Source organism: Jaculus jaculus, chromosome 13 (assembly GCF_020740685.1).
Source record: "Jaculus jaculus isolate mJacJac1 chromosome 13, mJacJac1.mat.Y.cur, whole genome shotgun sequence".
Lineage (NCBI taxonomy): Eukaryota > Metazoa > Chordata > Mammalia > Rodentia > Dipodidae > Jaculus > Jaculus jaculus.
The window spans coordinates 85,289,306-85,433,484 of record NC_059114.1 but is presented as its reverse complement, the minus strand read 5'-3'; positions in this window follow the sequence as shown (position 1 = coordinate 85,433,484).

The window sequence follows — 144,179 nt, the reverse complement described above, 5'->3', positions numbered from 1 at the left end:
GTGAGAGGATAGCTTTTCTCCTAGCCAATGATGAGCCCAACATTGTACATTTTAATACTGGCAGGACATAGCTGCAAGAGCCACAGATAACAAGTACCAGGGAAATGTCAGCATCCTCATCCTTCGGACACGAGCAACCATCTGGTAGGAAGATTGGATGTTCATTGCCCATGGGGTTGGGAATGGACAACTGACTCATGTGAATTTCATGAGAGAGGAATAACCTCTAAATGAAATCTGGATTTCATATACATGCATGTGTTTGCATTTAATTGCTTCACACTGCAATTTCGAATAAATATTTGTAAATATAGCAATCATTTCACTCAGTGTTCATTGTATAATTTTGGCATAGATTTTTTTGGCAAAGTAAAGTAAGTTTTGGTCCAAATATTTTGAACAATATCCTCACCCTTCTATCTCCTAAATAAAACATTTTCTAAACATGTCTTTAAAGGACATTCTGTAGCTTTAACCAAGTAGAATAGAGAAGGCAAAATAGTTATGCAAGTAAAAAGATATTTTTTATTATTTGTCCAGTTTTTGATCTTTGATACTGAAGTTAAAAAGTTTATGACTTAGGCTGGGGCGGTGGCTCAGCAGTTAATGGCACTTGCTTGCAAAGCCTATCCTCCTGGGTTTAATTGCCCCAGTACCCACATAAATCACAAAATGGCATATGTATCTGGACATTGTTTGTAGTAGCTAGTGGTCCTGGCTGTCCCATTGTCTCTATCCCCCTCTCTCTTTGCAAATAAAAAAATAAAATATAGTTTTTAAAAGTTCTTACAAAAAAAGCAAAACAAAAAAAAGAAACCAGTTGGGCTGGAGAGATGGCTTAGGGGTTAAGCACTTGCCTGTGAAGCATAAGGATCCGGGTTTGAGGCTTGATTCCCCCGGCCCCACGTTAGCTAGATGCACAAGCAGGCGCATGTCTCTGGAGTTTCTTTGCAGTAGTTGGAGGCCCTGGTGAGCCCATTCTCTCTCTCTCTTTCTCTGTCTGTCACTCTCAAATAAGTAAAAAATACAACAACAAAAAGTTCTTGACTTGGGCTTTGCAGTTAGGGCATTTTCCTGCAGAGCCTAAAGACCCAGGTTCAATTTCCCAGTATCAACATAAGCCAGATGCACAAGGTGGCACATGTGTCTGGAGTTCATTTGCAGTGGCTGGATGCCCTGGTGTGCCCATTCTCATTCCTTTTATCTCAAGTAAATAAATGAATAAAACAAAAGATGTTCTTGATAAACCTATAACAATTGCTTTAGAATATAATTAAAGTAATTTAAAATAAATTTACGATAACTCCAGAATAAAGCTACTGTCTTTCTCCACATTGCACATATTTTTCCTAATGATAAGAAATAATAGGAATAATGAATTGCATTAATTTTATAAGCTGAATCTTTTTCTATTTTTGCAGTGTTTTGTGTGTGGTAAGATTATGGAGGGGACAGGTATGGTGGTGCACACCTTTAATCCCTGCACTCAGGCAGCAGAGGTAGGATGATCACCATGAATGCGAAGCTACCCTAATAAGACACAATGAAAAAAATAAAGATGGGGAGAACAAAGGGGACACTGAATAAGAACAAAATAAAATGATATATGTGAGTGAAAATGTCACAGTGAATGAAACACATTTCCTCATATGCTACCCAAAATTGATTTGAAAACTTAAGATAACAATAAAACCCAGACAACTTTTGATAGAGATGAAAACTAAATCCAATATGTGTATTATTGTCAACTCCATCAGCAGGCAAAGTGGGGGTTTGAATGTAAGTATCTTCCATTGCCTCAGGCATGTGTAGTAAGACTTACTACTTAGTCCCAAACTACCAAGCACTGAAGCATCCCACAGGTGGAGCTTGGTAGACGAGGTATGTTGCTGGAAGTGGGTCTTGAGTCCAGCCTACTGTGTGGCCAGAGTGAGCTTTCTCTTGCTTTTCTCTCTCTGTTACAGATGTGTGATGCTTTGAGTTTCCCTCCACCACGATGAAGTTTCCTTTAAAAACAGTAAGCCTGACATAAACCCTTTCCTCCAAGACACTGTTTCTGGTCAGGCATTTTGTCCTAACATTGGAAGCCAGCTATCAAGCATAGTACCTCATATCTTGAGTTCTAACATTGTTTGATGATGTTGCAGTTTTTATTCCTCAGTATAGGTTCAACCAAGCAAGCATGGAATAAGTTACCTAGGATATCTAGCAGTGGTGATGTAAAATCCAGTTGCATCCATTATCTTTTATTAGTGTTGAGCCTAGGTGGTCTGTAACCAACTTCTTTAGGAACTGTTGCTGTATGCAGACAGGAAGATAACAGTTTCCATGTGGGCCATCAATCAATGGATACACAGTGTGGGTCCAATTTGGAAATTGCTTCTACATTGTCAGAGAGCAGCCAGTAAGTCTCTTACTAAAATATGTTATGTTCATTATTCTTTTCTCTCTTGATGAGCAGATAAATGGATGGATGAAAATAAGTTATCCAAAATAGAGTCAAAGGTGTCTTTTCAGACACCCAGGTATAAATGTGATTCTCAACAGCTCCTATGTGTCTGGACACAGCAGAGTAGAGCTAAGTCAAAGGAACAAAAACTGCCTAAGTGTGACAATATGATTGCTTTGGATATAAAATCTCAGGGGGAAATAAAAAGAAATGCAGAATCTTGAAGGAGCTCAAAGCTGGGAATGAGAACATGACATATATAGTGACTCAAGCCTGAAGATCCCTGTAAATATATTACCAAGGAAACCAACCCATAATGTCAGGGCCAGGTCCCTTGGGTTCAGTTTTTAAGTAGGTGTCAAGGTTGGAGGAGTGAATAGAAGGAAAGAATATTTCATGTAGAATGATGAGCAGAGGGTTCAAAGAAGTATGAGTTGGGAAAGCAGTAGGGCAGAAAAAGTCAAGCAAGCATGGCTGGTGTGTGGGGCTCAGGTGGAAAAAGTCAGGAGAGGTTGGTGTAATGGAGTATAGTAAGACAATCGCCTTTTTAGAGAAAATGAGAGGGCTATGGGTCCTGTTTTTATGACATGACTGGACATCCTAAGTAACTCATTCCCATGCTTGTCTGGCTGTTCCTGATATATTTCCTTCCAGTTTACCAACCTATAGACATAGACTTTAGAAATCTAGTTTTAACATGAGGACAGGTTACTAAGACAAACAAACAAAAAAGGAATTCCCTCAAAAATTTCCAAACTATTTGCTTAGCAAATTGCCACTAATGACTGTTTGTCCAAACTTGTTAATATTGTTTATGTTGTCTTTAATTTCCTTTCTACTTAAAATACAGAAAATTTGTCCTTGAAATGCTATCCCATGACTTTTCATATGCCTATCTTCTTAGTATTTCAATGTTTCCAACAAATTAAATTTCTCATGATCAACTGTGGTTTCAAGTTTTTGCATTCTAAAAGTGGCTCATTTTAAGGGTCGATGGTATTTCTGTTTGTTCAGACTAGAATGCTGACCTTCTCATTGCATTCACAGGTTAAAGTAGTTCAACAGGTGCCAGGCATGGTGATACATGCCTGTATTTCTGGCACACTGTAGGAGAACTCTGAAGGTTCAGATGTTCAAGGTCATCCTTTGTTACCTATTGAGTTTAAAACTATCCCTGTTTCACAGCACAGCAATAAACCTGTAGTTCTCAAGCACAGGTTGTGTGGTCAATAGACTAAATGTTTGATGGCATGAAGGAGGCGTGCACTGCAGGTGTTCAAAAGCTTTTACACCGGAGATGGGGCATTTTTAAATTCTATAGCCCACTTTAGTTATATCAACATGTTCCTGAATCATCCTCCTTGCTTCCATTTTCCCTTCTGTACCAGTCACTTCCTTCTCTATCTTTAGCCCATCAATTCTGTTACATTCCTAGTGCATACGAGTTTCCTGTCTAGTTTCTTGCTAACTGGTTTACCCAGGGGCTCACCTTTTGTCTCAGTATGTTACCTTATATAACAGACTCAAATCAAGATGCTTGCTACTTAACCTGGAATGCCTAAATTAAGCTAACTGCATTATTTCACCCTATTCATCATTATTTATATTTTTAGTATTTTTTAACTTTTATTAATTTATGACAGAGAGAGAGAAAGAGAGAGAGAGAGAGAGAGAGAGAGAGAGAGAGAGAGAGAGAGAGAGAGAGATTGAAAACACACCAGGGCTTCTAGCCAATGTAAACAAACTCCATATAAAAGCGTCACCATGTGTTTTTGGCTTACTTGGGTCCTGGGTCCTTAGGTTTTGCAGGCAAGCACCTTAACCCCTAAGGCATCTCTCCAGGCCTATATTCATATTTGAACAGTTTTATTGTCAAGTAAAATATTATAGTTGAACTGTGTGCCTGTGCCCTGAGTATGGTGCAATGATTTCTGATTCCCCTAGAACTCAGAAAGCATAATGAAATAGACTTCCTAAAGTCATTTTTTTTTTGAAGAATTTGTGTTCATTATAACTGTCTGCCTGCCTTCCTTCGTTCCTTCATTCCTTCCTTTCTTCCTCCCTCCTTTCCTCCCTCCCTCCCTCCCTCCTTCCATTTCTTCCTTCCTTCTTTCTTTCTTTCTTTTCCTTTTTGAGGTAGGGTCTTATTCTAGCCAGGCTGACCTGGAATTCACTATGTAGTCTCAGGGTGGCCTCGAACTCACAATGAGCCAAGTACCTCTGCCTCCCAAGTGCGAGTGCTGGGATTAAGGGCATGTACCACCAAACCTGGCTCTAGAACTGTCTTTCTTTAATAATGAATTTAGAAATTATTTGTTCTTGGGCCTTATTGTAATAATATCCTCTAGTATTTGCCTTCTGCTCTCATCTGTGTCTTCATGCATTCCACATTTTACATAGTTGTGTGAAGGTACAGGTGATGAGGAAGAGGATATCAATGCTTGATGAAGTAAAAAGATACTGCGAACTGCTGGGCAAACAATAGGAAATGTTACCAGACTTGTAGAACAGATAATAGTTTGGTTCTATGTGGCTTTCATCCCTAAGATTATTTTACATCGCTCAAAGTTAAAAGTGAATTTTGGTATTAGTCATTTCTCTTAATTATTTTTGATTACCATAATATCACTTAACTATTCATTCTTACACAATTCTAAAAGACATGATATTTTATGGGAATTTGGCACTTAGGATGCACTGATAACTTTCATATAGTTCCCTCAAAGAACTTGTACTATGCAGGCATTGTATAGATTATTCATTCTTATAGACTATATTCTTTATTGATGTGGATAATTCTTATATAGTTAAGATTAATTTTCTTAAATATATATTAAAACAATGTGAAAAATTCTTCCTATTCTTGGACTTTCTTTCCATTTCGTTTGCTATTTGGGCACATAGTAACTCCTGTGGTATTATGAAATGCACTCAGCCATGCCCGGGGATTAGCTGTTGAAGCATTTAATCATTTCTTTTATCGATATTTTCATATGATAGTAGGGTTTGGAGATGGTAAGCACTAAAGATTTTTAGAGAGCAAAATAGGGAGTAACTGAAGGCTTATCAAGAACATTACAACAAGAGCATTAAAATCTGTCAAGTGTTTCAATTATTTCTTTTTCTTTCTTTTTTTTTTTTTTTCTTTTCTGGGTGTGACGGGGTCTCTAACCACTGCAAATGCACTCTAGATGCATGCTCCATGTTGTGCATCTGGCTTTATGTGGGTACTGGAGAACTGAACCCAGGTCATTAAGCTTTGAAGGCAAGCCCTTTAACTGCTGAGCCATCTCCCTGCCCCGTGTTTCAACTATTTCTCACATTTTTTATTGTTCAAGATAGTATGATATTATAGTTTATAATTAGGCTCTTCTAGAACTTGCTTCTCCTCTTGAGTACAGATTTTGTTACTCAGGGTCTGTGTTACGACTATTCCACATGTTTCCTCACACTGAGGATACAAACTTTTGTTATGTATTAAGTGAGTAAATAAATACTTCATGAGATCACAAAATGTTTACAAAATAACTTCACAAATAGATATGATGCTTGAATTGCCATGGATTTCTTTGCCTACAAATAGCTATAAATATTTATATTCTGTATCTTATTTTATTAGTAATAAAATGTTATAGCAATTTAAAATCAAAATCACACTTAAAAACCATTTTACTTTAATATTCATTTTATAAGGAACAATTGGAGATTCTGAAAGTAATTTTGAGATCATTATTTCTTTCTACTTCATTTGCTTGCTAATTCATTGTACGTTTTAGAGTGGAATTTTCTGTAAACTATATTTCTGGTCTCAAATAAGCAGCACTAAAAGACTATTAAACTTCTCAGGCATTAAATTCAGATTTCTAACGTCACAAAAATATATAGCCTATAGATATTTGACATTCTTAAATATTTTAAATGAAAAAAATTTACTTCTAGATCAAGTCTCATGATTTTCATTGGAAATAAAGTCATCCAAGAATATATTTAGCCTGTACATTCCAAGAGATTTTCTGATGTAGTTACCAGATTACTTAAACACATATAAATATATATAGAAAAAATATATTTTGCTATATATAGAAATATATATAGAAAAATATATTTTGCTACATATATATAGAAAAAATATGTTTTGCTAAATACATATATGTACATACGTATACATATATGTACATATGTATAATAAAAGTTTGAATTAAGACACTAAGACTGAATGTTAAAATGGATGCCTAGTTACTATTTGATATAATAAATCTCCATAATACCAAAAATAAGACCCAGAATGTGTGCAGGCATGGGGCTCCCTGTAGTTTGCTCCCATGTCTATGATATAGAGATGGATTTATTAACTGTATGTTTTTGTAAAATGATTTACATTCAAGCAAAAATAGTGGTATCTTAAAAGGTTACAGTCTGGATTATTGTAAGTCCAAAAATTGTGATTTATACCAGTACTACAAAAGCAGCTTCTACTTATGTTTTACCACAGAGACATTGGCTGGCGGTGTTTGTTGCTCCTTTATTTATAATAGCTAGGAATTGGAATCACTGCAGATGCCCATCAACTGATGAATGGATAATTAAGATGTGATATATAAGTATGATGGAGTTTTATTCAGCTGCAAAGGAAACTGAAGTTCTAAAATGTGTAGGAAAACAGATGGATCTAGAAAAATTATGCAAAGTTAGGTAACTCAGGTACAGAAAGAAAAATGGTACGTTTTCTCTCGTGTGTGGATCCTAGCTTTGAAGTTTTTTACCTATGTAAAATAAGATGGAAAAAGAGTCAGCAGTAGAGGTCAGAAAGAAAGCTAGGAGTAATTCAAGAAGGAAGAAGCGGGGGGGGGGGGTAAAGATTAAATTTCATTTTTTTTTTTTTTTTTTGGTTTTTCGGTTTTTCGAGGTAGGGTCTCACTCTAGCCCAGGCTGACCTGGAATTCACTATGGAGTCTCTCAGGGTGGCCTCGAACTCACGGCAATCCTCCTACCTCTGCCTCCCGAGTGCTGGGATTAAAGGCGTGCACCACCACGCCTGGCTCTAAATTTCAAATTTTAAAACTTTAAGCTTTCTTCTTATGTGATCATCTAACAACTACATGTTGCATATAGACATGTATTAACATTTTGGGAATAGGTATATGAGATCTGAATGCGATATTTAACCAATAGTTGATTAGTACTAGCTTCCTTCAGATGGACAGAATCCAGCATTGGCATTGTTAATGATACCACAGCATTACTTCCTAGACAACATTCTGCAAAATTCTGAAAAAGTTATTCTCATGTAATGCAGCTCATTGATTCATTCATTATTCAGAATACTTGGTTAAATGCTATTTTCATTATTCTATCTTAAATGAAATATTCTGTAGAATCATATCACAGGTGAAATCACTTGGGTCTAGTGCATATTTGCTTATTAGAAAAGTTATTTAATTCTTTTGGTCCAGTATTCTTATGTAGTGAAAGGCATGGTTCTAAAATATAACAATATATACGTAGTTCTGTTTTCTATATCAACTAGATAATTTAGTATTTACATTGTATGTACACTTACTCTGTTTGACATTACTTTCCTTATCTTGTTGTACCTTAGGAAAGCAAGAATAGTTGTTTTTATTTTTTTTTCATTTTTATTTATTTATTTGAGAGTGACAGAGAGAGAGAGAGAGAGAGAGAGAGAGAGAGAGAGAGAGAGAGAGAGAGAGAGAGAGAGAGAGAGGGAGAGAGAGAGGGAGAGAGAGAGGGAGAGAGAGAAAGAGAGAGGGAGAATGGGCGCGCCAAGGCTTCCAGCAAATGAACTCCAGACTCTTGCGCCCCCTTGTGCATCTGGCTAACGTGGGTCCTGGAGAATTGAGCCTCGAACTGGGGTCCTTAGGCTTCAATGCAAGTGCTTAACCGCTAAGCCATCTATCTCTCCAGCCCAAGAATAGTTTTTGATTATCCAATTTCAACTTGTATAATTTCATCAATTAATGCAATAAATTTTGCCACATTATTGTTTGCATAAAGATTTACTTAATTTTTTTTGCTTTCTTAGTAAAATAAAAATACTAACACATTATGCTTTGAATTAACATACTCAAATAGTTAATGTGATTTATGAGAAATTTGGGGATTAAAATTCGAAATGCTCTGCATGTTTAGATGCTAAAAACAGTCATAGTAGCAAAGAATGATCTCTATGATGTTTAAAATGTAAAGAAACTCTCAAAATAGTATAAGATCTTCCAGACGTTGGAAATTTGTATCTTCTCTTTTTTCCATCTCAATAGATTTATTTCATGTTAATGCATTAAAGTTTTCATTTTCATGGAAAATTTAACAATGTTATAAATTCTTTCAAAACTGGTCCAGAGAGTTAACATAGTCTGATGCAAAAGTTCTAGTCAATTTTTTATATCCTGTGCATATTCTTGATACATATAGTACATATGTAGTCAACTGATCTTTTATACTTCAAAACATATTTATTGGCATATTTATTCTACATAGTGTTGGGTAGCATAAAAACCTTCATCTCAAGTAGATCATGTTCTTTAAATACTTATAAAGTGACCAAAAATATTTCTTAGCTCCCTGGTACATATACCCAAATACTTACATGTGAGCCATCCTAACCCAAACAATGGCTATTTTAGCTTTTATTGCCAGAGTATCCTGAATCTTCTTAGTGTTGTGGGTATAATTCTATGGAGATGCAAATGAAGTTGGAAAATTTCAAAATAGTGATTGTGGGCTTGAGGGATGGCTGAGCAGTTAAGGTGTTTGCCTGCAAAGCCAAAGAACCCAGGTTCGATTCCCCAAGACCCACTTTAGTCAGATGTACAAGGGGGTGCATGTATCTGGAGTTCATCTGCAGTAGCTGGAAGCCTTGGCATGCCCATTTTCTCTCTCTCTGCCAAATAGATAAATAAAAATAAAATATTAAAAAATAGTTATTACCCAAACTTCTCTCATTGTCATTGGCATTTTCAGTATTATTGCCCAAAATTTTATTTGCAGCTCTGGGCACATTCTTCTTCTCATTCTTCTTCTTCTTCTCCTTCTCCTTCTCCTTTTTCTTCTTCTTCTTTTGTTAAAGCTTTTAATTTATTTTATTATTTGTTTGAGAAAGAGAGAGAGAGAGAGAGAGGGAAAACCAGAGTCTTCAGCCATTGCAAATGAACTCCAGACGCATGCCCTACCTTGTGCATCTGGCTTACCTGGGTCCTGGGGAATCAAATATGGGTCCTTTGGCTTCGCAAGCAAGTGTCTTAATTGATAAGCCATGTCTCCAGCCCCACATTATTGTTGAAATGCTATTACCTATTCACACATATGGTCACTATCAAGATAACATAAAGGAAATTATATAATTGGAATTCTCCAAAAAAATAGATTTACCTAATAAAGACACAGACTCACATAAGGTTCTACCAAAAAAAAAAAAAAAAAAAAGGAGAAGCCACTGTTTCAAATCAGGATAAATATATTCTGGAGATTCAATGTATGGCATGGTAACTATAGTTAACAATACATTATTATGTTCTCGAGATTTGTAAAGATAGTAGACACAATGTTCTCAACAAACACATGATAACATTGAGATGTTATGAGCTTGATTGTAGTAAATTTAAATACATGTGTATATCACAATATAACATTTTATAACCTATATACAGTTTTTATTTTCAATTATACCCCAATAAAATTTTAAGAAAAATGGAAAAAATAGTTATGTAAGAAATTTACAGTTTTTCTGGCTTCAAAAGTATAAACATTTTTAAAATATGACATTATTTTATATTTTTCTAAGGTATGCTACAATGCAAAGTAGGGGAAGCTCCATGTAAATAATCTCTTTATGGGCTGCAGAGATGGCTCAGCTGCGAAGGTGCTTGCCTACAAATCCTAACAACTCGGGTTCGAGTCTCCACCCATATGGAGCCAGATACACAAAGTTGCACGAGCATCTGGGGTTTATTTGTTAGAGACCCTGGTACACCCATTTCCTCTGACTGTCTCTTCTCTCTCTCTCTCTTTCTGTGTTTTAAAATGCACAAATAATTTTTTAATTAATAACAACCTCTTCACTTCATTTTTCCTAGAAATCATGACCACAAATCAATGCACACACATATTTTAAAATTCTTCAGCATCAAAGTTAATTAGTAAAGCTTATTAGTAAAGACATGTGTTAACATAAATTAAAATATTTACTAGAACATTGACCCAAATGGATTGTGTTGTAATGACCAAATGACTTAAAATTAGGTTAATATTTAAAGAATAATAAATTTTAAAAGGTGATATAATTTGCTGGTTCAAAGATGTCTTTGGAGGAACTGGGGAACTGGTGGATAAATTCAGTGTGGAGTACTTGCCAGGCAAACATGAGTCGTGGATTGTACACACTCATGCACGTGCGTGCACACCCACACACATACACACACACGCACACACACAAAAGTGCTTTCAGAGAACATTTTCTGCATTTGAATCTGGCTGCCATATATCCATGACGACACCTGTTGTCTGTATGGTATTGGCAAGCAGCCTGAATGATCATGTGATCATCTGTAAAAATCAGGACTGTGGGGAAGTTGTCAGTGGTAGATGAGATTCTGCAGATAAAAGACAGCACACTATTATACTGCAAATAGTAGTTTCAGCAAAGTGTGTGCTGTTATTGCTACTATATTTTATTTTTATGACCAATGAATAGTTCAAAATGTAGAATTAAATCACATTTATAGGGCTGGGAGAGGATAAAGTGCTTTCTGTGCAAATGAAATGACCTGAGTTAGATCCCCAGCTCCCACCCAAAATACCAGGGATGGTAACGTGCCCCTGGAACCCCAGAACTGGGAATGCAGAGGCAGGAGAATCACTAAGGCCTGCTGGCTATTTTATGCAGATGAATCAGTGAGTTCTAGATTTAGCTTGGGAACTCACCACATAGCATAAGTTGGAGATGAACTGAGGAAGATGCATGACATTGACCTCTGGTCTCCACTTACATTGACTCATGTGCACACGCACCTGCACACATGTGTGCCAACACACATGTGAACGAGCATGCACACATAAATTCACCTTCTTTGAGTATCATCTATGTGTAGCTGCATGTCATTATGTGACTTCAGTGTGGCTGATAAAACACTGCAATTTTTTATTCATAAAGTACCATAGTGATTTTAAATTAATTGAATGATATAGGTGCAGAATATAATGCTAAAGGCAGCTCTGACCATGCTAATTAAATGTTTGAATAAATCTGAAGGCAAGTCCTCTTTAATGAAAAGTAAGAAACATTGATTACATTAATCACTAAAGTATAGCCTCGTAGCACCCTGAAGTGAGTGCTCAGAGCATTTGAAGTGTCAAATTTGTTCTTCTCCAGAAAAATACTTCCCACTGAGTGATTAACTCATAAGTATTTAACTGTAGCTTCATTCTGCTGTTATGGTCTCAAGAGTGATCAAGATTAACATAATTAGTGTTTTAGCTACCAAAAGCAAAATTCTCACTTTTCACTTTAAAAAGTATCAGTGAAGATAATATAATAGATTTTTGTTTCTAATGTTATACTGGTCTTGTGGAAGGAGAATACTCTTTTATGAAATTTGCGATTTTGAAGTTTCCCCTTACAAAACCCTCCCCATTATCATTATCTTCTTTTGATGGATTAAAGTTTGTCCCATAGGATCTTTCTCGGAAAAATTATCCATCACCTGTGTGGCCCTCCCAGTAAGTGCTTCTTGCTCAGTTCTAGCTAGACGACAGCTTGCATATTTAATAAACATATTAGCATCAAGCAGCTGTTAGGCTAGATTTTTGAGAGAGCTTTCTTTTATGAGTTTAAAGAGATCTATATATAGGTTTACAGATTATAGTTATTTTGGTGGTGAATTTATTTATGGTTTTGTTCTAATTAGTCTTTTATAGTTTTTAAAGTATTTTACTTATTTATTTATGAGGGGGAGAGAGAGGGAGAGAGAGAGAGAGAGAGAGAGAGAGAGAGAGAGAGAGAGAGAGAGAGAGAGAGAATTGGTGCACCAGGGCCTCTAGCCACTGCAAACCAACTCCAGATGCATGTGCCACCTTGTGCATCTGGTTTTACCTGGGTCCCGGGAACCAAACCTGGATTCTTAGGGTTTATGGGCAAGTACCATAACAGCTGATCCATCTCTCCAGCCCTATAATTAGTCTTTATTAAAGAAGCATATTTTTTTGTCTCAGTTGAAACACTGGATGTTCAATCCTAGAGCAACTCAAAATGGATTGCATTTTTTACTTGCTTCTCTGCATTTTTTCAGAGATATAAGTTGGAGAGGTGAATTAGCACTACAGCTGAAAGCTTATGAAAGGACTAACCAGTGTCCCCTGAAATACTTCTATTAGCTTGTTCATTTGTAAGAGGACTAACCAGCACCTCATGAAATGCTTCTATTAGCTGGTTCATTTGTATGAAGGATTAACCAGTGCCTTGTGAAATGCTTCTATTAGCTTATTCATTTGTATGAAGGACTAACCAGCCCCTCGTGAAATACTGTTAGCTTGTCATGTGTATGAAGAGCTTTTTTTCTGACACACCATGGGCAAAATGAACCCAGTGTTATATTGCTGACAAACATTCCCCACATTTTTGGGGTGCAAGGAGAAGAGAGTAACAGGTCCTGGTCTCTGGTTTTCCTGTATGCCTCTCACTTCATTGATGATGTTAACTTAAAAACCACAGGATGCACTCATGTACATATGCATCTAGCAAGTACCTCCGGTTTTCCAGTTTTCCACTGGAAAATACATTTGCTTTGGAAATAATCGATAACAATCAGTGTCATCAGAATAACACAGGTGACTTCTATGTAAAGCTCATGAGAAGTGTATCTACTAAAAAGTATACTTAATTTTCTATGACACCCTGTATTACGAAAGCAGTTATGAATCAATAAATTTGATAAACGTACAGACGTTTTTCCTCCAGAGCACTATTGCTCTGATGTTCAATCTCTCTCTCTCTCTCTCTCTCTCTCTCTCTCTCTCTCTCTCTCTCTGTGTGTGTGTGTGTGTGTGTGTGTGCATGTGTGTAAGCACATACAAGGCAAGGGCTTCATGATTGCATAAGTACGAAAGAATAAGCCTTGATCAGATTGATACACACCACTGACTATCAGGATGGCCTCCCACCAGCCTTTCCCCATCATATAGTTGAAATTATTCAACCCCAACGTGTGAAAGTCCTCAAAAACTGACCAGTTGAATCTTACAACATTTTTTTTTATCCCAACAAGTCAGGCTAGCATTTTTCAGATGTGTGGTTTCTAAATTAATAATCCTGTTGATGGCATCTAATATCCAAATCTATTAGATGATTTAATTTGGAATTTGATTTGTTTCTTAGATTAGGATGAACAGATTTCATTTACAGTGTCAAATATTGAGTAATATGAAAATGATGTCTTTAGCATTTTTTCTCACCCAAGGGTACTTTACTGAATTATAAATTCAGGTCACTGTAACAGTTATCAAATGCCAGAACACCACAGCTGTAGCCAGCCTCGTAAAGATCTTTTCCTACGTACTACATAACAGCAAGCACTAATCATGCTGGCTGGGCTATTGGTGGTTTTATGTATTGTGTTTGGAGAAATAGAATCCCCTGGTATTACAGCTGCACTTTTGATTTGTCATTTATTTGGAATAAATACAGGGTGGTATGCCAGTTGCTATGGAAACCAACTCTGCTTTGGAGCAGTGCAAGACCTTTAAGCACATTTGCAATTGCTTCCTTCTCATTATTCCCCTGCACTAGAGAAGGTGTGGCATGCAATTAAATAGAAATGAGGGTTTAATTTAAAAATTAAATTACATTTTCTGAATTAGTCTTCATATACATTCAGCATAAGACAGGGAACATTTCTACATGCTATGCTGGCTGAGTAATTTGGAAAGAAAAAAGAATCAACACCTTCTCTCTCTCTCTCTCTCTCTCTTTCTCTCTCTGTGTGTATGTCTGTGTGTGTGTGTGTGTGTGTGTGTGTGTATGTGTGTGTGTGTATCTTTGGGTGTGGGCAAGGGACACAAAAACAGAAGGAAAGACAGATGATAATCTCTATCAGAGCTGGTTATAACAAACATGTTGATTCACCTAGATAATTTTTGAAAAGTAGCAAATATATGATTATAAATATAAATATAAGATTACAAAGCAAATATAAGATTACAAATGCAATACAATAAGATTACAAATACAAATATAAGGTTACACAAGCAAAATTTGTTCTGTAATGATGGCTCTGCAGTTAAAGGAGCTTGCTTGCAGAACCTGATCTCCTGGGCTTGATTACCCAGTGCCCCAGTGCAAAAAAAAAAAAATAAAAATAAATAAATAAATCCACAGATGCACAAAAGTAGCATATGTGTCTGCAGTGCATTTGCAGTGGCAGCAAGCCTCGACATGCCCATATTCACTCTCTCTCTCTGCCCCTTTCTGTCTCTCAAATAAATAAATAAAAATACTTAAAAAGCCAAATATATGAAGCCATATATATATATATATATATATATATATATATATATATATATGAATTTCTATTAATTTGTAGATTGATATCAAGAGAGTTAAGTATTACTTATTCATACAGATAAATCTTATAAAAATTAGAGTTGGTGTTTTAAGTTAGATTAGTGAAATGTGGAATTGACATATGTTCTGGCTTTAGAGAAATAGGTATTTCAAAACATAGAATCAGTCAAAACAGAAAGATTTTTCACGGAAGATAAAAGCAGGGTATGACCTAAAAATAGGGAAATGTGGCTTATTAAACAGTGATGTGACATTCACTGGCTTCTGAAACTGAAAAGAGACATTATAATATTTAATTTTATTTATTATATGTTAGCTTTGAAACATGAATACAGATAATTTTTCAAAGTTATGAAGAACATCAGTGGATTATTTTAGGCATAATTGTATAACAAAGCCTTCTCTCTAGGTGGGTCGTGTGTGTGTGTGTGTGTGTAACACATGGTGTGCATGGTGCATTAGCACTCTCATGTATATACGTTTGTGTGAGTGTGGACGTCTATGTCTGGAGTCTTCAACCACTGTTCACTTTACTGTTGAGACAGAATCTCTCACTGAACCTAGACCTCATTCATTCCCTTGGAGTTACTAACAGCGCTTGGATTAAAGATTCATTTTACCACGGCCAGATCTTATGTGGGGGCTGGGGATCTGAACTCGGGTCCTCATTGTTGTGCCTAAGCATTTTCCTACTGTGCCATCTCCCCAACCTCTATAAAGCATCAGGGGCTCCCACGTGGATGGTTGAATAGCTCTGAACGACTCCAAGCTCCTCAGTAGAGAACAGCCACTGTCTCTACCTTACATGTAAGTCTACCTTACACGTAAGTGACTGCTGTAGAGCCATCCAGGCAACCTATGGACTGGCAGAGAACCAATATGTTTTGACTTCTCATTATACTTCCCATCTCTAGACTAAATTTGAAAAAAATAACCTGTTTCCTCTTGACTAACAGAGAGATATCATAAAGTATTCATAAACATATTTTATTTGCTCTTCTACTACATTAGAATAAGTTTTCTGGGCCATTAATATGGTTCCTCTATACTTTCCATGATTTGATTTATATAAGAATTAAAACACCCCTGCTGTAGTTATATATAGGATTGCTATTTTGTGGCTGTGATGTGTCCACTTAACCAGATGCTATTTATGTTTAGTATTTCTCTGCTCAATCAATCCCTTACTGGCAAGGAGCCCTATGGCAGTGGAGGCCCATGCTATAAAAAGATTTCATGGAGAACTGAAAAGAGAGTGCTCCGCAATAATGGGAGCCTGGCTGGTGGTGAACAGCTGCTGGCCCAGCAGTCCGGGGACCTTCATGAAGCTGCCATGAGCATGTTCACAGCATGCGGAGGCTGACACCATGCTGCTCAGTGACTTCATTGCCAAATCCCCGTCTGCTGGGGTGAGCTGCCTTCATTCTATTCAATGCAGAGACTTTATTCAAGGAGATACTTTATATCTCCATCAAACAGAAATATGCTTTTCAACCAGTGCCATCGAAATATCCCCTACGGAACTGTGTGGATCTTACGTAGCTTCCCCCCACCCCCCACCCCCCATGTTATCAAATCTGAAGGATCCCTTTTATGAGAAATGTCTAGTTAAGAAGCTGCAATTTAAAAGAGATTTTAAAAAAGTAACCGATTGTTAAAGTATTTCAAGGTGTATTGATTGTTAAGTGTTGGTATGTAAAGGGGTAATAAAACCTGAACTCATGCCTGAGAAGACAACCATGTCAAATATGTGCAGATGGGAGCACATACAAGTCTAGATTTGTTTACTGTTGTTTTGTTTAAAAGAAACTGAACCCAAGGCACCATATGTGTGACTTCATTCATGACCTTGAGGTAGAAAAACTATTTTGGGAAAAATTCTTTAAGACACTGAAAATCACTAAACAAAAGGGAAAAAAATGTGAGATGGGGTCCTATGGAATTCAAAGATAGTTGGTTTATTCGTTTATTGAAATATTTTCAGTTATTTATCCACATAATTGGGTGGCTGACTGGGATCTGTGACTCCCCACCACTGCACAGCATAAAGGAGTGCATTACTGCAAATCATGAACTAGAGAAATGTTTGACGAATCAAAATAAATATTTGGTCAACACACATATCATTTGTAATAACAAATTCAAAAAATTGGTTGAAAGTCAGGACCTGAAGATTGTTCAGATTAACCTTTGGCCAAAATATTGGGTAGAATTCTTTCAAATAACAATCATAGAAGTTTATTTTGGTAAATTTACATAATTAAACTACTGACATTATCACATGCAGTTGAATAATACAATACCTCTCTATCACACAATAATTCACTTATAAGTTTGAGTGTTAATACTCACATGCAACAAAGTCCTGATTAGGACAGAGACATTCATTGAGGCAAAAATAATGCTCCCAATATATCTAAGTATTAGTAGAATTTTTAAAAAATATGGTGTTTCCACACAAGGGTATTTTCTAGTGATGTAATTATTGCTATCCTTTTGTGTAAAGACTTGTATGCATGTTTAAAACACATTCATGCGGGTAAGAGGATAATGACTGACTTCAAGAAAAGATAAAGAGGTAGGCTTAGAGACTGAAACAATTAGGGATTATTTCAACCATTGGTCTATTATACTGCAAAATTTTGACTTAACTAATTTATGGATTAGTTAGTCAATGATAATAGGAATATATGTATTCATAACTATGGTTTCCTATATTACCTGTCAGTGAAAATGTGCTTTTATGTGAAAATTTTAAAAAAATATTTTATTTGCTTGTTTGTTTGTTTGTTTATTTATCAGACAGAGAAGAAGAGAAAGAGAATGGGCATGTGTGGGTCTCTAGCCACTGCCAACAAACTCCAGACACATGTGTTACCATGTGCATCTGGTTTATGTGAGTACTGGGGAATCAAACCTGGGTCCTTAGGCTTCATAGGCATGCACATTAACTACTAAGCCATCTCTCCAGCCCTCATGTAAAATAACTTAAAATACAATCTATTCTAGACATCATGAGCAGACACTCAAAATATGACCTAAATGCCAGGAAAACAGACCACAATTTTAAGTGTGTCATAATCTGCTGTAAAATACTACAATGAGATGAGTAAGAGAAGTGATTGGAGCTGTGGTAATCAGGGTCCTTACATGCAATGTTAAAGAATGTGACCTTCAAGTATAACTGAAAAAAGTTTGAGTAATATACATTTATATTTACAAATAATCCTTTTCCTGTAATTTCCTGCACAGGAACAACATAGGATTAAGAGAAATGAAAATAAATATTGCAGTGGGAATCTGGGACAGAAATGACACTTTTTAGAAATATGGAACTATTTCTGTGAAGAAATATTTGGACGCCATCTAATCTAAAGTACAATCTAAAAAATATTTATTTTGCCAAAAATATTTGTCAGAACAATTTTAAAGGATTTTTAGTATTCTAAGCAAAATTTGTAGCCACTAATGCCCATAATAAAAAATTAGAGAGCTCTCAAATAATAATATAATGATATTGCTAGACAAAAATAAAAAGAAAGGTTCTAGCAAAAAAAGTCAATTCCAAACCAAATAGTTTGCAATAAATCATAATGATTCAGAAAGAAATTAGTGAAATATAAACAAAAGAATAATATGAAGAATTAAAAGTAATCAAAGAGTTAGTTTAAGAAATGCAGTAAGATTGATAAACCTTTAGCCAAATTAACAAAAAAGGGGAAGACTCTAAGTAATAAAATCAGAGTAAAAGGGAACTGCTTCAAAAGACCCCAGTGAAATCAAGAATAGAAATAGAGAATATTTTTAAGAATTTGATATTCCAAAGACAGACATAGAAGTAATGGATAAATTTCTAAATGAATATAACCTATCACAGTTGAAACTAGAGCAGACCTATTGTAGGCAATGAGGTTGAAGCTACAATTAAATGTCTCCACACAAAGAAACTCCCAGAATCCTATCAAGCATTTTAAAACAATTTTTATTTATTTACCTGCAAGCAGATCTGAAATGAAATACATATATGTACAGATCTGAAAGACAGACCAAGAGAGTGGGTGTGTCAGGGCCTCTCCCCACTGGAAATGAACTCCAGATGCATCCACCATCTTGTGCATCTGACTTTATGTGGGTTCCAGGGGATTGAACCTGGGTCCTTAGGCTTTGCAGGCAAGTACCTTAATGGCTAAACCATTTCTCCAGCCCCCTATCAAACTTTCAAGAATGTTTATTATTATTATTAACAAGATGTTTCATATGGATACATCATATGTTTGTACCATCTTTTCCCTCCTCTCTATACCCATTCTGCTGTAGGCTTTCCTCAGTGGGGTTGCCGGTATTCCCTATGGCATTGTGGGTTATGTGTTGTGAAAGAAGCAGTCAGTTATTTACCTCTTCCACAAAATTCCCTGAGTGAGTTTTATGTCTATCTTAGTGATGAGCTCTTAGGACCCTCTGAATCTCTGTTTTGGTAGGTGTTGAGTATCCTCAGGGTCTGTCCCCTTTACTCTGGCACTGATTATCAGGCCATGGAAGCAGCACTCTTGCCCATATCCCCAATTCCTCTGTGGTATCAAAATTTTAAGGAAGATATAATACCAACATTTCTCAAAAATTTCCACAAGATAAGAAATAGAAGAAAAGCAACCACATTTCTTATATGATACCAGTATATTCAGATTTCAAAACTGGGTAGAGATATAACAACAATACAAAAGAAAGCTATGTGCCAATTTCCCTCAAGAATATAGATAGGAAAATTCTCAACAAAATAATTGCAAACCAAACTCAAGAACATAGTAAGAAGATCATCTATCATGATCAACTGTAATTCAAACCATAAATGCTAAATTGGTTCAACAGATACATACATACATATATGTATATATACTTAGGGCAGTAATCACATGATCATCTTTATTGTTGAAGAAAGTGGAAAAGTCCTAGCCAGAACAATAGGGTAAAACGTACACATATGAATAGGAAAGGAAGAAGTAAAAATACCCCTATCTACAGATTACATGATTATGTACCTTAAAGATAATATATAATATACCAGAAAGTCATAGATCTAATAAACACTTTTTGTAAAGTTGAATAATACAAAGTCAGCATGCAAAAATCAGTAGCTTTTATATATACCAAGAACAAACTTTCAGAGAAAGAAATCAAGAAAAAAAACAACCTCATTCCCAATAATTCCAAAGTAATTCAGGAATAAATCTAACCAAGGATGTGAAAGACTGTACAACGAAAATTTCAAGATACTGAAAGAAAGGTGCCAGAAAGAATGTAAGAGCCAAAGGAAGGGTAGGACTCCTTACAACGTGCTCCTCCAGACACAAAATGGCCTGATATCCATGACCTCATAGTGCCTGATACTACCTGCATCAGACCATCATAAGAGGAGGAAAAGATCAAGACATCAAAAGTAAAAGAGAGACTGATTGAGATGGGGAGGGGGTATGATGGAGAGTGGAGTTTCAAAGGGGTAAGTGGGGGGAGGGAGGGTATCACCATGGAGTATTTTTTTTTAATAATTATGGAAGTTGTTAATAAAAAAATTAAAAAAATTTTAAAAAACATAATAAAGCATAGAAAAACCTCTAATGCTCTTGCCAATTCTTGGCAGAATTAATATTGTGAAAATGGCTTCATGACTGAGCAATGTACAGGTACAATGTAAGTTCAATTAAATTATACAAGAATTGCTTCTAGTCCCAGTAATTGTAGAGTCCTTTTTCCTTTTGCAACCTTTTGAGTAGGTTAGAATTTTTCCCGTATATATTATTCATACTGCAATGCCACTTTTTTTTTTTTTAACTGAGCCAGGATTTCAATATGTAATGCATGCTGGCTTTGATTTACTCTTCACTGGTTTGGTATCACTATTGTTGGGATTATGGAATTGTGCCGCCATGACTGGTTCCCAAGTCACATTTTAATGTGGAAAATATATGGAAGAGCAACTTATTTTTAATCACCAAAGTTGATAAGCATTTTTATGTGTAGTATGGATGGTGGCGGCGGTGGTGGTGTGTGTGATGTATGCATGTATATGTGCACATGATCTTGCCTGTGCATGAAGAGGCCAGAAAATAATGCCATTGGTCTTTATCACTCACCTATGTGTTTTCTTGAGACTGTCTGTCTCTGAACACAGAACTGCATTTCAGGAACACCAGCAATTCTCTGGTCTGTGCTCTGCACAGGACTGGGCTTACAGATAATCATGAAGGAGTCTAGCTGTTTACATGGACCATTCAAAATCAAATTCAGGCTGTTTTGGGTCCTCGGGGGTCTCCCTTCTTGTGGGAAGTGTGTGCAATCATTCTGAATGTGCTACAGCCCCTTACATGTCTGTTTTGAACAGGTGTTTGATCCCAGTTTTCCAATGGCTCTGAGAATACTGTCACCATGCTGTCAGGCACTGTATGCTTTTATATTTTATTCTTCTGAGATATTACCATATGACAAAATTTAAACACAATTAGGTCACTTGTCCCTGAAATTAAAACTGAGAACTTAAATAGAAATATATTTATATTTACTTTTCCAAAAATTTGTAATTGGGCTATGTAGGCATTTTTTTTTTTTTTTTGAAGTGGGGCTGACCTAGAATTCCCTATGTAGTCTCAGAGTGACCTAAACCCATGGTGATCCTCATACCTCTGCCTCCCAAGTGCTGGGATTAACAGCATGTGCCACCATGCTTAGCTTATATAGGCATTTTTTTGATAGCTGTAATAAATACAGAAAAGATAATTGAATGTTTTCAAGGTTACTGTAAACTTAATGGGAAGATTATAGGAAATCACAATCGAGCAATTTTATTTACAATAATGACCAATGTATATCACTAAGAAATCATTTTACACTAAAGAAACATTGGAAGCTGATTTTCTTTGACTTGCTGTTAAGAACTTTGATTTATTATAAAAATTCATAAAATTCTTTATTTGTATGTTGAAAAGGAAATATTCAAATAATATTGCACATAAGGCTTTGATATATGTACAGATTTACCTAGAATTTATGATCTTCCTGCCTCTACTGCCTGAGTGCTGGGATCACAGGTGTGTGGCTCAATCCTTGATTTGTCTCTTAAAACTTAGTATATATTAATTGTACTAAAATAATAAGTTCCAGTATAGCACTTTCATAGGTTGTTTAGATAAGATTTGGCCCCCATTATCCATAATTCTCTGCCCTCTACTTTTCTATTCCATGGGAATCCACCTACTACTTCATGTTTTTATTTTTATTAAGAGTTTGCCTATTTGAGAAACCTGATAATTTTCCTATGGATTCTGGCTCATTTTGCCTAGCATGATTATATCTAGTTCCATCTACTTTCATCCACACCATTTATGTTTTTTCTTAATAACTGGATATGCACATAATTTGTCGCTTTTTCTCATCAGTTATAAACTGAAAAGCAGATAGGTTAGATATATTTAAATATTTTGATTTGCTTATTTTTCTTTAAGATATGAAAATGTTATGTGGAATGTACAAAATTTTCATAAATTTTAGTAGAATTTCCACAGATATTCTCATCCTATGCCTTTAGATTTTGCCCATATTATAACATCATCATAAAAGTACACCAGGCTAGGCCTAGATGTAAATAAAACTATTAAAAGACTACTTAAGCTGTTCTTAAAATTAGTCAATTTAAAGATATCACTTTCATATTTGTTTCCAACTTAATCAATTTGGACATTTCACTACTTTCAAGTAAAAGAATTTTGTATATGATAGGAAGAGATCTCAGGTAGTTCTAAAATAGACCAAACCTGGGAGCCATTTTCAATTTCTATTTAGTTATGTGTATGTGGGTGGATGCATGCATGTGTGCATGTGTGTTCAAATGTGTGAGTGTTCACATGTGTGAGGGTGCACATTTATGTAGAGGCCAGAGTTCAAAGACCAGTGTCTTCTTCAATTGCTTCCCATTTTCTTCATTGATACAGAATCTCTCACTCATCCCAGAGTTCACTGATTTAGCCAGTCCAGTCAGCCAGCTGAGGAATAGAATCTGGGTCTTTTGGCTTTGTTGGCAAGTGCCTTACACTGCTAAACCATTTTTTCAGCATCTCTACTTAAAAAAAAATAATATTTAAATCATACAATTTTTAAAAAGTTATAGACTTACTTGGGATGGAGAGATTACTTAGCAGTTTAGGTGTTTGACTGCAAAGCCAAAGAACCTCAGTTTGATTCCCCAGGACCCATGTAAGCCAGGTGCACAAGGGGGTGCACGCGTCTGGAGTTCATTAGCAGTGGCTGGAGGCCCTGGAGCGCCCATTCTCTCTCTCCCTCTCTCTTCCTTTTTCTCTTGCTCTCTTTCATGCAGCTTCTTATCATGTAACCTCCGCACACACTGCTTGTGCTCCTTTCTGAGGGTGCGGCCAGCATTCTCAGCGTGAGCGACCTCAGTAGAGATCCCCACGCTTTTCTAACAGACATGGAGTGTAGTTAACCATCATCACTTGTGTAGGCTGGCTAACAAGTTCACTCATGTGTGTGTGTATTCTCTAAGTCACTTTGTGTAGGTGTTCATGATTCAATATGCTAGAAGAGGTAACACTCAGGAATCCCTCAAGGAAAAGTCCAACCTTAGGTTTTTGTTTTTTTTTTTTTAAATTTTTATATATGAGGGACAATTTCTCCCTCAGTCTTAGCTCTATCATCAAAGGAAGGGGATGTAGGCTGTACAAATTTTTTCTTGAGAGAAATTGTATCCTAAGCATTTACCTCTGAGCTCATCCTTGATTGACCAATAGTTGCTGATGAACATTCTGTAGTAACTCAACTCCAGCAGAAAAGCCACCTAGGAAGAGGGCATGCAAAATTGAAAAGGTTAACTTTTGTGAACAGAGGACCAAGAGTCTCAGCCTTTCTTTTCCTCTTTTGCTCTCTCCCTCTCCTCCTCTCTCTGTAAATAACCATTCCCCACTAAAAGTTATTTATTTGAATATAATTATAAATTAGGAATCCAGATAAATGTAACTAATATACTCATAAAAGACAGGGGGTTAACAAAATAATTCTAATGATTCTATCTTTTTGACCAAAATCACTGAATTATGTATGGATGTCCAGTGACACTGGTTATAATTATCTGTGAGGATTTTCTTTATCTATATTTATGGAAAATATGAACATAGAAAAGGAATTATTTCATCTAAGATGATTTCAATGCATTATAAACAATTTCCTCCCCTATAATTACTATGTATACCTCAAACATTACAGTGAACGAACAAGGCAGCAAGATGTAATATGCATGCAGGTTTTAATATCCTTAGCCATCAAAGTTATTGTGAATAAATTAAAATGCTTCATTCATAACTGCTTTAAAGGATGATTATGTATGATTTGCATAATTTTCTTTTCAAATAAAAATAGACCAAAAATATTCTTGAAAATGAAAGCTTAAAAGCACAACTGAACAAAAACTTCTAAGAATTCCATATAAGAGCTAAATATTTCTTTTACAATATTATGAAAGTATATTTGTAATAATTTTATTCCACTAATGTATTCATCTAGTCACTATATCATCCACTCATTCAACAAACATTTTGAGCCAGCTCTCTGCCAAGTTTCAGAATGCAAACCATTATATAATTGCCAGAACAGAAATTAGTCTGGTTGGTAATAAATAAGCAAACATTCTCCATGGTAGCTAATTCTGGTAGCCAACAGCATATTGTCTAGTTCAGTTTAACGTATGAAATGATTTATTTTATGTTTGAAATTTTGGTATATTTAATAGATGCATAGACTTTCATAAATGTTGCCTTTTATAAAATACCAAATGCTGAAGAGATTAGGAATAGTATAAATGGCTAGGAAATCTTTTCTAAATCTGTTCATATCTCTGGCTCCATCTCACCTAGTAAAAATAAACTGAGAAAATGTATTCCTATGAATTGATGTTGTTAATAACATCACTTTTCTTCTAGACTCAGTAGTCAAGTAGAGAAAATACCCATAATATTTTTGGAGGAGATGGACAATCTATAAATATGCAGAGTAACACAATTTGTCTTTACTCTTTGTTGGGTGAGGTTTAATTATTCTCTTGATAATGGAACTCAGCCCCAGGCACAAGTAACTGAACTCTTGAGCTCAGGAATGTCAAGATTCTTTGTCTAGTTTTGAATATATGATAGCCTATCACAGGAAACCAAAGAGCAGCCAGCTACATCATTATTGTTTTCTCTGTATTCTCCTGTCTTTAATTTGAAACTTTCATCTATTTATATAATGATTTATTGTATTAATTCCCAATTACCATGTCTTATCCCTTCCTATTATATCTCTTCTCTGTCTCACCTGATCCACTTTCTACTCTCATGTCATTTTTTTAATGACCCATTGAGTTAAATCAGGGTTGTTTCTATGAGCATGATTGAGAAAAATATTTGTTATATTGTGAGCAACTGATAAGTGGCTTTCTGTTGCTGTTACTTTTCATTGCTGAGACAAACATCTGACTAGAGGAAGCTTATGGGAGGAAAAGAGTTATTTCAGACCTACAGATTCCAGTGGAAACACCATCAGTGGTGGAAGAAGCTAGCTGACCTCAGCATCCACAGCCAAAACAAAACCAACAGCCAGGAAACACTAGCATCCAGAGCTCAAACTGGCTCTGAACATACATCAGGGCTGCATGATAGCATTGGCAGTGACACCTACTCCATCAGCCTGCTGGAGATTTAGGTAGGAAGCTAAACCTCAGTCAGAAATCCCTGAGACTATGGGGGACAAACACATTCAAGCCACCAACCTTTGATACTGAACAAAATGACTGCCTCTCTTTTAGCAGCCATTACCTGCCAATAGCTCCTTTGGGAGCAGTGGAGTGTCATGATCCCCTGCCCCATCCATGATGGGAAGATTTCCCGGTAAACCTTGTGCAAGACATCACAGCTGCTATGAGTTCACGAGCCTAGTGGCCACACCATGTACAGAAGATAGCATTTCAAAGCTCTTCTCCCCATCCCCTGGCTCTAAAATACTTTCAAGTCTTCTGCAAGGATCCCTGAGCCTTGGAGGGGAGCTATGCTTGTTATCCTTAGAGGTGGTAAAATAATAGTCACTTATTCTTCCTGTTTTTTTTTTTTTTCCAGTAATGACTCTCAGCATTTACCACCACCTACTGCAATATGAGACTTCTGCAGTCAAAGTTGAGAACAACACTAATACTATGGGTATAAGCAAAATATTGAGGAAAGAGTTTATCAAGTTGTCAAGTACATATAACAACAATAGTGGCTTTCCCCCAGGGTCTATGTCCTATTCAGCTATGGACTTTTGACCAGATTGACACAACCAAGCCTGACTGTGTTTCTGTGAAGCTGCCCCCTCCATGAAAGTCATACTGCCACTGTACAAGTGAAAAAATCTTGCTGAGCAGGTGAGACCACCGATGACTTTTTCCACTTGAAACGTGTGTAGCACCTTACAGTACCGTGAATGTTAGTCATCAAGGTTCCACCTTGATTTTTCTGTGTTCTGCATTCATAGTGTTTGGTGTTTTCAACACATAGAGTCTTCACATCTGTTTCTGGTTATTAACCAAGAGCATTTTTGATGTAGACTGTTCAACTTCAAGTAGAATGTGATAGTACAGAGAATACCATACTGGGATTATTTATCATACATCATAGTATTATTGTCTCTATATTCTCTATCCTATATATTCTAGTGTATATAGTATTCTATATTTTATATTCATTGGTCATATAATTGTAAATAATTGTAAAAATAGTTAAAATAAATGCAGTTTTAAAGTTGCTTAACATTATAAGGCATTAATTTAAGTATCTAAAAATATTTAGCTCATAAAATCTTTTGAGATAAATATGCCCAGGGCTTCATGATAGCTCAGTTCTACATCTAACATGGTGATTTCAATTACAACTCTGAAATAAACCCACTAAGTTGAATTTGGAATTAGGACTGAATTCAAAACTAAGAGATCACTTAAGAATAATTCCAGGTTTTATGAAAGCTAAAGGTTTAGAGACTATTAAGGGCTGTATATAAAATTAAAAACACTGGGTTATAGGCAAATATGAATGTTGATAAGATAAATTAGAAAAATATGATCTTTAGATTACTGACAAATACTTTAAAAATCACAAGAATAGAAAAAAACTTAAAAAAATAAAGACCTCATACATATCTCTGCATACTTAATCTTTAAAATTTATTTTCACAAATATCAAAGAGATCTATTGGTTCTTTAACATGCAGTGTCTCATCTAAAAATGACTATCGGAGTGGGGGGGGGGAGGGGGAGGGAGGGTATCACCATGGGATATTTTTTTATAATCATGGAAAATGTTAATAAAAATTGTGAAAAAAAATAAATAAATAAATAAAAACAAGCAAACAAAAAAAGAAATATGACCCAGAAAAAAATAAATAAATAAAAATAAAAATGACCATCAGAATCATAAAGTGTGCAATTTTATTATAAATAGAGTCACTATGATTTTGTTACAGGTTTATAATTACCAACATAGATGGATTTAAGTTAAACTTTACTAAAATAAAGACATAGCTTTAAAATTTCTAACACAGAAACTAGTGGTACAAATTCTGACTTACATTAGAAACCATTGAAACATATAACATATTTAAAATATTTTAATTTTTCAAAACATCATGCATATAGTATCATTTACAAATTCATAAATCACAAGTATTGGTGTCTCTCATGGTAGGTAAATGTTTTAATGCAATTAAAGTACTTTTTTGCTCCTTTAAACAAATGTATATGCAATTAAAATATTACTCAATATTTCGGTTCTTATGAATATTTTCTATGCTTGAGAACTTTTGTTATGAAAGTTTTCAATCTCCTTGAGACTTCAGAAAAGATTTTTCTAGGCTTTATATAACCCCTATGAACTTCTCAATAAAATTTCCGATAACTTGTCTGACAATGCATTTGAACCTTTTCATTGCTGATGATATCTCCCCAGAGGTCTTTATTCTTTTCTCTTTTATCAGATGCAGCCATGATTGCCTTTAAGGCTTCTGCACGGTTGAAATGTGGGAGAATCTATTTCTCTCCCGTGTTTCCAAATCTATTTATTCCTTGACTCCTCATTTGAAGGAAATTTCTTCTAGTTATTTATTTAAAATTGTTTCTGGCTTTCATACCATGAGAGGTTGATCAAATAAGTGGGGAATTAACTGTCAAAAACACATATTTTCTCTCAATACTTTTTGAAATAACATGAGATACTAAAAGATTTGTTTTGCTAATTCCTGGGAAGATAGAAGGTAAGATCACACTTGTCCTTGTAAATGATATCGAAGATTAATAGGAACACAACACATGTCACACTAAAGCATATTGGTTAGGATAAGCCTTGTTAATTTATGGAGATTTTGATGGATGTAGCCCCTTTTATAGTCAAAGGCTATGCTGACTTCATTCTCCATTGGAGAAGCTGTTTTTCTTTTTCAGAAGGTAGCGAGACCTGAGGAATTAAACCACCTCTCATACTTCAGCCAAGGCCCAGGTGAAACCCCAGAGGAACTGAGGAGAAAAGCAAGGGTGCTGCTTCCATGGTGAGCCTGACAAGCAGCACCAGGGTGAAGGAGACAAACGCTGAGGACACTCAACACCTACCAAAGCAGAGATCCAGAGTCTCCTAAGAGCTCATCACTGGAGTAGACTTAAAACACACCCACCAAGGCTCAGGGAATTTTACAGAAGAGGGAGCCAAAAGATTGTAAGAGCCACAGGTCGGGACATCAGACCCACAGGCACTGCCTCCCCTCAATAACTGACTGTCTCTTCCAACCCCATGGGGAATACCAACAACCCCAGTGAGGAGGGCCCCCAGGAAAATGGGTGCAGGGAGGAAGGAAAAGATGGTACCAAGACATAATTTATCCATACAAAGTATGTTCCATAATAAAAAAATTACTGATTGCATAATCATTTGGTACAGTATCAGTATGAACTATAGAATTCAGTTATACCCTAAAAACTCCAAAAGTATATGATCAATAAAGAGAAGATTTAGTTGCTCTCATTCAAGAAATGCATCTTATTCTAAGTCAAATAGATCACATAGACAGCAAATCAAATTTATGACATATTTCATCACACTAATTTAATATTGCATTGTTATTCAAATGTATTCTAAAGATAATAGAACTAAAATCTTCAACTATTCCTAGAAGGTTTGAAATTGATGGTGCTTCTGTCAAAATTATAAGAGAAAGTTTTAGGTGATATAGAGAAGAAGATGGGTCCACACTGTGATGTTGGAAGTCAGGATTTCTACAGTGTAAACTGTGCACTAAGGAATGGGTGATTGTGGTGGCTTGAATGTAAACCGTCCCCTCAGCCTCATTTATTCATGACAAAGCTTCATACTAGCCAGACTATGGCAACTGGAGAGGCACAGCCTTCTGAAGGAGGTGTTTGGGTACCGGAAGGTGGGGGCGGTTGGTAGTTTCTTAAAACCCTACCATATGGCTTTGGGGATGGATTTTCAGGAGGAATACGGAAGGATTTAACATTCCCCAGGGAAACCTTGCAGTTCTGTGTTCAGAGTGTGATGGATCATTCTAGCGAGTGCTTGAAAGACCTAAGCGAAGAAGGAAACGCGGACTATGAGGATTTGGCTTGTGAAGTTTCTGGGAGGAAGCGGGCTTTGTCAGGACTGGACTAGAAGTAGTTCAAGTGACGCGCTGGCTGCGAGGCTGGCTGATCTCTGCATCCTGAGAACTTGAACAAAGTTAAATTTAAAAGCAATGGACTTGTATATCTGGCACACACAGAAATGAGTGTCAGGTCGCAGTGACTGCAGCCCAGTTCATCTACAACAGATTTTGCTGCCATTGAGAGCTGGGTAGCCATTCTGCACTGGGACAATTGGACGGGTGCAGAGACTTTTCAAAGGAGAGAGTGTGAAGGAAGAAAGCTAGAATTATCCTGCTCCTCAGAGCCATCTTTAATCCTCCTGAATTAACAAATTTGGTAGCCCATCTGATTTTGGTTTTGAAAGTATGACATATCTATTCACTGGTTTTTGCAGCATGGTGATGTAGAGCAGAGTCTAAGTCATTGCCTAATGGCCGCAAGAGCCAGGACACACATCTGTGAAGAAGCACTCTGGGTTGCAGTGGAGACTCCAGGAGGTAGAGATGCTAGGACTGTGGGCTGGCCACTGAGTAGAGCTTCTCCATGTACAAAGTGAGCAGCTGGAGCTAGAGCCACGGGATTTGGAGCCCAGAGTTTCTATCTTGGGTACCAGATGTCACATCTGGAGCTGCGGGAATATATGTTTGCTCTGATTGCCTTTTAAAAAATATTTTAGGGGCTGGAGAAATGGCTTATTGGTTAAGGCATGTGACTGCAAAGCCAAAGGATGCAGATTCGATTCCCCAGGACCCATGTAAGCCACATGCACATGGTGGCACATGCATCTGGAATTTGTTTGCCTGGAAGCCCTGGTGTGCTCTCTCTCTCTCACACAAATAAATAACAACATATTATTTAAAAATATTTTGTTTATTTGAGAGCGAGTGAAAGAGAAGCAGATGGAGAGAGAGAGAGAGAGAGAGAGAGAGAGAGAGAGAGAGAGGCTGCACCAGGGCCTCCAGATGCTGCAAACTTCAGACACATGTGCCACCTTGTGGATCTGACTTTACATGGATCCTGGGGAATAGAACCTAGGTCCTTTGGCTTTGCCTGCTAATGACTTAACCACTACGCCATCTCTCCAGGCCCTCTGATTGTTTTTGATCATGCATTCATCCAATCTTTCCTTACTTTGTGCCCAATTCCTTCTTTTTGAAATGGGAATGTTTCCTCTGAGGTGCTTTTCTCTGAAACGGGAATGGTGGAAGCATTTAACTTGTGCTTTTGCTTCACAGGGCTCACAGTTAAGAGAATATCTCAGATGACGCTTGGAATTTTTGGCTTTTGAGTAATTTTTTGAGTGGTCAAGATTATGATGACTTTGAAAATTGGATTGATTGTATTTTGTATCATGAGATCATAATGAGTCTCTGGGGGTCCGATGCACATTGTGATAATGTGAATATAAAGTGCTTCTCCTAGCCTCATGTGTTTTCAATTAGGCCTCATACTTGCTCCCTAGATTGTGGAGCCTTTGGGAGCCAGAGCCTTGCTGGAAGAGGTGTAAAGCTGGGAGAGGGTTTTAGCATTTTATATCCAAGCTCCCCCTTGTCAGAGTCATCTCAATCTTGCTGCTTCCTGTGAGCCACAGCGGCAAGATGTGATGTCCAGCCTCTGTTGTTTTATGTTGTCCTTCCATGATGAAACTCCCCCCCCCCTTAAACTGTAAGCTCAAATAAACTCTTTCTTCCCAGTAAGCCACTCTGGGTCTAGTGTTTTGGTCCAGCAAGGAGAAGGTATCTGTAACAGATATGTTGACAGATCTTGTAGTGTCTTACTCATGGGTAATATCTATTTAACATGGACACAGCATTACTTTTATGGTGTATTTCTTGTTGATGTCCACTGAAGGAGTCTAGAAGAAATAAACTATAGGAACAACCACAGAGGAATGCTGTGATGGTGAGGTTCTGTTGTCAACTAGAACTGACTAGAAATCCATGGAAATTCCTCTTGCGCAAGTCTTGGAGATTGAGTCCTGGAAGAATTGACTGAAGGAGAAGGTTCTTCCTCCATTGTGAGTCCTTCGTACATGGTGCGTGTCTTTCCTGGTGGTAGACTATTTTAGGGAGCCCTGAGAGGAAACAGTTTCCTTTTTTTTTTTTTCCTGCCTGCCTCTGGCAGTACTTGCTGGTGAGTGCCTCCACTTGCACATGCATCTGTCCTATTCAGCTACCCTTGGTGGGCCCTGGAACAAAGTTCTCTCCTCTTGCCTATGTGGATTAAATACCAGCGGTTCTCCAGAAAGCCTTCAGGCCTTCAGGGTTCGGTTGGGACTACTATGGCATTCAGCTACATGGACTGAACAGCTATCAGGTTCCTTGACTCTCAGACCTGAAAACAGCCATTGCTGGATTGCCAGGCTCCTTCCCGGTCAGGTAGTGCCGAGGGAAGGACCAGGCCTGCTGGTTCCTCCCTAGGGGTTGAGGGGATGATGAGCATCGGACGACTCAGAAACCTCTCCTGGCCACCGGAGAAAAACCACACTGAGTCGGGATTTTAGGATGGGGGAAGAGGTAAGGGCCAATATTAAACTGTAACTATTGAAATGGTAATTACAATTGCCATGCAGAGGTAGCAGGCCAGAAGCCATTAGGCATCTTGCTGAGTCATAGCTGGCCAGAGACAGGTCCCCAAACTTTAGCTAGGCTCAGGAAGTTCCAATAGGCCTCACGCCTGGGCCTTTCAGGGCCCAACACTGGATTGCTATAAGATAATCCATTAAATTCCCTTTTTAAAATTTTTATTTATTTGTTTGAGAGAGAGAAAGAGGACGATAAAAGGAGAGCAAGAATGGGCTTTCCAGGGCCTCCAACCACTGCAAACTCCAGATGCATGTGCCCCCTGGTACATCTGGCTTACATATGTCCTGGTATATCAAACTGAGGTCCTTTGGCTCTGCAGGCACATACCTTAATCACTAAGCCATCTCTCTAGCATAAATTTCCTTTTTAAATACTAATTCATTCTATTGGTTCCATTCCATTAGAGGACCGTGAATAATACAGACATGTAACTTAGATTATCTGTTTTGGAAACCTAGTTCCACTAACAGGAACAATTCACCTAATTCTAAAAATAGGACACATAAATGATGAAGGATATCTCGAATATGCTGTCACAAAAAGTATTCAAAGAACAAAAGATACATACATGGATGCATATTAAGAATAATACATGTTTGGTTTCAATAGGCTTCTACCCCGAATGTCAAATTTCACCATCAAAGAGAATAATTATGCAATTGACTATCTCATATTAAATAAAATATAATCCACTTTTTACAAGTTAGTGTATATAGAAGAGAAAGGTAACTAATATGTGAACAAGGAATAATAAATGTAGGGATATTTCCATGTTGTGAATAATATAAATTAATTCATCAAGGCTCAGCAGCAAATGCTAAAATCTCAGGGTGAAAAATTAATGGAAACAAAGTCCTCCCAAAGCTTTATGTTTACTTCAGAGTTCATTTAAGAATTATGAAAGCACAAGAAAATTTACCAAAGGGATATTTGGAAGACACCTAAAGTAAGTCATTTAACAGCATCCCAGCAGGTAACAGCTGACATTTTGCTATATCATGTCTGGTAATAGAAGTATGATGGCTGGCCCTGTAGATTGAATGTGGCTTGGGGTTCTCCCCACTGTGAGCAAAAGCTTAGTCTGCAGGTTGGCACTGCAGGGAACCAGTGGGACTTTTGTTTGGTCTTGTTTAGTGGAAGGTCCTTATGTCATTTGATGTTGAAATTATTTGCAAGAGACCCCTTGGTATTTGTCCTGTAAAACTTTCAGGTCTTATATAATCCTTTGACTTCTCTGCAGATACTGGTTAAAAGGAAGAAGCCTACTTTTTTGCTCTTTCCCCCATTCCTGGTCTGAGAAGTAATCGCTTGCTCCACTCCCACTCCTACCTACACCGCAGCCATTGTCCTGCCTGGGACATGAGGTGACGATGCATCTACCCAGAGTGGGCCTGGCACAAGGATGATGTGTGCCATGCCATTCAGACTGGGCATCTCCAAAACCATGATCAGCATCAACAATTCTCCCTAAATATCCTGTTATCTATTGTATAGATATCTGATTTGCATTTCATTGATGTTTTCTTATTGATTCATGTTTCCTTCCTTCTAGGTTCATTTTAATTTTTTAATCTTTTTGTTTATTTTCACTTATTCTTTTGAGAGCAATAGGCAGAGAGAAAGAGAGAGAGAAAGGGGGGGGATGGGTGTGCCACCAGGGCCTCTAGCCATTGCAAACAAACTCCAGATGCATGTGCCCCCTTGTGCATCTGGCTTATGTGGGTCCTAGGGAATTGAGCCATAAACTGAGGTCCTTAGGCTTCACAGGGAAGTGCTTAACTGCTAATCCATCTCTCCAGTCCCCTTCTAAGTTCTTTAAATTACCCAGATTGCTTTTAGTTCCTTGAGATGCAAGCACATATCATTCCTAAAAACTGTGTGTGTGTGTGTGTGTGTGTGTGTGTGTGTGTGTGTGTATACAATAACAAATATTTGTCTCTCAAATGTCTGGATATACATCAGTATTATTTAGCTCTTCCTAGATTTAGTTTTCTCTATAGTATCATCTATAACCCGTGGATTTTTAGAATGGGTTTTGTTTAATTTCTAAACATTAGGGCATTGCTCAATGTATATTCTACATTGGTAAATATTTCTTCACATTAAAACATGTGAAAGGTACAGAGTTCTATATGTTAAAGTCTATGTGGAATGTTTCACACAGAAGAGAAATCTCCTATCTTGCACGTTTGTCCATTTCATATTTTAGATTTGTGAATTTTGACTTCATAAATGAATAACTTTTATTATTAGATGTATAGAAATTTAGGTTGTTGAGCCTTCAAAGAGAACCATTTTATTATGGCATTATAGCCCTCTGTATCTTTTTTAAATCCTCTGGTCTTTGCATCTACTTTTCCCAGTAGTCAACATCTGGTGATGATTAATCATATTCTATGACTATATTTTCAAATATTCTGTGTTCTTGAATAGCAAAGTATAGAATAGATAGTATACACTTAAGTTATATTGCTTTATTTCATTTATAATCTTCTTTCAATTGGAGTATGCAAAAGTTTCTGTATTTGCTTCCTAGGGTTTGAATGCTCACTTGATTTTTTTTTTTTTTGTAGGAATGTCCATTAAAATTGCCACCTTCTCATCTGTTTTGTCTGTCTTTCCCCAGTGAACATACTGATAATGATATTGTGATGACCAATGTCTAGTTGTCAATGTGACAGTGTTTAGAATCACCATGGACATAACTTTATATAAATGTCTGTGATATATTTTTATAGGTCAATTGAAGTTTAAAGTCCCACCCTAATTTTGTATATCACTAGCTTATGGGCTGGATATTCTGGATTGAATACAAAGAAGAAAGAAATTGTACATATTGTATATTGATGATGGAAATAGGAATCTCAAATTTCAGCTAATATAACATTCTAAATCAAGGACGTTGCCTTCCTTCTTGTGACTTTTAAGATACCCCTTAACAATTTTAATTCTGACTTGAGATGATTTCTCAATTTATTGTAGTTATGTCTACATTCTGAGCAGCAGGAAGATGAAAGGAAAGAAGAAAATTTGCTGTTATGAAGTTATTTTCTTGAAACTGTTCATATACATTATTTACTTTCAGTTGTTAGAATTTAATCATTTGATGATATCTAAGTACATGAAAGGTTGATATGTGTATTGTTACTTTAGGTAGTAACATATTTAAGGTAATTTGTAGTGTTAAAAGGAGAAGAAGACATTTATCAGTTTTGACACATTAGAACTAAATTTGCAACCGTGTTTCTACATACAATTTACGGTTAGTGTTTTCTATGATTGGTTTTAAATTTCTATGGAAGATCTGATATTTGTCATCAAGAAACATTTAATTTTTATGTCAAATGATACACAACACATACACTTGATAAATTATCATTGGCATATGTTTCAGGAAATTTTATTCATTGACATTTTATTATTGTGATAGTATTTATTTGGGGGAATATCTTTGTACTCATTCCTACTTATAAATATTGTTCTATTTGTAAAACATCTGTTTTCCAAGGCTAATATAAGTGTTAAATAATCTGAATGGTGAGAAATACCAATGTTTGTTTTCCAGTGATACTTGAAAAACTGCATGCTATGAAAAAAATCAGTATGATCACATGTATGATTTACAAGATTTTAAATAGCTCTCTGTTATGATTTTGAGCTCCATGGGAATCTCCTTTTTAAGTAGAAAAATAAAACACTAACATATTGTTAAATCATAAGTACTTGACTGTTTTATGCTCCTTTGAATGTATTATGCGTGACAAGACATGTGTTTAGTGTGGTACGTGGTGTATGCATATGTGCGTACAGGTGAGCTTGCCCTGTGCATGCACGTGTGGAGCTCTGAACATCGGATGCTCTCTGTAGCTCCTACATGCATTTCCTTGATGTCAGTCTCCTCTCTGAACTCGGAGCTTCAGTTTTATGATTTTCTAGTCTCTGGTCCCCATGAGACTGGGGGTTGCAGGCATGCATGGCTAAACCCAACTGTTTACATGGGTACCAGGGAATTAAAATCAGATGATCCCAAGGTCTCAGGTTTATGTGGGAAGTACTTTTTTTTTAAAAAATTTATAGTTCATTCTGGCTATTACATTCATGAACTCACAGCAGCTGTCATTACTCCTGCATAAGACCAAGCTTGCCCCATTCCATCATGGATGGGGTAGGAACTCATGAGATTGTACTCCTCCAAGAGGAGCTATTGGTAGTTAATAGCTCTTCACAGGTGGCGAGTTTCCCAGACTCCAGTAAGCAACACCTCACCCATGATCCTTGAGTCACAAGAAAATAATCTCTTAACTGCTGAGTCCTCTCTCCAGCTCCCAATAAGTTTGAGTTCAAAAAAGACTACAAATTCATAAAATTTATATTTTACATTTAGTATAAAATAAATATGTGGTAGAACTTAATTGTTTATGTGGATGCCCAATAAAAATCATAGTGAAACAAATATGTGACAATATGACTATATTTGAGATTAAGTGGAAGCTCATCTTCAGTTGAAGTGGTAAATCATGAGCAATGGTATCACATTAAATCAAAAAGACACCTTAGTCCAGGTATCAGTCAAAATGATTTCAGGTTGAAGAAATGAGACAGGTGAAACAAATGCTTAGCAGCTAATTTTCTGACTTTTCTCCAATATTAACTTAAGGTGAGAGCCCATGCAAGGTAAGAAAAATTGATTACATGTGTTCTAGTATAAAACAGTTATTAAAGACTTGCATCTCATTGAGGTGGAAATTATATTCCTCACCTCCATGTATTCTTTGCTACCTGAGGTGATTCTGAGAAGATAAATAAGTTAAAGATCAACACTGAAAAACTAGAGGAGTACAATCACAATGGGTAGAAAATAATTGATTGAAGCCTAACAAAGTTAGCTAAAGAGTGGTTTGGGATCCTGGTGTCTTCAGCAAGATTCTACTGAGTTTAAGGGAATGCAATAATTGGGGATAACTTTGGACATATACTCCTTTGAGTACGTTCATAAATTAATCAACTTAATCTTGTTAATATAACGAAGTAGATAAAATTACATTGCCCCATTTCATAGATGAGTAAGAAGAGGCACAGAAATGTAATCTGCTCAAGATGACACAGGCTATAAAATGGCAACAAGCATCTACTCTGTCAATCATAGAGGATTGTGTTTTCAGCATTTTGCACAGTGTGAGAATGTCATTAAAGTGGCACACCTCTTTGCTTTAAGGTCAGATAGCTAAAGGAAGTAGTTGATTATATCTGGGTGTCTTGAGTGTTAATGCTGAAGGCTTTCTGTGGCTAATTCTATCTGGAAAATAGTTTTGATGTTCATTACAATGAGAAAATATGAGGGTAAAGTATTATACTAAACCTCACTATACCCACCATCAAGTTCAGAGAGGTATTGCTATTGGAGGAGGGGCCTTTATGTACTTTGATCTTATAGCTGTCTGTTCTCTCAGATGCAGGAATTAAGCTGAATTTAGAAATTATCATTTTGATGCATACATAACAAATAGTCTATTGTGCAGTTTTGCTGAAATTTATCTTTAGTAGTAAAACTATTTTTACATCTTGCTGTTTAGAAACACCAGTTATTAATGGAAATCCATCAATGTTCAAATATAGCCTTATTTAACTCATTTTCAGAACTGAATTACATTATTTTATTTAAATTTGCCTTAATCATTCTCGTGTTGATCTTATATTTTTTTTCTATTTTCAATAAATCATTGTATTAGGCAAAAAAAATAAAAATAAAAAAAAAATCCAAGTTTCAAAACTTCCCAATCCTGGCATACATGTCTAACACACATTCCTCCTATGACCATAGTCAAAATTATTGATGTGATGGATTTCATTTTAATTGTTAGTTTACTTTACAACCCATGAGCAAATGTATCTTGAAAGTACTGAAAGCTAAACACATTCAGCTGTGAGATCTTAACAGATAATCACATAAAGGGAACTGGATTTGTCCTAAGATATTTGAAACATGCAATGGAGGCCTTTTCTGGGCACATACATGTCATGAAGTACAGCCCCCGAAACTGTCCTGCCTGGAGTCACAGGAAACTGTGTTCTGCCAGCAAATTAAAAGAGCATTGACTCATTTGGCCCGGCTGGCCAATTATAAGGCTTGCAGTGTCCATTGTTGAGTATCTTCACTGGTGGTATCTCTTTCTCCCATTGAACTGCATGGAGAATGGCTTCTTTCAGCTTTCTGTCAGCTGGTCTATATGGAGGAGGTTATCAGCTCAGTTCCAGCAAGATTTCTCAGTGGCCTTGCAACCCAAGTATATGGAGTCTTCAGCAATAGGGTCTTGCCATCTATTCCTGGTGGGCAACCAAGGGCCTCGACAATGGCCTATAATGTTTTGGGGGCATCAGGGACCACCCTGGCCAACAACTCACTGGGAGGTATCCCATCCCTGGCACTGAAAATTTTCTAGCAATGATCTATGGCTCCCAAGTGTTCCATTGTCCAAAACCAGAGGATTTCATATGATTTATTTATATCCTCTTAGATTTCGATTAGCCCTCCCTCCACCTTTCCTTTACTCAATCTCTTTCTCTTCCCCTGACCTCACTTTGGGCCTCTTCACCCCCATTAATCTATTCTTCTACTTACATATATACAATACCATCCTATTAAGTAACCTCCTCCCTTCCTTTCTCTTCCTTTTATATGTCTTTTTTAAGTTTACTGGCCTCTGCTACTGAGTTTTTTCCTTCTATCATGGTGGAAACTAACTGCCCTCTAATTGGACTGAAGGCTCGCTCCATGGGAGGGAATAAATCCCTGATACTGAAAACTTAAAACAGGGGTAGTCATGAGCCCTAGGGGTGTAAAGTCTGCTGCTGTCTGGCTAAATGTATATACTATGCTTATCAAACTGCCCAGTAAGCACTTTCACTTTTGGTAGAGAATCTTCTCTTTGCAGATGACAGTAACCTTGGGATGACTCAGAAGGCATCGTGGTGCTGGAAAGAAGTGACAGGAGTTCTCAGCACTGCAATATCTCTATCACACCTTCCAAGGCTCAGGGTCTATTGAGGAAGAGGTGGCAGAAAGAAACTAAGAGCCAAAGAAAGGGTAGGACTCCTTACAACATTCTCCCCCCAGACACAAAATGGCCTGGATATCCATGACCTCACAGTGCCTGACACTACCTACACAAGACCATCATAAGAGGAGGAAAAGGTCATGACATCAAAATAAAAGAGAGACTTATTGAGATGGGGAGGGGATCTGATGGAGAATGGAATTTCAAAGGGAAAAGTATGTGGGGGGATCGAGGGTATTACCATGGGACATTTTTTATAATCATGGAAGATGTTAATAAAAGTTGAGGGAAAAAATATAGTCGAGGCATTATTTTATTATTAGTGATTATCTATTTTCCTTTGTGAATATGCTAAGACATATATTTGAAAATGAATTTTGCAGACCCTCATTGTACACACTACATGCTGACATGTCTTGCCCTTCACAGAGGCTGTATTTCTTCTGAATCAAGAAAATAAACAAAAGACAGACCTTTGTTTGTTTCTTATGACCATGACTCCCTCTTAGTCCCTACATGATTCTAATTCCAAACGTGGTGAAAAAATGAAGAGATAGTGAAGTTTTGTTTAAAATACTTCCAGTAGCCTCATTTATTTTATTTTATTTTTGATTCACTGATTTAAATTAATATAAAAAAGAATTACATATTCCTTATTCTTAGCATATATTTATTTTTAAACTAACAGACTATAATTGTGGTTATGATAATACAATATGATTTAGAAATTTCATCATCCTTTCTTTTCCAGAATTTTATCTATACTATAATATTTTACCTAGCCAAGCCAAGAGGGTTATTTAATATGTATTGGAAAATCATTTAATTTCTCATTTGATTGCAAGTGTTTGAAGGGCACTGTTTAATGCACTGCATCCATAGGAAAATAAAGAAGTTAAATCATAAGTCATATCAAGGGACTCTCCAGGACCATAGTTAGAAATAAAATCAAAGTTTCTTATAAAAAACAAAGATCGCTTTTACATTCATGGGTGGGAGGTTAGTCACTGAAGAGCATTAATCCTTCATTAGCTACAGCATCAATGGACATGATTTCCCCTTTCTCCACAATCATCAGTTTCTACTATTGGTTCTGGCCGATGTGGGTCCCTATGAACACCTAACTCATCTCTGATCACCACAGGTTAATTCACATATAGGTGTCCCCACCCACTGTGAGCTTACTAGTGCCATGGATTTGTCATATCCAGAATCCTGCCTTCTGCAGTCCATTTCTCACCCTCCTGCTCTTACACTCTTTCCTCCCCCTCTTCTACTTCAGGTTTCCCAGAACCTTGGGAGGTGTGGTTGCAGTGCCATGTTTAAGTCTGCGTACAAAGTAGTCAATGATTCTGGGTAAATTTTTCCATTTGTGAGTCTCTATAATCACCTCTCCAGAGAAACTGAGTAACAGAACCACCCATCTCTCCAGATAAATGCCACATAACCAGAGACAGTGTGAAGGAAATTGGTTTCTGTTAGGCTTGCTCATGTGAGCCATTAGAGACCCTTGGTCATAATGATTTGAGATGCAGAGCCTTAAAGACAAAAGATGAAGGACAGGCTACTGAGGAAAAGGCAAAAGAGAGGCTGTGTCTGATACTGAGTTCACTGGGGCAGATGTGACTGTGTTAAGAAAGAAGATAATTCAGAGGGACTGTGGGATTGCTATGGGGTTTTAGGAACTTTTCTGAGCTCCAAGGCTGGGCAGAATCTTTACAAGGTAAGAGAGACTTTTGTGGATCTGAATGTCTTAGACCCACATGTAAACTAGGTTCATAAGGACCTCAGGCACTCAGGAAGAGGGGAACAACAAGGAGAGCGGATGGAGAATGTTTGGGTCACTCAAAAGCAAATGCGGAAAGATTTGCATTGAACTAGTGTCTCTAGAGGAAACAAATCACTGAAATCATGAAAAAAAAATATTTCCAGTGGTTCTTGTGATAGTCCAATTTTGAATGATTTTCTTTCTGATATTATTTATTTTTCACAGTGATATGTAGGTGATGATCAAGTATAATTAGAGTTTTTCAAATTAATTTAAATGAAGGCTCCCCTTATGCATAAATCATGGATTAGTTTATTATAATTTTTTCTGAAAATTAATGAGTTTTAAAAAGCACATCTCAATTTATAGAAAATCATGAATATATATAGTTTCTTACAATGTGTATTACAATTGACAAAAAGACTAAATAAGGGATGGCGAGATGACCTAGTAGTTAAGGCACTTGCCTGTGAGCCTAAGGACCCGTGCACAACACCCCAGATTCCAGGTAAGCCAGATGCACAAGATGACGTATGTGCAAGGCTACACATGTGCACAAGGTGGCGCACGTGTCTGGAGTTCGGTTATAGTGGCTGGAGACCCTTGTGTGCCAATTTTCTCCCTCTCTCTTTCTCGCTCGCTGTCCTTCATATAAATGGCCAGTTTGTTGGGCTTGCCTCAAACAACAAAGACTAAATAAATAACATTGCGCTTTTATCAAGCATAATTTTCCAGCCAGTAACATTGATATAAAAGTAGGTTGGTGGCTTGAAAATTATTCTAAATATTATCTAGTTTCCTATGACTATAGGCATGAAATTTTGACTCTTTGTCCTACTGTCTCTTGTGATTGCAGCTTGGGAAGGAAATAATGAATTTCAGTTAGTCACTTACACTGCTGTTACCCAGCTCTCCACGGCTCCCACAGTGGATCTCCCTTGCTTTGCAGCAATGAAATCCATTACGGTTTTCCCCATGCGAAAATAATTTACATTTCTGTTACATTTCCTTGTCATTTTTCCTGCAAGATTTAGATATAACAAATGAACATTCTTACCTATGAAGACATGTTAATATTGTTAAACCCAGACTTGAAAGCTATGAATGTTTTTTTAGGAAACCTGATCTATAAACATTTAATCTGTTACCTATTTTCAAGGACATTCTTAAATTTGGGGACTTTTATGATACCAGACATCACATCCTCAAGATTTACCAGACTTCCCGATTTCTAATTTTATGTTCTGTGGCTGATTATTGTTTCTTACGAGGACAAAACTGTAGCAACAATAGTCAACTACTTGTCTCTATAAAGTCAAAAGCTTTGTAAACAGTCTGAGGGGTAACTGGTCTCTATGTGATCACTCATGCTTCCAGGAGCCTTCTTACTGCTTTTATGTTCTGAGAGATTGTCTCTGTTTTCCCCATGCAGCTTACGAAAATAATAAGAATTTAAAACTATTGAAGCCATTTCTTATGGAAAAAGAGGGAAGTGAGATTGTGGGGACCAATTATCAACCCACTGTCATATCTCCGAAAAATAGCTGATTGCTTTTCCAATATTATGGCTTTACTAACATAATTTATTTGCTAATAAAAAATTGTATGTAGGGCATCACTTCTGGAGATCCCTCTGAGTTTAAGAGAGCCTTTTACTTTCAATTCTCATTAAAACTGTGTTTAGCTGACATTTTTCTGTTTATGTTGGTCATTCTTTGCAATTACAGCACAAGTCAAGTGTGAGCCAGGGAACCAATAACACTGGGCTACATAGCAAGACTGAGGCCAAACTGGCCTGCATGATACCATGTTTCAAAGCAAAACAGAAAAAAAAAAAATCCATACATATATCTCAAAAATTTTAAATTAAATATATAATTATGCAGTGATTAAGAATATCCTTGCCGGGCATGGTGGGTCATGCCTTTAGTCCCAGAACTCAGGAGGCAGAGGTAGGAGGATCGCCGTGAGTTTGAGGCCACCCTGAGACTACACAGTGAATTCCAGGTCAGCCTGGACTAGAGTGAGACCCTACCTTGAAACACACACACACACACACACACACACACACACACACACATATGTTCTTTATAAGTGTCTCTAAGAAGAACTTTTTAGTAAATATAATTCAAATTTTCCATCTAAAAATTTATGGGATAAACATTTTAAAAAAAATATTTATTTATTTATTTGAGAGTGGCAGACAGAGAAAGAGGGGGAGAGAGAGAGAGAGAGAGAGAGAGAAAGAGAGAGAGAGAGAGAGAGAGAGAGAGAGAGAGAGAGAGAGAATAGGTGAGCCAGGGCCTCCAGCCACTGCAAATGAACTCCAGATGCATGCGCCCCCTTGTGCACCTGGCTATTGTGGGTCCTGGGAAATCGAGCCTCAAACCAGGGTCCTTAGGCTTCACAGGCAAGTACTTAACTGCTAAGCCATCTCTCTAGCCTGGGACTCACATTTTAATCCAACTTGGAAATTTTGATTATGGTGTCCTTTATCAGAGTTACAGGAAAGCTCTTCTTAGAACATTCTATATTTTTTCTAGTACTTATTTTTTTAACCTGACATCACCAATATCTTTCACATTTCTTTCAAATAGTTCCAAAGGCCTTTGAACCACATGGCCAACTGTACCCAAGCACTGACTTCATTCTTGGCACCAATTTTCTATATTAGTGTCTGTTCAGAACATTTGACAAAAGCAGCATTAATAGGGAAGGGCTTATTTTGTCCCATTTTTTGAGAGGTCTGTCATGGTACAGAAAACCTCACTGTAGCAGCCTAAGGGAGATGGTCACACTGTGTCTGTCAATAGGTAGCAGAAACACTGTCACTTGGTTTTCTTTTTCTTTTTATGTTTTTATTCACCCTAGGATCCCAGCCCATGGGAGGCAGCAACCCATGATCAGGGTAGGGATTACTTCCTTTGTTAATTAAGGCTTTTTGGAAACTTCCTCAAAGATACACCCAGAGATATGTCTTCTGGGTGACTCAAAATCTAATCAGATTGAGAATAAAGAGTCACTATCACAACTACTAATAAATTCCAAATGGCATCAATATGTATTTTAGTAATAAATACTATTTATAAGATATCTTATTAAATTTAGATGATATAAGTAGCATAGTTTTATTTTACCTAAATGTAATTATGATACAAAATAAACATTCAGAAATGTATGTATAATTTAAATTCCTTTTTTTAATATTTATTTATTTATTTATTTGAGAGCGACAGACACAGAGAGAAAGACAGGTAGAGGGAGAGAGAGAGAATGGGTGTGCCAGAGCTTCTAGCCTCTGCAAACGAACTCCAGACGGTGCACCCCCTTGTGCATCTTGCTAACGTGGGACCTGGGGAACCGAGCCTTGAACCAGGGTCCTTAGGCTTCACAGGCAAGCGCTTAACCGCTAAGCCATCTCTCCAGCCCTACTTTAAATTCTTTAAAAAACTTCAAGGAAATGCACTAATTTTATCCATCAAAATGCCATATATATATATATATATATATATATATGTATATATATATATGATTTTTATTTATTTATTTGACAGAGAAAGATGGAGAGAGAGACAGACAGAGAGAGACAGAGAATGGATAGGCACAACAGGGCCTCCAGCCTCCACAAAGGAACTCCAGCTGCATGCACCCCTTGTGCATCTGGCTAATGTGGGTCCTGGGGAATAGATTCTAGGTCCCTTGGCTTTGTAGGCAAACACCTTAACCATTAAGCGATCCAGCCAGACACCAGTGGTATATTTTTATAATTTTATTTTTCATCAGTTCTTTGAGTATTATCCCAACTTCTACTAATGTCTCCTGCTATTTATCCCAAAATTGTTCAATTCCTCTAATTTTCATCTCTTGTGTTCCCAAGTCCTATGGATTTCCCCTTATATCTTGTATTAATTAGGGTTCCCTAAGAGGCAGGACCAATGCTAGAGAGAAGGGGAGAGAAGTGGGAGGGTGGAGAGAGAGAGGGAGACAGAGAACAGCTAGGTGCACATTATCAACTTTACCTTGTTCTTGCTTAGATAAAGCATCCAGTCAAAAGCAGCTGATGGGAGGCAAACTTTTATTTTGATGTATAATCTCGAAGGGGAATTTCATAATTGCCATGGAAATCATTTAAGCAGAGGCTGGACATCACCTCCGCCACAGCAGGTGGAAAACAGCAGCAGGAGAGTGAGCCAAAATGTAACAACGGGGAGCTGGGGACTGGAGAGATGACTTAGTGGTTAAGGTGCTTGCCTGCAAAGCCAAAGGACCCCATTTGATTCTCCATGTAAGCCAAATTCACAAAGTGGCACATGCATCTGGAGTTCCTTTGCAGAAGCTGGAGACCCTGGCACTCTCTTTCTCTCTCACTCTCTCCCCCTCAAATACTTAAAAAGGGGGTAGGTAGTAGGCAATAAGACACCAAAGCCCACCATCGACAATAATCCTTTTAGAGCAAGGCTTTGCCTTCAAAATTACTACCAGTTGGGGTCCAAGTATTCAGGAATACATCATGAGTGTATGGGAATATCTGATTCAAATGACCACACAAGCCCACCTTGACGGATCTTATTTTCCTCATTTTTGATCCAGTCCCATAACAGTGTTCTCAGGAAACATCCTCCTTACAGATCAGGAATGTTAAGCTTTCCAGTCCTCTAATCAGGTTCCTACCTGCAATTCACCATCACACATGTTGTTCACCACCGTGTTACAATTTGTAGTCAAATGCCTGTAAATAAGACAGATTTGATGCGGGGCTCCTTCCTGGTCAGGTAGTGCCGAGGGAAGAACCAGGCCTGCTGGTTCCTCCCTAGGAGTTGAGAAGGATGATGAGTGTCGGACGACTCAAACCTCTCCTGGCCACCGGAGAAAAACCACACTGCGTCGGGAGTCTTTTCAATGCAGGAACAACTCGCTTTATTACTCTGATCAGTTGCCTATATCATGTTGGGGACGAAGGCGGGGATTTTAGGATGGGGGAAGAGGTAAGGGCCAATAGTAAACTTTAACTATTGAAATGGTAATTACAATTAACAAGCGGAGGTAGCAGGCCAGAAGCCATTAGGCGTCTTGCTGAGTCCTAGCTGGCCAGAGACAGGTCGCCAAACTTTAGCTAGACTCAGGAAGTTCCACTAGGCCTCACACTTGGGCCTTTCAGGACACAACATCTCCCCCTTTTGTTTTTGTAAGAGCATTAGTCACCGTGGCCCAGTCTTAGGTTGTCCCCCTTTGGGGATCTTACCCGTCATTGGGTACCAGGTGTTTAGCTTGCTGAGAACCCACTCCATGGCCTGTCTTAGGTTGTCCCCCTCTGGGGATCTTACCTGTTATTGGTCACATGGAGGACAGGAGAGGTGGCAGTGGGTCATCTTAGGAACTTAATTCCTGGGTTGCCAGCCTGTGATATCTCGACCTGATGAAGTTTTATTGCCTCTAGCCCTGGTGAATAAATTGTGGAATTTTGTTAATTACACAAGGCCCGACAGTGAGGAGAAGGAGGAGCACAAGCTGCCAGGAGGGTGGGAGGGGCATCTATTTAAATTACCAAATTTCACCCCTGGCTCCCAATAGATTTATTATAACTATTACATATTATAAATTGTACTCAGTTTAATTTTAAAGGTCTCCACAGTCTTGACCAATTTAAGATATTAAGATCTGTAAAATTAAACAAGTTAAACACTTTTAACATATAAAGGCATAAAGTAAACATTTTTAACTAGTATAAGGCATAGCAAGGAGAGACTAAAACAATGTAAAATGAACCATAATAACCTAAAATTAGTCTAAGTGTCTGTAATTTTAATTTGCTTGAGGTTTTTTAGCTTAAAATCTTAAGTCTCAGCCAGGCGTGGTGGTGTATGCCTTTAATCCCAGCACTCAGGAGGCGGAGGTAGGAGGATTACTATGAGTTTTAGGCCACCCTGAGGCTCCATAGGGAATTCCAGGTCAGCCTGGGCTAGAGTGAAATCCTACCTCGAAAAACCAAAGCAAAACAACAACAACAACAAAACCTCAAATCTTAACTCTCTTAGTCTAATATCTCTAGCTAAGCATATCAGTCTATTACAAACTTAACCCTGATTAAACTCTTTGGGCCTGGGCAGCAGGACACAGCCAGCCCTTATGCCAGTAGCCCAGTTCCAAAAAAGTTCCCTGTAGTCTTTCTTTCCTCTTAGAAAGCTTATAAGCTAAGCCTCGAAATTTAATGCTGTTTGTACTTAGAATTTTTAAACTTTTATCTGAATAGTCCATAAAATTTGGCTTACCACTCCAGAAGACACCTTCAGCTGTAGGCATCAAGTCCATGTCTATTTCTTCAAAGCAAAGATTCCAAAAGATTAACGTCCACATGGTCAGGTTTATCTCAGCTCATTAGACAGCTTTAGGTTTGCTGAGATAAACTTCCAGACCAGGTACAGTTATGGAGGAAGGAAAGTTTATTGAAGCTTTCAGATCCAGCGGAAGTTCCATAATGGCAGAAAAAGCTGGCCTGCCTTCACAGGCCCAAGCAGAGAGAGAGAGAGAAGCAGAAGCCTTTAGAAATATAAAAGCTGTTGGCGAACTGAAGGTGAAGGGAAGAGAAAGGGAACGAAGAGATGTCGACAAGTAAGTACAGGTTATAGAAGCAAAGTTCAGTGCACTAAATATGAAGACTGCCTCATAACTTATGAGGATACGCTCACCCGCACATGTACACCAATTACCTCCTCAACGACTGCCTCTCACGGGGTGCACTAGTCTGTTGGGGTCCCAGAGCAGCACATTAGGTGCCTGATGCGGGGCTCCTTCCTGGTCATGTAGTGCTGAGGGAAGGACCAGACCTGCCGGTTCCTCCCTAGGGGTTGAGAAGGATGATGAACGTCAGATGACTCAGAAACCTCTCCTGGCCACTGGAGAAAAACCACACTGAGTTGGGAGTTTTTTTTGATGCAGGAACTCACACAAACAACTCACTTTATTTCTCTGAGCAGTTGCCTATATCATGTTGGGTTGAAGGTGGGGATTTTAGGATGGGGGCAGAGGTAAGGGCCAATAGTAAACTTTACCTATTGAAATGGTAATTACAATTAACACACGGAGGTAGCAGGTCAGAAGCCATTAGGCATCTTGCTGAGTCCTAGCTGGCCAGAGGCAAGTTGCCAAACTTTAGCTAGGCTCAGGAAGTTCCACCAGGCCTCATGCCTGGGCCTTTCAGAGCCCAACAATTTGAAAGGTATTTCTATGATTAAATCTGTCAAATCATTTAAAATGGTGGTTATGCCAATTTCAGTCCAGTGGGGACTTATTTGTGAAGGTGTTTAATATAAACACCAAATTAAACTATATATGAAATAAATTAGACTTGTGCACATACTTGCATACATGGGTACACATACTATTATATCTGTCTTCATACATAGCCATTTGTCTAACAAAGAAATTCTATGAAATATCAGCTCTCAGTTTACTTGGAGAGGGGATAATACTATATGCATAGTTTTATCGTTCTTTGAATCTCAGTCAGTATGCTACCTATATACTTTGTTCTGCAATATTTGTTCTAAATACTTATGACGTATGCTGAGTGACTATGCTGAGCAGAATAAGGTGACGTCTTATTTACTGGAACAGACATGGTTCACTTATCCACATGCTTGTATAGGAGCTATTTCTAAGTACCTTGCTAGTAATGATTTCTATCTAGAAATTCTGTGGCATCAAGAAGCAACCTTGGATGTTGTAAATTTAACTTCTTAGGAAGTATGCTGAGGTAAATTTAAGAGTAGACTATTAGATTAGAAAACATAGATTTAAAAAAAAAACTCTTCCTTGTTATTGAAAACTCATAGCTCAAAAAGATGTGACATTTTGTTTAAAATAGGAAAGAGGAAAAAAAAATCTGTCTGATTCAATCAAGCTTACACATGCTGCTGTCTGGATAGTGTGGAAGCTCAACTGCCAAATGGAGATTAGAAGATGAAAGTGGGGTGATTTTACTTCTGACAGAAGCAGGCGCCTTGTATGGTATTTAGAAGACAGAGGTAGACCTGAGACTGGTAAGAGTGAAGGCATTTTAGTTATTTTCTTTTGGCGGAAATATATTTTGATCAATTATATTGGTTGATTTTTCCAAAATTTCAAGAGGTTACACTAATTCAGCATGATGTGAAAAGTGCTTTGTTAATTGCTAATAGATGTTTGTAAGAATAAATAAGAGGGTGGGATTTTCTTCAATGGTATAGTAAAGTGCATGTGCTCTGGAAAATAAACACCCCCATCCATGCTCATGCTAGCAACCTTAATTAAACTCAATTGATCACACATGTGCACACACAAAGGCAACATTGAAATAGAAGAGGGACCAGCTGGAGGGATAAGTGGTTCAATGGGAGGGAGGGGGAAGAGAAGAGAAGGTAATGTGAGGTTATATCCAAATTAAGTTATCTATCTATCTATCTATCTATCTATCTATCTATCTATCTATAAATTGTCAATAATGATACCCAAACTAGATAAATGATTAAAATAAATAAACAAATACAATGTGAGACTAGTCAGTGATTTTAAAATAACTATGAAATAATATATTTTTTGTTTGTTTTTTTTTGGTCATTCGAGGTAGGGTTTCACTCTGACTCAGGCTGACCTGGAATTCACTCTGTATTCTCACGGTGGCCTCGAACTCATGGTGATCCTCCTACCTCTGCCTCCTAAATTCTGGGATTAAAGGCATTCACCACCACGCCTGGCTGAAATAATATCTTTAATCAGGTATTTGTTCTGCATTAGCGTCTCTCATAAGTTATGTGTTATCAGTCCATAAATCTCATAAGGAAAGTGTTGTTATTACCCTTCCCTCCTTCATTTTGTGACAGATTAAACAGTTTGCCTGAGCGTATGTGGACACTGACTTCTGAAGGCATGGTGTCACCAAGTCTGAAGCCCGTGCTCTGAAACCCATGGAGAGTTATCCCCTTTCCTTATGAGCTGACCACTGCCAGAAGTCTCCATTAGTAAAATATAGAAGATGGGTTTCCACACTTTAAAGCACCTCATACCTCATGTTATTTTATTTTAAAAAATATTTTATTTTTATTTATTTATTTGACAGAGAAAATAGGAGAGAGAGAGAGAAAGAGAGAGAGGGAGAGACAGAGAGAATGGGCATTCCAAGGCTTCCACCCACTCCAGATGCATGTGCCACCTTCTGCATCTGGCTGACGTGGGTCCTGGGGAAGATAAACTGGTACCTTGGGCTTTGCAGACAAACACCTTAACTGCTAAGCCATACCACCAGCCCATATTATTTTATTTTTATCAGAGCCGAACATGGCCTGAAAGAAACAGAAGACAGGATATGGAAACATTAGATACAAAAGACAACATATGTTCCTTTCAGTAGAGCACAGAATGCCGATCACAGAAAATCTAAATCAAAGTGAGTAAACTCATTGCTGTCATTAAAAACAAAGTAAAGTTTGATTTTATTTTGCCAACAATTGAAGCAATTTATGGAAACTAAAAATTTTTAGGAGTCAAATGGGCAGAATATAACTTGAAGGTTTTTCTCTTTTATTTTCTTTAAATAATTAAATAATAAGAAAGTTTTGTGTAAGCTGGCAAGGAATATGAAGAAAATGGGGAGCACATTTTCCTGACCTATTCAAATCATGTTTGGTTTCCTTTATTCCTATTGCTTCCATGATGGAGGCCTTAGGGTACCTTGGGGGAAGGAGTGGACTTATAAAATATAGTACCAATGACAAAGGCCAATCCAGTTCCATATAAAATGCCCAAGAAGAAGGTATATTAAACCTTTGACCTTGACTCATATGAATAGCATAGAGTAGAACTAGTGTTTTCCACAGAATCTATTTATTATCAATCAAATTATTTGTGATAATACTGTAAGAAACATCTTTTTAGTATTCAGGAACTCTTGCCATCATGCTCGAATCTTACAAGGAAATGGTTTATGTCTATTCTGCATATCCCAGACTTACCTCACTTCAAATACTTGACTCAGATTTAAAGACATTTGCTTTTGTTGAGAGGGGTCATAATGAAACATTCTCATTATATTACACTTGAGGAAATCTCCATCTCAAAATAATCATAGGCATCATTCCTTTTAGGGATGAGAGACTCCAGAACAGATCTCCAGCCATGTTTTTTACTCTTCTGGCCAAGACCTTTCATATTGAAGAAAGGGACCAAACCTAGATAACCAAGTAATTATAGAGAATTATTATACAGTGAATGTCCTGTGGATGTATTCCACATGGAGGTAAGAAACCTCTTTGGGTTCAAAATTTGATCTAGGTGGAAGTGGACAGTAAGAATTCCACAGTAGTAGGGGAAAGAAAACAATGGAGGTGGAAAATCACTTTTAACCCAAGTGAGACATAACTTATGGCTGCCAATGTTAACACAATATTTTATTTTATTTAGTATTTGTGGTGATGGTTTTCTGTTCAATTTAACTTTCGCTGTCTGGAATCTAGGTCAGTTTATTATATGCACAAGAAGCTCCATGGCAGTCATTTTGGTTGCCATGGATTCATTTTGATTACCACTTAAAGATTCAAATTGACTTGCCTCATTCCAAGAAATTCTGATTTTAACAGCTTTAGGAAGAGTTAAAGAGGACTAAGAATCCTTAGAAGATCCTAGTATTAAGGAGCCTCATTTTTGCAATCATTTGTGTCAGACCACACAGAATATAAGTAAATGCTGAGGCATGAACAAAGCACACAGATCCACTAAAAATAAGCTCCCACCAACCTCGGACTCATAGAGGGCCTACATCTGTTAAATTCTCTCTGAAATAATAAGGGTTCTCCCATTTATCTGGTGCTGACTTCACTGTCTGTTGGAGAATTTGCTCCTCTTTTTCAGATGGATGCAGATCCTGAGGAGAGAACCAGCCCATCACATCTCACCAACGCCCCAAAGAAACCAAGAGTAAATGGGGAAATGAGCAAGAGTGCTGCTTTCTTGGTGAACCTGGTACCAACACAAGGGTGAAGGAGATAGACACAGAGAGAACACTCAACTCCTACCAAACCAGATATCCAGAGACACAGAGGCTCCAAGATCTTATCACTGAAGTAGACCTAAAACGAACCCAACATGGCTCAGGGAAATTTGCAGAAGAGGGGGCTGATAGACTCTTAGAGCCACAAGTTGGGACATTATACACAGAAACACTGCTTCTTCCCCACAACTGATGGCCACCCCCACAATGCACAACCCACAATCCCCAATGAGGAAGGTCCCTGTATCAGAAAGATTCAGGTTCGCTGAGACAAACTTCCAGACCAGGCACAGTTATGGAGGAAGGGATTTTTATTGAAGCTTACAGATCCAGGGGAAGTTCCATAACGGCAGAAGAAACTGGTCTGCTTTTTCATGACCAAGCAGAGACAGAGATGTACAAGCCTAAAGGTCAAAGCCACAGCACACTTTAGGAATTCCTGCTAGGCACACTTTGCATATCTTTAGGTTGAAATCTAAAACCCACCACCACACCTTAAGATCCACCCAGTGACACTGCCTCCATGCAGGTGGCTACAGATGCAAACTACAAACAATAAAGAACTGAATATATTGGGGGCCATCTATTCAAACCACCACAGTCCCTTTGGGGAAGCAGGGAGGTGGCTAATGATGGTACCAACATAGCTGTTTACACACTTAGCATGTACACAACTAATAAAGATAATAAATAAAAATGAATAAACCTGAGGCTAGGGAGGACATTTATATGCAAACCACTGCAAAGTCCAATGTCTCAGTAGCCTTGACCAAGATTGCCTGGGATTTTATTTATTTATTTTTTACTTTAGAGGTAGGGTCTCACTCTAGTCCAGGCTTACCTGGAATTCACTATGTTGTCTCAGTCTGGCCTTGAATTCTCAGAGAGATCCTCCTACCTCTGCCTCCCAAGTGCCTGTTTTTCTTTCTTTCTTTCCCTCCTTCCTTCCTCCCTCCCTCCCTCCCTTCCTTCCTTCCTTCCTTCCTTCCTTCCTTCCTTCCTTCCTTCCTTCCTTCCTTCTTTCTTTTTTTTTTTGTTTTTTGTTTTTTAAGGCAGTTTCTCACTCTACCCCAGGCTGACTTGGAACTCACTCTGTAGGCTCAAGCTGGCCTTGAATTCACAGTGATCTTCCTACCGCTGCCTCCTGATTGCTGGGATTAAAGGCATGTACCAACACACACAGCTACCCTGGGTTTTTTAATGACAGACATTTACATTTATACATGATTTTCTTTACCATTCTGCATATTGTAATCCTAATTTAACAATTATATGCATATGAATCAATGTCAAGGGCACGTCGTGTAGCAAATGTGGGAGACTAGAAATGCCAAGATCAGGCTGCATAATGTTTCGAAGGTTTGTTGTTGTTGTTGTTGTGGCTTAATCATTGTAGACTTATATAATTTGTAATATTAAAAACCAATATTAATAAAAGCAATAGTGTTCAAAATATCATTAATTGAACTGGGAACTAGTGTTTTAATGAAAATACACGAAATTACTCAATGACTGATTCTTCTCAGTCACTGACTTTTCTATGACTGACTTTTCTATGAACATATGGCTTGGGTTCAAGTTCCTGTGGGCACGTGAGCCCATTATATGGGTGAGGAAGAATTAATGGGCGGTAGAGAGAAGTAGGTTTTGCATATTGGACTTCTTGGTTTGATTTCTTTTTTGCTTCTTCAAGTTTCTTTTGCTAAAATATGTGCAATATTTGAAAGCTTTATTTTTATGATTTTCAGGTATTATTTGGAGACAAATACTCTTTAGAAAAAGTATCTTCTATGTATTCTTAAGATTTAATTCTGGATGTATCACTAAATTTAAAATGCCTTTTATTTATACTTAATGCTGAATGATGGCATTTACCTATTTAATTATTTTATAAACTTGAATTGTGAAATTATAATATCATCTTGTTTTTGCATCTCTATAATGCTTCACTTTAAATTATGGAGTTTTTTAATATAATCTTTTAAGGAATATTTCATCTGTATTCAAAAGCAAAGTTGAAATCTAAAACTGTTTGTGGGGGTGAGATCTTTTTATAAACTCTGGTATCAGATCTCTGTAAAATAGTTCTCACACTTCTTCTCTGAATGGGAATGGCACCAAAACATATGAAACATTCTCTTCTAAGAGAGCTTAGAATGACTAAATTTCAAAACCTTCTTCTTAAGAACAATTCAAAATATTCATTATAATTCACTGGCCAAGTAACATTTTGCTTTTATGCTCAATTATTTTATTAGTACATTGGAAATATTCAATTTATTCTATAAAGTTTGAATAGTCTTTCATTTAAGATATATAAATATATAACCACAATATCATTTATATAAATAAGGCACTGTATAAAGAATAACTCTAAAAGAACAATAAACTATTTTGTCTGCTAAAGCATAGATTGCATTGATTTTATGAATATAAATCCAAATATATACTCCTTTATTAAGAGAGAAATGAAAATAAACTCTTAAAATGATGCATAGTTAACTTGAAAACAAACCACATTCTGTCTTTCTAAATGCAATTTTATAAACATCCATTGTACCTAGGTTTGTATTATAATTATACTAAGTTCCTTCACTGGTTGAGTTAGATTAGTATTTCAGAATAGAATCAAAGAGTCTAAGTATTTTAATATGTTCATGATTTCCCTAGTCTATTGCTAAGCAGACTAATCATTTCTAGAACTTAGGACTTAAAGACTAGCCTTTGCTACTCAAATTTATTTGAAATAAATTTCTGTTGTATACTTTTTAATTCAAAGCTACTTAAACTTAGCATCCTAAAATGCTGATATCTGTTGCATCTATATCTATCTAATCTATATGTATATATCTATCTATATCTCTATCTATCTATCTATCTATCTATCTATCTATCTATCTATCTATCTATCTATCTATCTCTGTCTGTCTGTCTGTCTCTCTATCTCTCTAATCTATCTATCCTCTAGCTAGCTAGCTTCTATCTACCTAGACAGTCAATAAATAGGAATATTTCCAGTACTGATATTGGGATGTATATTCTTTCCTTTGCAAATAGTAGGCACATTTAGCCAAGCCATAAATCAGTGGAAAATAGGGTATTTGTGGTGGTTTGATTCAAGTGTCCCCCATAAACTTAGGTGTTCTGAATACTAGGTTCCTACTTGATGGAGATTTGGGAATTAATAGCTCCTGAAGGCAGTGTTACTGTTGGGGGCAGGCTTATGGGTATTATAGCCAGTGTCCCCTTGCCATTGTTTGGCATACTCCCCTGTGGCTATTGTCCACCTATGTTGGCCAGGGGGTGATGTCCATCCTCTGCTCATGCTATCGTTTTCCCTGCCATCATATCAAGCCTGTAAGCCAAAATATACCTCTTTTTCCCAGAAGCTGCTCTTGGTTGGGTGATTTCTGCCAGCAATGCAAACCTGACTGCAACAGTAAAGTGGTACCGAAGATTGGGATTGCTGCTAGACACCTGACTACGTGGCTTTGGCCTTTTGGAGCTGATTTTCAAGAGGAATGTGGAAGGATTTGAAATTTTTGCCTAAGAGATGCCTTGGAGTGCTTTAAGTACAGCTTGATGGACTATTCTGGTCAGAGTTGAAAGACCTGAATGCTGTAAGAACTACAGACTGTGAAGTTTGTCTTATGAGGGTGAGAAAGAGCTTTACTTAGACTGGGCTAGCAGTTTGTGTGAGAAGCTTGCTGTTATGCCCATGTCCTGAGAAGTTGTGCAGGGTTGTTCTGCATAGAAATGGACTGGTGCAAGCAGAGGGATATGGCACAGGAAGAAAAATCTTTGGGTGAACTGCTGACCATTCAGCTGCAATTGAGAGATAGCAACCTTTCAGATTTGACCAGCTGACCTGCACTGGGGCAACAGGAAGAATGTAGGCTCCTTTGAAGGGGCCTGAGTGCTCAAGGAGTGTCCTGTTCTTCAAATTATGCTTTATCCCACCCACTGGATTAACAAATGGTACCCTGTATGGTAAGGAGTATAAGAAATGCAGGAAAGAGAGAGTCACTGAGTTTGCAATGCAGTCTTGAGTTTTGAAAATGAGCCGGTCGTGCTGGCACACTCCTTTAATCCCAGCACTTGGGAGGCAGAGGTCGGAGGATCACTATGACTTCGAGGCCACTCTGAGACTACATAGTAAATTCCATGTAAGCCTGGGCTAGAGTGAGTCCCTACCTAGGAAAACAAAACAAAACAAACAAACAGACAAACAGGCCATGGGCAGTGTGAAGCAACTTTGCTGGATGCCTGCATGGAGACCCCATGGGGCCTTGAGGATGAACCATGGATCGCAGTAGACACCCAGTGGAGATGCCATGACCCACAAGATGGCTGCCAAGGAGCGCTGCTGGTCCTGGATGAAGTTTTCCGGGACCATGAGTAGCCTAGCTGGAGGAGCCGAATTGGAATTCCAGAGACTTGTCACTGGCCAGAATTGTTGGACTTGGAACTACAGAGTTTGGTGTTTACACTGTTTAAATCATGCATTGTTTGAATATTTTTTTGCTATGCCCAATGCCATCTTTTTCAATGTGAATGTTTATTCCATATTTTTTGGGGGGAGTTTTTGGTATTATGGCTCAATTAAAAGACCTTGGTTTATGGGGATGTTTGAATATCATTAGGACTGATAAACAATATGGGGGACTTTTAAAGTTGGACTGAATGCATTGCATTTTACATCATGTATGGTCATTAGTTTATGGAGGCTACGGGCAGAATGTGGTGTTTTTATTCAGGTGTCCCCCATAAACTTAGGTGTTCTAAATGCTAGGTTCCCAGCTGATGGAGATTTTGGAAATAACACCTCCTGGAGGCAGTGTATTGTTGGGGGCTGGCTTATGGGTGTGATAGCCAGTGTCCCCTTGCCAGTATTTGACACATGCCCCTGTTGCTATTGTCCATTTATGTTGGCCAGGGGGTGATGTCTAACCTCTGTTCATACCATCATTTTCTCCTGCCATTGTGGAGCTTCCCCTCAAGCCTGTAAGCCAAAATAAACCTCTCTATTCCCATAAGCTTGGTTGGGTGATTTCTGCCAGCATTGTGAGCCTGACTGCAACAATATTTCTCTAGGAAAAAGTTTTCCTCCTCAAAATGTGTAAAGCAACAATACAGTCATAAATGTGATAGTTAAAATCACAGAAAATTTCTGGAATTATGTCTATCCCTCTGGATACTAGTGTTACTTTAAATAGTATAAACTCCTTTGACTATTATTCATTTTGGAGCTCATTAAGCTGGATGAGCTATTGGTCTATTAAGTACCATTAAGGAAATAAATCAGTACTCATGCAGGAGGAAGGTGTTTATCATTCCTGGATGATGGATAGCTTTTAATAAAGATGTGAGAATTATTTTTCAACATCCATTAAGACTACTGAAATCAGAATGCTCTTTTCCAGTTTTGGGCTGAGTGAGCCCTGGCTTTAAGCTTAATGGGTTTCAACTGGTTCAGTGGCCTCCATTTTTATGTGTATTAAAATTAATTATTTATTGATTTCTTATTTTAACTATGCCTTTATTTATTTATTTCATTTGTTTGTGCTCTCTTGGGGAATTTGGAAATAATAGACTGTAGCTATGAACTCAAATGCATCTCCAAAATATCTTTCTCTGTCTCCCCTCCCCAACCTTGTCTCCTTTTCTCATTCTGTTTGTGTGAGTTTGATTCTCTCTGTTACAGAAATGTTTCACATGGTTCCAAATGATTCTGGAGAGCCTTTGCAAAGTTAAAATAGATTCTTCTCTTTTCCATGCACAAAAATTAAGTCCAAATGGATAAAAGACCTTAACATCAGACCTGAAGCTCTGAAACTGCTAGAGGAAAAAGTAGGAGAAACCCTTCAACATATTGGTCTTGGCAAAGACTTTCTGAATACAACCCCAGTTGCTCAGGCAATAAAACCATAGGTTAATCACTGGGACCTAATGAAATTACAAAGATTTTGCACTGCAAAGGACACAGTGAATAAAGCAGAGGCAACCTACAGAATGGGAAAAATATCTTCGCCAGCTATATATCTGATAGAGGATTAATATCTAGGATATATAAAGAACTCAAAAAGTTAAATAATAAGAAATCAAATAAGCCAATCAATAAATGGGCTATGGAGCTAAATAAAGCATTCTCAAAGGAAGAAATACGAATGGCATATAAGCATCTAAAAAAATGTTCTATGTCACTAGTCATCAGGGAAATGCAAATTAAAACTACATTGAGGTTCCATCTCACTCCTGTCAGATTGGCCACCATCATGAAAACAAAAGATCATAAATGTTGGCGGGGATGTGGAAAAAGAGGAACCCTTCTACACTGCTGTTGGGAATGCAATCTGGTCCAGCCATTGTGGAAATCAGTGTAGAGGTTCCTAAAACAGCTAAAGATTGATCTACCATATGACCCAGCTATAGCACTCCTAGGCATATATCCTAAGGACTCATCTCATTTCCTTAGAAGTACGTGCTCAACCATGTTTATTGCTGCTCAATTTATAATAGCTAGGAAATGGAACCAGCCTATTTGTTCTCAACTGATGAGTGGATAATGAAGATGTGGCACATTTATACAATGGAGTTCTACTCAGCGGTAAAGAAAAATGAAGTTATGAAATTGGCAGGAAAATGGATGGATCTGGAAAGGATTATACTAAGTGAGGTAACCTAGGCCCAGAAAGCCAAGCGCCACATGTTCTCTCTCATATGTAGATCCTAGCTACAGATGATTGGGCTTCTGCGTGAGAAGGAAAATACTTAGTAGCAGTGGCCAGTAAGTTAAAAAGGAGATATAAAGGGAAGAGGAGGGTACTTAATAGGTTGGTATTGTATATATGTAAGTAGAATGATTGAGTTGGGGAGATAATATGATGGAGAATGGAATTTCAAAGGGGAAAGTGCAGGGGGGTGTATTACCATGAGATAATTTTTATAATCATGGAAAATGTTAATAAAAATTGTGAAAAAATAAAAATAAAATAAATAAACCTCCAGAGTCCCTTCAATGTTTCTGCTAAATTTCATGCACAGACATACTCACTAAATTGGCCTCAATTTCAGTAAGAATTTGGACTCCTTTAATGAATGACTTTTTTTTTTTTTTTTTGCCCTGTACTAGATTATAAAGGAGTCTCATTGGAATTTGATTCTAAGCTTCAAGTGAAACTGCTTCCATCTAGCTAAAGCACATGTCAAATTCGGGCTTCTGCATGGATCTGGACACACGGACACAAGTGCGCGCACTACTGCAGTAAGCAGACCTCCTGAAGCCCTATCTGAAGCTGCTCAGTGTCACCCAGTAACTAACTGACTTTCAGAACACTGCGTGGAGTGAGAGCATCGCAACCTCCATTCTTGCTGCGGGATGATCGCGTCTTCCTCTACGGAGGCACTAAAGTCATAGCAACTTAGGAAAATGGAGTCATGACTGATTTAGACAGATGCCTGATTCAGGGCAGGCATCTTTTGGATACTGTTGCAGTTAGTTCATTACGTAAATGTGCCGTAGGGTGAGGTCGCCAGTGTGGATTTAAGCGAACCCTGGACTTTGCTGTTCACACCATGTGCCCTTGTTAAATCTATGTCTTCAAAGGAAGTGGATCTTCTTTTTCAGTTTCCATGAATGTAATTGGGTTACTGTTGAGATAGAATTTGAAAAACCATGTAGTTAAAGAAAAATTTTATAGTAACTTATCCTAAAGTAAAAAAATAAGTTGAGATTTGCTTGCAGAAGCAAAATCTTAAATGGATTCCATCAACTATACACCACTTTAACATATACAGAAGTGTTCATTGTTTCGCTATTAAAATGTATTTTATTTCATTGTGTTTGTGTTTATATGTGAGTGTGTGTTTGAGAAAGAGAGAGAGAGAGAGAGAGAGCGAGCGAGCACATGGGTGCACCAGGGCCTCTTTCTACTGCAAATAAAACCTCCAGACACATGACCCACTTTACCTGGCCTTATGTGGGCACTGGGGAATCAAAGTTAGGCAGTATGTGTGTGTGTGTGTATATATGTATGTATGTATGTATTATGTATATTATATGTATATATATGATGTATGTATGTATGTATACACACACACACACTTACTTGCATGCACAGAGAGAGAAACAGAGAGTACCAGGGCCTCTAGCCACTGCAAAGAACTCCAGGCACATGCACCACTTTGTGCATCTGGGTACTGGGCAATCAAACTCAGTTCATTAGGCTTTGCAAAGAAATGCTTTAACTGCTGAGCTATCTTTCCAGTCCAAGGTGTTTATTTTTAAGTAAAGAATAGTTTATTGAGAAAATAGTGAGAAAGCCAATTTTCCAGGCAAAAATGCCTTGGAACTCTGCTGGTCCACAGGAAATGACAGAAAAAGCAGAAAGCAGTCAAGCTTGTGGAGTTAGAATGCAGAAAAGCCTAGATTCCATCTCTGCTTTTCGTTCCAATCCTTAGGTTTATTTTGCCTATTACATATGCAAATATTTGTAAATCAAAAGTAAAAATGATGAATGTTGTGAAATATTCATGAGTTACCAATAAGAAATTGTTGTTATGATGTGAAATTTTCAGTTTTGAGGTCCATTTTTGAAATATTTTACTTTTATGACCATGTCTGACAAATGTTTTTCTAGCAATGCTCTTGTTTCTCTTAAACCATTTTGATAACAGGATTTGTTATACATTGTATATCCCATGTCTCTCATCAAATGAAAACACATAAGTCTGACCACACATACTTGAAAGACTTTTTTTAACATATTATTCTGTTTTTATTCTTTATTGTATATTGTTGGTTCCCTAATTTAATATTTGCTTGTTGAATGCCTGCTTTTACCAAATACTTATGAATGGTCTCTATTGGTAAACGCAGTGTTCAGTTTTGAAGGGCATGTCATAGATGGAGCTATAGTCTTTGTAAGTTAAAAGTATATTTGATAGATTTGTAAAATGAAGATTGAGTTTACAGTTTAGAAAACTCAGGTGTGAGGATGGAGAAGTGCCTTAGTTTGTACTGGTAGAAACATTACCTTAAACAGATTGACTTCGGTAACATTTATTTGCGACGCATCTAACATCTGAGAAGTCCATCACTGAGGTGCAAACAGACACTGCACCTGCTGAGGGTCTGCGTCCTGTTTGTAGGCGACTGTTATCTCACTGTGCCATCGTCACATGGAGAGGGGAAGTGTATGTCTTGTGCCTCTTTCTATAATTACAGCAATCCCATTCATGACAACTCCACTGTCCATCTGATTACCACATCAGGGATTATGATTTCTTCTTTTGATATTTTCTTAATATAATTTTATATTTTTAAGTTTTTATTGAACAACCTCCATACATATATACAATCTACCCTGATCGTAATCTGCTTCTACCGTGCACTCTTGTCCCCTCTCTCTTGTCCCCTCTCCATTGCATCCCTTCCCTTTTCCATTTAGCCTGTCTTCTACCTTGATGTCACCACTTTATTTATTTACTGTTTGCCCTAGTACAGGTCTTGTGTGGGTAGTATCAGCCACTGTGCCGTCATGAATCTATTCATATCTGGAAGGTAGCATTTGAAAGCTCTCTCTGTCCTTTGGCTTTTACATTCTTTCCTTCTGCCCTTTCTTCGGCAATGGTCCCTGAGCCTGGGAGGGTGTGTTAGAGATGTCTCACTTACTGCTGAAGATTCCACTGTCACTTCTCGGGACTCTGATGAGTTTTGAGTTTTCATAATAGTCTTCACCACCTGAAAAGAGAAGCTTCTCTCATCATTAAAATATGTGCACTAACCGTGGCGGGGAGATGGCTTAGCAGTGAAGGTGCTTGCCCAGGTTCAACTCCCTAGATTCCGTGTGAACCAGATGCAAGCTCACACATGTGTCCAAGGTGGCACAAGTGTCTGGAGTTCTATTACAGTGCCTGGAGCCCCTGTTGCACCAATTCTCTCCCTCTCTCTCTCTCTCTCTCTCAGAGAGAGAGGCTAGTCTGTTGGGTTTGCCTCAAAAAAAGCAAAATATGGGCACAAATGCAATTTGGTGGGCACACTATGTCTATAATAACAGTAATAGGGCTTATAACATCCCAGCTGTAGGCTTTTGACTAGGTTTTCTGTGTCAGGCATGAATTCTCCCTCCCAACAGACTGAACAGCTCTTTCTAGCATCCTGACAGTCAACGAGGAGGAAGCTTCCAGCTTAGCTGCGGTTTGATTCCTCAATGTCCTGCAGCCAAAACGTGTGATACCTTTAGCAAGAGTTTTACTGTCTACACCTGGTGGGCAGCCAAGAGCCTTGAAATAACTTGTATTGTTTTGTGGTCCTCTGGGTCCTTCCTAACCAACAAGTCACTGAGAGGCATCCTACCCCTGGAACCAAAATTTTTCTCAATCTATGATTTCTAGGTGCAGCATCAGGGATTAAGATTTCAACAAGATTGGAAGCAATGTGGCTAGATTAGGCAAATTTAAATATTTCCTTGAGTTCCAATATCCTGTTGTTTCTCTATGGAAGTTTGGTTTATTTGTGAAACACACTCTTGGATGCTATAAATCGCTTGTCTGTATCAACATCAAATTTATTCATTGAATGACACTGCTATTTAATATATAGAAGCATTTTTGAAATAGTGAAAGAGGATAGGAGAAAGATAGCATCTTGAAGGCAGTTTCAGTTAGGGATTGAGGCGCAAAGAGAACCAGGAGATGCGGCCCAACAGGCCACCTCACCCCGGCACAAGAACGGAGCTCTTGGCAGAAATGGCCATAGTGGTGCACAGCCATGGTGGGTAACCAGCTGCTCTTGAATTGGCTAATTGATCCGCTCAGTGAAACAGAGCCCATAGCTGGAGCTAGGAAACAAGTCAGAACCATATCCAAAAAATGACCCCGTTCTACATTATCAAGCTCCCAACAATCATGGACTGCAAGAGGGCCTATACCTATTGAATTTTCTCTAAAATAACAATGATTATCCCATTTATCTGGTACTGACCTCACTCTCCATTGGAGAATCTGCTTTTCTTTTTCAGATGGACACAGATCCTGAGGAGAGCATCAGCCCATCGCACCTCAACAGGGCCCCAGCTGAAACTAAGAGTAATTGGGGAAATGAGCAAGAGTGCTGCTTTCTTGGAGCCTGGTATCAGCACAAGGGTGAAGAAGTTAGACACAGAGAACACTCAACTCCTACCAAACCAGAGATCCAGAGACACAGAGGCTCCCAAGACCTCATTATTGAAGTAGACCTAAAATGAACCCAACATAGCTCAGGGAAATTTGTGGAAGAGGAGGCAGAAAGATTGTTAGTGCCACATGTTGGGACATTATGCACAGAGATATTGCCTCTTACCAATAACTAATGGCTAACACCACAGTGCATTCCCCACATTCCCCAATGAGGAGGGTCCCTGCAGAGAGAGTAGGACAGGGAGGAGGCTAACGATGATACTAACATGGCTGTATGCACACTGTGTACATAACTAATAAAAAAAAGATTCTGTTGCCAGAAAAAAAAGAAAAAAGAAATGGAGCTCGGGTCTGATTGAGACTGATCCACAGCGCCCCCTGCGGCCCACAGTCTAGGTGGGTGGGCTGGTCCAAGTGGGCTGACTGATGCATCCTTCAAAGTTAGGAAGCAATCAGGTCTTTCCTTTACATACCTAAATCTGATGCTATAGTCTTCCACCTCCCAGTTCCTCCCTCTGTCTTGGCACCAATCTCAGGGTGCGTGTCTCTCTTCAGCTCCTGCCCTGTGCTGCATGGACACAAGTGAGTCTGGCCTCTACCTGTGCCCAGCCAGGTGGCCGTGGGAGAGCATAGTATTGTTTATTGATCTAAATTTTTCAGCTTGCCTCTGCCTTATACTTCGGGGTAACATGTCACCTTGATTACCTGTATGATTTTTTTCTCTGGTCTCTAATGCTCTACTGGCCAGCTACCTGCGTAGTTTCCTTAAAGTCAGGGCAGTCATGAGAGTAACTCTCTTCATTACTCATTTCTCCTCTGAATTTCTTGGTCTCTCTTCTGATATTTTCCCTCTCTAGGAAAGGGTATGGCAGATGCCGTGTGTATCCTTTCCAAGTCTGTCTACCTGGATGTCTAAGTTCTTTGCTCCCGGGGCTTGTGGCTCTATTCCAGTTCCCCTCAACCCTCAGTTTCTCTTCTGCTTTGATGTTTTGCCTCTTTAGAAGAGCACATGACAGATGACACGTGTTTTCTAAGTCTCCCTACATAAACATCTAAGTTCTACCTTCCACGTCTTGTAGCTCTACTCCAGTTTTCCCTGTAAAACCTCAATTTCTCTTAAGGAACATTATAAATTATATAGTGCTTCCATATGAAATCATGTTTCCTAAATCCAACAATTTGTGATTTTTACCTTAAATAAACCCCACAATTTGTGATTTCCCCCTAAATAAACTTAAAAATTTATATTTTATCCTTCTCGAGTCTGTCTTTAATTCTTTATCAAAGGTAGGACAGAACCCAGAACTTGGGGTTCATAAATTCTGGAAGTCTCCATGTGAGCCTCCCAATTCTGCATCACTAACAATCATATTACCATGTATTTATAATCAGATTCAATTAAACATAATGTGCTTAATATTTGAAATTCACTGATATAAAAACAATAAAATTCTGAGCTATACCCATTATGGAATTTACATTAAAATTTACTTTTTTAATATTTACATGCAGAAGAATAAGATTTCAGCAAGGGTGTTTAGCTACATTTAAATTAATGTAATGCAGTGTAAGTTAGGCAAAATAACATATTGTAATTATTTTTAAATATTGTGATAAATATTAAAACTGGACATATATCTGATTGCCAGCATAAACTCTAATAGTTGCTTTTTGTTACAGACCACTTAAGTGCTTTAAGATACATTTCAGACTAATTGATTGAAAATTACTTCTAAATGATCCTTTATGATATACTGGTGGGTAATAAATCAGAGGATGAGAGATATTAGAACAAGATAGTAATGAATTAAGCACAATTTGATGCATTAAGAATAGTGCAAAACATTTCCTTGTTCTAGCTAAATTTCCTCTGTCCACTCTTGTCCAGGGTTCAGTGAAGAAACCTGCTCTGCACCGTGGTCGGCTTTGGTCTTCTCTTCATTTCCTGGGCATTCTTATATCCAAGCCTGATGGTTTTTCTCATAAAAGTGGTAAATGACAACAAAACTAATAGTAGAGGTCCAAACAGACTTAGTTTCTGTGGATTCTACCTCAGGCATGGTGTCTTAGTAGAGAAGGATTCCTGTGGATGCTTACGTCCAAGTATGTTCACAGAAAACTGTTTTAGTGTTCAGGTCACAGCACACCTTGGGGGGACACAGGTCTTCGGCGTCTAGGTTTCTGTGTGCTGTGAGAGCAGACACACAAAAGAACACCTTTAAATATTCTCTCAGACGTGTGGGAAATGATCATCCCTGGAGGCCAAGCAGTAGCCCCGTCAAGAGCAGCTTGCAGGGCCATGAGTTGCAGGCGTAGGAAAGACAACGCCACCGTCTAAGGAAGAAACAGAGATTTTCACAACACTTGAGAACAACGTGGGTTCCCTGAGCCCAGCTCCTCTGTGGCGCCTCAGCCCGCTCGTTCTGCTGCTGCAAACTGGGGGTCTTGCTGCTTCTCTGAGCTAGTCACCTTGGAAGTTTGTGCTTTGCTATCAAACACACACATGTTTATATGTAAAATTTTGCCGGACATTACAAAATGGAGGATAGTAAAGGACTATCTAGTGAAAAGATAAAAATAATACACATGAAGGAGTTGGGATCAAGTAATTTTCAAAATTAAATTTGAATGATAATTTAATGTGAAGTTGAAAACATCATGAGTACAAAATGAGCAACTTAAGGAAAATTCAATGGCATATTTGCAGCAAAATCAACTATTAGTTCAGGGGCCAGTGAGAGGGAGAGTCAGTTTATGACTGAGATTTGAAAGACCATGAAAATTAGTTAAGAGAGTAAAATATTAAGGATGGTTTGTTACTGGCCCTTTAATTTTAGAGTATGTGACAGAGTTATTTTGATTACTATGAGGTTGTTTGAGTTTTCCTCTTGGCAATTACATTATTGAGCAGCATAATTTTATTGCTGTGTATTATTATCTCCATCCATGGTTAAATCATATTATCTCACCCTGTTTTAAAATAGTGAATAGTGCTTTCACAATTCAATATCAAGTGCTCATGAATAGTCTGAATGAAGTTCTTGAATCTTCAAAGAGTTAAATATCAGTGAATGTGTCACTGAGAAAAAGTAGCAATTTATTGGTACAGTTTAGTGTTCTTCCTCAGACATCTGTTCCACACCTTTGTGTCCCTAGGTGACATTTTTCTATACCATACTAAACTCTGTAGATGCACAACTTAACAAAACTCCACCCAAATATTGACTCCTGATAGCTGTTTAGCTTTTTGTTTTATTACTGAAACAAAAATTTCTGTAGGAGTTACTTTATGTTTCAAATCTTTGTGCTAATCTTGCTCCTTTTTGGTGTGGATTATGTAGAGTTGACTCTTCACTATAATTCTTCCTCTCCAAATTCTGCCTCTTTACCTCCCATGCACACTGGTGCTGTAACCTCTTAGATGAAAGTTCTTTATTTCTAGAACATTACTTACATCTCTCTCCTTGTGAATATTGAACCGCTATGTATCTAAATTCTTATCACTGGCATTCTAACCATTCCATCACCTGATGCATCAGCAACACTATAAAGAGGGTTATAGATGGTTCTCAGTCATCTAAATACACTGACACTTTAGACCACCCGGCGAAAGTGAAGGCTGTGCAATGCAAGGCATTTGCCATGTAAAGGGAGTCTCCAACTCAGATTCCTATCTTCCATTCTTCCCCCAAACTCAGAAACACCTTTGATCTGTATCCAAGCCAATGTTTTTTCCACTTCTTCCTACATTCTGTCACTGAATAGTGTGCTGAATTCAAATTCTAACTGGCTTTCCATAGCCACCTAAACCATTTCAGTTTCTCATTACCACTGACTCTTCACAGCTCAGCTTAAATGCTGCCTTTGCCACAAACACTCTGATGTTTCCTATCTTCTAGGATTATTTCCTTCTGAAGAGTGGCTTTTCCCTTCATTCAATTTTGTTATAAGTCACTCCTGTGTTGTGGCTTAAATGTAAAACGTCCCTCATTGGCTCATTTAAACATTAGGTCTCTGGCTGGTGGGTCTGTTTGGGGAGGTTTTGGAACCTTTAGTAGGTGTACCCTTGCTGGAGGAAGCTGTCATGGGGATCAGGAGGAGAAGCTGAGCTTTATATACCAGCCCCATTTCCTGTTCGTTTGCTGCTTCCTGACTATGTGATGAGCTGGTTTGCTGCTCCTGCCATTACGCCCTTCCCACCATAATGGAATGTGTCTCTCTGGAACTGTCAGCCAAAGTAAAACTTTTCATTTGCATTGATTTCTCAAGTTTAGATGATTTTGTCCTTCAAGAGATATTTGACAGTGCCTGGAGATGGTAATGAACCTCATGACTTGATTTTTTAGGCTGCTGTGGACTGTATTGGATAAACCAAGGCACAGTCAGCAGAGGTTTCTGATTCCGAGGCTTCAGTAATGTGTGTGGAGACATGCCACTGGGGTGAAAAGAAAACCAATGTGCTGAATTTTCAAGGCAATGACATCAGCTTTAGCCAGAGACACTTATTCAAAGTAACATGTGCAACACTGAGCTCACTTATAGACTGTGATTTAAAATTGTCCACACGAGGGCCTGAAAATATGGCTTAGTGGTTAAGGTGCTTGCCTACAAAACCAAAGAACCCAGGTTCAAGTCCCCAGTACCCATGTAAGCTAGATACACAAGGTGGCACATATGTCTGGAGTCTGCAGTGGCTAGAGGCCCTGGTGCACCTATTCTCCTCCTTCTCCCCCATCTCTCTGTGCCACTCTCAAAACAATATATATATAAATCAAACTGCCAGGCTGGAGAGATGGCTTAGCTGTTAAGGCCTTGCCTGCAAAGCCAAAGGACCCAGGTTCACTTCCCCAGGACCCATGTAAGCCAGATGCACAAGGGGGTGCACGCATCTGGAGTTTGCTTGCAGTGTCTGAATTTCATTTGCAGTATCTGAAGTTCATTTGCAGTGACTAGAGTCCCTGATGTGCCCATTCTCTCTCTCTCTCACACACACTCACTTTCTCTTTCTCTACCTGCATATTTCTCTCTCAAATACATAAAAATTAAAAAACAATTTTTTTAAAAAAATGTCTACACCACACACACTATGAAGAAATATAAAGAAACCAGTAAGAACTCGGTTAGGGAGAGGGAGAGAGAAACAGAGAGAGGAGAGAGAGACTATAGTATAGCAATGCCTTACACAAGTATCCCTCTTTCCTGACTCACAGTGACAGCTAAATCTGCTTAAAGGTGCCTACATTGTATTTCCACTTACCTAATAATAATCATAATTATAATCATAATCATAAATGTGGAAAAGCAAGCACCTACTATTTTTAACACTTAAAAGAGGAACAAATTCTCTCCTTTTCATAGACTAATAAAGGCAATAGGTTTCTTTATACATGAAAAGGATATCATGGCTGGAGAGATGACTCAGTGGTAAAAAGTGTTGCTTGCAAAGCTTGATGGCTTGGCTTTGATCCCCAAGTACCTATGTGAAGCCAGATGCCCAAGGTAAAAGTTCCTTTGCAGTGGCAAGAAGTCCAGATGTGCCCATTCTCATTCTCTCTCTCCTTGAAAATAAGAAAACTGTTTGAAAACTAAAAAGGATATTAATACCACTAAAAGGTACATTAAAATTAAAAAAAGAAATCCATCTTCAGTTTTAAAGGGGAAATTAGTTAAATATAATATAAGCTCATCATAAGAATTTTTTTTTTACTTAGAAAAAGAACAATATTTCTCAATTAGTGTAAACATGTGGTTACATAAAACTGGTCTAAGTAGTGGTAGTGAAAATGCAGTGATACCACACCTTTCTCCATTTCATTTGTCATAATACAAATGATGATTATCCAGGGTGTCCTCTTCACATTTAATTTTCTTTTTTCTATGTCGAATTAATCTCAGGCATTCAAATAGCACTGTATTTTTAAAATTCTCATTTTTAAGCTTAAAAGTATATGATTGAGTTTGACCACTTTTAACAATGACCTATTAAAGCTGTGAAAGGCAGAAATAACATGTAATTTCAAGAACCGTGACACCTGGTAATATACTCAGAGTTCAGAATGCAATAGAAAAAGAGAATCATATTCTTTGTTGTGAGGTTGAACAAATCTCGAAGCCGGCAAGTCTGATAACGTTGATTGGAATATATAGGCTAAAGTGTGCCTCCCTGGAGACTTGCACTGTGGAAGGTGTGTAATGTTTATGGAGTTGTGAAAAGTACCTTACGTCTTAAGTGACTCTTTGAGGATATTTCTCCCCAGAGATGGTTAATTTTCCGAAATGGAGGACATTTCCTTCAGAGTTGGCTATTGCCAGTGGCAGCTTGAAGAGCAATTCAGTTAACTGACAGCTTCCTGGAGCCTGGTCCTCCACCATCCATGCGAGGCTGATGCACTCATGGGCACCAGGAAGGAGACTGGTGTTAGAACAGCGCCCCACTAATGCACCCGAGCCTGTGACTTAACACTAGTGGCTGTCACATGAGCTAGGTAAAAATATAATGGGATATGGCAGCACATGAAAGTAATTCCTTTCTTGAAAATATTTTTTTAAATTTATTTTAGAGAGAAAGTGGCAGATAGACAATGTGAGAGGAAGAGAGAGATGGAGAGACAAATAGAGAAAGAGAGAGAGAGAGAGAGAGAGAGAGAGAGAGAGAAAGGGAGGGAGAGAAAGAATGAGAGAGAGAGAATGGATGTGCTAAGGCCTCTAGCCACTGCAGCTGAACTCCAGACATATGTACCACCTTGTGCATCTGGCTTATGTTGGTCTGGGGAATCAAACCCAGCTCCTTTGTCTTTGTAGGCAAGCACCCTAACCACTAAGCCAACTCTGCAGCCCCAAAGTAATTGCTTATCAAAACTTTGGACCGGGAATGGTGGCACAGGCCTTTAATCCCAGCACTTGGGAGGCAGAGGTAGGGGGATTGCCTTGAATTCGAGGCCATCCTGAGACTACATACTGAATTCCAGGTCAGCCTGGGCTAGAGTGAGACCCTACCTCAAAAAATCAAAAAAAACAAAAAACAAAACAAAACAAAAACTTTGGAGCTGCCTTTGACTCCTTTAAGATGTCTTAGTTTTTCTTTTCTTTCTTTTTTGTTTTTGTTTTTTTTGTTCCTCCACAGCTGCCTATATTTCAGCCCACAGAACACAAAAAGTTCCTGAGGCAATGTTGCTTTGAAGCACACACTTAACTCGCCCAAGTGATCTTAATTTCTCCGAGTTAGAATTCTAAGACTTTGCTTTGAAGTTGTCATTGCTCTGTCATTGGCTTGGATGATTTCCAAACCTGAGTGCATGTAGAACTTGCACAGGATTACTAAATGCCATATTTTCTTAAACAAGCTATAATTATAAATTAAAATTCATTTGCTGGCTTGAGTCATATTTGATTGGTTTTGATGTGTTAACCAGGACACTAACAGTCCCGTGTGTTTCTTTTCATACTGCAGAAATTTACCTTGATTAGAGTGAGTTGGCTATGATTATTCTTGTCCTTTTCATTTCCTGAAAATTAATAAATGTTTAGGACCTGTTGAAAGTATAATGAATGCTGAATATGTGTCTTCACAATTGTTTAACTTCCAAAGGCTGACTGCTTGAAGACAAGGCTGGTCTGTTCTGGATATACAACAGTATCTAGAAAATATCTTTGAAGAGAAGAAATCCCATATCTGATTCCAGATCTATTTCCTCATTCTATTTAACCATGGAGGGACTCTCATTAATTATAACTGTCTTCTCACTAAGACAAGGAAGACATTGTAGAGATAATTCCTGCATGACATGCACTACTTCTGCAATTTCCACCAAATTCATGGATAATGGATTACTTATTTTTGAAATTATTACCACAAATCACTGAGATATCTAATGCCCCTATGTGGTGGTTTGACTCAGGTGTCCCCCATAAACTTAGGTGTTCTGAATGCTAGGTTTCCAGCTGATGGAGATTTGGGAATGAACACCTCCTGGAGGGAGTGTATTGTTTGGGGGATGGCTTATGGGTGTTTAGCCAGTGTCCCCTTCCCAGTGTTTGGCACATGCCCCTGTTGCTATTGTCCATTTATGTTGGCCAGGGGGTGATGTCTAACCTCTGTTCATGCCTCATTTTCCCCTGCCATCATGGAGCTTCCCCTCAAGCCTGTAGGCCAAAATAAACCTCTCTATTCTCACAAGCTTGGTTGGGTGATTTCTGCCAGCATTGCGAACCTGATTGCAACAGTAAAGTGGTACCGAGGAGAGGAATTGCTGCTAGACACCTGACTGTGTGGCTTTGTCCTTTTAGAGCTTATTTTCAAGAGGAATATGGAAGGATTTTAAACCTTGTCCTACGAGATGCCTTGCAGAGCTGTAAGTACAGCTTGATGGACTATTCTGGTCAGAGTTGAAAGACCTGAATGCAGTAAGAACTATGGACTGTGAGGTTTGGCTTATGAGGGTGAGAAAGAGCTTTGCTTGGACTGGGCTAGCAGTTTGCATGAGGCTTGCTGTTATGCCTGTGTCCTGAGAAGTTGTGCAGGGTTTTGCATAGAAATGGACTGGTATGAGCACAGGGATATGACACAGAAAATAAAATATTTGGGTGAACTGTTGCCTGCTCAGCTGCAATTGAGAGATTACAACTTTTGAGACTGGGCAAAGCTGACCTGCACTGGGACAACAGGAAGAATGTAGACTCTTGGCAGAGCCTGAGTGCTCAAAGTCTGCTTCATTCTCCTCTGGATTAACAAACTGGCACCCTACTTGGTATTGTGGAGTATAAGAAATACAGGAAAGAGAGGGTCATTGAGTTTGTAGCATGGTCTTGTGTTTTGGAAATGGCCATGGGCAGTAAGAAGCAGGTTTGCTGGATGCCTGCATGGAGACCCCATGGGGCCATAAGGATGAACCGTGGATTGTAGTAGAGACGCAGTGGAGATGCCGGGACCACGAGATGGCTGCCGAGGAGAGCTGTCGGCCCCAGATGAAGTTTTCCAGGACTGTGAGTAGCCTAGCTGGGGCAGAATTGGAACTCTACAGACTTGTTGCTGATCAGAGTAATGAGACTAGGATATTTGTCACTAACTAGTTGTTGGACTCGGAAGTACAGGGTTTGACCACTCTAACTTGTGTTTTACTTGAGTATTTCTTTTCTATTTCCAATGCCATCTTTTGCAGTGTGAATGTTTCTTCTATGTCACTATGGTTTTCTTGTGGGGGGAGGATTTTTTGGTTTTATGGCTCAGTTAAAAGACCTTGAACTATGGGGATGTATGAACATCATTGGAATTGATAAAAAAAATATGGGGACTTTTAAAGTTGTATTGAATGCATTGTATTTTACATCATGTACCAATATCAGCTTATGGGGGCCAAGAGCAGAATGCGGTGGTTTGATTCAGGTGCCCTCCATAAATTTAGGTGTTCTGAATGCTAGGTTCCCAGCTGATGGAGATTTGGGAATTAACGCCTCCTGCAGGGAGTGTATGGCTGGGGGCAGGCTTATGGGTGTTATAGCCAGTGTCCCCAAGATAGTGTTTGGCACATTCTCCTTTTGCTATTGTCCACCTTATATTGGCCAGGTGTTGATGTCCACCCTCTGCTCATGCCATCATTTTCCCTACCATCATAGAGCTTCCCCTTGAGCCTTTAAGTGAAAATAAACTTCTTTTTCCCAGAAATGGCTCTTGGTTCAGTGATTTCTATTAACAATGTGAACCTGACTGCAACACCCTCCAGTCATACATTCTTCCATCCACATTCGGTCAGGAACTATTCTGAAACAAAGTCTAATCTGGGCATTCTTTCATTATTTGTGTGAATGCATCATTTCTGCAAACGAGACCAGTTTGAACACCCAGTTCTTCAGGATGGCTTCAGTGCCCTTTCCTGCTGTATCTCTAGAGAGCCATTGGCTTTGAAAGCTAGCATCAGTTTGGGCTTGGGAGATAGCTCAGACTGTAAAATCAATGAAGTTTGATTCTCTAGAACCTGTGTGACTTGGCAGGAACAGATGTTCACAGAAACACGTGGGTCCCTGCTGATTTCTGGTCAGCCATTCCGGCATGTTTGGTGAACTCTAGGCCAATGCAAGACCCTGTGTCAGAAAAAGGTGAGTGGCACCTTAGAAACACTACCTAAAATTGTCCTGTGGCTTCTGAATGGATCCACACATGTGCACACCTGCACCTACACATGTGCATGCACACACACACACACACACACACACACACACACACAAAGTAAAAATATTATAATACGTTTTAATTTCTCAAGTGGAAATTAAAGAATTGAACTCTCAATAGTGTATAAATATAATGTGTTATTCCTTTTCTATACTTTTGTAACCTCATTGGAATAACTGTTGATAGTTACCTTTCAAAATATATCTATGTTCATATATGCTGTAGAATGTCTATATTTGTCATGTATGTGCCTTCACATGTATAAATAAACATAGTGCTATATTCTTCATAATAATTTGCAGCAGTACTTTTTAAGTCTTCTACTAAATTTTAACATTAATCACAAAACTCTTAGTGTCCTTAATTATTTCTTTGTCTAAATGTATTTTATTTAATTTAGTTTTATCCCTTCTGAATATCCTTAGAAACAGTTTGTAAATTAGTCCTAGTATGATTTCACTCTGTAATTAATAAGTCACATGTGCTTGGGCATGTTTAAAAAATATATATTTGTAACATTAACTATGCAAAGTTGTAACCAACAAGTATACCATGCTAAATTGCCAAATTTCCTTCTAAAATATCATGCCAATTTGAATTCTCAGCTTTGTCAGAAACTTTCTGTATTTGCATAGCTTTAGTGACATGTGAGATTTTGGAGGATTTGTTTGGCAGCAGTAAGGAGTTGTACCAGCAACAGAATAATCCATCCATGAGGTGCCATGATCAGCAGATGCAGTGAAAATGTGGAAGAATGAAAGCAGTAAAGGTGACTGTCTAAACTTCACAAAGGTATTCAGATTCAGATTAGCATGTAAAACAGACATGTGTTTAACGCACATCAGTGATAAAGATTTAGGGTAGAAAAGAGTTTACATATGTGCCTACTTCTTTATTTTACTTCAAAGTTGCTTTTAAAACTTTACAGGATGTTTCTCCCTGTGTTTCTCCAACTAGACAAAGTATCAATGGTGAGGGAAAGACAGATGTTTTAAGATTTAGAAAACAGAATCACAGATATAATTAGGAAATACAGTGTGAACGTGCTCCAGAAAGGAGTGAGAGAAATCGTAGTGACTCTACCAGGTGAGCTGGTCAGTAGGGCTCTACCGCTGGTCAGAACTGGGAGGTTGATTCAGAAAGAGAAGTGTGATATAATATACATAAGTAATAATATGTATTAAGTGCAATAAAAATGAAGTTGGGGCAATTGAGGGCTTCAGGAAAAGAAATCCAAGAAGACAGAGGGAGCTGGGGACATGGATGCTGGGCTCAAGGCATATGCTTGCAAAGCTTGCTTTTCTGTGTTTGATTACCAGTATATGTAAAGCCAGATACAGGCATCTGGCATTTGTTTGCGCTAGCAAGAAGCCTGGAGCACCGTTCCCACTCAGTCTCTTTCTCTCTCCCTCCCTCTCTCTCTCTCTTCTTTCAAACAAATGCATAAAGTAAATATTAATCTGTTAAGTGAGACTATCTCTTCAGAAAAAAAGTTCTAACAATGGTTACATTTGTAAAGATAGGTATAAGAAATGACTAAGTCTAGCAATGAAACCATCTAGCAAATAAAAATTTATATATATATATATATATATATATATATATATATATATATATATATATAGAAAGAGAGAGAGAGAGAGAGAGAGATACATATATAGATATGTAATTGGCAAAATAGAAAGGAATAACCAAAATTTAAGAAAAAAGTGAAATTACAATATTAAATTTCATATGTGTGTATGTGTGTGTGTGTGTGTGTGTGTGTGTGTGAATACAAGCCTATTAACCTTGGTAATGTGTATACTAATTTAATACCAATAGGACATTGAATCTTAATCAAAGATGAGGAGGAAGAATTGGAACCGATGTCCCCTTCTGCTCCATTAAGGATAGAAAAAAAAATCAAATGATGGAAAAAATACAGAAATTACTGCATATTATTCCAAATGAAAGAAGAAATTGATAGAGGAACCATGATAAATTGAGAAGCAGAACATATTTGGGATCATAGAAGTACAGTAAATCTTGTCTTTACTTGCAGAAAGTTAATCTGTAATGTAAGAAATTCAGTATCTGGGCTGAAGAGATGGCTCAGCAGTTAAGGCTTTTGCGTAGAAAGCCTGAGAACCTGAGTCTGATGTCTCAGGAGCAACATAAAGCCACATGCAGGAAATAGCAAGGTAACACATGTATCTGGAGCTTGTTTGCAGTGGATGGAGTCTCTCCTGTGACCATATTCTCTCTCTCCCTTCCCCTCTGTGTACCTGTCTCTCTCTGTGTGTGTCTCTCAAATAAATAATAAAACAAAAAACATAACCCCCAAAAAGTTTATATCAAGAAAAAGTAGGATTTGCATAGCATTTGGGGAATGACAACAAACACCAAGAACTAACTGGAAATTCTGTGAATTCTGGGAAGAAGCTGCCTCTGACAGTGACACTTGGGAGTGGTAATGCCTGGGCACACTTTGACTTTTGATGAAACATCCATCTTTGCTGTTAGAGATTTTAAGTAATGATAAATCTTGACTGAAAATAATAAGTAATTTTGTCTCAGGCTGGCCTCAAACTCACAGCAATCCTTCTACTTCTGCCCCTGCCCCCAATTTCTGGGATTCCTGGCCAGCCATTCCATCTTAAATTCCAACACATTTTTCTTCTAAAACTCAATAGTTGCCATGGAGGGAATAAGGGCATGTATTCACTGTGCTTGTAAATCAAGTGGCCTGTATTTGTGAGACATTGTAGCCAGGGACATTATTATTAAAGTGAAGTCAAAATCAAAACAAAGTCTAAAATTTAAGATTCAGAGTTGCTATGATAAATGATAAATCTTGCCTGCAACCCTATATTAGTATTAACTTACACAATCCATTTTCTCTCTCATTAAAGTGAGTGCTTTATGGAGAGGGTTTCAACAATACTTCCATATTTCCTTGAACCAAACACATTGATCTGGACATATTTGATGCTCAAAAATGTTAGGGGAAGAAATTGAGTAAATAAATGGTGGAGGGAGGGCTAATCAAAACCTAAAAGGATATAAATAAATCATATGGAAACCTACATTTTTGGTCAGTGGAACACTCAGGAGCCATAGATTGTTGCTAGAAAATTTTAAGTGCCAGGGATGGGATATCTTCCAGTGAATTGCTGGCCAGGGAGGTCCCTGATGCTCCCAAAACATTATAGGCCATTGCTGAGGCCCTTGGTTTCTCACCAGGAATAGCTGGTAAGACCCTATTGCTGAAGACTCCACATACTTGGGCTGCAAGGCCACTGAGAAATCCTGCTGGAACTGAGCTGATAACCTCCTCCATGTAGACCAGCTGACAGAAAACTGGAAGAAAACATACTCCATGAAGTTCAATGGGAGAAAGAGATACCACCAGTGAAGATACTCAACAGTTGACACTGCAAGCCTTATATTTGGCCAGCCAGGCCAAATGAGCCAACGGGTACAATAGTGGCACATCCTTCATGGTAGAAACCAACTGCCCTCTAATTGGTCTAGAGGCCCACTCCATGGGAGAGAATACATCCCTGATACTGAAATCTTAAAACAGGGGTAGTCATGAGCCCTAGGGGTATAATGTCTGTTGCTGTCTGGCTAAATGTATATACTATGCTTATCAAACTGCCCAGTAAGCACTTCTCTTAATATTCATATCCTTATATTAATGCTACTCTTACTTTTGGTAGAGAATATTTTCTTTTCAGATGGCAGTGACCTTCAGAACTAATTTGGTGAACTTTACTTGGCCAGCTCTGTCATATTTGTAGGATTCTATTGAGGAAGAGGTGGTAGAAAGAATGTAAGAGCCAAAGGAAGGGAAGGACTCCTAACAACATGCTCCTCCAGACACAAAATGGCCTGGATATCCATGACCTCACAGTGCCTGACACTATCTACACAAGACCATAATAGGAGGAAAAGGTCATGACATCAAAATAAAAGAGAGACTGATTAAAAAGGGGAGGGGATATGATGGAAAATGGAGTTTCAAAGGGGAAAGTTGGGGGGAGGGAGGGTATTACCATGGGATATTTTTTTTATACTCATGGAAGTTGTTAATAAAAAAAAAAGTTAACAAAAATTGCAACTTGAAGTGAAATAAGTTGTAAAATGTATTTAATTGGAAGAATCCTACAAATATGACAGAGCTGGCCAAGTAAAGTTCACCAAATTAGTTCTGATTTAAAGAGCAGTTAAGGAGATGTCTCACTACTGAGGCCAATCCCTAGAGCCTTCCTGACTTATTGTTTTCCACAGGGTGCAGTGACATTGTCCCAGGTTGGGTCTCTGCAAGCCTGCATATCAGACTCTGCCCTAGGCAAGCATCTATCATCCTTGAGTTTCAGTCTTCACATCTATGAGTTGTTGAAGATTTTCTTCAAGGTCAGTTTCCTTTGACTACACTGACCTGAGGCGTATTGCTTTTGAGCACTGTCTTCAATAAGGCATGTTCACTTATAACCCATCTATCCCTGAGCAGGGAAATATTTGAGTCTTTCTGATGTTCTGTTGGAGTTACTGTAGGTTCTTAGTAGAAGAAACAAAGAAATCTGAATATATGTAAAACAATTTCTTCCACAAAGAGTTCTTCATATTGAAATGATATTTAGGCCCCAATGAAATTCATCAGGAAAATGCATCTTACATATTGTCACTCAAATTTAAAATGGTTTTCAATATATTTATAGATCCCTGTTATATTTTTATAGTAAAAGAAGAAAATTTCTTACAACATAAAATACACTGGCAGCAACGAAAGGTGAACAAACATGCAAAACTACTTGCTATCTATTGTACTCCAGGTGAGAAAAATATTCTTTTAGGATTAAATAGTCCTCATGGTGTATTTTCATATTGATATCTATATAAACTACTTTCTTTTTAAATAAATAAAAGCTGAAGAAACAGAGTTCCTAAAATGTTATGACATTTTAAAAGTATATTAAAAAGCTATTCCTAGGGCTTGAGAGATGGCTTTTCAGTTAAGGTGCTTGTCTGAGAAGCCTAAGGACCTAGGTTCGATTCTCCAGGTCCCACACTAGCCAGATGATCAAGGTGGCACATGCATTTGGAGTTTGTTTGTAGTGGCTAGGGGCTCTGGCCTGCCCATTCTCTCTCTTTCTCTCTCTATGACATTCTCTTTCTCCCTCTGCCTGTCTTTAATAAAAAAATAACTTTTTTAAAAAAGCTATTACTATATAATATTTTTAAAGTAACCAGAAAGTGTTAATATTTAAATAATTATTATAAATAATAAAATTAAATAATATTTAAATTAGAATAAAATATATATTTATATATGTATATATATGCAAAAATGGATAATAGATATTATTATCCACTATACATTCACACTTCAAATATTTATGCATGGACTCAATGTTAATACTTTTAGTTACAACTTTTTTGTACATAAACAATTAGAGATATTTTGCATACGCATTCTAAATATTTATAAATTATCTCATAAACTTCTCATTTCTGGTGTGGAGTGATAAGTAAAAGAGCCAGGGAGGTAAAAAAAAAAAAGTAGAAGAAATTTCTACTCATTTAACCATCAAACGGCTTTCAACCGAGCATCAGATCTATCCCAAAGAAATGTCAACATCTGCAGGCTGCCTGCTTCCACGCGTGCATTACTCCATCTCATGCAGTCCTCCCGTACTCTCACTGATGTGACCTCTCTCCGCTGAGGTCAGCGGTTACCATGGCAGCAAGAAATGTCCTGTCATTAAATAGGAGAGCACTTTCACTTTGGGTCTCTGTTGTCTTTGGAATGCAGCCTTAGGGGCGCACACACAGGTAGGCAAGAGAAAGGGACTCTGGTCAGCTGGCCAGAGCTTCTGAACAAACCCGGACAATGGACACGGCAGCGGACCTGGGGGCAGCTTGTCCCCGCCTGCTGCTCCTGGCTGGTAAGCGGTTTTATTGACATGACAGTGGAGAAGTCTTTAGGGCCTCTTCTGTTGCTCCAACTTCTGTCCCTGCCAAGGGCAAGAAGGAATAAATGGAAAGGGCTAGAAGTATTATGCATCGCAAGGGATTTCCTTCAGTTTTGCAAATTGAAAGGTGCAAAGGAATACTGGCTTATATTAATGAGCATCGTGTCCCCTACCCTCTGGTCAGGCTGTGTGAGAGCGCCCACGTTTGTTTGATTTTATCCTCTAAGGGTGTTATAGAGGGGGAAAATGCCTCAAAAGTAGAGAGGAGAGAAAAAAAATAAATTTTAAAAAGGATGTGATTAATAACTCTCCTTTATAAATCATCAAAATATTTTCTTTAATTTCCTTAATAGGTTTGAAGAGTTTCAAAAACAATTAGAAACAACTAAGGCAATTTATTTTGTAGGAAAATGACTGAGAAAGGACAAAAGAATACAAGAGCACTGAAGCTTCTTTCTGACGCCATTTTCTACACCTCACACCTGGGACTCAGTAAAGGAAAGACAGGAGTCAATCAAAGCGCAGGGCTACTCAGAGTATACCAAATCACAAATCAACTCTCCCCTCCTTCATCACCTTTCTAAACTCGTGGACTGAAGGAATAATGCACAGAAATGAGAAAAATACTTTATGTTAATAGAATAGAAAATGTAATATTTCAATTATTTCCCCCTTTATTCTAAAAATATACGGATTTAACACTAATCAAATTTTTATCTAGAATTATAAATGTGTGTGTTCTTGTGAAACTTAAAAGTCATTGTCTGTAAAATGAAGGACAAAGTAACATTTCAAACAACAGTTTTGGAGAATGAATTAGTTGAACTTGCTATAATGCATCAACATTATTTATAAAAAAGAAATAATAAATTTAATTCATAGTAGGTTCATGGGCACTTGGAGTAGGCTGCACAAATAATGTACTCATTAATTAATTTTTAAGTTATTGGGAATATGTCCTTACAGAGTAAAGAATGAGGAAACTACAATTGTTTTCCATTTGGGAAGAATGACTATTCAGCTAAAATAAAATTTTGGAGCTGGAGATATGGCTTAGCTGTTAAGGCATTTGCCTGAGAAGCCTAAGGATCTAGGTTTGACTCCCCAGAACCAATGTAAGCCAAAAGTACGAGGTCACACATGCATGCAAGGTGGTGCATACGTCTGTATTTTGATTGCAGTGGCTAGAGGCCCCAGTACACCAATTATCTCTCTCTCTCATAATAAAAATAAAAATAAAATACAATTTAAAATTTCTGGGTAGGCCAGACATACTTCTTTAATCCTAGCACTTAGGAGGCAGAAGTAGGAGGGTTGCTGTGAGATCAAGGGTAGCCTGGGACTATATGTGTCAGGTCAGCCTGGGCTAGAGTGAGTCCTTACCTTGACAAGAAAATGGAAAAAAACAAAAAAAACCTCAGGATAATCATAACCTTAAAGTACAATAATAAAATCAAGCTAATGTGATTTCATGAGTGCTTAGTGTAAAGCAGAAGTTCTACCTTAGCTACTAAATAGGTCACAGACAGCATAAACAATAGTGATAGCAGCATGCACTTCTTTAAAATCAAGATCCTCGCTGTTCACTGTCAGAGTTGGGGTAAAGAGGTGAACCATGTGAGAGTGACACTATAGCTGATGAAAGTAAGCTTCTTGGGTGGTGGTTTGAACGTCCATGTCCCGCCTAGTGTCCGGTGTCTGTAATTAAGCATCTGACTTAGTCCCCAGCAGACTGCGGTGTCTTGGGGGATGGACCTTGTTGGTTGATGAGAGAGTCCAGCTGACTGCTGAGAGCCCGCCGGCAGGCGCTGCTCTCTCTCTGCTGTGGGTGTGTGATGCGGTGGGCCAGTTGCTTGCCTCCGCCACGATGAAGTGTCCCTTCAGTACTGCAAGCCTGAAATAAGCCCTTTCCTCCCATCAGCTGCTCCAGGTTGCGTGTTTTGTCCTGGCAGTGAGCTGGTAACTGCCACAGGGGCTATATTCCTACGAGAACATGGAGCTAAGTAGGGTAGCTATCACACTGGGATTCCGTCCTGTTACTGGATGATTCTGCCTTCATAGGACTCTGCGATAGAGCACTTGGTCCCAAGCTACTGGTGCTGTTCTGGGAGGTGATGGAAGATCTGAGGTGTGGAGTCTAGCTGGACGATGCAGACCACTAAAGGGGGACTGCGCATGGTCTACCTGTCTCTGGTTGTGGCCGCTTGTGAGAGTTGCTGTGGGCAGCTCCTGCAGCTATTGACAGGAGCTGCTGGCCACACGTTACCCACCACGATGGCCTGAAATCTGAAACCGTAACACAAAATAAATCTTCCCGCTGTGGAGTAGCTTCTGTCAGATTTTTTTTTTTTTCCCACAGAGGTGAGAAAAGAAACTACATAAGCTATCATTTATCGACTTGGCTTGAGTGTGAATGCCTTGATTCTTGGTACAATGTGGTGGCCCTTCATATTGTAGGAATTTGTAGCTGTAGTATGTGTAAGCCATAAAGAACTTGTGGCTAGTCTATGAAAATTTCCAAACGTGATTAAGGAGAACAGAAAATTTCAAAGGTAATATTAGTAAAATGTTTGAATAAAAAAAAGCCTCAAAAAACTGCCTATGTGTATATATATAAGCTTAACCTCATCTATTATTAGTGTAATGAAAAGAAAAGCCACTGGGCTAGAGAGATGGCTCAGCAGTTAAAGGTCCTTGCTTGTAAAGCAAGATGGCCCATGTTTCATTTCTCAGTACCCATTTAAGCCAGATGCACAAAAGGGCGCTTGCACCTGGAGTTTCTCTGCTGTTGCACAAGGCTCTGGAATGACTGCTCTCATTCTCTCTCTCTCTCTCTCTCTCTCTCCCTCTGCTTGCAAATACATATATTTTAAAAAAGAAAAACCATAGTGAAATACTATTACACAAAGATGTACAAAAATTAGAATATCCTGCAATATTAATATCTAAAAGCTATGGAACAATGGAAACTCCCATTTCTATGCATAAGCATGTAGATAAATTATTGACTATTGTGCATACCTTCTGATTGAGCATTTCCACTTTTGGTATAGAGTAACATATTCCTACATTGACTTTATTACTACACATATGAGGACATATGCAAAGTAATATTTATGGAAATGTTCAAGATCTGTAGCTTAAATAAGGCACCAAAGATAGAACGAATAAGACAATTATTGTGTATTTAATTCATAGACATGAACACAGATGAAATCTTAATGTTTATCAATGGAAGAAACACGGAGTTCTCAAGAGGCATAGAACCACCAAGGTTATATCTGTAAATAGAAACTATGTATGTATATACACACACATATATATGCATATGTATCCATATGTATTTATGTGTGCATTTATAATAGATTCAAGATTGGGCTACAAGGTTGGAGGTCAAATAGTCAAAACAGTGGAAATCTGTACACTGGAGAGGCACAGTTTCCAGTAGCTGCTGCTCAGGGCAAGATTCTGGAAGCTTCAGCACAAAGAAGACTAGGACAGAGCCCTACTCCAGGCTAAGGGACTAAATGCACCCTGGAAAACCACTGGTTCAGGTCCACATACTAAGAAAAAGGAGTTGTAAAGTGGCAGTCATGTCTGAGGGCAGCAGCAGGGGACATGCACACCGGGAAGGTCGGAGCTTTTACACGCTGGCTGGCCTCTGGTCATCCCTTTTTCCATTCATCACCTGCCCCCCACCAAGCCCAATGTACGATTCTAGCACCTCCCACCTTCTGGGTGGGTCTCTCCCCTTCAGTTGCTAAGCCACAATATTAATTGTCTCTAGAAACACCGCCTAGGTCTACCGATCCCTTCGGTTGTCTCTCGATTCAGCCAAATGAACTATACCCACCTATAGCACATGCATTTCATTATTACAGTTATATGAAGCCCCAAAGAGACTATATAGAAATGTCTGTTAGGACACTAAGCTAAAGATGAAAGGAATAAGCGAAGTCAAGTTCAGAGTAGCTATGTCTATGGGCAGAGGAGTGTGACAGCAGAGAAACAAGACATTTGCAGAAAGCACTTGCACTTCCTTCCCTTCAAACTGGATGTTGTTTCTCTAGTATTCATTTGCTATCCTTTATCCCTCTTTTAATCTCTGTATATTGTGTTACTCATTTTTAGTATGACTTATCGCATGTATCTCACAGTTTTTCAATAAAAATGCTCTCAGTTGCATAACTGGGTGGATATTGACTATTTTATTGGATCTCCATGCAATGTCATAGGGCTCTCCTAGGAATATGTTGGAAAGTGGATGGCTCCAAATAGTATAACTTTGTCCTGTTATATTTTTGGGGACTGGGAATCCAAAAATAAAGTGTTGATAGGGCTGAGCTTTTTCTGAAGGCTCTTATGGAAAAGTCTTTTATTATTTCTTCCTACCATCTTTCTATACATGGCAAGGGAATGAATATAATGTGAGTATTTGAGAAATGAGTATTGTGGTATATGAAATCTGTTAGATTTTCCATAGAAACTTGACTAATGATGAAAGGGTGCTTTTGAGAAGTATGATCTTGACTGCATTTATGTTTATGCTGTCTCATCTAGAACAGAGGTTTGGTTTTTGTTAATCACTGACTCTTTTAGAAGAAACACCCTACTTTGTTTTTTAAAAAAAAATCATTAGAAATTAGATATATAATTTTTGTGGATGAAAAATCTTGTTTTTTATGAATAATTAATACATTTGTAATCCAATATTTTGGGTTACACAATCATTTTTCTTTATTCATCTTAAAGAAATGGTTAGATTTAAAACTAATCATGCTTTAATGACCTTTATTAAAAATAATCGTGAGCAAATGATTGACATTTACTTGTAGTACATGATAGCTGTGCATTTGACTAAACAAAAACGATTGTTTCTTCTTGTAGAATGGCTGAATAATTTCCATTTGCAACCCTCTCAACTTTTGTAACCAAATTAATTTTCCATTATTTTTTGGAGTGTTGCTTCTCAAATATTTTTGTATACTGAAATAAGAGACTTTATTGGGGAATTTGAATAATTATCTCCAGAACCAAATTGTGCATATGCTGAATCCCTAAGTATCTCAGCCAACAAAGAAAAGCAAAGTAGCTTTAGAGCATGATGGGGAAGAGAGGAAAGAGAAACCTGGACTCTTTTCAAAATTTAAAAACTGCCTCTTGGCAGATTCAGAGTCCTGGATTATATTCAAAATATTACAGAACACTAAAACTGGAAATTATGTTATAAATCCTTATCCAGCCCAGTCCCTTCATTTAACAAGGAATCTGAAACCCAGAGAGAATGGATAATATGCTTGTGGCTTCACAGCTAGCCAGACAGCGCTTGACTTTATTCTATCACTAATATCAAAAGAAAAGAACTGGAGAAAAAAAAAACAACAACATGTTTTCTCAAATGTCTCTTAGCTTTTGGTATCATGTTTCATGTTATAATGTCTAGGAACATCCCCCGAATTGACCGTATTCAGTGGTTCAGAGAGGGAAGAGCAATGGCCGAAGGGAGGACGTGAGCTGAGATAGATTCTTGGTTTTTCCCTTTGCTGTGCTGCACTGAGTATAGACAGGTCCCTCTGACAAGCACTCCCAGGAGGAGTCTGATCCCTTGACAAATGGAACAATACATCTGAGTCTCATGAGTAACTGTGGATAAATGTGTCTAGTTACCTGCAGAAGTGAAGTGAAATAGTGACAATTCACCTTGGTCAGCTCCATCTCCTCTCAGCATGGTGCCTTCCTCCCTTGGGACTCAGGTGCGGGCGCTTGACATCAACTCTTGCTTTCCACCTTGGGATGCTGAGATGAAAGATTTTTTTTTTCTAAGTCTCAATTTCTCAATATTGGACTTTTTCAAAATCTCGAATCTAATATTAGAAAGGCATTTGACTTGATGTCATAGGATGTATGTGGCTTCTGTGTACTTAGGGTGAAACATCAAACCTAAATAATAGAAAATTTTAATCTAAAACCCTCTAAAACAATGCCTCTAATTTAACATCCTACATAATCAGTGACTGTAAGCAAAAGCTGCCTTCCATACATAGGGTTCGTCCTAATTTTGGGCCAATTGCACAGGCATTCTACATATTTCCCTTCATGCAGAGCATGGGTTGTCGTTTTTAGCGTGGAGTATGAAATGTGTGTTTTGATTGGATCTCAAATGCAATTCTTGAACTTTCTGCAGCTGTGAGAACTGAAAATTACATTCAAGATGCTTTCCAGACCCTCGTTTCCCCTTTAAACACCCACAGCTCTGGTTTCTGCCTTTAGAGAGAGGAGGCCAGTTACTGGCCTGGCATTCATGCTTGGTCTGCCGAGGAATGTTGTCTGCTGGGTAGGAGGAGCCCCTGTGGACCTTCGGGTGAAGCTTTATGAATTCCATCTTCCAGATGCTATGGTGCTTGCTAAGGAAAGCCTTGCCATGTTTGAAGCACTTTCTCACAGGCATTATTTTGTTTTATGAGTTTGAATCTCCTTGTAAAAGGTGTTCCTTGCTAAATAGATGAATGCACTAAGGTCAGTGACTACTTGCGATCTCAGCCAAGCTCCTATAGGTTAAGGTAGCGTGAGTTACCTGTCTGCTGGTGGGTCTGTGGGGTAAAGGGTTCTGGCTGCAGAGAAAGACCACTGTACCTGCTGAGTCTTACTGTTACAGCAGTTCATCATGTGAGAATAAACTCGTTTTTATCTGCATGTGTTATGTGCATGCTTATCTGCATTTTGTGTCTGCGTATTCATGTGCAGATGCAAGTTGAGACCAGAAGTTAAGGTTCTCTCCACCTTATTCTCATTATTTTTGAAACAGGTCCTATCACTGAACCCAGAGCTCACTGATTTGTTTAGACTAGCTACAAAGACCTAGGGAATCTTCTGTCTGTACCTGCCAATCCCTAGGATTATAGGCATGGGGTAGCATGCCTGTTTTGGGGAGTGCTGGCAATTGAACTCAGGTCCTCATGCTTATGTGACGAGTTCTTTAATCACCGAGTCATCTCCTACCCCCCCATGCAACATTTGGTTCGTAGAGTTAATATCCTACTTGACTTAGGCACCAAGAAGAACAGCTAAATTAACTAGCTGCTTCAAGTCTTTCAGAGAGCCAGCAAGGTTGGGAAAAGACCCCGTCCAACATCAAGCACATCGTAGGATCAGATGACTGTCTCCTTTCTTCACTTCCATTTCAATGCCGGGGTTCCTCCTTGAACATTTCATCGGATATCCTTTCAGTGGCCACTTTGTCCTACTTGGCATTCCATTCCCCTGGATTTTTAAAAGTCTAAATCTTTGAGAAAATGTATTCCACCCTTGATAGCTTATATACCCAATTACTCTACATGTAAAGCAGTCACACCCACTCTCACAATAGATACCGCCAGTGATTTGGTGACTTTCCTCTAGCCGGAGCCAAAGGTCACTACACATATTTGATCTATACAATGGATAAATAGGCTTTCTCTCTATCGAGAGGAGCAACCGGCCTTCATTCTGCAGAAGGATAGGTCAACTTCTGTTTGAATGGCCTACTCAATTTATTTTGCCTTATAAATATAAACATATAAAATCATTAAATTTGGGGGCTGGAGAGATGGCTTAGTAGTTAAGCGCTTGCCCATGAGGCCCAAGGATCCTGGTTCAAGGCTCGATTCTCCAGTACCCACGTAAGCCAGATGCACAAGGGGGTGCACGCATCTGGAGTTCATTTGCAGTGGCTGGAGGCCCTGGCATGCCCATATGCTCTCTCTCTCTCTCTCTGTCTTTCTCTGCCTCTTTCTCTCTCTGTCTGTTGCTCTCAAATAAATAAATAAAAATAAACAAAAAATTTAAAAAAAATTATTAAATTTGAATTGCATAGAGTATTAGACTAAGATACTATTTGTAAAATATGTGAAAAGTCATGTTTCTCTGAATAAGGAGAATAGCAAACTCATAGAATGCTACTATGTGAAATGATATATTTGATTCTTTAAAGCAACAAAGCAAATTTAGGCTTACAGGAAAACCAGGCTCCCTGCCTAACACATAGTATCTGATTGCTAACATATGGCACTGATATGCTGCATTTGGCCCTGTGCTATACACTATAAACATTCACCTGGAGAGTTTTGTGTGTGTTGAAATGTTCATCTTTCTTGAATAATACTGAGGTATGTCATTGCTGGATAAAATGGCAAGGGGATGATTACTTATGTAAGGAACTTTAAAACTATGGTCTAAGTTGGCTATATAATTTTGCATTCCTATCAGCAATGAAAAAAATACTCTAATGAATTTCATAACTTTTGAAATTTGTTAAATTTCCACTCAAAAAAGGAAATGTTTGAGAAATAGAAGTTAATATTTACATGGCTCAAGATGCAAACAGAACAAGAATATGGATGTTCTATCTTAGTTATCCATTTGTGTAGTGATGGACATCTGGGTTGATTCCAGCTCTTAGCTATCACTAATTGAGCAGCTATAAGCATGGTTGAGAAAATCTCCATCATACATCAAAAGGGCCCCAGCTGAAACTAAGAATAATTGGCAAAACAAGCAAGGGTGCTGTTTTCTTGCTGAACCTGGTACCAGCACAAGGGTGAAGGAGATAAACACAGAGAAAAATCTACTCCTACCGAATCAGAGAGCCAGAGACACAGAGGCTCCCAAGACCTCATCACTGAAGCAGAACTAAAATGAACCCAGCATGGGCAGAAAGAATGTCAGAGTCACGTGTTGGGTCATGATACACAGAGACATTTCCTCTTACCCATAACTGATGGCTAACCCCACAATGCATGACCCATATACCTCAACAAGGAGGGGCTGGGAGAGGAGGAAAGGGAGGGGGCTAACAATGATACCAACTTGACTGTATTAACTGAGTACAAAATTAATAAAAAAGGTTTAAATTAAAAAAAATGAATATGAATGTTCTATATCAGGTTCAAATTAGTGACAATTTATCTCCCATTATAGCTTGTAGAGTATTGTTGGGTATTTCTGCTTCTGTAATTAAACTAACTCCTATTACACATTTCTTGAAATCCTGACTTCCTCAGGGGCAGCATGTGCTTTAATAAATTTGGTATTTGTTGATGTATTTTCTTTTCTATGTCTCATTGCAAATTTTTTGGCTAAAACTATTCTGACTACATAAACAACTTTCTATGTTATTGCGATTACTATATATTATATTTTAATGCAACCTTTAAATAGTTTAACTAGTTCAAGCTTTTTAATTTTAATGTAATTTCATATCAAGTTGTACAGGTTGTTTTTATATCTTCTTACACAAATGCACTTACATGATTTTTGATAAACATGTAATTTTCTATCTCATTAATGGTATGTCAGAAATGTATTTCTAATTTACCATTATTCACTATGCTAATTGTGGTGACATTTTTATTACTGTTGCCTCAACCGGGTGACTCATTTCAATATACATGTCCAACTTTTAGCCAATGTTAAATACTGAGCCCATTTGTCTTGGAAAGTCAACTACAAGTCAAATTATTAAGGGTACACAGAGGACAATTAAAATGACAATAACTATAATTTTCCCCGGATAAATATTTACTTCTGTTCCATTTAATATTTATTATGTTCTTTGCACTTACCCTGGTATAGTTTGACATGAATTCTCAGAGACACATTGTTTTAGTATTAGAAGCAGACAACTGCTTTGTTTTCTAGACAATTAAAAAAATATTTACTCATTTGAGAGAGAGAGAGAAAAAGAATAAATGAGGCAGGGAAGGAGAAAGAGAGAAAATATAATCATGCCAGGGACTCCAGCCACTGTAAACCTTCTCCAGATGCCTGTGCCACCTTGTGCATCTGGTTTACTTGGGTACTAGGGAATCAAACCTGGGTTCTTAGGCTTTGCAGACAAGTGTCTTAACTACTAAGTCATCTCTCCGGCCCTGCTAGATCATTTTTAAAAGCAGCCATAATGTTTTCTTACTTATAAGCTTATATTTATCTATTTCACTTATGAAGAGAAAGTGTTTAAATTAAATATAAAAAAGGATTAGTGCTGTGACTCATTTCATATGTTAGACTTTTCATCTCCATTACAAAATGCTTAACAATCACAGTTTAAATGTTAAAAAAAAGGATTTATGGGGCTGGAGAGATGGCTTAGTGGTTAAGCACTTGCCTATGAAGCCTAAGGACCTTGGTTCGAGGCTCGAATTCCCAGGACCCACGTTAGCCAGATGCACAAGGGGGCGCACGCATCTGGAGTTTGTTTGCAGTGGTTGGAGGCCCTGGCACGCCCATTCTCTCTCTTTCTCTATCTGCCTCTTTCTCTGTCTATTCCTGCCAAATAAATAAATAAAAATAAATATTTTTTAAAAAAGGATTTATATTGGGTGCATTTTAAATCATTTTTAAGGGAATTTCCTATTTAAATTGTTTTATCTTTTGTAAAGCGGTTATTCTTTATTAGTGGAATAGTACTGGAGTAAAGCCTTTCCAGTTTGAATTTGTTTATCCATTTCTTCCTTGGAGAGAAATCATGAGTGTGGTTGCCATGGTGACAGGAGTCCAACATTGATTGTCCCAGTTCTTTTCAAGCAAGGTGAAAGTGATGTCCACTGTGTACTTATGACATGTAGCTCCCTCGCCTCTGACTCCAGAGTAGGTGTGTTATGTTCCACACTTCTGTTCTCAGGTGATGGGCACTTGAGACATGTGTGTTCTCCTGGTTAGAGGTTTGCTGTCTTGATCCAGAAGGAATATATTGCTTCCCATGTTTCTCTCATCAGATGACTAGGGTAAATATGGATTTTATGTTCTGTAACAAGCAAACAAGCAAAAAATCTCAGTTTAGGCCAGAAGAAATACAGGAACAAAAAGGCCTATTAAGGTATTATCTTACCCCTTAAGGTATGTAACTTCAATCAAAGCAGTTACCCTTGGTTGAAGACAATTCCTCCTGAATCCTTTAGTTCCTTAAGTGATGCCTCTGTGAACACCCCTTTATGAAATTTTCCATTTTATTATCAGACTCTGGGAAAGTGACACTAACATAGTTGGTATCCCAAAGCATGATACTAGATAGCAAAAAGGAAAATGGCCAGGCCAAGATAAGTATCCCCCCCTTCCCAGCCAGGCTGCCCCAGGAAGGAGGGGTGGAGTCACTTAAATGTTAAGGCCAAGTTAATTGCCATCATGTGGAGCTGAGTTCTTATGTAGAAACTATGTGGTCAAGATATGAAGAGTGAGTGAAGAGATGACCCCACTTATTATCACTCCTATTTGAGGCTTTCTTGATTAAGCTTTCAGAATTTTTGGTTCAGTAGTGTTGCAGTCAGGTTTCCATTACTGGCAGAAATCACCCAACCAAGGGCAGCTTGTGAAGGGGGGGAAAAAAAAAAAGGTTTATTTTGGTTTATAGGCTCAAGGGGAAGCTCCATGATGGCAGGGGGAAATGATAGCCTGAGCAGAGGAAACAGCACCTCCTCACCAACATCAGGTAGACAACAGGGTCAGGAATGTGTGCCGAACACTGGCATGGGGAAACTGGCTATAACACCCATAACACCCAGAAGCCTGCCCCCAACAATACACTGACCCCAGAAGGCATTAATTCCACATTTTCATTAGCTGGGAATCTAGCATTCAGAACACCTAAGTTTATATGGGAACACCTGAGTCAAGCCACCATAGCGGTTTAGAGTTTCTGGTGTCTTGAGAGTTCTCTTGAGCTTTAAGTTATAGCAGGTATCAAGCCATTTTAGACACCATGTCTCAAATGACCAATAAGCAAGGAATGGAGAGTCCATACAGTTAGTTAAGACCAGAGTCTTCTGGAGGAAGGAAATCTGGCTTCATATGACAGGAGAGGGTGAATACAGTATATGCTGCTTGAACTAAAAGATGCTTCCTAGTGTTCAAAAGCCCAGGTTTGTGATAACTGGAGAAAAAAAAAATGCAGAATTAAAAAAATAGTTTATTTTTATTTATTTCAGAGTGACAGAAAGAAGGAGGCAGAGAGAGAGAAAGAGAGAGAGGGAGAATGGGCATGCCAGGGCCTCCAGCCACTGCAAACAAACTCCAGACGTGTGTGCCCCCTTGTGCATCTGGCTAATGTGGGTCCTGGGGAATCGAGCCTCGAACCAAGTTCCTTAGGCTTCACAGGCAAGTGCTTAGCCACTAAGCCATCTCTCCAGCCCAGAAATACAGAATTTTTAAAAGATGTCTAGCCAATCTTGTTCCACAGAACAAACTGATTTCATTTAGAGTAACCTGCAGCCATCTTCCATTATGAAATGAAACAATACTATCCTTCTGTGTCTGTGTGTGTGTGTGTAGGGGTACATGCACACGTGCATGGGCATGCGTGTTGAAGCCGGAGGATAAACTTGGCGTTGTTTCTCAGCTGCTATCTACATTCTTTTAAAAATATTATATTTATTTGACACACAGAGAAAGGCAGATATATAGAAGGAGAATGGGAACACCCAGGCTTCAGACACCTGCGCCATTTTGTGCATCTGGCTTATGTGGGTACTGGGGAATCTAACCCTGGTTCTTAGGCTTTGGAGACAAGCACCTTAACCACCAAACCATCTCTCCAGCCCCCTATCTACATTTTTTGAAATCTCACTGTGTAGTCTACGCTGACTGGCAGATGTCAGGGATCTGCCTGTCTCTTCCAGTTCAGGGATGACAAACACAAGAGTCATGGTGAATCCAGAGCCCATAAACCATAATGATGAGAGATTTTAATATGATACTTGTTGTAGTATAGAACACCAGTTTTTGTAGGTTATTTGTTGTAGTTTAGAACACCACTAGTTGCTGTAGTCAATTTATAAATATAACACTTACAGACGGGTGCCTGTGTGCCCATAGATTTTTAATGAAGTTGGACAGTAAATATTGTCAGCTGTTGTGGGTTACTACTGATGACTGAATGAACAGATATAGTAGTCCTTGCTCTAAGAACACGAGTCTACTGATATTTAAACTATGTGAACCAATTTACTACAAGGCTATGGAACTGGTCTCACATATTAAATACCACACTCTTCTGCTGGTTCTTATTTGAGCTGGAATCTCTTACTGATCTCAGAGCTCACCATTTTCATGAACTCTGATGGTTCTGCAGTCTCTGCTCCCCTATAGGACTGTGATTAGAGGTGTGTGTGTGCCCCCTCACAGCTGTTTTATATGAGTCCTGGGGATCAAACTCAAGTGGCCTGCTGTCTAACACAGTTCTTCAGAATCGCATGCTTGCCTAAGAAGTGAAATGTTCTTTACTGCTGAGCCATCTCTCCAACTGATTATACACTTTGAATATTTTCCTTTGATGCCATTAATTTCTTGTCTTCCCTATTCAAGTAATTTATTTGTGAATACACAATAAAACGTTTTAAACAAGATACACACACACACACACACACACACACACACATCTCCATGCTTGGGACATTCTGTCAGGACTGATTTCTAGAAAGAGATTTGAATGCATCAGTACAATTTATGGAGACAATTCAGGACTAAAGTGGACATTGTAAAGAGAAACGAATCCCAAGAAACTTCCCCAGGTTTGAGATAAATGAGTTCATATGCAGCTTTTTAATATATGAAAAGGAAGACACAAGTTTAGAAATCCTATTGATTGTGTCTACATAAGCTTTCACATGAGTTAGTGTTCTAAAATATGCTGGAGGTAAAAAATAGTTTTTAAAGGTTTGCTGGCTAGACAAAATTTTTTAGAAATTTTAAAATAAGTGCATAACGTAACAAATAGTATGACATGAAGATGGAGCGGGCAGTCCTTGCCAGCCTCTGTTGTCCTTTTCTAATTAAGTGAAAAGTATCTCCCATTTTCAGACGGGGGGATAGGCCCTGGCGACTCAGAAAGCAAGCCTGCAAGCTTCGGTGTCACTGTGTGAAAACCTCTTTTGATATGGTACCCGAGGTTAGCTCATGTGCTTGGCTGCTAAAAGGATCTCCACATCCAGATGTCAACCCGTATAAGTGCTGCTTTTAAAGACTTGAGCACGCGAAGAGCATGTGTAAGCAGGCAAAAATGTAGGGAATTTTTTTTGCAACATTATTTTTCCTTTAGAAATGAACTAGGGATGACAAAAGCATTTATCTAAGTACTCTGCTATGAGAACTAAGAAAACCCTTACTTGTCCACAATTATTACCTCTAAAATGTATTCGTCTCCAACGTTGTCAGCCTGTTTTACTAAAATGGAAAGATTCACTTCCGCTGAACGCGCCTTTCGGGAGTGGGTCAACGAGACATACATCTCCACTTTAAATAATGCAGTAACGTACAATGCTTATTAGGAAGGAGAACATTTGGATCTACATGTGTCTTACTCAGAAACCCAAAAGTTTAAAATAAGTTCACTGTAAGTTTTTTTTTTTTTATGTGTTTTACCAAATAGCAAGATAATCTATCAATTGACATACACATTTAAAATAAAAACAGAAACTACGTAGTGACAATATTTCACTGATTGCTCCCTTAGGACTAGTAATGCATTTAAAAAAGGCTCACCCCACAATGCATGACGCATATACCACAACAAGAAGGGTCCCTGTGGCAGGGGGCAGGGAGGAGGCTAACATGAGAAAGATAACTAGCATGTCAGGGCCTCTAGCCACTGCAATTGAACTGCAGATGTGTGCGCTACCTTGTGCACATGTGCAAACTTGTGTGCTTGCATCAGCTTGTGCGTGTGCTTACGTGGGATCTGGAGAGTCAGACATGGGTCCTCAGGCTTCACGTACAAGCACCGTAACTGCTAAGCCATCTCTCCAGCCCTGGTTTTTGGTTATAATCAGTGGATATAATGGAGGCTGTGTTAAATACTGTTCACCATATACAGCCAGGGTAAATACTACCGTGAGACCCGGAAAGAAATCCTGTCACTTTGCTTTGCTCCTTCCTGACCCAGCACCAGCTGATGAGGCAAGACTTCAGCAAGGGCGTGGCGTTTCCTAATATCTGTGCACTCAGTCGTCTCGGTAACTTGATTCAGAAACTCTGGGGAAAATTGTGGTTGAGGCACGTGCTTCTGTTCCTACATGCTGTCTTCTCCCCAGTGAGGAACTCTTCTTAAATATATAGATGTTAAGACTGCAAATTTATAAGGTCCCTGTGGATAAAATGAGGAAGAATGCAGCTAGCACCAGAGAAAACGCCACCCTGGATTTCCTTGCCATGTCTGTGAGTCTACAAACCAAACAGGATTTGCCTGGGGTGCTCAGCCTCATGCTATCTGAAATTCAAGTTGGTGATACCTTCATTATTCCTCTGCATAAGAATCTTCTAGAACAGCAAGTGATTCTAATTTTCAAAATGAAACAGAAGATATTGCACTTGTGTGAGCATCATGGCAGGTTGTTTGCTGATGAGTAGCTTAGACCATGAGTTGCCTGGACAGATGTTGGGCATTTTCATCCAGTCGCTCATGTAGCACCTTCTGGCACTAGACCCGCTGACTGTCTGGGACTGACTCTTTTCCAGCTTACAGCCAGGTCACTCCATGTTACGCATCAGCTGCATATGGTGTCTTCAGCAGTAGGGTCTTACTACTAAGCCTTTGGTGGGTCATCAAGTACTCTGACAGAAATCTGTCTTCTTTTGGGAAACCGTGTGTGCATCTCTGATCAAGAGCTCATTGTGGATGATAGCAACCTGCTATTACTGGGAGTTACAGGTCAGTGCCCAAGGAGAGAAAGAAGAAAAAGTCAAGTAATATAAAAGAGATAGAGAGAAGAGAGAGAAGGAGAGGGGGGGGAGGGAGAGAGAGAGAGAGAAACAGAAACATGGAGATTAAGGTCATTCTTCATCATACCTTCTCCAGGGCCTGGCGAAGGTTCAACCATTTGGTCTGTCATTTAGGATGTAGCATTTTATGGTATTGCCATTTGGGCCCAGTTTTGTGTCCCCCTTCCTTCCCCTTCCTTTCCTCCCCACCCACCCTATTGTCCAGTCCTCGAGATGCTTGCTGGGTATGTCAGCATCTCAATCCAGTAATATTAGGTAACATAATATTTCACTTGTTGCTATAAAGTCATAGCAGACCGATGGCTTTACTTTAATTCAACAATACTAGATACATCTTCTACCTTGTGCCAGATAATATTTTAGCTAAGGAATTCACCAATGAGCCAAGCAGAAAATTCACAGAACTTGGAGCTAGCTTAACAGTTAAGGTACTGGCCTAAAAAGCCAAAGGACCCAGGTTCAATTCCCCAGTATCCACATAAGCAGCTGGAGGACTTGGTGTGCTCTTTCTCTTTCTCTCCCTCCCTCCTTCCCTCTTAAATAAATAAAAAAAAATTAAAAAAAGAAAGAAATAAAGCTCACAAAACTTGAATTCTAAGCATTAGTGAAAAAAATGTACTATGAGAATGACATGACGAGACGACAATCATTGGAATGTCATATGAAAACAGTTTTTATACTTGTTTTTTAGATGAATCAGAGAAGTGAAGTACAGTTGGCATAATAGTCAACAATTGTAATTAAAAATAATTCATCAATAATAATAGTTTTTAGCGGCATTTTTAAGAAATAATAGATTGACAGGCATCAATTTTGAAAACATATTTAAAAATATGCCCTGAATCTCTGAGAGCTTGCTAAACAAATCTTACCTTCCCATGTCAACAGACTGATAGAATCCTTCTGAGTGTCCTGCGTCGTAACAGCCCTCACTTTCACATAGTCAGTAGAAAGCTTACAGGAATTTATCAACCACTTGTATAAATTCTGGAAGTTCTAAGTCGAAATTCTCGCCTTTTCCAAATATCTGATATATGCTATGTCTATAAGTGAAAAGTTTATCGTATTTTATTGTTGTTTTTATTATTAAACTTAATACTTTCTTTCCCCTGTTGACTTTGACTTATGGCCTGCAATCATTTTGCTTTCTCACCTCTAACACTTTCCAGTGCTGGGGAAATTCTGGACTTTCTAAAAACCTTATGTGAACATATCAGTAAGAGAGAATCTTTACTATTTATGAATGCCACAAAAATTAGATGAGTAGAGTTTGGATTAAAAAAAAAAACAAACTCATAAAATGTGGACCATTAGGATGGCCCCAATGAGGAAAAATCTTGTGAGAATAAATCCAGGCACAGCCATGACTGTTCATAATCAAATATTCCCAGTAGCAGAGAAAGGGAAACTGACTTTTTGTGCAGAAGATGCACGAGGTTTACACACTTATCACGTGTAGTCATGTTGAAAGACATAAATGGGGGTTTAAGTGGGAGAAGTAGGTTAAGTTCTTGAAAAACAAAGCATGAAACTTAATTCTTGGTTTGGGGAAATGTTGCTTGCCAAGGACTGCATCAAAGTGAAGCATGAATTATTAGACACAGATGTGAGTCAGAAAAATAAGAGCAGCTGCTCTTTGGTTGTCCTGGCCCTGTCAAAGCTTTGGCAACGTGGCATTTTTCTTTTGTTGGACTTGTATAAAAGGAACCCTGGAAGGCAAATAATCCTAATGTATAACTTCTTGATATATGGTTTCTGCAAATGGACTTTCTGTCCTTGATTCACAAAGCAGGGCTCTGCATCGGGGCAGTGTTGGGGAAGTTCCCAAGAATAAGGCTCAAGTGCATTTCTGTAATTTTGTTTCACTTTTCTAAAGTATCATTTCCTAAAAGATGTCAGTGTTATCCTAGATCTGACATCCAAATCTCACACTTTCTAGTAGGTGTTCCTCTAACACATTTAACCACTGCAAACATTATTCTTCTCATATGTAAAGGGGATCATAAAAAATCACAAATGTTACAAAGATTCACAGAGATGCGGGAAACGCTGAAGATCAAAGCAGAGAATGGAGCAGGCACCTGGCCCCTTGGCTGGCATCAGAGACATTCATGATGTTCTCTGTGGACCACTGTTTTCTCTTTTCAAACAGTAAGAGACTCATCATGAAATATAAATTATTCAACAAGCCTCTTACACCAGGCATATTCGTTATGAGAGAAGATTTTCTTAAAAGTACAACTAAATGGAGTTAAACAATTTTAATTTCAGTCAAATGATATTACAGTGCAATAATTCCCATGCTAACGAGATGGTTTCAAGTGGATGGAAAGGGATGCCATGCTTACGAGAGTGAAAGGGGTACTGGAGATCACTGCGAGAGCCCAGAGGGAACCTCGTTCAGCAAGATCAGAAGGCTTCAGCCCTTGACATGGCAAAGACACATTAAACCTTTAATTGTGCTTTTACTTTGTTTCTTTTTTTTCTTGGACATATTCTTTCAATCAGTGAGATTCACTATGTCAGTGTAAAACAGGATGGAATGTTTATAATGCTTATCTTGTTAATTTTAGTTATTTTAAGTTAAACTTTGAGTTATCTGAAAACTCTTTGTATTCTTGCCTGATTATTGTTATTATTATTATTATTATTATTATTATTTATTATTATTTTGTCTTCCAAGGTAGGGTCTCACTCTGGTCCAGGCTGACCTGGAATTAACTCTGTCATCTCAGGGTGGCCTTGAATTCATGGCAATCCTCCTACCTCTGCCTCCCGAGTGCTGGGATTAAAGGCGTGAGCCACCATGCCCGGCTTTGACTGGTTATTTCAAAACACATTCTTGTATTCTCCAGTACAAACCAAATGTCTGGAAATTCTATTCACTTTCACTTGCTTTATTATAAAAGTATTGATTTGTGTACAATATATATTAACCTTACTATCGTTAGTCATACATGCAAACCTATAGGTTTCTATTATGGCTTATATAAATTATGTCCACCATACAGCCATGTGTTGACTGTTTAGTCAGCAGTGTGTGGTGCTGTGTCAGAAGACTCTGGAAATTTTAGGACATAAAACATATCTGAAGTAAATAGGTCACTGGGTTTGCCTTTGGGTGTATCGTGTCCCGGGTTACTTCTCTTTCTTTGGACTCTGTTCTCCTTTTCTCCTTCCTTCATCCTATTCACCATGAGGAGACCATCTTCCTCCTCCAGACACTCCAGCTACCCAAGTATATCCGGACACAAGATCACAGATTAAGCCCTCTGACATTGGCCACTGAAATGGTTACTTCTTCCCAGATAAACGATGGAAGCAATGATGAGACACTGCTGCCAACCTGCACAACATTAGAATCCAGACAATGAACATGAAAAAATACACAAGAGGCCGTGGGTCAGCAGGAGCAGTTCTTCATTGCTGGAGAGAAGGAAAAATGGTAGAGTAGCATTAGAAATCAATGGAAATTACTTACAAAACTAGATATAGTTTTACTATATGATGCAGTGCTGACTCAGCTCCTTGGTATTTACCCAGTGATGTTAAAAACATTATTTGGAAACAATCTTAATAACCCAAATTTAGATGTAATTAAAATGTCCTTCAATAGATGTAAGAATAAAAACATGTATAGTCATACCACAGGATGTTTTACAGAGATGCTGCCATAAATAAATAATCAAACAAACAAAAACAGCAGTAACTTAAGTGCACATTAGAAGTGAATGGGGCCTACGTGTAAAGCATGCATCCTCTATATGACATTATGAAAAGGAAATGTGTCTTTGCCATGTCAAGGGCTGAAGCTTTCTGATCTTGCTGAACAAGGTTCCCTCCAAGCTCTCTCAGTGTTATCCAGTACCACTTTCACTCTTGTAAGCATGGCGTCCCTTTCTACCCACTTGAAACTGGCTTACTTTAATTAACAAAATGTCTTCTAGGTACCTCTTTTTGTTGAAAGTGACACGGCTTCTTTTTTTTTTTCTGACTAAAAGTTCTACTTGAGGGTTCACATATACCACACTGTCTCTGATCATTTATCCACTCACGAAAAGGTAGTTTGATTCCAGACCTGGGCTGTCGTGATAATCTTGTGTACTGTCACTCGTATGTGAAATCTAACAAAGTCGCTTTCATAGATGCTTTTATGTGGCTCTCATTCTTTGAGAAGAACAGTTATTGCTAGTCTTATGTGTTTGGTGAAAGGTGAGGCAATGATCAAAAGACGGGATATTAAATATTTTAAAGAACCCTGGTGAACAGCATTGTATCCTGTGATTAATGACCATATTCTCTTAAAAAATTCTATGAGCATGGGCATTAAATGTTTTCCCTACAAAATAGTAACTATGTAAAGTAATGGCTATTTAGTCATTGTAATATATGTTATTATATATACAGTACATATTATATATGTAATTTTAATTTTTTTATTTATTTGAAAGGAGAGTGAGAGAAGAGAAGAGAGGAGAGGAGGAAAGGGGAAAAGAGGAGAAATAAAAGAAATAAATATGTGTGCCTCTTGTCATTGTAAAATAACTCAAGATGCACAGGCCACTTTGTGCATCTAACTTTATGTGAGTACTGGCAAGTTGAACCTAGGCCATTCCAATTTGCAAGCAACAGCCTTAAACTGCTAAGTCATCTCTCCACCTCCAATATATAGTTTAAAACATTCTATTGTACATAATGAATGCATACAATTTTATCTTATTTAAATAAATAAATGCCTTTGGAAACCAAAAAAAAAAAAAAAATAGAGAAAATTAAGAAGTTGCTGGAGATTTTAGATGAGACTGCGAGATCTCCAGGTGAAGTGGGTCGCAGTATGAGTTTTCCGCCATGTACCATAATGCTGGGCACATTGTGTTCCACCTTTTAAAGACTGGTGTCGTGGTGACTCGAAAGTAACACGCCCTCCTTAGGCTCCCATGTTTAAACACTTGGCGTCCAGTTGGTGGCGCTGTTGGGGAGCCAATGGTGGTGCAATGGCAGAGAGAGCGCGTCCCTGGGAGCCGGCCTAAGGGTTTATGACCTCTTCTTTGTCTTTGCTTCTTGACTCCAGTGAGAAATGGTGGAAGTTTCTGGCCATGGCCTACTGGGCTTTCCCTGCCATGGCGAAGCTTTCTCTTGGAAGAGTGAGCTGAGTTAAACCCCCTTCCTCTCCTAAGCTGCTTCTCTGCAGGGAAGTTTTGTCACAGCCGTGATAAAATAACCAATGCGCTTGCAACCCACAATACGCAGTGAATGCTAATGTGTCTTCAGGCCTTGGGTAACGACACAATGCTGCCCAGTCCTTTATGCCATAGCCCACTAACACAACGGGAAAGCTGTGTGAAAGGGTTTGGGGGAGATTTCTGTCATTTACACATTTTTTCTATGAACATGAAAAGTGTGACCTAAAAATACTCATTTTCAGAGCAACTGTCTTGGTCAATGATGACTGGGAAGAAAGAGTTAACCCGATGATGCACGTGCAGTGGGGTACTGAGAGTTCGTGAGTGCATAACACTCTGGGGTTGAGCTGGGACCCGCTAGACGACCCAGTTAAGACGGACTTCTGATGCATGGAAGTTGGTTAATAGTGCACTTTCTCAAAAGATAAAAAGAAACTGTGCAAATTTTCCTTGAAACTCAGTTTCCAGCATGGAGTTGTGCAAATCTGTCCTAGACAGGCTATGTTCTGTCCGAAATGTTTCTTCCTCCACTCATTCCAGTTTCTCAAGGATGGAGAGGGAACCTCATGAAAGTGCTATTGAGTCACGTCACTGTCACGCCCCGCTTTGACCTTTGACAGGCTTGCTGTGGCAGAAAACGATGTGTGCGTGTCCACTGTGCCTCGCTGTGCGAGTTGACCCTCACCCTGATCTTGTCAAAGTGCATCCATCACCTCCGAATGCTTTCCTCTGACGTCAAATTTGCAACAAAAATTACTCTTCCTCCTTGTCTCATTTACTCAACATTTTATGACACTTTTACACGCGTGTGTATGTGTGCTTGTGTATACATGGGCACACGTGTGTGGGAGTGCGACTATACGTGTTTGGAGGTCACAGGTTGACATTGGGTGCCTCCTTCATTTGCTTCCCATTTTACTTATGGAGACAGTTCTCGCCTTCACTCAGAGCATGCAGCTTCTACTCTAGACAGACAGTTTGCCCTGAGGATCCCATCTCTGCTTCCTGCGTGCTGGCAGTGTAAGCAGGCTGCCACAGCCTCCTTCCATTTTCGGGGTTTCTGAAGACCTGAGCTCGGCTCTGCATGGTTGTACGCCAAGTACTCCAACCACTGACCCATTGCCCAGCCCTATTGCGTCTCAACTTGGTCTTCTTGCACATGCTCAGTATTAAATGCATTCCCTGTGATGTCAAGTGGGTACTCTGCCATTGATCCACACGCTGCCCCTTTTTCTCATACGAGGCAAAGTCTGGCATATTTGGCCTATCTCTCCTTCCCCCTGAATCTTGGGGTGCCCCTTCTGCTCCACTAAAATGCGGCCTTTCTTTGTTCTTATGTAAATCCTTTGTTCATTCAAATCTGTCAAAACTGTCTTGACTTCTGGACTTTTCCCGAGGTTGCCTGTCAACAGTCATCTTTTCAATATTATTTCAAATAGTGGAGTTGTTCATCACCTAGAAAAAATGTAACGGATGATCAGATTCTTGTATTTCAATTTATTTAATATTCCTCAACTTCCCTTTGAACACTTCCTTCATTTTTTTTTTATTAGTTTTGTACTCAGTGAATACAGTCAAGTTGGTACCATTGTTAGCCTCCTCCCTGACCACCCCCCCTCTGCAGGGACCCTCCTTGTTGTGGAATATGGGTCATGCATTGTGGGGTTAGCCATCAGTTATGAGTGGGAGGCAATGTCTCTGTGTAACATGACCCAATGTGTGGCTCTGACATGCTTTATGTCCCCTCTTCTGCAAATTTCCTTGAGCAAGGTGGGGTCTAACTTTACTATCCATCAGATTTGCTTCTCTTTTTCAGATAGACACAGATCCTAAGGAGAGAATCACCCCATCGTACCTCAAAAGGGCTCCAGCTGAAACTAAGAATAATTGGGGAAACAAGCAAGAGTGCTGTTTTCTTGGTGAACCTGGTACCAGCACAATGGTGAAGGAGACCAACAGAGAGAACAATCAACTGCTACCAAACCTTCCTTCTCCCTTCCCAGGCTCCTCTCCACATCTATCTCCTTCTCACTTTGCTTTCTTTGTATTCATTATAATCAAACATATTACTGCTTATTACATTATATTCCTAATAAATACCTTTATTCTGTCCCTTTTACTTACCGATCCCTCTTGGCGGCTAGACAGTACCAGTTATGACAGCAAATGCTTTCCTGGTACTTATTTTTACAACTTTGAATATTCTGGCATTTTTAGTGACCTTGCCACTTTTATATTCACATTATGAATATATGTAGTAATTTCCAAGTTTCATCTGTCATACACAATATATTGTGATCATGTCTCTGTTCTTTGGGTATGGATGGCCATAGGGATAGTTTTTTCTCATAGCCACAGATTATCCAGTGGAACGATTGCTATATTTGTGGTGCTTCCTCCCACTGTCTGCAGTTTATTTTTGTGAATGTCTAAGAAATAGTTTCCTTGGTAACTGAAGACAGCATAGATCCCAGTGACTGTACTTTACATATTTCATGTGCAAAAGAAAGCAACAAAAAACTGCTCAGGAGAATATTTAATAAAAATCATTAACAATTTACTAACATATTTTGGTTGAAAAAACAAAAAAAAACCTTCCAGTGTTTTCCCATTTTGGAGATTTAGTATCTGGCTACATACTAGATTCCTGTATAATTAGTTACAAATGTTACAAATAAGGAAAAATTTACCTGATTTATAGCTAACATTTTAAGGGCTTATACCAGTGAAGCAGTTTCCATTCTAAATCCCTTTTCAATTAATTGGAAAATGCCACAATTCTCATCTGAGTAGCATCTAGTACTCAGTTGATCAATGCCAAAAACAAAAAAATCACAGAAGAAAAACAAAAGACTTAATGTGCCCCTATATCCCATTCTACCTTCAGAAATGAAGAGACTAAATGTCAGGGCCAATTAAATGACTTATTTTGACAAAGTAATGCATGTTATAAACAACACCTGTTGTCAACACCATTCTGGATAGTAGTGTAGTATCCTCAGTTTGGTTTCTAGCTTATCTGGGTGGTCCTAGCTCATACAACATTTTAAAAACACCTGCTTCACTCATTTCTACTCAACTGATGTCTTTCTTTTTCACTGGTCTCTGTTCTTGACTATCCATTTTTTTCATAATATCATTGTCTGAAATATTTTATATCCAGTTCTATAAATTTAGGAAATAATTCATGTCACAATTTTAAACAAATGTTTATTTTTATTTATTTATTTGAGAGCAGCAGATAGAGAGAGAAAGAGGCAGAGAGAGAGAGAGAGAGAGAGAATGGGCGTTCCAGGGCCTCCAGCTACTGCAAATGAACTCCACATGCATGTGCTACCTTGTGCATCTGGCTTACGTGGGTCCTGGGGAACTGAGCCTTGAACCAGGGTCCTTAGGCTTCATAGGCACGTGCTTAACCAGTAGGCCTTCTCTCTAACCCCCGTGTCACGATTTTATATTACAAGAATTTAATCTGTTGCTGGCTGTAGCTTCACAATGGGCAGAGTTTAGTGGGAGGAAGCTTGTAGTGCATAATGAGGCAAGCTCTGTGGCAGGCTAGCATTCATTTTAAATATTACATTATTATCCTTGCCCAGCCTGGTAGCATTTCTATCCAGCTCAGGAAGCCACTGCTTTGTATACTGAATAATGAAACTATATACAAGTTTATAGCATTCTGTATGATTTTTTTTTCCTGAAACTTTGTCAAAAATAATGTAATCAAATTGAATTCCGTTTACCCTGTTAGGAGCATGTACATGGAAGCCTGGCTGGTGTTTTTATTACATTTTCAATTCACTCCCTCACCCCCATTCCTTCTTATGCCCCAAGTTGTTGCTAGAGCGCCTGTCAAAATTACCGAATCACTCTGTCCTATTCCTCTACTTTGTCATTGACCCAGACGCATAAGTCATGAGCATGATTCTTGTTCTGCCATGGTCATGTCTCACCACATCTGCCATTGCTGCTAGAGATTAACCATCGAGACCACTGCAAGTTAAAAGTTGGAAAACTCTTCAAATACCTTTAGTAATGGGTCTCCTGTGCTCTTTTAAAAGTCAGATGTGTTACCAATAATAAATATACTAATAAATGAATCAGGGAAATATTCTCATTCACAAGAAGCTAAAAAAAATAAATTACTTTGAATTAAACCTAATCAAGGAAATGAAAGATCTCTACAATGAAAATACTGAAAGAAGATATTGAAAAAGACAGAAGATAGAAAGACATCCCATGTTCTGGATTGTGAAAATGGCTGTGGTACCAAAAACAATCCATAATTCAATGCAATTACCATAAAAATTCAAATGGTATTCCTCAGAAAAAAAAATAAAAATAATACAGAAACACAAAATACTCTTGATAACCAAAGAAATACAGAATAAAAAAATAAATTTTAGTATAACAAATAGAAATTAGATAAAGGAAGACAGGCTGCTCTGAAGAACGGGGAAGTGTCTTTGCTATGTGAACATCTGACAATATCTAGAACAAAGAACTTATAAACATTAACAAGAAGTCAAACAGCCTAATCAATAAATAGCCTAATGAACTGCACAGACAATTCTCAGATGCTTAAATACAGATGGCTAATAAACACATGAAAAGTGTTCAATTTCACCAACCATCAAAGACATGAAAAATGAAAACTGCACTCAGAGCCAGTCTTGCCCCAGTCACAATGGTAGTTATTAAGAAAAGAAAATGATGACAAAGGCTGGTAGGATATGGCTGAGAGAGAACCCATGCTCGGCGGCGGTGGGGTAAACTAGTCCAACAACTATGGAAGTGAGAAAATTAAAAGCATACCTTCCAAATGACCCACCAAGACCACTGCATATGAATTCTGAAGGGTTTGAAGCCAACATGCATGAATAAGAACTTAGACAATGGAGACCACACGGAGACCTGCTTTGATATTGGAGGGAAAATATGAGATCATGTAAAATGTATTTTAAATAGGACATAGTAAAGTACATTTTACTTTGAAAAGGAATAATTCACAAAAGATTATGTGTTTGAATTGGGAAGACATAAAAAGCGTATTAGCGATACACACAAGAAAACATATCTAAAAATGTAAGTCTTTAAGAAAGTCAAACGGGTTGGGATGTCAAACATGAGAAAGTAGACTGAACTTGGCAGAAAGCACATGCAGTACTACGATGAAGGAAAGTGGAGGTGGTAGATGGAAGATTTTGTAAGTTCAATTTGCATATAAAGCAGTCTTGGTGATGGTAATTATAATATTTCAAAAATGAATAAGGGAGCCGGGTGTGGTGGTGCGCGCCTTTAATCCCAGCACTCAGGAGGCAGAGGTAAGAGGATCGCCGTGAGTTCGAGGCCACCCTGAGACTCCATAGTGAATTCCAGCTCAGCCTGGGCTAGAGTGAGACCCTACCTCGAAAAACTAAAAAAAAAAAAAAAAAAAAAAAAAAAAGAAATCACATACCATCTTTGTGAAATGTTAAGAGATGCTTATGATACTTTTCATGATGTATCTAAACTTCTCAGCAGGCAGAATGATTTTCTTTTGAAACGTTTATATACTTTCATGCAACAAAGAATAATAGTCTCATGTAGCTTTTGCATTTTTAGAAATATGAATGCAAAGGGGGAAAGAGTAAGGTCTCGTGGTAACAAGTATAATAATTTATCACAGAATATCCTGGGGAAGATCAAGAAATAAAGATGGGACAATGCTATTGACAATCATAGCATTACTATTAAGAGTCAGATCATTGGCGATATATTAGCAAGTGAGTACCAGGATCAAATGAATTAGAGGAAGGAGACATTACGAATTAAGACATTTCAGGGACAAGGCTCTATGTATAAATATATGCACAGAACCTGGGACTAAATATTATTAGAAGTCAAATATTTCATATCCAGAGGTACAGGAAAGACAGTAACTACATGGCACTGAGCCTCCTAAGTGGATGCTGAAATCACCAAAAACATGAGAGTTGTTAAGTAGAGCCTGGTGAGCAATGGTGAGGCAGGATCTTGTCAAGCAGAGAAGTGAAGGAAGAAGGATAGTATATGGGAAAGCACATTGCTCAAAGAAGCAGCGTGGCCTTTTCTCTAGAGAAAACAGTTTTGGAAGAGAAAACCAGGAGCCATAGCCTCTACATTTTCTGTCCTGTGGCAAAGAGTCACATAAAATAAAAACAAAAATTTCAGCTTCACAGAGAGTAAACAAGCTTTTAGTTCACATATAAAGGTATAAGACATATCTTAAGCTGAAATTAGAAAAATGAAGGTCTTGACTAATATAATTAATACATATGTATTATTTAGTTCCCATGGTAACTTGATGAGGTAAATGTGATGACTATATCCATGTCACAAATGAGGGAACTATAAGACTGAAATGGTGGGTACTTTTCCAACTAGTGAGAATTTTTTTTTTCTGCCATTCAAAATTTCTTCCTTTTTTTTTGTTATTTTAGCTTGAAATTCTGAGCTTCCAGTTTTTCTGATACCCCAAAGTAGACAAACATTCTTAAAAGCTTAACTTATTTATTCAAGAGAGAGAGAGAGAGAGAGAGAGAGAGAGAGACTCACAATGAATGAGAATGTGTGTGCCAGGGTCTTGTGCCACTGCAAACAAACTCCAGATGCATGCATGCGTACCACTTTGGGCTTTACATGGGTATTTGGGCTTTATATAGGTACTGGAGAATTGACCTTGGGGTGCCAGGCTTTGCAAGTAAGTACCTTTAACACCGAACCATCTCTCTAGCCCCTACATTAACTATTATTTGAGGTTATACACTATCAGCATAGGATGAGATTAAATATTATGGTAGATGAATGGAAAAACTTCCAACTTGGTAATTACCTGAGTGCTTGATTACAGGAAGAAAGATTATACTTTAATATTTATTGCATAGTTGCATGAGTTCCCCCCAACAATACAATCTATTTTCTATGATCTCAGTTCCCCACCAGGACTAAAATGAAAGATTTTATTGCCCCAAACCCCACATGAAGTTTTTGCTAGACATTAACAAATAAAGGTGGTACTGAGCTGGAACCCTTTTCCATACTGACTAGCCAACATAGTGTTGGAAAGTGCTATTCAGGCTGCTGGGAGATCAAAGTCATCAATAGTTTTAACCAGCGTTAGAACCTGGGAGCTATATAACTGGGCAGCAAGTCAAGATGAGCCCACCATTGTTACAGTGGTGTGACTGTTATGGAGTAACCAATGGCTCTCTGATTGTATTTGAGGAGGGAATTCATGCACGGTAATGAAAACCTAGTCAATAGTCAAAAGCCTATGCCTTGGTAAGAGGTCATAGCCCCTAGCAGGGAAGCTTCTATTGTCGTTGGCTGAATATGTAACATCAATCAAATTGCCTTCTAAATTCTTATGTTTATGCTCACATAGTAGTCTGTTCTCATCTGACTTATATTGGGTTCTAAGAATCAAACCTGGGTCCTTCAGCTTTGCAGGCAAATGCCTTAACTACTAAGCAATCTCTCAGCTCAAGGTTGACCCTTCTCTGTGGTGCCCCGGTCACTGTGGGGCTGGAATTCAGACCACTGCATTTTGCTTCGATGGTCTTCTGTTTGTCAACAGAAGGCATCCAAGGAAGGAAGCTAGGCTAGAAGAGCTTCAAGAGGTTTTATCCTTGGCCTGCCCTCTGTCTGCCATGGATGGCCCTCCTGTTTCTGTTTGTATTTTCTGTGAGCTTCACTACGAAGTTGCCTCTGCCCGGTGGAGGTCGTGATTGTTCCCAGCACTCACTTCCTGCGTCTCATGCTGCCTCTTGACCATCACGCTGTTTCCTCCAGCTTTAGCCTCCGGGCGCTTCCTTTAGGTTTTCCCATTGCTTTGTTCTCTCTGAGCATTAGCTGTTGTGACCATTTCCTAGAGTTGTCACATCACTAATAAGTAGCCTTACTTGGTCCCATTATTCCTAGGGAGCACTTGTTTATAATATTTCTTTCCATTTAAGCAGCTGATATCTGATACAAACTTGTTTTTTTTTTTTTTCTCTTTAACTTTTCAGAATGCTACTGCTTAAATACAAATTAATCAGTCTTGAATCCACTTAAGTTTCAACATTTGGCATTTCTTAGCTACATATGGATAAATAATAATCAATGGTAAATGAAAATATTAGCAAAAATGTGAGCAGTAATTGTGAAGATATGATGCCATGATCAAGTTCATTCTTTACCTATTTTGAATTCAAAATGGATACAAACAGAAATGATTATTTATAGGGAAATTAAAGAGGAAAAGGAGGGATTTTTCTGGACTAGAAAGGGGGCAGTGGTGTTGGCATATGGTCCGTAGGAACTAAACACAGATTTTGACCAGCTTGAAGGCAAGAGGAAGCAGATGAGTAAAAAATACAATATCATTTCAGAAATATTTTTATGGCCATGCAACTAAGAGAGTTACAGAAGAATATTTTTAAAAAAGAACTAAATTTATCTGTAGAGTCACTCTTAATGTACCACAGTGTTGATATTACAATAATACAACTGCTAATATGTAGAACCTGGGATGTGTAGAAGATTCTGGTATGCTTCTCACACACCCACAGCTGCCAGTCAGGAAGTGATTCCACTGCCACGCTTAGGAAGTCATTATGGGCCCATACCTTTTATAACATTATCATGATCTTTGCATCTCCTCTCCCAAAAGCAAAAGGCATATGATTAAGGAGCAGAGGGAACAAAGTTGTATAAACAATGTATAAATTTCTTTTATATGAGAGCCTAAGTTGTACTAAGGGAGAGAGAATTAAATTTAATAAACTGGATTAAGCCCTGTGGGAGTTTCAGAGTGAGGATGATGCTAGGACTAAGAGTTGGCAACTAGCTCTAGAATTATGGACATCTGCTCTGAATGTTCCTTGAAGCTGTCCGTGTTTCTGGAGACTATGTTTTTTTTTTTTTCTTTTTAATCTTTGTATATTTGTAAGATGAGACAGAGAAACTGAAAGAGAGAGAGAGAGAGAGAGAGAGAGAGAGAGAGAGAGAGAGAGAGAAAGAGAAGAGAGATAATGAGGGCATCAGAGCCTCTTGCCCCTGAAAGTGAATTTCAGATGCAAGCACCACTTTGTGTATCTGACTTTAGGTAGGTTCTGGGGAATCAATGCCAGGCTGGTCAGATTTTTGCAAGAAAGTACCTTTAACTGTTGAGTCACCTCCCCAGGCCCCTAACTATATCTTTGAATTGTCACTTACTGCTTGTAACATCCATGTCTTTGACTGTTAGCATTCAATGTGAGAAAAAAGAACTAACTTGAAAAATCTCATTCTCCCTATTTGTTGATCGAGGTAGCTCTGAAGATGGTGTTGAGTGAAATGGAGTTGTATGGATCATCCTTTGGGTTTACAGAATTCTAAGTTACTTGTGTGAAATGTGTTTGTTTTCTGCTCTAGGCAAGTGAAGGACTAATCGATACTGAAAAACAAACATACCAGTTCAGGGCTGGAGTCATGGCTTAATGGTCAACGCACTTGCTGGAGAAGCCTAAGGTCCCCAGTTTGGTTCCCCAGTAACCACGTAAGACAGATGCACAATGGGGCACATGCATCTGGAGTTTCTTTGTGGTTGCTAGAAGCTTTGGTCTTTCTCCCTCTCTCTCTCTCTCTCTCTCTCTCTCTCTCTCTGCCTCTCACTTTCTCAAACAATTAAATAAAACAAAAGAAAAACTTAACAAGAAAAAAGACACTTTACTTTCTTAAGTGACAGTGGAGAGGAAAAGGCGCTGCTTGTTATTACAGGAGAGATTGGTTGCTCTTACTTTGTTATATTTTCTTCACTAATAGGGGGCTCACAATGGTCTTACTTCTACTTTATGCCATCTCCTGATTCTTTGGTCAATTCATTTAGCCATCAGCCTACATATATATGCATAGAACAGAATACATGTTATGTGTTTCAATACATTAGCCTCCGGCCATTTGCCATTCAAATTTAAGTTAAAATCATCTTTTTTCTTGTTTGTTTTTCTAAAGGTAAGGTTTCACTACTCTAGCCCAGGCTGACTTGGAATTCACTATGTATTCTCAGTCTCAGGCTGGCCTTGAACTCACAGCAGCCCTCCTACTACTGCCTTCCAGCTGGTGGAATTAAAGGCTTTATGCCTGGCTAAAATAGTCAATTTTTAATTCACCTTATTATACTATATAACTTTCAAGGTTCAACCCTCACATGTGGGTTACAGCTACATGTTAGACATTACATCACAAGTAGATCCCTTAGTTGACAAGGACTTGAGGGCATTGACCCAATAATTCTTCTGTGACATGGCTTTTCCTGGATATTTCTCATCACTAAGAGCTTCATGTTACAAAAGTGCACCCTTCTTTTTCACTGGTCATAGTCAGGAGACCAGGAACGACTGAAGACAGTGATAATCAAACCTTATACTTGGAAGGTTTCACTATGGAATGACAAAATGTTTGCAAAATCCTTAAATAGAAACTATGAGAATCTTTTGCACAGACTTGCCTTATGAAGTAGTAGTGCCACCAAGTGTTGGGTGAAAGAGGTTCTGATTTCTGAAAAATAATTGAGGAAAAGCCCGATTTAAAAAGATCCACAAAATCAGTTACAGTGGCTGGGAAGCCTTCACAGGTTTGTACCCCATAACATTATTCATGATCACAGACTATTACATAACAAGAATGGATACAGTTACAAAGTTTCTCCACCTATTTTTGCTAAGAAAAGATGTAGCACACCAGGTTGAAAGGGAAACTGATGTTTTCCTCATCCTGCCTCCTCTATGTATTTGGCATCAGAAGAGTACAGCCTGGAGTTACATTCGGGTAGATCAGGTCCGCAGAAAGAACCAATTCTCTCAGGTCATTGTCTACGACTGACAATTTTCCCTTTCCTTCGTTCCTCTGATCCCCACCACCCGCCTTCCTCCCCCCCAGTCTTGTAGATCACAGTCTATCTTTATGGAGATTTTCATCTTTGTTATGACGTTCATTTCATAGGAGAAAAATAGAGAAAACTGTGTCATCGTTATCACAGACTGTGGGAGAAGTCTGCCAGTCCTTCCACCTTATTTTTAACTGCAGCCAAAACCTATTTCACTTGTCCTCAGTTGCCATGGTTACAAGCTTTCCTATTTCAACAGGTCAATACAAGCTTTTGGTTTACATAAGGTCCTGGGAAATTTATCTTAGCATTATACAAATGAGCCACAAAATTAGCTCTTTTATCAAAAAAAATCTCTTGAATACATGAGAGAATAATTAGTTTTCATTTCCATAATTTATCATTCTTATTCTCAGTATCTTGTTTTGAGTTTTGGGCTCACACTCAGGTACTCTTAAAGAGACAGACTGTGGTAATATGGTAGCCTTAACAGTGACATGTACCACAGACATTCTAAACTGGCTACATTGCTAATGATAAACCCTTCACAAGTTGTCAATCTGGCCTTTCACTGGCCTGTAATTAACAAGTACAAGATTAGGTTAGATGGCAGAAAATTGGCAGAGATACCAACGTGGTTGTTGGCCCCTGGTTATCATCGTACGTCAGCTACCTGTATGTTTTTATTTATTTTTAAAATTTATTTCTGTTATTTATTTATTTATTTATTTAAGAGTGACAGACAGAGAGAGAAAGAGGCAGATCAAGACAGAGAATGGGCGCACCAGGGTCTCCAGCCACTGCAAACGAACTCCAGACGCGTGCGCCCCCTTGTGCATCTGGCTAACTTGGGTCCTGGGGAATCATACCTCGAACCGGGATCCTTAGGCTTCACAGGCAAGCACTTAACCACTAAGCCATCTCTCCAGCTCTATTTGTATGTTTTTATAAGTATAATGAAAATCATGTTAACTATATTGGTGGTGTGTCAATCAAAATTCTGCTTCTTTCTTAGTAAACAAAATACTTTGTGTGGTAGCTACAGGGTAAGTTGTTCCTATGATTTGCAGTTTTCAAATGGTGATGAAAAATAGGAAGGTTGTCAATTCCATGAAAGTATAAAACTTGTACATGCACATACACATCCATGCACACTTTACTTATCAAGTGGTAACTTTGATGTCTATTATCCTAAGTTCAGGTAGTGTAGCAGTTACCTTTTTCATTAATGAAACAAGCAAAAAACAAAACAAAAAGACTAGAAGCTGCTTATGGAAGGAAAGGGGATTTGTTTAAGTTTATAGTTTTGAAGGGAAGTGTCATGGTGACAGCAAAAATGTAGTAAAAACAGGTAACAGAGCATTGCTTCTTGTCACGTCAGCTGGGAGGAAGCACAAAGAGCAAGCTATATGGAACGGGAAAGTGGGACTTGATTATAAAATCCAACACCTGTGCCCAGGTGCACACGTCCTCTAGCAAGGGTCCACCACTCAAAGGTTCCACCAGCTGAGGATTGAAGTATAAACTTCAAGTACATGTGGCCGTGGGGGACGTTTTACATTCAAACCACCATAGGTGTAGACAACCAAAGGTGATCACCAAGAGGAAAGAACTGGTGAATTAGAAGGCCTGATTTATGTAGAAACATTCAGTGTGAGGATTGGAAAGCTCATGGTGGTTTATATGTCATGTTAACATGCCCATTAACCATTATGTTACTATAATCAAATGATCAGGGCTGAGTCACTTGTAAAGGGAAGAGCTTTATTTATCCCACAGTGCTGGAGCTCCATAGGTGTGGCCCCAGCTTCTGCTGTGCTCTGGTGACAACTTCATATGGTGTGACACCACAATCATGGGGTGCAATTAGAAGAGATTAAATTGTGAAACAAGATGACACTTGAATTCAGGGGTCACTTTTAACAACAACCATTTCATGAGAACTTAGTCTGTGAGAGGAATATATGATAAACCTCCTAATGAACCAATTACTTCACACAAGGCTCTCTCAGAGATTCTACCACTGGACACTGCCACATTAAGGACCAAGCCTCCAGCACATGAATCCTTATAGGGAACACTGCACTGGGTCAACGGTGCATCTCTGTATTTAGATGTCACGCGTTTTTCATCCTTATTGTAGTAGAGTGTTGTGATTGAGCACCAGTCTGCTCTTCTTCTATACAGTGTCTCAGGCGAGATGACAATTCATGTGGTTGTGACCCCTAACTCCAGTCCTGCAGGGTAGCAGAGACTGAGCATCCTCAAACACCATTCCTTGTGGAGTTAGTAAAGAGACACCAGTGCAAAGCAAGATCAGGTGGAAAAGGGATGGAATGGGATACCTGGTGTTCAGCTCTGGTTTTGTAAGTGAACATCCCTCTTCTTTAAAATATTTTATTTTTATTTATTTATTTGACAGAGAAAGGGGGGGGGGAGAGAGAGAGAGAGAGTGGGCACGCCAGGGCTTTCAGCCACTGCAAACAAACTCCAGATGCTTGTGCCCCCTTGTGCATCCGGCTAATATGGGTCCTGAGGAATTGAACGTGGATCCTTTTGCTTTGCAGGCAAATGCCTTAACTGCTAAGCCACTCCTCCAGCCCCATCCCTCCTCTTTACAGGGAAGCATAGGCGTCATAACACACACACACACACACACAAACACACACACACACACTCATCATAAAAATATACACACACAAGCAAAAAACAAGATAACATTTTAGGAAAGTTTTCTTAATGTAAAATTGTGATAACTAATTTTTCTGGTGGAAAGAGACATTGAAATAGTATTGCCTTAAGGGTACTACTCTTCAAATTTTTCACTTATTATTGCAATTCATAGCAATTGTATATTTTTTAAAGTAGAAATTTTGTATGTGAGTTATCTTCATAAAGTAGAAACTTCGTATGGATGCATCATATTTTGGTTCCCTTCTCTTTGCCCCCATTCTATTGAGGATCCTCCTCAGTATTGCTGGTATAGTTGTGGATGTTTTGAATTTCATTATTGGTACAAATTACTTAAAATAGAGCCTTCTTGTACATGTGTAAGGCCAGTCTCTGGTGAATACCTTGTCTGTCTTGTTTACTCCTAACTAGATTTCCTGTATCATTTTGTAATGTTCACATGGTTTTTTTAATGATCAGATTTCCTTTGAAATTGACAGGCAGAAACCCACGATGCAGCGGCAGAAGTTCGGAAGAGGGAAGGATAGCGGTGACAGTGAAGACGCTCATCATTATCTCTTCTGTTCTCCTCCCCAAGCTCGTCCAGAGTCAATCCTTTAGATTTCACAGATGTAAACTCATGATCTCAAAAAAGCAAATTTAGGTGGAAAATATAAACTTTAAAATGAGGCTTTAATTTTAATACCATCTAACCTTTAGAAATTATGTGTCTGTGGATGTATTTAGTGTCATTCTACTGGAGAAGCTAAAGTGTTGTAGTGACAGGCAAAATGAGTGATGCTAAGTAAAGTTCCAAATACTCCTGTCCAGGCTTACACGTCCGCATTCCACATTCACATAAATGATTTTCACCATGTGTATCTGATCATTGTGCATCCTCTACCAAAATAGAAGTGTCAGTCCCTACTCGAAATCCACTGACTGACTGGTGATCCTTAGTATTGGTGCCCATAAATTTAATTGCAAAGGCACCCTACCAGCCAATATTAGGAACGGCTGATATGCCTTCTCCCCATATTGCATGGCACCTCTCCTGTCTGATCAATGGTTTAATCAATTTCAAGTAACTTGGTTGAGAACACAATGTCTCATAGAATGTCTGGACCAAAACAATGGCTCTACCTTTTATGACGCAGACCCATTAAAGAAGATACTTGTGAAAAAATGTAAACATTATTTTTTAACCTAAAAGTGATAGAATTCCCACCATGGCTTAGCTGTATGTCCTATTTCTCTCTCTCTCTCTCTCTCTCTCTCTCTCTCTCTCTCTCTCTCTCTCTCTCTCTCTTTCTCTTTGGTTTGGTTAATTTTCCAGTAGCTTGCAGTATTTGAGCTAACTGTGCAAGTTAAATAATATGCAATTTTGGTAACCCCTCTAAGGACACCTTTTCAAAGAATGAAACACCTGGCTCTTTTCCCTGCATACACCCAAGATGCACCTAATTTCCTCCACATATTCTCTTGCTTTCTCATTTCCAAAAACCACCTCGTATTTGATTCTGAGCTCCACATGCTGTTGACCTTTCTCTCCTGAAAGACACTGCATCGACCAATAGTGCTGTTAGGTGAAAACACAACAGTCTTAAGGGTGAGTGGCATTTATTTTATTTACCACATACATTTATTAGACATTCTCACTCAGCAGTGTGATCGCCTGTATTCACCATCCATCCTTTGCAACATCATCCTAAGTGAGCTGGCCTTTTGACCGCCCCCATCCCCTGGAATGCACTTCATGGTTACCAAACAGGTTCTTGCCAATCTAAGCATCTCAGTGGCATTGCAAGAAGACCTGCTAGAGAAAGGGAACACCAGAGTTCGTCACACACAGTCCTTACTTTCCTTTATAATTAGGAAACATTGGTCCGGAGGACCTGTTTCTTGCCAAATCTTAGTCACATACCCAACACCTATGACAGAAGTTGGACTTATCATTCCTCCTTGTGGTTATTAGTATCATAGAAACCTTCCTCCTGCTGGCTATTGATATCGCAAAGAAATTCAAAGTTCGGTTACTAGAAAAGTGCTTAATGGCCTACATATTATTATACTACATATTTATGACAAAATATGGAATGCCATACAGAAGCATGCCATCTTTGTGTTCCAGGATGCTGACCACATCGCCAGCTACAGTTTCCTACAGCCCACAAGCTTCCTGTCAGCCTTGCGTTCTGTCCTCACTGGTGTTCACTGCAGCTTGCAAAGGTGTTTTTCACTTTTGTCTTCTTTCTCCTTTCAATGATCCCTGTTTTCTCTATTTCTTCACCCATGTTTCAGATTTTCTAAACAAGAAAATGCATTAGCTCATTCACTACACACAAATAAAATGGCTTAGCTAATAGAAACATTGATGAATGGATTTAGAATGAATGCTGGATAAAAGAATGAATAGGCAGGTATTATAATTCCCTCGCATTACCTTCACCTCCCTCTTTGTCCTGTGAACCCCTCCCACTAAGCTTCCCAACTTCTACTCTGATGTTTCCTTTTCAAACAACCTTTCTTCTGGTCCATCCTCTTCTCTAACCCTTTCCCATCTTGTCTCATTGCTCTCCTTCTCTATTCCAAAGGAAAGCTGGCAACCTGCTGACCAACTTTAGTCTTATACCTCAACCTTCTGTTTTTGATCTTCCTGGGGTTTTAAGTAAGGAAAATGAAGGAAATGGGTATTTTTTGAGATAGAATTTTATGCAACATGTTCTCACTGTAACTCTTGTCTAACAACATGACAGATAGTAGGATAAAGAGCAGCATTAGCCTCTTTTTAGAACCACTGCCTATTGATAAGTAACAAAATATTTAAGCAAAGATTTAAAAAAGAATGAATAGGTAAATATGTCAGTGGAATAAAAATGGAAGACATGGGAGGTATGGGCAAAACACCATAAATGTGAGTTGGTATTTGGGACAAATAGAACCAGCAGTTCTATATGGAATATCTGCTTATGGGAATAAAAACAATGGTGCCGCTTCTCTGATGAGGTTCAGGACAAGTCGTGTAGACGCCTAAAGATGCTCATCCCTCATCAAGGTGAAGAATAAAGTAACTAAATGTATTCAAATCACTTGACTAAGAGACAGAGTGAAATCATAAGAATTATTTGATAAATAAAATAGTGGAATACAATTTAATAATATGGCCATGTACATATTTGCTGCTTCTGGAAATGAAATTGAAAAAATTAAACTAAATATAGGACCACACATCTCCTAGAGAACAAGTTTTTGTACTATGTATTATGTGATAATGAGGTAGTAAATTGATTTTAACATATAAATATTATTGTTTTATTAAATTTACATTTATTAAGTAACACTTATTTGACTCTTTATAAATTCCATGTTAAAGCTTTTATTCATTTTTCTCTGTGTTGGATAGAACTTATGCTACCATTTCAGTAGAAGCAAACATTACCTCATATATTATTTGAAACTAAATGTATAATTTTATTATCTGTGTGATAATATGTATATGCCTAGTATGTGACTGATTCCTAAGAATAGTATTATAAATTGCATTTGAACATAATTAAAAGACATGTGTTTATTCATTCATTGTGATAGAGGGTTTGTTTGATCACATTATTTACCTAATATGTTGTCTAAAATTCAAGTCTGTGTTCTTAGGATAACCCCAGTGCTGTATTGATAGTCCATGTATTGACTTTGCAGTTAATACCATGTCATATAAGTCTACTTCTAAATACAACGAATATAGTAAAGTCACAAATTTAATATAACATTATTTACTCAGAGTTACCTACATGTTTCCAATTATTTGAAAATCCAGTGTCTAGTTAAGAGAGGAATAATTCCTAATTAAATATTAATAAAAGAAAAGAAATGTAATTTTCATGAAGATTGTATCCCTTCCTAATCTCGGTTCAAGGGAATGGCTTTGGGTAGTTATTGTATCTGCATCCCACTCAGGGAAAATCCTAATCTTGAGTACATAAGATCATGTAAGTGCTCATTAACTGCTCAATTTTGTAAAATCTAAATGTGGTGTAACCTACAAATAGGCAAATAAATGGTAAAATATGGCTAAATATGACACTTGTAAGTAATAAGATGGAAATTATTATGAAAACCTTATTTATATAGTTCATGTGAGTTTAAAGAGAACATATTAATACTGTATTTTTAAGCATATAAGCTTTTAGAATGTGAGCATTAAAGATACGATTTTACATGTTTAAAATTGAAACATAATTAATATTCTGTCCAGTCGGAAGGGAGGGTTAAAATTTATAAATGTGTGGATAATGTATTTTGTAAAATATTATGATTATTCTCCTAAGGATTCTATGGTATTAATATTAAATTTTGCATTCATTTATTTATCTTTTACTTCTATTCATTTTAATGAAAACCAACACATAAGCTCTTAAAATATTGAAAAAAAATTATCTCTCTTTAACATCGTATGCCTTTCATTAGCCCTGGCTTCATTGAAAATCTGTGCTCACCGTCCTCTCCATTTTATACGAGCAACTTTCATCCCTTGGGGATTCTCAGTCTTCCTCTGGCCTAGACATCTTAGGGGATTTTCCTCAGGAATGAATACATCAGTAGGAAGGCTTTCTCTTAATCACTGACCTTGAACTGTGGAATCCATTAGAGAATGAGAGGGAGGCTTATGTGTCTGAAATGAGGCACAGCTGTCGTTTCCTTTAGGGTAAATTAATGAGCAGTGCTGTTTAGACACCTGGGTTATAGTTCTACTCTGTAGACAACTAGCTGAGTGACATTGATCCAAGCCCGCATGGGACATCATGGCCTTCATTTCTAACATTAAAGATTTGCACTAAATTATCTCCAAGATCCTTAAATTTTTAATGGTTTTAATTATCGATTCATTTATTTTTTCCATCCCCTTTTTTGTCTGTCTTGTGGGTATTGTCCCCTCTATTTCTATCTAAAGGGCACTTAGGATAATACATCAAATTCAAATTTATTATTATTTTTTGCTCAGGAAGCAAACTGACTATAGAGAATGGTATAGTCTGCCGATGAATAGTCTTTATATTATTGTCTGTGGATTTTGATTAGCAAAGAAAAATTCTGGCTTGTGTTTCCAGACCTTGAGTACAAATTAAATTGCCAGAAGGGACAAATGCTGTCTCAGTTTGATTAGTTCCTTATTACAAAATTTAAAATAGTAATTTGAAAAGGTAGACCTTTATTTATAATTTAAGTACTTGAAAACAGAAAAAAAAGTGTTTTTTCCTCATCTATCATATAGCTGTAATCTTTTCACATCACATACTGTTCTTAGAATTTTTCCATATTACAAAGTGATGGCGATGGCTTGTCTCTTGATTCTATTTAGTTACATTATATAGGGAGTACAGTTTGTGACAATTTATTTCCTCAATGTCTAGAGCAGTGTCTAACTCAAACTGAGGACTATAGGATGGATATTGAATGGAAGAATCAGAATTTACTTTATATAATAACTCAGTGACACAATCCCAATCATTTTAAAAATATTCATAGTGAAAATATATGTCGATAGCAACTTGATTATTTTATTTTTAGAATAATAAAATAGTAATATAAATATAAAATAAGTACTTTTCAGGAAAAACTAAATATTACTGCTAATAAATAATTTTTCATGAATAGTATGAATATTAGTAATGATGAGTATTACAATTAATAATAGCCTCTTCCAAACTCCAGGTACTATTCCATGTGACGTAATATATAATTCAACTTATGTTATCTTCCCACCCATTCTGAGAGAATATGTGTGTGTGTGTGTGTGTGTGTGTGTGTGTGTGTGTATAAAAGTCTGATCTTGATTTCATATGTGATAAGAAGGAATCAGAAGGAGGTTAAATACCTCCTTACAGCTCCTGCTGAACAGGGAGCCAGAATTGGTCTAAGACAATAGAATCTTGCATTACATTGCTTATCACTAATGCTAATTATACATTTTAAAGAAATAATAGGGCTGGAGAGATGGCTTAGCGGTTAAGCGCTTGCCTGTGAAGCCTAAGGACCCCAGTTCGAGGCTTGGTTCCCCAGGTCCCACGTTAGCCAGATGCACAAGGGGGCGCACGCGTCTGGAGTTCGTTTGCAGAGGCTGGAAGCCCTGGCGCGCCCATTCTCTCTCTCTCCCTCTGTCTTTCTCTCTGTGTCTGTCACTCTCAAATAAATAAATAAATAAAATTAAAAAAAAAAAGAAAAAAAAAAGAAATAATAAAGTGCACACTTATTTAGTAAATTTGCTCTTATCTTTTTTCTGGTTACTAATGCCAAGTACTGAAGGTGTTAGTTGCTAGGCGCACAGAGATGGAAGGACGTATTCTAATCCCTTCTGAAGCCATGAGACCAGATCGCATATTCCATGTACATAGTACAGCGCATGGATTTGCTACTGTAAAGGGATTTACAAAACTTAATAGAAACATAGGATATGCTTTATGTTTAGGTTCTTAAAAGAGGGTGAAAGTTTTTACACAGTGGTGGACATTACAATTAATTCTTGAACGCTTTCTCACACCCTCATATTTACATATATACAAGCATTCAAAGTTAAGACCTGCAGATGTGAGAGGGATTTAGGCTAAGACACCAGATAGGAAGAGAAGGTTGTGGAGAAACAGGAAGGGCTCAAGTTTGCGTGTGGCATTAAAGTTGAAGAGACACAAGGAGGAGGGAAAAGCTATGGAAGCAAAAAGGTGGGTAGGGAAACAGAAACTACACAAGTATAGGTGGTGGTTTGATTCAGGTGTCCCCCATAAACTTGGGTGTTCTGGATGCCAGGTTCCCGGCTGATGGCAGGAAATTAAAGCTTCCTGGAGTCAGTGTATTGTTGGGGGAAGGCTTATGGGTACTATGGCCAGTTTCCCCTTGCCAGTGCTTGGCACACTCTACTGTTGCTATTGTCCACTTAGGTTGGCCAGGGGGTGATATCCATCCTCTGCTTTTGGCATCATTTTCCCCTGTCATCATGAAGCTTCCCTTGGAGCCTATAAGCCAAAGTAAACCTTTTTTTTCCCATAAGCTGCTCTTGGTCTGGTGATTTTTGCCAGCAATGCGAACCTGACTGCAAAAGTATATTATAATGAAATTCAATTATCTGTATATCTGCATGGTAATTATTATTATTTTGGTTTTTCATGATAGGGTCTCACTTTAGCTCAGGCTGACCTGGAATTCTCTATGTAGACTCAGGGTGGCCACAAACTTCCGGTGATCCTCCTACCTCTGCCTCCCAAGTGTTGGGTTTAAAGGCGTGCGCCATCATGCCCAGATGGTAATTATTTTTTCAATTAATTATTGAAGACAAGTCTGGAAGTTGGGAGGTGGAAGTGAAACCTAGAGGAACCACATCCTAGCATCAAAGCAAGAAATAAGAGCAGAGCTGGAGATGGCCGCAGAAAGGGGAGGAGGGTCCGGAACCACCAGCGTCCCTTGCTCTGCTGCACAATACCAGCTAGAGGGCTGACAGCCATGTTTTATTTGTTTATTTATTTATTTATGACAGAGAAAGAGGTAGAGAGAAAGAGAGAATGGGAGATGCCAGAGCTTCCAGCCACTGCAAACAAACTCCAGATGCGTGCGCCCCCCCTGTGCATCTGGCTAACGTGGGTCCTGGGGAATCGAGCCTCGAACCCGGGTCCTTAGGCTTCACAAGATAGCCATTTTTTTTTTAATTTAATAAAACAACATTGGCTGTGGACTGACTGAACATGAAGAAAAGTAGGAGGCATGGAGACCTGAGATGGAAATTGATCAAGGTAACACTTCAGGAGTGGTTGAGCTGGTGAAGCTCTGGTGAGGAAAGCTGGGAGAAAACTAAACTGAGGAACGACCAGAGGCAGAGGAAACCGGACTCAGTGAGTGGTATGGTGTCTAGCATAAATAGGAAAGATGGCAGAAAGGACCAGCTGTCTGTCTCCATGACTGGCAGAGGCAATATGGAAGAAACACTGGGTGGGGAACTTGAAGAGAATAAGACACATCTTCCACATTGCAGAATGCTCAACTTGAGATATTCATTAGAAAACTCCTAAAAGAAAACTGGACTTGAAAAGTGAACTTAGAGAGCAATTATTTAACTACCTAGGAGATGTGTTTGAAAACAAGAAATGAATGCTTCATGAGGAAAGCACACTGTAATTATTCTCAAATATTTTCTTGCTAGGAAATATTTAAAATGCTGAAAACTATGCAGAATACAAAATACATTTCTGCAGATGAGCCAAGTAGCTTGATACTGCCCCATTACGAATTCAAAGATTGTATCATATTTATTAAATCACTTATTTAAAAATAATAAATCATTGCTGTTAGTCTTGCACATGAAAATAATCACTTAATTCAAACTTGAAATGAACAGCATCGGGATTCACTTTGCAAATATCTCCACTTGGCTTAGTAAAAGACGGCTAGATGAATCTACTTGCCACATGTAGATTATTGTGATGTGGTGTTTTATTTGTATTATAAGGAGAAAATGTAGCTTTACACAAATTTGTGACTTGGAAAAAAAAATAAAACTATCTTATTAGCTATAAAAGTATTAGTGGCAAACATGATGGTGGTAACTTCTTTCAACTTACCTAAAATATAAACTTTAGAACTATATACATTTCTGTTCTCACTGAATTAAAAGTAGCTGCATTTACTTGTTTGTGGCTTTGTGTCATTGTGGACCAGTGATTTTGAAAACACTGGTTTACATCAATATCAAGATCTTCAGATCATTGACCTTTGGCTTTTCACAATACGAAACTACCTCATCAAAGAAGTCTTTGAAGCATTGTGAACTATCAGTCTCACAGGGGTATATGGTTTTTTAATAATTCTCATTTCCACTTAATCACTGGAAGGGTTTTCATTGTGTTTACATGATTCAATAAGCTTACTTCATTAATGTTTGAGAAAAATATATTGAAAATACTCACATATTAGTAACTATAATTTGACTTTTTTCTTGCAAAGAAAATATTCGTTGCCAAGGTCACAACTCATATATTCTAGTGCTTTGGCCTGACCCAATCATATACATTGCTACAACAGGAAGCCTTCAGACATGCTCCCCATTTCCTTAAAGACAGTCTTAAAGCCACCTTAACACTGGATTGAAGATTTATGAAAGTGTGTGTGTGTGTGTGTGTGTGTGTGTGTGTGTTTGCTACAGCAAGGTTATATTTAAGTCCAATTTGTGATTCCCCCCCGGCCATTGTGAATTAGTGACAATTACAAGAATCCCTGGCTCAAGTTAGTTCTTCTGTCTTGATGTGTCATGGTGCTTAGAGTTTTATTCATCATTGTTCTTTCATCGTAGATTATATGAACTTGGGTGCTCATTTCTGCCAGGACATTGCTGGGGCTTCACAGGACCGCAGCAGTGCCTTGGTAAGCCCCGGGGGTTTGTTCGTTGCTGGCTGTGGTCTATCAGCAAAAGGACAGTGAAGACGCTGAATAAGAATACTGACACTAAAGTTAGCATAAATATCCCTCTGTATGTCTTAACAGCTGTGTTTGCTAAGATGCATTTCCTAAGTAATAATACGAGAAGTGTAGATGAGTAGAGAATACGTGTGTGGTGAATTTATACCAGTCAATTGGTTTCTGGCAGCTTCTTTATTTTGTAATCTGTTTATAAGAGTGAGAGACAGCAAAAGTGTGTGCATGTGTGTGTGTGTGTGTGTGTGTGTGTGTGTGTGTGTATGTGAGAGGGGGGGGGATTTGTGTACCTCAACATTGAAATTTGACTCCAGGTGCATGTGCCACCTTGTGCGCATGTGTGGCCTTGCACACTTGCATCACCTCCTGCATCTGGCTTATGTGGAATCTGGAGAGTTGGAAATGGATCTTTAGGCTTTGCAAGCAAGTGCCTTAATGGCCAAACCCTCTCTCCAGCACACACCTTCTTTCTTTACGTTGAAGAAATCCTTCGGTTATGTAGAGCTTCTTCCAGTGTGGTGACTGGCTCTGAGCCTTAGCTTTCCCAGTTGGCCAGCCTTCCTTTCAACCTGAGAAATAGTGTTGAATTTACTCTTTACCAATCAAGTAAATGACGCTAGACTTCGACCCCAAAGCTGATGACGAGGGAAAGTAACTGCAGAGCTCACTCGTGGAGGGCAGACGTGGGGTGAAGCTGCAGGGCGGAGCTCCGGATACAGAAGTTCAGGACTACAGTTCTGACATGGGTATCATTCTCTGAAGGAAAACGATCCTCCTGAAGCTAGAGTTGCTGTTGTCCACATGGCTTTCTCATTCTGACACACACACACACACACACACACACACACACACACACACAATATATATATTATAACACTAATATATATACTTCATATGGACACATCATGTGTTAGTACCATCATTTCCTTCCGTCCTGCCCCATTCCACTGGGGGTCCTCCTCGGTGGGGTTGCTGGTCTTCCCCATGACCCCACGGGTTATGAGTTGTGAGAACAAGCAGTCACTACAGCTGATGTGTCTTAGAGAGTTGCACTCAGGGATTTGGGGTTTGTTTCTAGAGCTCCCTCTTTGATTGGGCCCACCAGCTTACCTTAGCAATTCTGAAATCAGCTGTTTTTAAACAGTGTTCCTGTCTGCCATATACAAACAATTCCATGGGGGAATTGAATATCTCCTAGAAGTGAACTTGGAAGAATTAAGCAATGGAAATGATGCAGAAAACTTCTTGATTTGTAGGTAAATTAAACTGGTGTGTGTTTGCACAGCTAAGGATAAGCCCTATGCTCCTTTGCTTCTTTCTGCTATGTCACCTGCTTCTTTTCAAGCAAATGGCAAACTGGGGAAGGTCAATGGACCCTTGCTTATCTGGATGCAAAGGCTGAACACAGAATACTAAGTGTAAGCAGTAAATAGCCATGTGGCCCCACACAGACTCTATAAAGTGACTAAATGTCACAGTAAGTAATGAAAATAATGAATGACTCAAAAGCAAAATGTGAATGCCTGAGTTTATGAATAAAAAGAAAAGTACTCTTATTTCCTGCTGGGTAGAAATAAGTGTGTCCTTCCTACTGTAAACACAAGGACATTCAGGATATGTGAAACTGACCAGAAAAAAATGAAGTGAAGGAAAGCAATAATGGGGAGATAAAAATCAAGTACCCAACCATGGGAAAAATCCTCCCTATCTGACCATCTATCTAAGCTCATCTAGTTATGAGTGTTCCTGAGGCTCAGCCTTTGTTGGTGGATGTATCCACTTCCCCACATGTACGTATTACACATTATTTACAGTCTAACTGCTGTTGGCCTTTAAAGAGCTTGAACCGTCTGTTATTAAAAATTTGTTCTCAAATTATTATAACATACTTTACACAGACTGTTTTGATCCATTCGTTAATGGACCGCTGCAACATTCCACTATTTCATGTACAAATGGAGCCCTCTCTTTATTTATTTATTTACTGGGGCAGGGAGAGGCAGAGAGAGAATGGGTGGGTCAGGATCTCTAGCCTCTGTAAATGAGCTCCAGATGTATGTGCCACCGTGTCCATCTGGCTTATGTGGGTCCTGGGGAATCAAACCAGGGTCCTTTGCTTTGCAAGCAGGTGCCTTAACTGCTAATCCATCTCTTTAGCTCAGCCAGGTTTTTATAACATATTTTCATGGCTTCCCTACTGCCTATAGGTTCTGTGAGGTCCCTCAAAGGAGCCAAAGAGAACCTGGACAGAAGCTGGCATAGCTTCCTCTTACAGGTCTGTATACTTGTGAACTCTCTGGATCATGTTTGCCTTGAAGAATTTGTATGACTAAAACATTGGGAGATGGTGTATAATATTTTGTCTTATTAATTTATGAAAATCAAGGAGGGGAAAGCAATAAAAATGCTGATGGAGATGAAATAAAATTCATTCAAAAACTCATATGGATTGAGAAAACTTGGAAATTAAGAAATGTCATTTTAACCTCAGTGAGATGAAGATGAGATTTTAGACTAAGGAACAGTTTTCACATGCCAAGAACATGTACCAAGTTGAAGAGTATGTTCAAAATCCTGGAAATTTTTTGGTAACTCCTTGGTATTAAATTCAGGTGTGATTAGAGTCTTAATGGGACTTTCACTTTTTGAAGAGGAAAAAACGTACTCAAAACTCAAAATTCTTTTTGGAATTTTGAACTTCCAAGTTGGTTCCTGCTTCCAGGAATAAGCCATGTGCAGGAACAGACACTACGGGGAGCTGTTGTCCGCTTCTGTTTGACGTGCCGCTTTCTTCAGAGCAGGATCCTGTGTCTCATGTTGCAGACGCTCTACATGATGAATATCCTCTTCAGAATCTAACAAATGCTTATTACACGGATGCCATTTAACTAAATGAGTGAAATAATTTTATAAATATCATATACTTTGAGGGGATTTGATACCAGATAAATATTTTAATCCTTTTTTTTCTTTAAGAGCATATTGAGTGGCTTGTCCCTGTAGCTGGGACCTTTGATGACTGCTGTAGATGCCTGGTGATGCACACCACGTTGGAGGGGAGACATTTAGACTGGGGCTGTTGGGTACACTCGGGGCCTCCTATCCCTGAATGTTTTACATGTCACCTTTGAGACATATTTATCAGACTGTAAAATGTGAGCTGGAAGACTGTGCAGCGGCGACTCCCTTGTCATGTCAGCTTATTCAAATTCAGAGACTGTGTTCACAAGTTATTTTCATGGTTAGTAGTAATTATTTTATGAGCCAATAATGGCAACTTAAAAGGAATGTAACAGCATAGCAGATGATTGTAGCTAACAAAAATTTCCCTGTGCTCAAATTCAGTGCCAGTCTTGATATTCAGAGGCAGTCTACTTTAAACATTCTGCCATATTTCTTCTAGCCGTTCTTTGCCAAATTATGAACATTTTATTTCAAACTATATCAACTTCTACCCGTATCATTGGTCTCGTCTGTGTGGCATGAAGATATTGGTGTACAAACTGACTCTTGTCACATCTACTGTGCTGTGATAGAAAGAGTGGCACTTTAAATCGCCCCCTTAGTTAAGTCTCTTGGTTGATTACTTTCTGTGTTTTCTCCTCTGTGTGCCACAGCTTACTCTTGTGGTCAACAACTACGTCTATGTCTGCATCCCCTGCCTTCCCTTACAGCCTTTGATTGTGGTATTATTTCTACATCACCAAGGTTCCGCAGATACAGTCTCTCACAGTTGCTAGTTTACTGGATCAGTTTAGAGACTTGGGCGTGGAAGATCCACCCATGCTAGACATTTCTCACTGTACTTCTCATTGAGTAGAACTTCATATTTTGTAAGTTTGAAAGTTTTCCATTAGACAACGAACTTCACAAGTCAGAAATATTCTAATTTACTGGAAATAGTGTATGTCCCTGGGTCTTCAGGGGCCTAGCCACAGTTCCCCCGACAGTGTCCAGGTGAACATGGTGAGCATGATATCGAAAGATTCACTTTTGGGAGATAATCTCTGTGAACAGCTCTCTGTAGTCAATAGGGAAACGGGTTTATAATCAGTGGAGGGTCCTAAGGGGGTTGGATGTACAAGGTTGCTTGCTGATGCCTAATGACATATGGGGACATGCATTCCAGCATGTGGGCAATGGTAAAGGGAAGGTATATGGAACAGGGGGATGGGCTGTGCAAAAGTGCTGACTGATATCATATTAGTAGTTTCCTAGGCAACAGGGTAAAGGTCACAGGGTTAAGGACAAAGCCTAAGTCTTATCTGAATGTCCAGGTATCACATGCTTGGAGAGGGAGTGGCCTTACTTCCTGCTTATCTTGGGAGTCTGAGATTTTTGTCAGGGGGTCCAGGCTCACTGTGACCCCCAAGAATAGGGGAATGATCCCGGATCACTCCAATCCCCGAGAATGGGGGAGGAGCTCCCCTGCTGGTCTGGTCCCCGAGATATGACCAGCAGTGTTTCAGGCTGCTGAGACCTCTCCACAGCCTGGGGCCTTCATGTCAGACAGCTGAGGTTTGCTTTAACCCAGGGCCCTGCCTACGTCTGACAAATTACTCGCTCCATTCTTGTCACCCTGATCATTTACATAAAGCACTGACACAGTACTAGGAGGGCAGCCAGAATTAACGTGGTTAGTCAGACTAGGGCCACAAGTGTCATGTGATGGTTTACAATTTTAGACTTGGTTGCAGCACCAAAGGGAAATGAAGGATGATAGTGAGCAATGCTGTCCTGCACACATGGAATTTCCTAAAAGGATAGCTGTCAAGTGTTCACAACACTCATGCACACCCAATGGCAGTTATAGAAGGTGAGGATATAATATCAGAATATCAAAGTTCATATCTTAAATGTGTGAAACTTTTTTTTTTTTTTTTTTTGGTTTGGTTTTCCAAGGTAGGGTCTCACTCCAGCTCAGGCTGACCTGGAATTCACTATGTAGTCTCAGGGTGGCCTCAAAATCATGGAGATCCTCCCACCTCTGCCTCCTGAGTGCTGGGATGAAAAGCGTGTGACACCACACCTGGCTGAAATGTATAATACTTTTGTCAATTATATTCTAGTGATGCTAAGTAAAGAGTGTTAGTACAAACTGCATGCCTGTGCACGCATGAGCACACGTGCACACCCACAATACAGAATTCAGTAGCATTTGGGGGTGTGAATTATTTAGTGACATACTAAAACCAGGAACGTGATAATAATAAGAAGACAGGACTACCTGCCTGGAATTGGCACAGGAGATGGGTGGAGGGGGATGCTCGTTTTGAAGGGGACCCTGCTCCACTTATTGTGTCCAAGTGACAGCTGAGGTACAATGCAGGTGTGCGGGTGGCTGGGTGCCTTGGGTGAGGGAGGGTTTCTGCTTTCAGATCAGACATTTCTTCTGTGGGGAGTGTGGGAAGAACGGGCAAGAGAGCAAAACAAGCATGGTGAGTAGCGAGGCCGTTCTCACTGAAACTAGGACACGTTAGATCGGAGTGATGATGTTTCTGCACAACCTGCTGTCAAGGCAATTATGCGCTAAAATATATTACTTTAATATAAAAATTGTTGCAGTGTTAAGTAAGTATAATTATATGAAAACCTTGTTTTCTAAAGATGTTCCTCCTTTCTCTGAATTTCAGTAAATTGTTCCATGGGGTAATGTAATAAAATAATTATTTTAATTCCTTTTTAATTGCCTTTCATAACTTAGTAGATTTTTCTTTTGCTATCCATTATATAAGTTGTGTCATTACATTATGGATATCTTTTTTGTAATATACATAATAATTTTAATTAAATTTATGAAGTGATAGAAAGGCATTAAAACTGATCATTTTGATGTAAACCAAGTTTACAGGTGTGTATCAGCATATGTCTATCAGTCAACAAGTGAAGCATTGTTTTTCCAAATAATTAGCACCAGGAATTTGGTTGTATCATTCTGTGAGTGTCCAGTATCATACATGGAGACTAGAAATGTATGTATTTTTTTGTGCAATCAAACAACATTTCTTTATAGTAGTTTTAGTTGTATCCCACATTAGAGTTTGCACTTATTGCCTGAACTTACTCTGCCCATCTGAAGTTTACGCATCTGGAGACTCATAAATTTATAGTTTTTATTCAATTATCTGATTATTCTACCATTTGGCCTTGATATCCATGACCTTGCATTTCCTAGCGATACCTTCACAAGAACCTCATGATAGGAGAAAAAGAAGATGACAGCAAAATAAACGATAGACTAATGGAGAGAGGGAGGGGATGTGATGGAGAGTGGATGTGTGAAGGGGAAAGTGGGGGAGGGGGGGAAATATCATGGTTTATTGTCTGTAAGGATAGATGTTGTCAATAAAAATGTAACATGAAAATCAATAATATTTCAATGCTAATTTTTATTGAAGTATATTTTAGATATATTTGGTAAAGTAAAATATATCGTTAATATTAAAAAAAAAAAAACTTAGGGCCCCTGCTGAAACTAAGAATAATTTACAAAACAAGCAAGGGTGCTGTTTTCTTGGTGAACCGGGTACCAGCACAAGGGTGAAGGAGATCAACACAGAGAACAGTCAACTCCTACCAAATCAGAGATCCAGAGACACAGAGGCTCCCAACACCTTATCACTGAAGCAGACCCAAAATGAACCCAACATGGCTCAGGAAAATTTTGTGGAAGAGGGGGTGGAAAGAATGTCAGAGCCACGTGTTGGGTCATGATTCACAGAGACATTTCTCCTACTCATAACTGTGGGCTGACTCCACATTGCATGACCCATCTACCTCAACAAGGAGGGGCCAGGAGGAGGGGGTAGGAAATGGAACGAACCTAACAATGGTACCAACTTAACTGTATTCACTGGGTACAAAACTAATTAATACAAAAAATAAAATAAAATAAAATAAAATAAACTTATGTGTGTACCCTGTCATGTGTTCATATTCCATCTCTCATGCCTGTTTCCATCCTCAAGTAGTGTGCCCTCTCCTAACTAGCCCCTCACACCACTTTTCTTTATAAAACACACACACACGTAAACACACGCACTTATACATATGCATACCCTGCTTTCCACTGGGGGTATCCTCCTCAGGGGCTTTACTGGAATTCATCATGGAATTTTAGCAGTCCATCGCCTTAACTACTCGGCCACGTCATCCTATCACCATGGAGTTTTAAATGCAGCAGTCAGTTTCTTGGGGGTGGAGGGGTGAGATGCCTCAGGATACTCATTTCCTCTTCCACAATGTTACCTGAGCCTTGGCAGGTGTGTTATATGCCTACTTTCGTGTCAAGTTCTCTACAGGCTCTGGAATTCTGTTTTGATGAGTTTTGGGTACCCTCAGAATTTATGTCCATCTCCCAGGAGCAGGCTGTGAGAGGAGCAGTAAGAATAGCACTCGTTTCGAGGAGTATATTTAAAAAGTGTGTCTCTCCTAATAACTGCTCTACTGTCCCAACACTGTGCCTTGCTGCTTGGCTTGGTTCTTGGCTCCATACTTAGCTTGTAATCTAGGATGCCAATTCAGTGGAGGATAGGCATGAAAGAGGGGAGTATGCTAGGCTACTGGAAATACTACGCTGCACAGGTCCATGCCCGCCACACAGACTCAGCCGCACCTGAGCCACATGCACACAGTCCAGTGGACATCATTACCTGAAGGACAGTCATCATGGCATTACCAGAGGCAGGTGGTTATTCTGGGAGCCCAGCTTTCCTCATAGATGACCATTTTATGAGATTCTGATCCTGAAGCTAGAATTCGCCTTTCAACCTTTGATTAATAATGTATCAAATGATGGGCTGGAGAGATGGCTTAGTGGTTAAGCGCTTGCCTGTGAAGCCTAAGGACCTTGGTTCAAGGCTGGATTCCCCAGGACCCACATTATCCAGATGCACAAGGGGGCACACGCATCTGGAGTTCATTTGCAGTGGCTGGAGGCCCTGGCACGCCCATTCTCTCTCTCTCTCTCTCTCTCTCTGCCTCTTTCTCTCTCTCTGTCACTCTCAAATAAATAAATAACAAAAAAATTAAAAAAATAATGTATCAAATGAAATGAACCTGATGACTATGCAGGTATATTGCTATAAAGTTTCACAGTAATGTTATAACAATAGGTTCAGAGAAAGTTCATATATATATATATATATATATATATATATATATATATATATATAATTTAAAAATATCAAAATATCAAAGTAGATAATAAAGTTGATGGGTCAATCACAATTACTTGTCAATACCTTACTAGATAATGCATTTTCTTTTCAATAAGCTATGTTTAATATCTAAAGTTTTAATTGTAAGATAATAAAATTGATTAGCTATTTTTGGTGGTTTATTTTGTGGTGAAGGGCACAGACTGGGTTCAACTCCTGACTCTACAACCAATTAACTGTGCAATCTTGCTCTAGTTACTCAACTCTTCAATAATTCACAAAATAAGAGTGAGTTATAATACTAACTGCCTTATAAAAATATTTTGAGAATTAGAATTGACAATGGGTGCAGTGTGTTAAAAGAGTACCTGGTATCCAGCAACTTCTGAGTCAACTTTTGATTTTTTAAAATATTATGACAAAATAAACATTGGGTATGCCTCAATTCCTGGGATATGCAATGTAGGCTTCATAAATATTATTTCAAATATCTATTACATTTACAGCACTGTGGAAATCATGAATAGACTTAAGCAATTTACTGAAAGTCAGACACCTTTAAGTGGCAAAGTCATAATACATAAATGGTCTTGAATTTCAAAGGTGTGTTTTTACCAATTATTATTTTATGAATTTCAAAGGTGTGTTTTTACCAATTATTATTTTATGTTTCTTAAATAAATAATATAGGGTGATGATCTCACAAAATTCCTAGAGAAAGAGATTTAAGTTACATTTCTTACTGATTAATTTTCAATAAAATCTCCAATAGATGCATGGGGTTAAGACTACCTCTTAAAGTATCTTGCTAGTAAAACTATTTCACATACAAAGCAAAGATAATCTGACTATCACCTTACACCATGTCATACATAAACTTGAAGCGGAATTAAGAGTTAAAAATATGACTAAATTTGTGTGTGTGTGTGTGTGTGTGTGTGTGTGCATGTGGTATATGCACATGTGTGTTCAGCTGAGCACACTCTTTGTGCATGTTTACAGAGGACAGAGGTGAATATTGTATATGCACTGTTGCTCTTCTCCCTCATTTCCCTGAGACAAGATCTCTTGCTGAGCTTGAAGCTCCCTGTTTTTCAGTTAGACTGGCTGATCAGGGAGCTCCAAGGATCCTTCTATTTAGATTAGACCACCCTTAGTGTCGGGGTTAAGGCTTTTTATGTAGGTACTGTACATCAAACTCAGGTCCTATGCTTGTGCAATAAGCATTCATATCCAATAAGCCATTTCCCCATCTCCTAAGTAAAAATTCTTAAAACTCATGGAGGGAAATGCAGTGTAACTATTCCCTAACATTGGGTTTAACATTCTCGTGGATAGAAAACTAGAAGCTCAGGCAGAAGAAGGAGTCATAAGCAGGAGGCAATCCATCAAACCAAGTGGGTTTTATACACAGCAAAGGAAACAATCAGCAAAATAAATATCCAGCCTACCAGGTGTGGTGGCACACATCTTTAATCCCAGCACTTGGGAGACAGAGGTACGAGGATCTGTGTGAGTTTGAGGCCAACCTGAGACTGCAGAGTTGTAGGTCAGCCTAGACTAGAGTGAGACCCTACCTCAAAATCAACAGGAACCCAGCCAAAAGACCATAGGAAATTTTGTACAAGCCATATATCTGATGAAGGTTTAATATCCTAAAAATATAAATGAATTCACACAACTTAATACCAAATTATAATGAGACTAAAAGCGGAATTTCTCTAAAGAAGATATAAAAACAGCAAACATGCATTTTTATAAAGGTAATGTATACGAGAGCTATAATGAAATTATACCCTACACCTGTTAGGAAGGCTACCATGAAGAAGACATTTGACAGTAACTATTGGGGAAAACATAGAAAAAGGAACACTTTGCACTGGGTGAATTTATATTGGTGTAGTCATTGTAGAAAACAGTGTGAAGGTTCCTAAAGAAATTGAAATAAGACTACAACATACCTGTAGTGATCTAATGGACACATGAAGACCATAATTAAAATTATATTACATGCTGGAAATTTGCTGAAAAAAATTGATTTTAAGTACTTCCTCAATACATGTGCAGGTTTTTACAAGAGATAGTGGAAATGTTAATTTACTTCACTGGACTAATTATTCCACTTATATATATGTCTATCACATTGGAAAGTCAAATATTCAATAAAAAAAGAACCTTAACATTTTGGGAGGGGAGTGACACAGGGTTTTACTCTACAACAAGCTTCCTTTATACTCACATTCCTCCTACTTCTCAAGTGCTGGGATTACAGACTTGTGCCTCTACATCCAGCTTTCTTCAAAGCTTTGAATCAGTCTTTTCCCAACCATCAACGACAAAAATAATATGCACTGATTTTTTATTGTGAAACATTTTTTATTGATGCTATAAATATAATCCCAAATAAAAAGAGGGAGATCTTCATACGAACCACCCCATCTTTGTGAACATAAAATGCAATGCTTGAGTCCACAGTACAGCAACATGATGTAAATGCATGAAAGTATTTACCTCTCAGGGGGGTGAGAACCTTTCTTGGGTATACACAAATGAAAACCCGATGAGAATATGACCAACACCTGACAGGTTCATACAATAAAATTCCATATCCACCAGGGCCCAGGAAAACTTGCCTCGGAAGCAGCACTGTGAATACTGTTCTTACGGCTAGCCTGACAACCAGCTCCGGGGTGATGGTGGAAGACATGGTCATCAAGCAAAACCTACCAAATGGGCTGGAGGGATGGCTCAGCAGTTAAGGTATTTGCCTACAAAGCCAAAGGACCCAGGTCTGATTTTCCAGGTCCCACATAAGGCAGATGCACAAGGTGACGCAGGCATTTGGAGTTTGTTTACAGCAGCTGGAGGCCCTGATGCACCCAGTGTGTCTTTGTCAGCCCCCTTTCTCTTTTTCTCTCTGCTTGAAAATAAATAAAATATTTTTATAAAACATATCAAAGCAGAAATGCAGAGGCTACAAAGAAGCCAAAATAAATTAGACTGTCAAAAGGCCTGTCATGGTTAATTGAACATTACAGAAGAGGGGACAGAAAGAATGTAAGTCACAGAGTGGGTGGGAATACCCTGAGGCATGGTTCCCCCCACTACTCCATTGGGACTGGGACTGGCTGAGGCCTTCATGAAACCACACTGAATCCCATAATTCCACTGAGGCAGGCCCCCAGGGAAGCAGGAGCAGGGACAGGGGAGAGAGGATGTATATACATATAAATCTTTTTTTTCTATATACAAATGAAAATGCCAGAATGAGGAAAGAAAGGAGCAATGAGGAACTATCCACCACCTCGAAGCTGTGAGACCCAGCACCAGGACTAGCATGCTAGCGTGTGAACCCAGGGAGACCTTTCGTGGGACCCAGTGAATTTCCTCAAAATTATCACAATACTATGAATAGAGTGCTTCAGATTCTATCTTGCCCATGTAAATTTAACATTTTATTTTTATTCACTCTTGGTGCTTCTATTTAAAGCTTTTAAACTTTCCTGTGTTGGATTGAGTAACCATCTTATTTCTTAAGTAATGGCCAGTGCGATTGGATCTATATGCAGGACCTAACAAGTTGATGTCATAGGACCTGAGACTAAAATAGGCTGAAGGGAAGAAATGAAGGAGAATAGGAACAGGTTGGCCACTGTGTATAAGGATCAGATGGGAAGTAATTCTAAGATGTTATTTAACAACATGGTTATTATAGCTACCAATAGTGCAATGTGGATTTCAAAACAGATTTAAGAAAGGATGTTGTATCTTCTTCCTATAATGAAATAATTCAAGTTTCAAATGTAATGGATGTAATGTGATTTATCTTTTCACCATGAGTATATGCTTCAAAATATTACATAAGGCGCAGTGGCTGGGTGACTTACTTTCCCCATTGCTAGGACAAACTACCTGACAAACAAAAAAAAACCACATTTTAAGGGAAGAAAGGTTTATTTTGTCTTGCTGTTTAGGGTGGCAGTCTGTTACAGCAGGAAAGGCATTGTGACTCATCACATTGCGTCTACAGGGAGGAAGCAGAGAGCAGTGAGTGCCGGTACCCAGCCAGCTCTCTGCTTTTTATACTGTCCTCGAGTCTAGCCCATGGTATGAAGCAGCCCACAGATAAGACAGGTCTTCCCACTTCACATGACCAAATACAATTAATCCTTCCCTCACAGATGTGCCAGAATTTGTTTTTCTACGTGATGATAGGTCCTACCAAGTTAGCAATCAACCTAAACCATCATAGTGGTCATGGCAGCTTGAATGTTCCAGTATTCAGGAAGCTGAGACTTGAGAACTGAAAGACTGTACTGGGTCACATAGCAAGATCCTGCCTCAAGAAACAACAAACAAAAACAAGACAAAAATCGACCAAAATATACCAAATCATAGTATATTTAATAATTGTATACCAATTACTGTGCATTATTCAACTAAACAAAGATTCATTGTAAATTATACAAGAAAGAATGCTGTATGTATTTTCAGAATATGCAAATAGCACACACACTGAGAGGCAGAGTGGACAGCTTGGCACAGCAGAGCAGCTTGTGTGGGGGTGGCCTCCAATTTCAAGTCAAGGATGCTCAAGTGGTGAAGACCACAAATAGAGAAAACAGACTGGGAAATGTAAGCTCACGGGAAATGACTTTTCAGCACGAGCATACAATAAACTAATCAGCTATTTGGTGTCTGGCTTCGAAAAAGCATTGAAGATTAAGCGTTCCAACATTTTCATTGTTAAAAATAAAGAAAAGACAAGTTTAATTAATATCTTTAAGGTCACACTGAAGAGAAAGTCCTAAACCTCAGGTCTTTATGAATAGGTAGCATTAAGAGGAAGAAATTCTCCAGTTGTCAGTAAAACAACTTTTGAGCATGCAGATTCTTACCAGGAAGGATATATATATTTAAAATCAATACTTTTTTTTTTTTATCAAATATACCCTGTCTTCATGGAGAGCAGGTATAGTGCATTGTAGGGCTAAAGAGATATCTTAGCAGTTAAAGGGCTTGCCTGCAAAGCCTAAGGACCTGTGTTTGACTCTCCAGGTCCCACGTAAGTCAGTCGCACAAGGTGACACAAGCAGGCAAGTTTGCACAAGATGGTGCATGTGTCTGGAGTTTGATCGCAGTGGCTGGAGACCCTGGTGTGCCAATTCTCTTCCTCTCTCTCTCTTTCTCACACACACATAAAAACGTAAGCATTTTCATATCAAATACATTTTGTCTTAGATGCCTCATGTAGATTATGGAATAAGATCCAGGGGTCTTTTCATGAAGCAAAGATGATTCCTCCCTGTCAATATCATATAGAGGATGATGATAGAAGACCCAGCCCTGTTCTGCTTTATCAGCCCTGATTGGCTCCAGATGGTACCTGACTGGGGAGTGCTCCCTGCTGCAAGGATTTGCTTGGTTTATTAGTCGGGGTTCTCTCGAGAAACAGAACCAATAGGATGAGTTATATAAGAGGAAAATTTATTGATCTAGTTTATGGCAATTCAACAATACAATCTGCAGGCCCAAGAGTCAAGGAACCCGGCAGCTGCTCAGTCCACCAGGCTGGATGCCTCAGCGGTCCCACCCCGCACTGAAGACCTGGAGGCTTCCTGGAGACCCGCTGGTCTTGAGTCTGCGCTGGTCTTCAGTCTGCTAGAAGACAAGCGAGCAGCTCCTGCAGCCAGGTGGAAGGAAGGGGCTCTTTTCTCCCAGAGCTTCCTTATATAAAGTCCACCCTCAGAGAGGGTCTCACTCTGGGGGAAGGGCTTACCCTGGTGGAAGGACTTCCTCCTACAGAGGATCCTTCCTGTAAACAAACTCAGAGATCCACTCCAAAGGCATGTCTGGTGATTACTGAACAGACCAAGTTGACAACAACTTAATCATCACAATGGTTTGCCTGGCTGATGCCAATGACTATATAATGCACTGTCTTACAGGGCTATCCAACCCCAAACCCTTCTCCCAGATTAGCTGAGACCCTCTTTGGCATTTTATCACAACTTGGTTTCCTCTCTCTGTCCAGGGCTCAGTTCCTGGCAGATTTAGTAACCCTTGAGAGCACTCCCCAATGACCCCTCTTCAACTCAGTCTGCTTTTTGGAACACGATTCCAGTAAAGTCATGTGTGATTTGAATGTGAAGTATTCTCCAGAGGCTCATGGGTTTGAATTCTTGGTCTCCAGTGGGTGGCACTGTCTAGAAAGGTCATGAAGACAAGAGGTGGTTCCACTAGGAAGGAAATTAGCACAGGGGACAGATATTGAGTTGGTATAGGGAAGTCCCACTTCCTTTTCACACTGTGCTTCCTGACTTTAGATAAATATGATGATCTGCTTCCCACTACTGCCCCCATGCTGTTCCTACTTAAAAATATATAATTTATTTGAGAGAGAGAGAGAGAGAGAGAGGTGGGGGGAGGGACAGAGAATGGGCATGCAAGGGTTTCCAGCCACTGCAAATGAATTCCAGATGTGTGCACCCCCCTTGTGCATCTGGCTTAAGTGGGTCCTGAGGAATCGAACCTGGGTCATTTGGCTTTGCAGGCAAGCTCCTTAACTGCTAAGCCATTTCTCCAGCCCTCCTTTTTTTTTTTTTTTTTTTTTTTTTTTTTGGTTTTATGAGGTAGGGTCTCACTCATGGTGATCCTCCTACCTCTGCATCCCAAGTGCTGGAATTAAAGGCATTGCCACCACACCTGGTTCCACCTTCCCTACTTTTATGATTGTAACTCCTTAAACTGTAAGTCAAAATAAGCCCTTCCTCCCTTATGTCACTTCTTGTCAGGTAACAGAGCAATGAGAAAAGTAACTAATACACTTACTAAGACAAATGATGTAAGAAATCACTCTAAGAATCAAAGCGTGGATAAAAAGACTTTATTTTTGGAACAATAATGTGCTAAGTTATACTCATAGTAGATAAATTTTTGAATGTTCTAAATATGCAATTGAAAAATAGACTTTCAGTAGTTCTGAATGGTGATAAAATGCTGATGCTGTGGGGAAAGTAATATGTTAGTTATACACACAAAGCTGGTAGGCTGTCTTAGGACCAGGTAAACTGGGAAGGGCAATCTAATTTAAGGGGCATGGAATAGAGAGGTGTGATGGCTGAAATTTCATTTCCAGCACTAAGAGCAAGAACCTCTGGGTGTGAATGGATAACACTTCTGTGCTGGAGTCATTACATAACACAGTGGTTCCTAAGCTAAGAAGATTTTCTGAATAGGATGTGATCTAACCACATGAGTCTTTAAGTGAAGTGTTAACAGAAGTCTGGGAGTTTTCAAGCTTGAAGACTTGGGTAGGGAGTCAAGAGGAAAAGAATGCAGTGGCCTTAGGAAGTTAAAATGTGCCCCTGGCTCAGAATCAGCTGGGGAATAAGAACCTCGTTCCTCCAACAGCAAGTTGCTGGATTCTGCCCAGAACTGAATGACTTTTCCAGAGCATCAAGGTCCCAAACAAAACTGATTTAGGGATTTGGGAGAGAACACATTTGAGCTGAAACAGATTTCTGATGTCTGCAGGCATCATGTTGCTTAGTGTGTGATTACTGAAAACTGTTTCAAGAGATTGGACATTCAGGGATTGATCACCAGTTTGCTTCAGGTATTTCTACTGGTTGTCTCCAGATTGTTTATAACTCAGTCACACAAATTCACAGATTTATTTATGAATATATCTCAGCAATGATTATTTCTGTTTGGGATGATAAGTATTTTAAAGGGAAATTTCCATCAATTTCAAATTCTAGTAATGTGTACCTCCCCCATGACTCTGCTTTAAACTAGACAACTAACAAATAAATCTACATCAGATGGTTATTTCAGTCCTATACCCCCATTATTTTCTTTCCCGAAATGTGAGGAGTTGCACTTTTGATAACTACAACACTCAGATTAAGATTGCTGTTCCCTGGAGCTGCTGGATATGTGTTTAATTTGAACAAAAGCTTGAGACATCTGACCTCACGCACAAAGGAATAAAATTCTGCTTTAAAAATATTCCTCATGCCATTGTTGAGCATCAGAAAAGGCAGGGTGTGTTTTGACAAGAACTCTCGGGGATCTATTGCAAGGAGTCAGCTGCATAAATTCTGTAAGGAAAGATATCCGAGGCTCATCCTCCAGTCCTCTGACACACCTTGTATCTGAATGACACGGGGAACGGGGAAGCATGGAAATTATGAGTGTGTAAAGGAGCGTGACCAGAAGTGAATGTGAATAGCAGGCCTGGTCAGAAAGAAGTTTGAGCACATGACAGACTCTGTTTATCATCAGCAAAACATCCATTTTATTTCTATGAATGATGCTTTTTCCCTTTCAAAGGTGCAGGTGACTTTAAAAATCCAATTATTTGAGTCCTTTTGACTATAAACTTCTAACTTTCTCTTTAGTTTTACTTTCTATCATTTGTTCCATGCATTATAAAGTGCTTCCTCCTTCAGCTCTCTCATTCCAAATGCATACATTCTCTCTCTTTCTCAGTTTTCTTCCCTTCTTCTCTCCATCCCCTCCTTCTCCCTCTCCCTCATTACAATATGTTTTTGGTCCAAAATGGTAGTGCTCTAGCATTATTAATTTGTTCTGTTTAATATATTTGAATGCATTTCCTGAGATGGCACTGCGGCTGCTCCCGGGTGGCAGACAGGGCAGAGCTCTGTAAGAACGGTATTTGATAATTTCAGAATAAATACTCAGAGTAAGTGTATGAGCACAGCTCCCAATTATATTCAGATTTCGGGTAGCATGCCAGAGATGACTTCCATGCAAAACCAGGGGATTCCATCTAAAGTAATTAGAACATCTATGAGATATGTTTAACTGATTGACATTACTGAACTATGTATAATATCTATAAAATGGTCAACTCTTTGATGTCATTTCTACTGTTTGAATGAATGTAATGCTTAATTTCTCTCACAAGTTTCCTGTGTTCATGAACTATAGTAGAATGTTCTATCAGAAGGTACGTTTTTATCACTAGCATTTAATGTGATATGTTATCATGAAGAGCTATCTAACAAATATCTTCAGTTTTATGCTTGTTTCATCAGTAATCATTTAAAAGTAAAACCTGAAAGTTTCATTCACAGATGTAATTAAAGTTCAAAATATTGTTCTTATATTTTCTTATTTTTTACCACATGGATTATCTCTGAGCTTATTTCTGATAAGAGATAAATATATTTAATCATTGTTACTTTCACATTGGAATTGAAAGCACTTTCTTAATGTTTATTTCCTTTTTCTGATATTTTGACTTTTAATTTTTTTGAGGCAGGATCTTGCTCTAGCCCAGGCTGACCTGGAATTCACTATATAGTCTCAGGCAGGCCTGTAAAGTCATAGCAATTCTCTTATCTCTGCCTTCTGAGTACTGGGATTAAATGCATGCACCAAGCCCTGCCTCAATGTTCATGTTTCTTTAGGCTCAAGTAGACAGTGTCTACTTATAATATAAAATTAGCTTAGTCAATATTAGAAAAAAATCAGTTATTAAGAAAACAATTAAACAGTGAACTCACCCAGTCACAGAAAGATAATCAATGAATAGTCTCACTCATCTGTGGCTCCTGACCTGGATCTACCAAAGATGCCAACACGCCTCTTCATCATGTCTAGGGCCAGACAGAGGGTGGTTGGGCATGAAGGGAGGGTAAGGGTGGAGGTGGGGGACATAGAACTGGACCCAAATGGCAATGGCATCATAAATTTCTACTTTTTAAAACAAATTCATTTTTTATTAAAAACTTCCATGATTGTAAACAATATACCATGGTAATGTGCTCCCTCCTCCCACTTTCCCCTTTGAAATTACATTCCATCATATCTCTTCCCCCTCTCAATCAGTCTCTCTTTTATTTTGATGTCATGATCTTTTACCTCTAATTATGATGGTCTTGTGTAGGTAGTGTCAGGCACTGTGAGGTCATGGATGTCCAAGCCATTTTATGTCTGGAGGAGCACGTTATAAGGAGCCCTACCCTTCCTTTGGCACTTACACGTCTTCGTAAATGGGACTCTGAGCCTTGGAAGGTGTGAGAGAGATATTGCAGTGTTAAGCACTCCTCTGTTACTTCTTCTCAGCACTATGTTGCCTTCTCGGTCATCCCAAGGTTATGGCCATCTGAAAAGAGAAGGTTCTCAACCAAAAGTGAGAGTAGCATTAATATATGGGTATGAACAATTAAGAAAAGTGCTTACTGGGCAGTGTGATAAGCATAGTATATACATTTAGCCAGACAGCAGCAGATGTTACACCCCTAGGGTTCATGGCTACCCCTGTTGTAGGTTTTCAGTATCATGGATGTATTCCCTCCCAAGGAGAAGGCCTCCCGTCCAATTAGAGGGCAGTTGGTTTCCACCATGACAGATGTGCCACTATTGCACCCATTGGCTCATTTGGCCTGGCTGGCCAAATATAAGGCTTGCAGTGTCCACTGTTGAGTATCTTCACTGGTGATTTCTCTTTCTCCCATTGAACTGCATGCAGAATGGCTTCCTCCAGCTTTCAGTCATCTGGTCTTCATGGAAGAGGTTCTCAGCTCAGTTCCAGCAAGATTTCTCAGTGACCTTGCAGCCCAAGTGTGTGGACTCTTCAGCCATAGTGTCTTACCATCGAGTTCTGGTGGGAAACAACAGCCTTGGCAATGGCCAGGAGAGGGTATGATAAAGACTGACCATAACCTTCTCCTGTCTCTCTCTCTCTCTTTCCCTCTCTCCCTCTTCTCTCTATTTCTTTCATATTACCTATTTTTTTCTTCATTCTTTTCTTTGGCACTGACCTGTAACTCCCAGTACCAGCATGTGGCTAACATCCACAATGAGCTGTTGATCAGAGAAACCTACAACATTTCCCAAAAGAAGACAGTTTTCTGCCAGAGTATTTTATGGCCCACGAAAGGTTAGTGGTAAGACCCTAATGATGAAGCCATCATGTCTTATTGGTCCAGAGCATGGAATGACCTGGCTGGAACCTGGAAGAGAGTCAGTCCCTAGACAGTTAGCTTGTCTAGTGCCAGAAGGTGCTACAAGAGCAACTGGGGGAAAATGACCAACATCTGTCCAAGCAACTTGTGGTCTAAGCTACCCAAGGAAATTTGCAGAAGAGTTGGCAGAAAGAATGTTGGAGCCACACGTTGGGTCATTATGCACAGAGACATTGCCTCTCATCCATAACTTATAGCTAACCCCACAATGCATGAACCACATTTCTTTTCTTTTTTTTTTTAGAGGGGCTAGTTTTTCCTGAGCCATGTTGGGTTCATTTTAGGTCTACATCAGTGATGAGGTCTTGGGAGTCTCTGTGTCTCTGGATATCTGGTTTGGTAGGAGTTGAGTGTTCTCTGTGTCTATCTCCTGCACCCTTGTGCTGGTACCAGGTTCACCAAGAAAGCAGCTCTCTTGCTCATTTCTCTAATTACTCCATGATTTAAGCTGGGACTCTGGTGAGGTGTGATTAACTGGTTCTCTCCTCTGCATCCATCTGAAAAAGAAAAGCAAATTCTCCAATGAAGAGTGAACTCAGTTCCACATAAATGGAATAACGTTATTAGTTTTGAGAGAATTTAATAGGGGTAGGCCTTCTTGTAGACCAAGATTCGTGGGAGCTTGATATTGGAGAGTGGACTCATCTTTTGGATGTGGTTTGACTTGTTTTCCAGTTTCAGATATTGGGTCCATTCCTCTGAGCAGAATTGTTAGCCAATTCAAGAGCAGTTAGTTACTCACCATAGCTGTGGGCCACTATTGTACTTGGGTGAGCATCACGTCAGGTTGTTTGGAACTGAGTAGTTTAGGCCATGAGTTTCTTGGACAGATGTTGGTCTTTTTCCTCCAGTCTGTCATGTAGCTCCTTCTGGTATTGGATGAACTAACTGTCTGGGGCCTGACTCTCTTCCAGATTCCAGCCAGGTCTCTCCATGTTCCCTACTAACAGCATATGGTGTCGTTAGCAGTAGGGTCTTACCATTAACCTTTGTTAGGTAATCAAGTGCCCTGACAGATGTTAGCCTTCTTTGGAAAATCTTGTATTCTTTCTGATCAACAAATCATTGTGGATATTAACCACATCCTGGTAATGGGATTTATAGACCAGCACCCAGGGAAAAGAGGAAAGAAAATGATAGGCAATGTAAAAGAGAAAGGGGGAAGGATAAAAAAAAAATTACAAACAGGAGAAGATTAAGGTTGTTTTACATCATTCTCTCTCCAGGGCCTTTTGATTCAGGTGTTCTCTCTAAGGACCTGATGAAGGTTCGACCTTTTAGTCTGTCTTTCAGGATATAGGATTTTATGGTGCTATTTCCATTCGGGTCCAGTTTTGTGTCCCCCCATATGCTCCCCTCTTGCCCCATCCTCCCTATTGTCCAGTCTTTGAGATGCCTATTCAGTATGTCAGCACCTTGGGCAGATTCAGGTTAGGAACCACAGATGAGAGAAACCATGTAAAAATTGTCTTTCTGTGATTTGGTGAGTTCACTGAGAATAATTATTCCAAGGTTGACCAATTTTCTTCAAATTTCATTTTGTCACTTTTGTTTTCCTCAGCCCCTGCCCCTTTTTTGTTTTTTTTTTGAGGTATGGTCTCACTCTGGCCCATGCTGACCTGGAATTCACTATGTATTCTCAGGGTTGACTCAAACTCAT